A 144,179-nucleotide genomic window follows, 5' to 3' on the forward strand; every position below is an offset into this window, starting at 1 on the left:
ACCTTCATGTAGATGAAATCATGGTTCATGCTCTTTAGTGTCAGGCTTTTTTCACTGAATAATAAATCTGTGAGATCCATCCATGTTGTGGCATGTTGTTGTAGTTTTTCCTTTTTCACTGTTCTGTGGTATAAATAGGCAACAATTTATTTTATACATTTTATTGCTGATGAACATTGATATTGTTTCTGTGTGGCACTATTATTAATGAAGCTATAAAGAACAACCGTATACATGTGTTTTGGTATACATAAATACTCGTTTCTATCGGTATGTATCCAGGAATTGCTGGGTCATGGGGTAGATGCATATTCTCCTCTAGTAATACTGTCAAACAGTTTTCCAAAGTGATTGTTATGGTTCACACTTCCACCAGCCATGAACAAGAGTCCCGGTTGCTCCACACCCTCACCGACACTTGGTATTGTTGGTCCATTTAATCAGGCCAATCTCATAGGCAGGCAGTGTCGTTTTGAATTGAAAATAGTTCCCACCATTTTCTTCTCTTTACAAGGTAACAGACACCCATTTAGAAGATACATATAGGCAAAAAGACTTCATCATCTCAAGTCAACCAGTGTTAACATACAGTGGTTGATACATATCCACCTGCACATTTATTAGTGTGTATGTTGACAAAAATGGCATCATGCTGTAATAATATTTTTCTTTTTTTTTTTTAATTTTATTATGTTGATATACATTGTGGCTGATTATTGCTCCCCATCACCAAAACCTCCCTCCCTCCTCCCTCCCCCCCTCCCCCCCAACAATGTCCTTTCTGTTTGCTTGTCGTATCAACTTCAAGTAATTGTGGTTGTTATATCTTCTTCCCACCCACCCCCGGTTTTTTTTTTTTTTTTTTTTGTGTGTGTGTGTGTGTGTGTGTGTGAATTATATATTAATTTTTAGCTCCCACCAATAAGTGAGAACATGTGGTATTTCTCTTTCTGTGCCCGACTTGTTTCACTTAATATAATTCTCTCAAGGTCCATCCATGTTGTTGCAAATGGCAGTATTTCATTCGTTTTTATAGCTGAGTAGTATTCCATTGTGTAGATGTACCACATTTTCCGTATCCACTCATCCGATGATGGGCATTTGGGCTGGTTCCAACTCTTGGCTATTGTAAAGAGTGCTGCGATGAACATTGGGGAACAGGTATACCTTCGACTTGATGATTTCCATTCCTCTGGGTATATTCCCAACAGTGGGATAGCTGGGTCGTATGGTAGATCTATCTGCAATTGTTTGAGGAACCTCCATACCATTTTCCATAGAGGCTGCACCATTTTGCAGTCCCACCAACAATGTATGAGAGTTCCTTTTTCTCCTCAACCTCGCCAGCATTTATCGTTCAGAGTCTTGGATTTTAGCCATGCTAACTGGGGTTAGATGGTATCTCAGTGTGGTTTTGATTTGCATTTCCAGGATGCTGAGTGATGTTGAGCATTTTTTCATATATCTATTGGCCATTTGTATATCTTCCTTCGAGAAATGCCTCCTTAGCTCTTTTGCCCATTTTTAAATTGGGTGGCTTGTTTTCTTCTTGTAAAGTTGTTTTAGTTCCTTGTATATTCTGGATATTAATCCTTTGTCAGATGTATATTTTGCAAATATTTTCTCCCACTCTGTTGGTTGTCTTTTAACTCTGTTAATTGTTTCTTTTGCTGTGCAGAAGCTTTTTAGTTCGATATAATCCCATTTGTTTATTTTTCCTTTGGTTGCCCATGCTTTTGGGGTCGTATTCATGAAGTCTGTGTCCAGTCCTATTTCCTGAAGTGTTTCTCCTATGATTTCTTTAAGAAGTTTTATTGTTTCAGGGTGTATATTTAAATCCTTAATCCATTTTGAGTTGATTTTAGTATACGGTGAGAGGTATGGATCTAGTTTCATTCTCCTGCATATGGATATCCAGTTATCCCAGCACCATTTGCTGAAGAGGCAGTCCCTTCCCCAGTGAATAGGCTTGGTGCCTTTGTCAAAGATCAGATGGCAGTAAGTGTGTGGGTTGATTTCTGGATTCTCTGTTCTATTCCATTGATCAGTGTGTCTGTTTTTATGCCAGTACCATACTGTTTTGGTTATTATAGCTTTGTAGTATAGCTTAAAGTCAGGTAGTGTTATGCCTCCAGCTTTATTTTTTTTGCTCAGCATTGCTTTGGCTATGCGTGGTCTTTTATTATTCCATATAAATGTCTGGATAGTTTTTTCCATTTCTGAGAAAAATGTCTTTGGAATTTTGATGGGGATTGCATTGAATTTGTATATCACTTTGGGTAGTATGGACATTTTCACTATGTTGATTCTTCCAATCCAAGAGCATGGATATCTTTCCATCTTCTTGTATCCTCTCTAATTTCTCTCAGCAGTGGTTTGTAGTTCTCATTATAGACATTTTTCACCTCCTTGGTTAACTCAATTCCTAAGTATTTTATTTTTTTGGTGTCTATTGTAAATGGGCAGGCTTTCTTGATTTCTCGTTCTGCATGTTCACTATTGGAGAAAAGAAATGCTACTGATTTTTGTGTGTTGATTTTGTATCCTGCTACTGTGCTGAAATCATTTATCAATTCCAAGAGTTTTTTGTAGAGGTTTTAGGCTGTTCGTATATAGGATCATGTCATCTGCAAACAGGGACAGTCTGACTTCATCTTTTCCAATCTGGATGCCCTTTATTTCCTTCTCTTCTCTGATTGCTCTGGCTACTACTTCGAACACTATGTTGAATAGGAGTGGTGAGAGTGGGCACCCTTGTCTAGTTCCTGTTCTTAAAGGAAAAGCTTTCAGCTTTTCCCCATTCAGGATGATATTGGCAGTGGGTTTGTCATATATGGCTTTAATTATGTTGAGATACTTTCTCTCTATGCCTAACTTATAGAGGGTCTTTGTCATGAATGAGTGCTGAACTTTATCAAATGCTTTTTCAGCATCTATAGAGATGATCATATGGTCCTTGTGTTTGACTTTATTAATATGGTGTATCACATTTATTGATTTGTGTATGTTGAACCAACCTTGCATCCCTGGGATGAATCCCACTTGATCGTGGTGAATAATTTTACATATGTGTTGCTGTATTCTGTTTGCTAGTATTTTAGTGAGGATTTTTGCATCTATATCCATCAAGGATATCGGCCTGTAGTTTTCTTTTTTGGTTATATCTTTACCTGTTTTTGGTATCAGGATGATGTTTGCTTCATAGAATGAGTTTGGGAGATTTGCGTCTGTTTCAATCTTTTGGAATAGTTTGTAAAGAATCGGTGTCAATTCCTGTTTGAATGTTTGGTAAAATTCTGCTGTGAATCCATCTGGTCCTGGGCTTTTCTTTGTTAGGAGCCTTCTGATAACAGTTTCAATCTCCTTTATTGTTATTGGTCTGTTCAAATTTTCTACGTCTTCATGGTTCAGTTTTGGGAGCTTGTGTGTGTCCAGAAATTTATCCATTTCCTCCAGATTTTCAAATTTGTTGGCGTATATTTGTTCATAGTAGTCTCGAATGATTCCTTGTATTTCAGATGAATCAGTTGTAACATCGCCTTTTTCATTTCTAATTTTTGTTATTTGAGTCTTCTCTCTTCTTTTTTTTTGTTAGTCATGCTAATGGTTTGTCAATTTTATTTATCTTTTCAAAAAACCAACTTTTTGATTCATTGATCTTTTGAATTGTTTTTTGGTTTCAATTTCATTCAGTTCTGCTCTGATCTTACTGATTTCTTTCCGTCTGCTAACTTTAGGTTTGGATTGTTCTTGTTTTTCTAGTTCTTTAAGGTGAAGTGTTAGGTTGTTCACTTGCCATCTTTCCATTCTTCTGAGGTGAGCATTTAGTGCAATAAATTTCCCCCTTAATACTGCTTTTGCAGTATCCCACAGGTTTTGGTATGATGTATCATTGTTTTCATTAGTTTCAATAAATTTTTTGATTTCCTGCTTGATTTCTTCTTGGACCCATATGTCATTAAGTAGAATGCTGTTTAATTTCCATGTGTTTGTATAGTTTCCAGAGTTTCATTTGTTATTAATTTCTAGTTTTAATCCATTATGGTCTGAGAAAATACATGGGATAATTCCAATTTTTTTGAATTTATTGAGACTTGATTTGTAACCTAATATGTGATCTATCCTGGAGAATGATCCATGTGCTGATGAGAAGAATGAATATTCTGAAGTTGTTTTATGGAATGTTCTGTAGATATCTGCCAATTCCAATTGGCCTAGAGTATTGTTTAGATCTTGTGTTTCTCTACTGATTCTTTGCCTAGATGATGTGTCTAATATTGACAGTGGGGTGTTCAGGTCCCCTGCTATTATGGTATTAGTGTCTATTTCCTTCTTTAGGTCTAATAGAGTTTGTTTTATAAATCTGGCTGCTCCAACATTGGGTGTGTACATATTTATGATTGTTATGTCTTCTTGATGGATCAGTCCTTTTATCATTAAGTAGTGTCCCTCATTGTGTCTTTTTATGGTTTTTAGTTTAAAGTCTATTTTGTCAGATATAAGAATAGCTACTCCAGCTCGTTTTTCTTTTCTGTTTGCATGGTAAATCTTTTTCCATCCTTTCACTCTTAGTCTATGTGAATCTTTACGGGTGAGGTGGGTCTCTTATAGGCAGCATATAGTTGGGTCCTCCTTTTTGATCCAGTCAGCCAGTCTGTGTCTTTTGATTGGGGAATTTAAGCCTTTTACCTTAAGAGTTGTTATTGAAAGGTGTTGCTTTATTCCTAGCATTTTATTGGTTGTTTGGTTGTCTTAGGTGTCTTTTGTTCCTTGCTTTCTGATTTACTGTTTGGTTTCTGTGTTTGTTGGTTCCTTAGGTTGTAGATAGCGTTTTTGTTTGTTTGTTTTCTCTTCATGAATGCCATTTTTATTACACTAGTGGGTTTTGATTTTTCTTGGGTTTTTATGGCAGTGGTAGTTATTTTTCAGGAATCAAACCCAGTACTCCCTTGAGGATTTCTTGTAAGGGTGGTCGTGTGCTAGTGAACTCCCGCAGTTTTTGTTTGTCTGAGAAATATACTATTTGCCCTTCATTTTGGAAGGATAGCCTTGCAGGGTAGAGTATTCTTGGCTGACAATCTCTGTCTTTTAATATTTTGAATATATCATCCCATTCCTTTCTAGCTTTTAGGGTTTGTGATGAAAGGTCTGATGTTAGCCTGATTGGGGCTCCCTTATAGGTGATTTGACGCTTCTCTCTTGCAGCTTTTAAGATTCTCTCTTTGTCTCTGAGTTTTGCCAATTTGACTATAACATGTCTTGGAGAAGGCCTTTTGGGGTTGAATACGTTTGGAGATCGTTGAGCTTCCTGGATCTGAATATCTGTGATTTTTCCTATACCTGGGAAGTTTTCTGCCACTATTTCATTGAATATGTTTTCAATGGAATCTCCTTTTTCCTCCCCTTCTGGAAAACCCATGACTCGTATATTTGAGCGCTTAAGGTTGTCTGATATCTCTCTCAGATTTTCTTCAATGTCTTTGATTCTTTTTTCTTTCTTTTTGTCTGCTTGTGTTATTTCAAACAGCCCATCTTCAAGTTCAGAGGTTCTCTCTTCAACTTTGACAAGCCTGCTGGCTAAACTCTCCGTTGTGTTTTTTATTTCGCTGAATAACTTCTTCAGTTCAGCAAGTTCTGCTACATTTTTTTTCAGGACATTGATTTCCTTGTACATTTCCTCTTTCAGGTCCTGTATACTTTTCCTCATTTCATCATGATGTCTAGCTGAGTTTTCTTGTATCTCATTCAGTTTCCTTAGTATTATCACTCGAAATTCCTTGTCAGTCATTTCAAGGGCTTCTTGTTCTATAGGATCTAGAGTTTGAGATTTATTAACTTTTGGTGGTGTACTTTCTTGATTTTTTGTATTTCTGGTATCTTTTTTTTGATATTTATTCATTGTGGCAGGGGGTTTCACAGTGCACCTGTTTGAGACTATTGACTAACTAAGATGTTGCTGTGGTTGCCAATTTGGTATGGCTACCTCCGTGACTGCTCAGTTGGCCTTTAGTGCCTTGTGTGTATGGTTGCCTCGGGTCTTGGGCCTCTCTTGGGAGCCACCTTTCTGGTCAGCTTGGACTCTGCTGGGCTGCTGGATCACGTACCACAGGGTTTGTGATCTCTGTTGAGCTTTCACTTCCCGTGCAGGACTTCTCCCTGTTCCGTGTGCTCTGGCCCGGGCTGTTGGATCGTGCAGTGGCTACCCCACAGGGTGTGTGGTTTCTGTCGAGTCTCCGCTTCCCTGGCCGCACGTCTCCCGTCTCTGTGCGCACTGGGCTGGGCTGGGACGTGTCTTCTGCAACCCTCGTCTATCAGCTGGGCCTTCAAGACCCTGCTCGGCACCGCCTCGCCCAGGAAGTCTACCAGGTTTCTGCTAGGCACAGACGACTGGTTGCTCTGGGTGCCTTTGTAGCACTGTGTAGATCTTTCTCGGGACTTATCACCTTCCTCCTGGTATCACGGTTATTTGTGTACTTGTCTTATCTCCCACACCAGAGCGTGAGTTCCTCGGGGGAGGAGCCTGCAGCACACGGTTCACCTTTGTATCCCCCCCGGCCCGGACGAGTCCAGTGCCCGCCTGCAGACAGCTCTCCGGCAGGTTTACGCGGACCTGGGAACTCTCCTACCACACTATTCCCAACCAGAAATTGGTTAGGCGTTTTTCCGAACTGGTGGCCGCAGAGATGGTATCTGCCTCCCAGTAACAGGAAGTTTACTGGGGACCAGAGTCCAGGGTGTGGTGGAGTGACAGTCGGCCCCTCCCATACTTCCTTGCCCTCCCGACGCTGGCTGGGGATGCCCCATGCCACCAGCCCTGCCAGAGAACCGTGGAGGGCGTGGGAGGGGAGGCCAGCCCGCAGGCCCCGGGAAGCCCCGCGCCAGGGCAAGCAAGTGGGAAGGCTCAGTGAGGAGCCGAGCCGGGCCGGAGCTGCCACCACCTAAGAAAATGGAGGCAGCCCTGGGGTGGTGAGTGGCCCGGTGATGCAGGAGGAAGCCGGATGGGTGTCAGCCCCCTGATCAGGGCCGGTCCAGGGGTCACTCACAGGGCTGTGCCAGGTCGGGCACTCACTCTCTGCCTCTGGTTTGTCGCCTTCCCCGTTCTCGGTTCCGCCGCTTCGGGCTGCTTGCGCGGTCCCGCGGCGCGGCTCGGGCGCTCCCAGGAATCTTCTTTTATGCTGGCCTGAAACCTCGAATCATGAATAGGGCACCTGGCCGTCTTCAGCGCGGCCCCGTCCTCTGGGATCCTGTCTGCATCCACAGCAGCCCTAGCGCCGTGTTCCCTGTTTAGATACTTGCTTTTGCAGCTAAGAAACAGTTCTTTTCCTGCTCCATACTTCAAAGCTGTTGCCTGTAAATGAGGCAGCCTCTCCTGCCGAGGGCAAAGTGGCGGTCAGCCTCCATGACCGGCCACCAGCAGCGGTCCTCCCTTAAGAGATGTAATAATATTTTTCTAACAATTTACCATGACCATATTTCCATGTCTATAAATATTCATCTTCAGCATAGTTTTTATTTTATTTTGTTTATTTATTTTTTGGCAACTGGCTGATATAGGGATCGAACCCTGGATCTCGGTGTTATCAACACTACACTCTAACCAACTGAGCTAACCGCCGCATAGTTTTTAAAAGATGAATGATGTTTCGTTATATGTAAGTCCATAATTTAATAAGTCCCTTTACTCTTGAGCATTTAAGCTATTACCAATTTTTCACTATTATAAACAATGTAATAATGAGCATTCTTGCCATTAAATCTTTGCTCATGTCCTTAAAAGGCTGGTAAGCCCAGCTGTTCCCTTGAGCACCTATCTCCCCACCCTTAAAACAAGAACCTACCTCTAACCAAAGAATGGCAGTTCAAAAGGGAGAGGGCAAGAGAATCCTCTTGAACACAGGGTTGTTCCTTCCTAGATCTCAAGTGCAGGAGGCACGATTCCCTAAGCAGGCCAAGTAATCTATAATGCAAAAGCACAGGCAGCTCATGTTTCTCTGGGGCAGAGGGGGAGCTGTTGGGTTTCCCAAGGAGGAGAAATCTGAACTAAGGAAGGTAAATGTTGATCTGTGAGTGCAAATGCTAACCGTTTGGCGGGGAGAAGTCTCTTAGGTGAGGTCTATAAAAAGGACCAGGGAATAACAGAAAACTTTGTGACTTGGCTGCTGTTAGTTCTGACAATCATATCCCCAAGAGCTCTCACTAGTCTTTATCCTTTTATATGGGAAATTTTCCTCTGTGGGAGAGAGGAGAAATGTCTGAAAGTAGATGAAAGGACTTGTGTCCACTACCCACTCCTTTGGACTTGACTTAAGCCCTCTATAGAGAGAGGGGCTTATAGCAAGATGCTGATGGAACAATTCAAGATGGATTTCCTAAGGTTCAGGGCAAAGCAAAGCTTCTCAAGGGCCCAGGTGACCTGATGTGGCTCAGAAGGAGCCAATGCAGCCCCCAGCTCTTCAGGAAACACAAAACAGTGGCCGAGAAGAAGAGCCACTGGCCTCTCGTGATGGTTGAGCAGGGACAATACTCTTCTGAGGGGATTCAGGGGCACAGACATGAAGTAGTGGGGCTAAGATCAAAAAAAGACTACATGCTGCCTGGTGATGGCAGGGACAGGTGGGTTTTATGGGCCCTTGTGAGGCTCCTCCCAGGGACTCCTAGACAAAACTGGGACACTTTGAGGAAGGTAGAGTTTCCACTGCTGCACAGGTGGGGGCTGTGAAGCCAGCAGTCAACTGAGCCAGAGGAGGAAACGTGCATGCTGCTAGGGAAGACATGTTGGCTCCTGGAGGAACATGACTGGGCAGACCCTGCTAACGGTTCCCCACTGCTCATTCTCCAAGTCTTCCTTTTAGTAATAGGATGCCTCACTTCGAGGTTGGCCAGAGTCCATGAGACTCTGCTTCTGTTATAGCTAAGTGTGGCCATTGACCCAATCTGGCCATTGGGATGTGAGGAGAAGTGATATATTCATCCTCTGGGTCATGGCATTGAAAGGAAACTGTTCACACTTTATTTTTTCTCTTCCTATAAGTTGGAATGGGGATGTGGTGAGCTGAATCTTCTTCTACCTTGTGGATGAGGGTAACACTCTAGGGCAGAGTGATGATGGAAATGTGATATACCTTACATATCTGCACTGTCCAGTATTGTAACCACTATCACATATGACTGCTAAGTACTTGAAATATGGCTAGTACAATTGAAGAATTGAATCTTCCATTTTATTTAATTTTAGTTAAGTAAAATAGCTACCTGTGTCCAGTGGGTACAGTTTTAGATAGTGTAGCTCTTGGAGATGGCAGACCAACAAGACAGAAGGCATCTGTGTGCCTGGACCACCTCCTGACACAGAGCCTCCCTGTCCTCCAGACTTCCTAAGACTTTTACATGGCAGAGATATAAATGTCTACCTTGTTTAAACTGCTATTATTTGGTCTTTGTTAAAAACAGCCAAACAAATGCCTCAACTAATACAACGACTGCAGATCAAGGTGATTTTACCAAATGGTCTACCTAGCATTTTTAGATAACACAAACAGCACAAGGGGAATGCAATGAAGGGTAGGAGGTGAGAAGAAGAGATGGGATTGGGAAACACACAACAAACTAATTGATTCATTCAATAAATACCCAATAATATTGTATTAGTTATCTATTGCTTCATAGAAAATTACCCTAAAACTTAGCAGCTTTAAAATAACAAATGTATTATCTCACAATTTCTTTGAGTCAGAAACTCAAGAATAACCTAGCTGGGTGATTATGGCCCAGGGTCTCTTGCTAAGTTATACTCAAGGCATTGGCTGGGGCTGTGGTCATCTGAAGGCTTGACTAGGGCTAAAGGATATCTTCCAGGAAGGCTTACTCTCATGGCTGTTGGCTAGAGGCCTCAGCTCCTTGCCATATGGACCTTCCCATAGGGTTGCTTGAATGTGCTCATGGCATGGCAAATGACTTCCCCCAGGGAGGGTGATCCAAGAGAGAACAAGAAGTAAGCTGCATTCCTTTTATGACCTAGTCTCAGAAGCCACACATTGTCATTCACACCATCCATTATATTTTATTTTATTTTATTTTTTGACTGGTAAGGGGATTGCAACCCTTGGCACGGTGTGGTCTGCACCACACTCAGCCAGTGAGCGCACTGGCCATCCATATATAGGATCCAGTGCCGCACTCTCCTGAGTGAGCCAAGGGGCTGGCCCCATCCATTATATTTTATTCATTAGAAATTGCTAAGTCCAGTTGACACTCAAGGGGAGAGGAATTAAATTCCACCTTTTGAAGGGAAAGGTGTCATGGAATTTGTGTGCATACTTTAAAAACACAACAACCAAGTATACATTTTCTCAGTCTGCACCTCTATAAAACATCACTGGGGATGAGAAGAATTATCAGTCAATAAATGTTATTGTGATAACTGATTAACCCCTGGGAAGAAACTAACAACAATAACTTAGATCCCTACCTCATATTTTACACCAAAATAAATTTCATATCATTTAAACATTTAAGCATTCAAAAGTACTAAAAGGAAATTCAGATAAACTAAAACAAACAAATGACGAATGTTTAAGGTGATGGAAATGCTAATTACCCTGATTTGATCACTGCACATTGGACACCTGTACCCAAATATCACAATGTACTCCATAAATATACACAATTATTATGTCAGTTAAGAAAAAATAAATTTCTGGGGTTTTTTTGTTTTTCTTTTTGCCACAAAGGGCATTACTAGGACCTTTTCCTGTTGTCATTGTTGTTTTCCTGGCTGCTGGCAGGTATGGAGAACTGAACTTTTGACCTTGGAGTTACAAGGCTTTGCAAGAAAAAATAAATTTAATAAAATGGAAAAAAAGAAAACTCAGATAAAGAAAACTGAAGCAGAAAGGATAGTGAAACATCAAAGCTTAGGCTACATCACAGAAAAGATTGACAGATATGATCACATTTGAAAATTAACTACTTTGGAAGAGAAAAACAAGTCAAAAGACAAATGAAAGCTGGAGAGAAATATTTGCAACCTATAAAACAGACAAGAACTAACCCTTAAATAAGCAGCACTTACAATTTCATGCAAAAGAACACACACACAAAAGACTCCAAAACATATCCCAGCAGTATGTCTCTTCTCCTGGGTAACTAGATTGTAAACGCATCAGCAGAAGATTGTGTCTGAAAAGTCTCTGTACTGCCCACAGAACATTACACATTGTCAGAGCTCAGATTGACTCTGTTGATTTCAGCTTTCTGTCCTATTTCCCAAAATGTCTGCCCCTCTTTCTGTTCCTCACCCTCAAGCCCTCTCCTCTCCTCTCTCATTCAGAGTAAACTCATTCAGATGCCTCCTGAGAAGCCTGTGACTCACAGCTATGTTATGGCACAGGCAGTGCTGATTTCAGCAAGAAACCCTCCCCAAGGCATAGATTGTGTTCCTGCAATGCTGAGAGAGTGAACTAAAACTGGAACATCTTTGCCTTCATTCAGCACCTCATTCTTCTGCCCTTACTATGTACCTGGAGCTGTGTTTTTATGTGTTTGTGTTCGTGAGGGAGAATGCAGGCAAGAGGCCTGGTCAGGAGGAAAGGACGCTGGGTTGGGAGATCTGGATTTCGTGTCACCTCTGCATGACCAGACAGGTCCTTTCCAGCTCTGGGACTTGATTTCTCTCTCTGTAAAACAAGTCGAGGTACCAGTGGTCCCCATGGGCTCCTCCAGTTGTGACACCCACAAATTCCTCTTTTTAACGTGTGGGCTTTAATATCTGATTTAACCTTATTTGAGAAGTGTTTTGAAGCCCCTTAAGTGTCCTCAGATTTTGGAACCAACTGAGAGTAAAGAAAATGCTTTCAATTACTGAAGTTATTCCTCTATTTTTTTTTTTTTTTTACGATGACCTGACTGGTAAGAGGATCTTAATCCTTGACTTGGTGTTGTCAGCACCACACTCTCCCAAGTGAGCAACTGGCCATCCCTACATAGGGATCTGAACCCGTGGCCTTGGTGTTATCAGCACCGCACTCTCCCAAATGAGCCACGGGCCGGCCCTATTCCTCTATTTTCTAAAAAAAGATTCTGCTCCACTCATTCGGCAAAAATAAAGTTGCACAGAGTGGAATGACTGAGGCAGCAATGAGGTTATGTGGTAGGTCTGCCCTGGCATCTGGGTTTGCTGTGGTGATGTGTGTTGCCCTATAATTTGAAAAGTGCCTGTTGGTTTCCAAGGGCTTGGTATCTTCTGTTAACCCCAGGAGACTGTCCAGAGAAGATCTGTCTCCAGACACAGACAGAGTAAGCCTGAAGGGCTGACTTCAGGTCCCTCCTGTTCCCCAAATATCCTTCTACCTGTCTGTCATGATGTCTAAAGTTTCTAACACTGGAGCTTCTCCTTTGAATTAAAGTCTTTGGCAGCAATTATTTCTGTTTGCCCAGCATGTGCTTCCCATGTGCCTCCACACATCCATCCTCCTTCCTCTGATCTGGCCACAGATGTGGGCATGGGAGCCAGAATGGACCACACATTACCCTTCATTTTCCTGGAACGATGATTGGTCCAGGGATGAGCACAGCATACACAATGCGGGGAGAGAGGGGGTCCCTGTCCCTGGATTTACCAAGCTGGGAGGGTGTAAGTGTGAGGCTTCTGCCAGATATCACTCTTACACATGGAAAGAAACTGACTATGCAATGAGGCCAAGCAGAGGCTACAGAGATGAGGATGGAGAGAGAGCCATAAAAGGGGCACCAAGGAAATGAGAAATAGAGAGAGAGAGAGTTACCCTGAAGCCTTGGTTTTTATAACTCCCCCTTAGAGTTTACAAGCTACCCCACTGTCTTCCCAGCTGCATAAGTAAATAGATGCTCTTTTTGCTTCAGACTGTTGGAATGTGGGAGTGTCCTGATTAATGTATTATTGTATCTCCAGGAAACTCTTTTTAAATTGTGAATGTGTTGATTAGGTTTTTACATAAGCTGTGAATAGTACATACAACAGACACATTTTGACAAGGAGGATAAATAAAGTAAGGGTACTGCCAGAGAGAGGAAGTGTTGTTAGAGAAGGGCAGAACCTTTGTACATTGCTGGTGGGAATGTAAAATGGTGCAGCTATTGTGGAAGAGTCTGGCAGTTCCTCAGAAAAAATTACACATATATTAACATATGACCCAGCAATTCTGCTCCTAGGAATTCCACTCCAAGAGAATTGAAAACATGTTCACACAGAAACCTGTACATAAATCTTCACAGCAGCATTATTGATAATAGATGAAAAAGTAAAAACAATCCAATTGTTCATCGGTGGATGAATGGATAAACAAAATATGGTATGTCCATATAACACGGTATTATTCAGCAACAAAAAGTAATGAAGTTCTGATACATACTACTACATGGATTAACTCCGAGAATATTGTGCTAACCGAAGGGAACCAGTCACAAAAGGCAACATAACATAGTATATGATTCCATTTATATGAAACGTCCAGAATAGGCAAATCTTTAGAGACAGAAAGTAGATTGCTAGAGGCTGGAGAGAGAGGGATAGAGAGTGGCTGCTAATGGGTATAGGGTTTCTTTGGGGGGATGAAAATGTTCTAGAATTGGATAGTGGTGATAGTTGCACAATTCTGTAAATATATTAAAAACCACTGGCTTGTATACTTTAAAAGAGTAAATTTTTGATACATGAATTACATCTCAATTTTTAAAAAAGGACATGATTACTGTTATTATCCTGGTCATTACCATTTTTATATCATACCATCCAGAGTACATTTTGTGGTTCTACTCTGATTTTCCTCCAGACAGCCCTTCTCCAGCCCTCCATCCCACCCTGAGTAGAATCCTTGGGATACTGTCTGGTATAAATAGGATCTGGGACTGATTTCCCTTTCAAAGGAGCTAGACCCTTTTCTACATGCTTAGTTATTTTGCTGGGGAAAAGGACCAGTCTTATCAACTCAAAGGGGACAGGCAGCAGTGGGCTGAAATTAATTCACAATTTTGTTTAAATTTACTTGTCGAAAGCAGAAATACTCAATTTCATGCACACTCCCAATTCCCTGCACTGGGAGCAGACTTCCAGGAAGCAATTATGTAGAACAAAATGTAATGAGTAACAGGGGGTGCCTGGTGAATTATTCATAATCTGATAATGATTTTAACCCATTTTTAACGTGACCTGCTACTGGTGTTAGCTCCTGGAAAGTTCCCAAAGTAAACAACACAGAGGTTTTCTTTAGTCATTCTTATATAACTATAAACCTCCTGCCTTTCTCTGAAATTACCTGAATAAGTAAAATCAAAAGAGGCCTGGAATCCATTTTCCTCCTCAAGTCTACAAAGCAGAGGCAAAGGCTGGTTTGCAAACTCAGTCTACCTCACCCGTCATTCTTCAGTACAGTCTCCTCAGGAAGGTCAGTGTGGCATAACATCCAACATAGTACCTGGCACCAAGAAGGCACCCAATACTTACCTGTTTTTCATTGCTGAATGAATGAGTGAATGAATGTATGGTGGAAAGAATGACATATTTGTAGTAAGAAAGAGTGGGGCTAAGTAGTTTCGCTACTTTCCAGCTGGGTGATTGGGACAAGTGTCTTGCCCTCAGTTTCTTTATCTGTAAAATGAAGACAATAAGACCTGCCCTGCTGAGTTACTGAGAGAATTTGAGAACATAGTAAGTGCTCAAGAAACAATAGCTGATATTATGATCTTTTTTCCAGTAGCAGCCATATAACTCCCCCAAAACTGTTTAATTGTGAGAGAGTCAAAGCTTTCTTAGGAGCCAAAGGTTCCCAAACTTGGCTGTGTATCAGAATCACCTGCAGAGTTTTTTAAAATACAGATTCCAGGTTTTCTCTCCAGAGATTCTAATTCAGTAGGAATTCGGTAGAGTGGGGCCAGAGAATTATTTTTTTAATTTTGTTTTTAAGTTAAGGTAAAACTTACACACAGTGAAATGCACAGATCTTCAGAGTATAACTGGGTGAGTTTTGACAAATGTATGCACTTGTGTATTCAATGCCCCAATCAATATAGAGAACATTTCCCCTTCCCATCAACCCCCACCCTACACAGACAACCACTGTTCTGATTTCTGTCACCAGAGGTCAATTTTGCCTGTTCTTGAATGTGGTATCAATGGAATCACACAATATGCATTTTTTGTGTGTCTGGTTTCTTTTCTTACTCGTGTGTTTTTGGGATTCACCCACACTGTTGCATATATCATGTTAATAGTACATTCCTTGCTATTGATCAGTAGTATCCCACTATATGGCCAGTGTCCCAGTATATGGCCATACCCGAATTTGTTTATCTCTTCACCTATAGGAGCCTTCGAGGGTTATTTTGGATGTCATGAATAAAGCTGCTATAAATATGTTTTCATTTCTCATGAGTGAATACCTAGGAGTGGAGTTACTGGGTAACAGCATAGGGGTATGTTTAGCCTTCTTTTTCTTAACTTTATTTTTTTAAATGCTTCAAATGATTCTAATGAATAGCTAAATTTGAGAATCCCTGAGATAGCAAAAGATCAACCTTGATGATTCGACTGATGATTTGTTCAGTTTTTATTTCTGTGTGCGGTGTCAGAGAAAACTTCTTTCACCGGGGAGATACATTCTGTTCTCCTCTCCCCAGCTGAGGAGCCCAATTCTCCTCTCTCGCTTGGCAATTTCCTGCCAGAGAAGAGAGTCCCCAGCCAAGAATCCCCATGAATCTTTTGGGTTGTATCATCCAGATAGTTCCAGGAAGCAGTCGAGGGTGTAGGGAACCAGATGAGGCCACTGACCCTGATAAAGACTAGATGAGAGAGGCCAACTCTCTGGTCACTGGGGTGGTGTGGGGGTGCTAACCCTTTCCCACTGGGCCACAGCAATCCCACCACCTCAGCATGCAAGCCTGGGGCAGTTGGGGACTGAGGCCCTGGGTAGGCGGTAGGCCACGTGTAACTCTGGTGCTTCCAAGGGAAGAGCAGAGGACAGGACCCCGAGGACTCCTCTGGCTCAGGAAATGGGAGTCAGAGTTGGGTCTTGTAACTGTGATGAGAGAGGAAAAGTTGTCAAAACACAACCGTTTTGTTCCAAGAGTCATGTCGGCTGTTGGATCAGGAATTATATATATTTTTTCTTTCTGAAATTGCTTTTCCTTCTGGGGAGTATTAGAATTTCACAATAGGGGTGAAGACATTTGGGAGTCGAAATGATCCTCTAATCCAGTGTGTTCCAATGGGTGATGCGTGTGAATGGTATTCAGGATGGTTTCAGGGATGCATATGATTAAAAATAAGTATTTGTTTTATATTTGTTTTAGTGCATAGTGTAAAAATAAAACTAGCACATTAAGGCTGGCTGATTAGCTCAGTTGATTAGAGCCCAGTGTTATAACATCAAGGTCCAGGGTTTGGATTTCCATACCACCAGCCATCAAAAAACCCCCAAACCAGGGCCGGCCTGTGGCTCACTTGGGAGAGTGTGTAAAACCAAGGCCTCGGGTTTGGATCCCATATAGGGATGGCCGGTTAGCTCACTTGGGAGAGCGTGGTGCAGACAACACCAAGTCAGGGGTTAAGGTCCCCTTACTGCTCATCTTTTAAAAACAAAAACAAAAACGAAAAACAAAAAATACCCCCAAACCAAAAAACTAGCACATTAAACATGGAATTTTTTAGATATATTGCACAGCATGAAGCCAAGTTAAAAAGCTAATTCAGTTTTCAGAACAATATTACTTATATAATAGTACAGGTGATGTACAGGTGTGACGAAAAGCATGAAGATGGATATGACTGACTGAGGTTTTAGAAAACTGCTCCAGTCAAATCATGCATTTAACAGAGAAGGAAACGGAGTCTCTGAGATTCAAGTGGTTCTCTCAAGGTCAGACCTCATTAGAGCTAAGACCAGATCCCCAAATTTACCTGGTTTCTGCCCCAGTGCCTGTTCCAGTAGACCTGTTACTTCCCTCTTGTAAGAAGGGAAGGAGATCTCAACAACCATGTAGCCTAGCCCCTAGATTCAGAATCAAATGCATTTGCAGAAACAGTTAACAGTTTGCTCAGACTAAACCACAAAGTCAGGAGTCCATGGCAGGTCCGGGCTCCAGGAGATCTGAGTTAATAAGAAGGAACCAAATTTCTAAGGAATGAACACCAAGCTCATGGTAATTCTCTTTAAATGAAATCCCTGGGAAGAAGAGGATAGAAGCAGGATGGGCAGCTGGTTTCCCCACCCCTGCTTCCCGTCCTTCCAGAAGATTACCAATGGCCTCTCAGGCAGAGCACTAGGCCCATGCATGAGCGTGCTGTGTGGGTTGTCTACCTCTGCACAGGCCTTTCAGGGCCACAGAGAGGGCCCTGATGGTTCACAGAAATTCTCCAGGAAGCTGGGAACGTGTAAGGACACAGCCTCTCAAATGACTGTCCTCTTTGAATCTTTACAAACCCAATAGGGAGATATAGAGGAGGCAACTTTGTTAGAATTTTAGCATTTGCTGATCCCCCCAGCTCTGAGTGAAAAGGGCAGACGTTGGAAATGCAAACATGGACTCAAACTTCTTCAGCTGGAAAATATAACAAACAGCCGGAGTTACTCTTGCCATGTTCTATGTTACTCTTTCTCTTCTCTGGATGGGACCTGTGTCTCTTGCTGAGGCATCCCTGACCTCTACAGTCTGGGAGTGTTCGTTCTTCCTCTGGGTTACCATCAGGGTGTTGGGCTAGTGTGTAACTTGATGAATCCATCCTTTAAAGGAAGGCTCAAGGACCTGAGCTTGAGCTCCGATCTAACCCCAAAGGACGCATAGTGGGTTAGACCACGCATAAATTCTCCCAATCAACCTTACAAGAGCTCAGCATTGATGGGGCCAGCACTTTATCCTGGGCCACATCAGAGCCTATGTATGAACCCTCCACCCCCTACCTCCTGTCTTTGCTCTGGTCTTGGGAAATGGGACCCTTAAGAATTTGATATTGGGTAAATTAAACAAATAGCTCTGGTTCCAAAGTTTCTATTCTTAGGAGGCTCACAATGAAGATCCTTTTGTTTGGCAAAGTAACTTAGTGTGTTTCTTGGATATGCCAAGGTAGGCTCAGCAGTTTGATATGGGTAGAGGCTGAAAGCTGAATACCTCTGTATTAGAAAGTAACAAGGAATTTGGGGGCGCATGCTGGGAATTCTGGGAGAGAGGTCAAAGAAGAAACAATGCAACATCCTTGATCTGAGCATGAAAGACAGAAGACAGTGAGAAATGATTCTGGGAGTGGAGAGTAAGTTGTCTTGCTGTGAGCTGTGTGCTGTTCCCCATCTGTCACCCAGACTGTCAGTAAAACCTGCTTTACACAGCAGCAAGGTGTTGGTGGTGACTCCATGCACGGAGTAGGTGGGACTCCACATGAGGGTGGCACCGGTGAGGCAAGCAGAGAGTGACCTTAAGAGTTGGGACTGAGCTGGGGCATAGGCACAAGGTCACCTCTTAGGAGCAGAAGTGAGATGGTAAAAATAAGAAAGCAGGAGTAGGGTGGGCTGAGGGAGTGGAGGGCACACGCCCGGAGGGTCTCACTTTGTAAGCATGTTCTGACCCTGGGAGTGTCAGCCTTCCCCAACCACAGAGAGCTAACTGGGAGCTGGGGAGCCTCCTTGTCTGTGCTCTGTCACCCCATCCTTGGCCTTGGCTGATTAGTACAGGGATGTGAACCTCTGAGCTGGGCCAGCGAGTCTCTTCCCTTGGAGTTTTGGTCTTGGAACGGGAGAATGCCTGGGGTCAGCCTGTCTCCCACGACTGAGGATATGAAAAGTAAAATTCTCAGAATCTGTCACACTTTCTGTCTTGAGAGATAAGCCACCTCAAGGGGAGGGAAGAAAGCTGCTCTCCAGAGAGAGAGGGAATCAGAGAGAAGGGACAGTGACCGAGTACTGGTGACTTTTGGGTCTCAGAGCTCCAGCTGCATCCCTGCCTGGAGCACCCTTTTGTTTAGCTGGCTGGAGTTTACTCTTTGCCACTTGCATCCAAAAGTGTCCAATGGACACCAAGTGCCTCCTCCTGGCCCCCTTCATCTGATGTCCCCACTGGCTGGAAGTGGAGGCTTAAGTGAGGACAGAGACAAGCTCCCATCCTGGGATTGGAGCTCCCCAGCTCTTTTCTCCTCACCGTACTTACCATGAACCCAAATTATATTTATTTGTTTATCTGTTTACTTTTATCACCCCTTCACCCCCAGGAAAATGTGAAGTTCCATTTTGTCTTGTTTAACACTATATTGCCAGTGCCTGGAACATAACAGGTGCTCATGGGTCATTGAATGAATAAACGAATGTACAAAGAAGTTGGCTTGAAACAAGGCCACTGCAGACCTCCCACAAGGTCACAACTGCTGTAGAAATATCTCAGGGGCAGACACTGAGTCCGGGATGTTTGAAATTTGTGTGTCCAAGCTGTCTGCCCATTGGGGCGTGTGGGTATGCTGGACACAAGGCTGGATATACAATCAGTGCTTCATAAACCACAGATAAAGAGCCTGGGGCCCGGGTGTGACAAATGGGCTGTTGGGAGGAGCAGTTCAATGCAGATTACAAAGGTTTCAGAAAGGACCAGGGAATTGAAAGGCAGCTGTAATTAGAAAGCACAGGCATTCAAAACAGCCTGGAGGTCAGAAGGGCTGGACTGGCGGGCTGGGGAGGTTGGGCAGGAAATGGGCACAGAAGCCCTGCAGTTCAGGGCTGACATAATAGGACAGAGATCGGCAGCCAGTTGCCATGGGAACAGCCAATCTGAGGGACCGCTTATGTGGCGAGGAGTCAAGGTTTCTAAAGAAGGGGCTAAGAATGCTGCTTTTGTTCCCACTTTGAGCAAGTTGCCGTCAAGTCCCCGTGGAGGTGATGCAGCATGGGGACAGAACCAACAACGGTTGGCCACTGTGGTGGGAGGGAGCCACATGTGGGCCCAGGGGCCTGGCTGGGACTGGGGCTGGGGAAGCTACATATGTCATTCCATGTAGCTATTTGTGCCATCCAATATAGAGCAGTGGCCAATGGCTTGCTTTTCAGAGTCTGAGAGTCCAGGGTTCAGATCGCTGGTTGGCCTCTTAGCAGCTTTGTGACCCAAGGAACGGTCAGGCCTCAGTTTCTTTATATGCAAAGAGGAACTACTAATACCATTTTGCAGGGTGTTTGTAAGGATGGAGAGAAGTGATGCATGTCACACATTCACTTAATGAGTGGGAGATGCAATTGCCGTTATTTTGACAAATGACAGCAGTTTCCTCGAAGGCCTCTTAGCATCTGAGAAATAAAAGTTAGGATATGCTTTTTTAGGGGTACCAAAAAGGCAGCCAACAGAGACTCAAAAACTCCAGGAGGTGACTGGTTAGACTAACAAAATGGTATTTTAAAAGAAAAATTCTTAAGGCAGAGTCTCCGGAGCTGTGAGCAATCAGAGATCCCTTTTCCTTTGTTCTTCTGCCCAATTTGTGGGCCTGGACAGGATACAAAGAGAAGGCTATCCCTCCCCTCTCCTTCCACAGCGGGGAGAGAAAACAGAGGAGAAGACTCTGAAGCCAGTCTCCCTCAGATCTGGAAGTGAGGAAGTAAGGTGGGGTGGAGGGCAGAGGAAGGTGCTTTGCTTACAGACCAGAGGCAGACAGAGCAAGGGCGCAGCTGTGAACTACCCACCCCCTCCTGCCCCAGCCAGAAGTACCAGGAGATGCAGACATCACTCTCTGGATTCTGGCACAGTCCTCTGTTGCTATGGCAACTCGGTGGGCTCTTGATTGGGTGGAAAAAGACAGCAGCTGCGTGGAAATCAGCATTAGAGGCAGCAGCTCTGCCCTTGTGCTCCAGCAGTCAAGGCATTTCTAAAGCGGAGAGAGGGGGAGATGTTCCCTCTGCCATCTCAGGAAGCCACCCAGGAGATCCCTGGGACTTTAGGGCCCTCACTCCTGGCTCAGATCTACACCTGCCTCCCACTGAGGATCCAGGCTCCCACATGGAGAGGTAGCTCCATGGGAACCCCTACACTGGAGTATCTCCTCAGGCCACATGTTCACCTGGGGGTTTCCTTTTCATATTCCTCATTCATTCATTCATTCAACAATATCTATCTACTATGCACGGTGCTGAGCCAGAGCAGTGGACTAGACAGACAAGACTTCTGTCCTCACAGAGCTTCTGGTCTTGTGGGAGAGAACACAGTAAACAAATAACTAGGTAGAGAGAGAGATTCTGAAAATAATAAACAGGTGTTATGACCCAAAGAGATTGGAGGGGTGGGCTGACTGAGAATGGGAAGCCAGGGAAGGCGGTCTTTCTGAAGTTGGGAAGGAGCTGTGGGTGTGGGGAGTGGTCCCGGCAAGGGCAAGTGTAGAGGCTCTGGCACTTAGAGGAAGAAGAAGTAGATGCCTTTGAGTGCAGCAGAAGTTGGAGCTGGAGAAGCAGTGGGAGGGGGATCGGGCAGAACCTCATGGGCCTTTCCACGGAGACTGGTTTTCACTCTGAAGGCAACAGGAAGCACTATTAGCTTTTAAGCAGGAGAGGGAAGTGATCTGATTTATGTTTTTAAATGCTCACTCTGCTTGCCTACTGGACAATGAACTTCAGTAATGCCAGAGTTGAAGCAGGGGGACCCATGAGGACACTGCTGCAGTGGCCCAGGGGAGAGCTGACAGTGGCCTGGCCAGGCATGGTGGAGGTGGAGATAGAGGGTTTGCAGGTACACCCAGCAGGGCTCAAGGATGACTCTCAGAGTGTGTGATCTAAACTCTGTGTGGGTGGAGGTACCATCAGTGAAGGGAGATGTGGTAGCCAAGTGCACAGGGAGGAACTGCCCTGCCTCTCAGGCCTGGAGGAAACATAATCAAGCTGTCCAAGAGCCTCTGTTCATGTTCACCATAAAAGCCCTGAGAACTGGAGCATTTTAGGAGCAACATTTCTAGGGAGTTGGACTGAAAGGAAGCTTCCTTTATCACACACTAAAGGGAAGAGAATACTTGCTTTAAAAGCTGACTGCTGGATGTCCTAGGGTGGTGGCAGAGCTTACTTGGGCAATAACTGCCCTTTTGCAAAGTCAACACCTTGATGGGCTGCTTTCCATGATGAAAGGTGAGAGCCTCATGGACATGATAGGAACTAACTACCTGCTGGGCACTGGGATCAATGCTTTAAATACATTCTAATGTAACCCCTGTTACATATTAAGAAACTGGAGCTGAGAGAGGTTAGGCAACTTGCCAAAGGTCACACAGGTAGCAAGTAGCAGAGCCTGAGTAGATATGGGCCAAAATCCCCAGCCCCAAGTCAGACAGTTTCAGTTGAGCTGGAACCAAATCCATCATGTCCTCTAAGAATCCCAGGCACACAGCTCCATCATAGTTCATAACAGTCACGTGGAATGAAGCTGGGCCTCACGATAAACTGTTGAATGAAAGAGCAAGGTGGAAAAAAAAGCAAGACATAGGACATAGTGAATAGAATTCCACTATCTGAGTAAAAATAAAAACCATGAGCATACAAGCATGTGTATGCATAGACTATGAGAGGACTTTAAAGAGTTTGTGGGAAAATGGAATTAAAAGTTAAAAATAAAAATATAAACTTTATTTCTCAACATAAGCTCCATCAACTGAAAGACAATTTTGTTAGTGATGTACCAGCCATTTAGTCCATCTTTAAAGAACTGAGGGTCCTGAGAATTTAACCATGTCAATGCAGTCTTTCTTATATTATTGACTGAAGAAAAATGGGTGCCCTTTAAATATTTTTTTAAGAGAAGCCACCAGGCTCCTGAGCTGTGGGGTGGTCCCACAGGCCTCAGCCATATCCCCCACCATGGGCAACCAGGCTAGTAACAATGAAGCAGCTGCCTCCAGAAGCCCTTGGGATCCTGAGCCATAGCAGAGGGTGGCCGCCCCCTCACCATCGGAAACCAGGCCAGCTGAGGAGCCAGCTTTGGGCACCCCTGCTCCCCTCCTACCCCTTTGCAACAACATCTTAGAATGTAAAAAATAAAATAAAAGAAATAGAAATAAAAAATCTAAAATGTATACACACACACACACACACACACACACACACACACATTTTTAAGATTAGGAAACAAAAAGAAGTCAGGAGGAGCCAAATCGGGAATATAAATAAGGTGGATGTCTAATGATTTCCTATTGAAATCCTCACAAAATTGCCCTTGTTTGATGAGAGGAATAAACAGGAGCATTGTCATAGTGGAGAAGGACTCTCTGGTGTAGATTTCCTGGGCATTTTTCTGCTAAAGCTCTGGCTAACTTTCTCAAAACAGTCTCAGAATAAGCAGATGTTATTGTTCCTTGGCTCTCCAGAGAGTCAACAAGCAAAATGCCTTGAGCATCCTATGAAAATTGTTGCCATGACCTTTGCTCTTAACTGGTCTGCTTTTGCTTTGACTGGACCACTTCCACCTCTTGGTATCCATGACTTTGATTGTGCTTTGTCTTCAGGATCGTACTTGTAAAGCCGTGTTTTATCTACTATTACAATTCTTCAAAGAAATGCTTCAGTATCTTGATCCCACTTGTTTAAAATTTCCATCAAAAGCTCTGCTATTGTCTGCAAGTGATCTGGGCACAAGTTTTGGCACCCATCAGAGGAAAGTTTGTACAACTTTAATTTTTTAGTCAGAATTGTGTAAACTGAACCAATTGTGAAGTCTATGGTGTTGGCTGTTGTTTCTGCTCTTAGTCATCAGTCCTCTCCAATTAGGGCATGAACAAGATTAATTTTTTCCTTGAAAATTGATGTGCACGGTCTGCTGCTGTGGGCTTCATCTTCAACGTTTTCTTGTCCCTTCCTAATACAAGTTATTCATTTGTTAACTGCTGATTTCTTTGCAGCATTGTCTCTATAAACTGTTCATAAAGCATCAATGGTTTCACCATTTTTCTGCCCAAGCTTACCATAAATCTGACATTTGTTTTTAGCAGAATTCATGTTGTTCTGATAAGGACTCTTTTCAAACAGATGTCTTATCCTTCTTAGTGCTTCAAACTAGATCCGGTTCAGACATGTTATAACAAGTTAGTATGAGTTTATTTTGGTGAAAAAACATTTTGCAATTCATGAATAATTTTTTCATAATATGCATTTTCCATGAACTCTTTGAAGACCCCTTGTATTTCTAGAAACTAGTAACAGCAATCACTTCTGGAGAGGGCTAGAGAGTGGCTGAAAGACATGGTGGGAAGGAGCCTTTATTTCGGGAACTCTTATACCTAAAATAATTTTTGAAATTTTAAAATATTTTGCTGTTACCTAATTTAAAATAAATAACTTTTAAAAAAAAAATAGGTTTACCAGGGAAAAACTATCAGAAAGGGCCCTTTTCTAAATTGTGAGAGACATGAATGGGGAAGGCCACAGTGACTTAGAGGCCTGCAGGCCACTGCTTGAATGATATTGACACACAGGGCTGCTGTCTTAGAGTGACTCAGTTTCTCCTGAAGCATGTTGGAATGCCCTTTCAGTGACCCAGAAATCATCTTTATGCTGTAACAAAACACTTCTGCAGGCACCTCATAGTTTCCTTTCAGGATTTTTAGAATAATGGGACACTAATTTATTATTTTACACTCTACCACAAGATTGATTCCAAAATGTAGTTGAGAAAGCTTTCTGTTATTGCCTGCCTAGGAAACACAATATTATATACCCACTCACTCCAATTCCTTTGTGAACAAGCCAGGACCTAAATAAATATACATGAATAAATAAATACACCCTGCTGTGTATCAAATGGAGCCTGTGCCAATGTCACATTTCAGTTTATTTATTTATTTATTTATTAGTTAGTTAGTTAGTTAGTTAGTTTTAAAGATGACTGGTAAGGGGGTCTTAACCCTTAACTTGGTGTTATCAGCACCACACTCTCCCGAGTGAGCCACGGGCCAGCCCCCACATTTCAGTTTAAATATCATAAAGCACCCTCCTTTTAAACAGTATATGTGTATGCACACACATGTACACACACTTTTTTACAAGTAAGTGCTCTTCCAACTGGGTGCTAAGGACAATGAGAAGCTCTTGAAGGGTTTTAAGCAAGAGAGTGACCCGATTATATTTGCATTATTGAAAGGTCCCTGCCTGCAGTGCAGAAGATGGAAGGGCTTGTAGAAAGGCCAGAGTGGATAAGGAGAGAAGAGGTGAGAGTCTGCCACAATGGTCTAGGTAGACGTGGTGGTGGTGATGATAGGCAGTGGGTTTGGTGAGATTAGAAAAGTGCTTTGAAATTTACAAACACCTTACCTGTGGACTCACTGTGACCACCTTCTGCCCATGTCAGCCCTTTGCAGCAACAGCCCATGTTCCAGTCCAGGCAGAGATGACAGGCTCCCCTTAGAAACTGTGGAGGAAAGAGAAGGAGGGGTCACACTCAGGTTGTCGCAGCAGCTCTGGCAAGTCGCAGGAGCGAGGAGGAAACTTGAGCCTTTACTGGAGCCTGGAGCTGCTCAGGACCTCAGACCTTTAATGCGTCACTGACAAAGGAGCTTGTTGGAAATGATCCATAGGTGAAGGCAAAGTCAGACAGAATTTCAGACAGAGGGTTAGCACTATCCCCTTCTTCCTTGCATTTATTTCAACCCAAACTCACCTCCCTTCTTCGGAAGTCCCCGGTGTTCAGCCCCACGGCAACAATTCTGGCGGAGCTGCAGAGCTAGACACTAGTGGCATCCCAGCCCAAGTAAGAGGGAGACCTGGCATCCAGGTCTTGCCTTCACCCCTAACCACCTGTGGTGAACCTGGGGCTTAGCACTTAACCTCTCCGGGACCTCTATTTCTGCATCTGTATAATGGTGATTACCACCACTGTTGTGGAATTTAATACGAACAAACAAATTATCCCATGTTGTTCTTCTTGTCACGTGGAAAGCAACAATCTCATAAAGCAGCGTTTTCTCAGGCAGTACTCTGGGTGCCCTATGGTGAGTGAAGAGGAAGGCAAGTGGGGGAGACGCTAGACACCTCAATTTCCTGCTTCAAGGAGGACAGTTCCACTCTTTAACAGACTGGGATTCTGAGTAAGATTGCATATGAACAAAGGGTTGTGCAGCTAAAAGTCTGAAAACCACTGTTACAGGGCATTCCTCACCGGGCAATTCAGATATCTGACCTTAACCCAAGGATGGTGAATAGACCAACCACCACATCCTGCGCCTGTGGCAGACATGACTAATCAGTCACAGACCCTTTTATGCTGAACCTTAATAAAGCCTCAGAATTATTTGCAACACGGTACTTCTAGCATGTGAGATGAAACCAATTTTCTACTCTTTTGACTTTTTAGTGTAGGTTGGCCTTGAGTGTTTGGTTGAATTGAAGACAACAGCTGCTCTAAAACTTCATTTGGATAAAGAAGTTTTAAAGCAAGGTTAAAGTCTTTGCTTTCATAACCTTGTTTTACACACATATTAGAAAATAAGATCAGTTACTTTTGATCAATTATAGACTGTCCTCCTAATATGCCCTGCCCTCCTCTCATTTTCCATGTGCAAATCATACTCATCCTTCAAATCCCAACTCAAACCCCAGCCCGTTACTTCCTCCATGCAGCTGAACTTTCTTCTCCAAGTTTTCACAGCTTTCTATCCACTTTGCTCAGTTTCTGAGAGGTAGCAGAATATGATACCCCAAAATGTACCACTTTGGCCTAAGGATTATTTTGAACTGAGAGCATCTGAGAAATAGATATAAGAAAAGCTCTCTGCCTTCCCCCTATGCTGTGGTTTGAATGTATGTCCCCTCCAATACTCATGTTGAAATTTAATTGCTATTCTAACAGTGTTAAGAGGTAGGGCCCTTACGAGTTTATTAGGGGTTGGCCAGTTATCTCAGATGGTTAGAACACAGCCTTATAATCCCAAGGTCATGGGTTCAGATCCCCATCCTGGCCAGCTTCAAAAAAGAAAGGTGATTAGTCCATGAGGGGTTCACCCTCATGTGTGGGATTGGAACCCTTATAAAAGGGCAAGTTCAGCCCTCTCTTGCTCTCTCTCTCTCCCTCTCACCTTTCACCATGTGATAATGCAGCAAGAAGGCCCTTGTCAGATGCTGGCATCTTGATATTGGACTTCCTAGCCTCCAGAACTGAGAGCAGTAAGTTTTGGTTCATTATAAATTAGCCAGTCTTAAGTACTCTGTTATAGCAACACAAAACAGACTAAGACACTGCTGTGGATTGATTAAATTGTGTCCCCCAAAGAACATATATTAGAGGCTTAATTCCCACTATAACTGTTGGCGGTGGGAAATCCTATTATGGTAATTGAAAGGTGGGGCCTTAAGAGGTGATTAGATTGTAGGACCATGCCATAGTGAATGGATTAATAACAGTGGTCAAGGGTGTGGTTCTAAGGGCTTTATAAGGAAAGCACAGGAAAGTCTCTCTCTCTACTCCACCGTTTCTGCCATGTGAGGCCCCTGGGTCGCTGTCGCCACTACCAAGACCCTTACCAGATGTGTTCCCTGCACTATAGACTTCCCAGCCTCAGAAACTGTAAGCGATAAATTCTGTTTTCTTTATAAATCACCCAGTTTTGGGTATTTATGTTACAAGCAAGAGAAACAGACTAATACAGACACCCTATTTGCCTAAAAACAGAACATTAATTTGTAAAGGTGTCCCCCACCCCACCACCAGGAAGTACAGGAGTTAATCACCAGAGACAACTCTAAATCCTTATCAGTCCAGAGAAGGCACTAGAGGAATCTATGTAGCAAACCTTACTAACTAGCTCTTATCTTCCATTAGTTTCCCCCATATATTTACCTTCCCACCACTGGCTGTCCTAGAAACTCTAAGTCATTTTCCTTTGTCTTGTCACTTTAAATTTATTGTTCGTTTGTTAAGATGCTACATAACACCAAGTCTAACCATCCCTTTGAATTACTCATCACTGAGTCTCCCACGTGTATGTGCAAAGCGTATGTTAATACACTTCTCTTTATTTTTCTCTTGTTAATCTGCATTTTATCAGTTTGATTCAGGGGCCTCAGCCATTGAACTTAGAAGGGTGGAAGGAAAAGGCTTTTTCCTCCTCTACATTTCCATCTAAACAGTGAGCTCCATGGAAGCATGAGATCCATCTTCACACATATTTGCCTTGTTCCAAATAGCCTTGTAGTTACTCTGTAAATATTTGCAGAGAGAATGAATCACCATAAGAAAACCTGAATACTAGCTTAAAAGGCTGTTTCATTTTGTTAAGCTACAAACTGAAGCCTGCTCAGTTCTCTTGTTGAACAGTACTGATTTCTGTTGGTTCTGTGGGTGAATTGAAAGTAGTTGCTAAAATGTAAATTCTAGGAGGGCAGGTGATCTTTGTTTTGTTCATGCTTCATTGATGCCTAGAACAGTGCCTGGCATATAGTAGGCCCTCAATTTATTTTAGTTGAATGAATACAAGAATGAATGAATAAATTATGGTTTGAGAAAATACTATAGCATGGCAATGACTGCTCTTGTGTTTATCTCACATGAGGTTAAGGCTTAAATGACTAATAGGGTCTAGCCATTTTTGAAATCAGCTAGACAATTGCCTAGTTATTTCTATGGAAACCTGTACATTTCACATTTTTCCAAATTGGTAAGAGTTGAGGCAATGGTATGTGATTGAGATTTGACTTTCACCTTTAACTGGGAACTTACTTAATCTTAACTCGTGAAAATTTGAGTAGATATGGTCCTTTAAAAATGAAAATATTCTCTCTCTGCTCTCTCTGCTTCCACCATCTTGCAATGTGAGACCCTTGGTCACTGTTGCCACCACCAGATGGACTTCGGAATTCCCAGCCTCAGAAACTGTAAGCAATAATTTCATTTTCTTTATAAAAATTTTTTTAAAAAAGAAAATATTCTGCATAACTTTTCTATTTATATTTGTTATCAGAATAACTCCTGAAACTCTGTTATTTACCCCTGTATTTGGCAAATAGAGGTTTCTAACTTCCAGGGTCATCCAGCCAAGAGAACTGTTGTCAGAGTGTCAATTTCTCTTTGCTGTGAGGAATCGTCTGGTAGTTTGCTATCAGGCAGGATTGTTTGGTAATTGATAATAGGATTTATCGCTGCTTGTGTGCTGGTTGATGAAGAAACCCATATTCAGAGTACATAATAACATTTCCAATATCCATGCAAAATATTGACATCAGAGAGATGGCTTTTACTGCCTGATAGTCTTAATCCATGGTCTGACACATAGTAGGTGTTTGAGTAAACATCAAATTCTTGCATTTAGTCATTCGACAAACATTTATGTAATGACTGTCCTCTGCGTGATTAAATTCAGATCCTAAGAACATTACCAGTGTTGTCTCTCAGAGTCAGGTTGGCTGATTAATGTGGGCATGCTATTATTTTCTTGTTTGGTCTAGTACTGCCAAATGGCTCAATTAAAGCAACAAAATAGAAAGGGGCTTGATCTTCTTTTAATGTTTATAATCAACAGGGGCTCAGTTCTGGGCTAATAAGGCCTGGGTAGAAATTTTACTGGGCCCAGTACCTATTCAAACCAGTGTATAACCATTAACTACTAATCTAAATAGGCCCTCGGGGAGGCACGGCAAAGCCGTTTTCTCTACATTACTGAAAGCCAGGTGGCTTGTTCAAGGCTGCCGAGTGAGGTCAGAGCTGGCTCACAATGGCTGTGAACTGGAACCTAGTCCTTCCATGAGAGGACTGGTCAACTTCCTTCCTCCCCAGGCACTGTACATCTGTCCTTCTGACACGAGAGGAGCCCCATTTTGCTGCCTTCCAACCTGCTCTCGGCTGACCTCATTCCCGCTATCCTCTCTTCTCAGACACCCTGCCCCAAGAAGCCGCTGGTGGAAGTGCTGGCCTTTTGAAGCAAGGCTTGATGGCCTTATATTTCAGAAATTATCCCAAACTGCATGCAGACTTCAGCAATTCAGGCTTTGGAGTCAGGCAACTTGGGTTCAAATCTTGATTTGGTTGCTTAGTACCGTGTGACTTTGGGCAAGTCACTTAATCTTTCTCGAACCTCAGTTTCCTTCTCTGTAAAACGGAGGTGTTAATACTTACTTATGACACTGTTGCAAGAATTAAATGACAGGTAACTTGGCATGATGCTGGCACATAATAAGTGCTCAATGTATAGTGTGTATAGCATCAAATTATTAGGCAACTGTTACAAATTACCACCAGAAGGAAAAACAAGAGACTTCTAAACCAGAAAACGTCTAGCCTTTTCAACAAAACTCACCTGAAAAATCTTTTGACAGAATAGAAACAAGCCTTTCACAGTGAGATGGGGAAGGTCTGACCTGTACCTGCACATCCCTGTTGACAAACTTGAGGGGAAAATTATACATATGTGCATGTATGTGTGTATGTGTATACATACATACATATATACACATGAAAGGAGAAAGGAGTATGCCTTGTAGAACTTATTTACCCGGATACAGCAAATTGAAGAGAAAGCAGACACACTTCAGAGAAATGTGTTTATTACCTTTGGGAGGCTGAGCTGAAGTGCAGCTGAGCAGCCAGTATTTTGGCATTTATCTGTTTTCCTGATGCTTTATGGTCTCCATATAAAACCAATCTAATGACCTTGCTACCCAGCCTGAACAATCTGCTGATGGAACTGCAGGTTTCTGTGAGCCTTTTGTGTGTGTGTGTGAGTGGCTGTAATTTCATTTCTGAAATAAAGGGAGTACAAAGACATTAACTCTGAGTCCATCAAAGAAAGAACTCTGTAATTGCAATTTGGCAGCAAGTATGCTTCTGCTGTGTGCTCTGTGAAAGCCAATGATGATTAATCCTGCACGTTTATCTGAGCCCAAGAGCAGATGCGCAATAATGACAACTGCGTCGGGCAAGAGAATTATTGTGTTTGATGACTACAGACCTGAGCCTGCTATGATGCACCCAAGTAGCAGCATTAACCAGATCTCAGCCAAGAAATCTAGACCAACATGTAGGGACCCAAATGCCCCAAGGGATCACACCCGGATCACATAAGCCCTTCTCGGCCACACCCCATCATGGCGCTGGTTGCCCTTCTCTTCCGTATTCTCCTTCCCGCCCGCGCGAATCACACACCAATCAGCTCCCCCCAAACCCCATGCCGTATGCTGAGTAGGGATTGTATTTTAAACCAATCAGCCTTCCCTAAAAGCCCTATATATATGTGTGTGTGCCGCCTAATAAACGAGCTCTCTCAGGTGGATCGTCAACTGGTGTAGACTCGTCCTTTCACAGCATGTCCATTATGGTAGGCACCAGCCACATGTGGCTACTGAGCACTTGAAATCTGGCTCGTCCAAATTGAGATATGCTCTAAGTATAATACACTGGATTTTGAAGACAGCATGTAAAAAAGAATGTAAAATATCTCAGTTTTGCATCGAGTGCATGTTAAATAATATTTTGTATATGTTGGGCTAAATAAATACATTATTAAAATTAATCTCACCTGTTTTTTTGTACTTAAATGTGTCTGCTGGAAATTTTTATTTATTTATTTATTCGTTTATTTTTTGTTTGGGCAGCTGGGTGTTAGAAAATTGAAAATGACATATCTGGCTCACCTTTGTGGCTTGCACTGTATTTCTTTTGGACACAGCTGATCTACAGTCAGAGACTAACAGGTGAGGCAGACACCTCTTAGGTTTGCTCCTTAGAGAAAAATGATTTCTCCTTTTCAGGGGATTGCCTTTGTCCTGATCCCAGGGTTGAGTGGCCTCCTAATTGCCATAGTACTGTTTTTTGACCCGAAAGTGGACACATGACTCAAGCCTGTCAATCAGAATTCTCCCTGGGAATTTGAACTAGAAACTGGTGATTGGTGCAATAACATGTAAACTGGAATGCTCTAGGTGCCCATGGTTTTCTGCCCCACGGGTAAGAAAAGCAGATCAAGTGGATCTACAAAGACAAAGAATGAAACACATGGAAGGTTTAGAGAGGTGGAGATGAAAGATGGGGAGTCCTGCCGGTGTTTGAGTCTCTGGTTGTAATATGTATTTGGCCCAGCTAAATTCTCATCTTTGAGTCCTGTGAGATACCCTGGATCCTTATTACAGATGTCATTTTTTTTCACTCAGTCTAATTCAAATGGGTTTCCGGCTACCAAAAGAGTCTGAATAACTTGTGTTTCATATCTACCTTTTCCCTATCAGCTCAGGTCTTAACAGGAATAGATTTCCCATGAAGTTCATGAAGTTGAAGCTTCAGGGCTACTCACTTGCAAAGTCCTCTTACAAAGTCCCATTTTATATTTCTAATTTTGTATTCTTTTTTTTTTTTTTTTTTTGGCAGCCGATAGAATGGGGCTCTAAATCCTGGACCTTGGTGTTGCAATACTACACTGTAACCAGCTGAGCTAACCAGCCAGCCCTGTAATCTTGTATTCTTTTTCTTAATGAGAATCCTCCATATTGTATAAGTTTCAGGCCACACAAAATTTGGATTTCCCCTATACATGCATTGTCTGTGGTTGCAAATGCAAACCTTTGGTGATTTGAAAGAGGCTATTTCTTCATAGCTCCCAACTCATAATTATTTTAGGGCCTTTGATGAGACTCCCTCTGCCTGCCATGTTCTTCCTCCAGATCTTTGCAGAGTTGTTCTCTTCTTTTTTTTTTTTTTTTTAAAAAAGATGACCGGTAAGGGGATCTTAACCCTTGACTTGGTGTTGTCAGCACCACGCTCAGCCAGTGAGCGAAGTGGCCATCCCTATATGGGATCCGAACCCGGGGCCTTGGTGTTATCAGCTCCGCACTCTCCCGAGTGAGCCACGGGCCCGCCCTTCCTTCCCTTTTTTGACAGCTGGCCGGTACAGGGATCTGATCCTTTGACCTTGGTGTTATCAGCACCACACTCTAATGAAGTGAGCTAAGTGGCCAGCCTGTCCCTTCTTATAAATCAAATCTTACCTACAATGTGTTAAAGAGAAACAGAGTGAGACACTTGTTAAAGGTGATAAGATAGATTTTTATTCTGCAGCAGGGGAGAGAGACTTCAGTGTAAACTGAGCTCAACTCCACCAAAACAAAAGGTGGGAGGCCTTTTAAATTCTGGGGTGTGCTAAAGGAGAGGTACTAAATGACTATAAGAGGTTTGGTCTACATGATTAGGTTATCTGGATTTGTTAATTGGTGCTTATGTAGAGGAGAAACAAATTTCTCATATCTTTAGGACAGGAGGTAATTTTGCAAATTGGAGCAAGGCACCCACTGAAGTTAGTCTCTTACCCTCCAACAGGAACTAGGACATAGGAGAGCTATCTCCGTGGATGTTTGCATTTCAAAGAGATAGTTCCCATGTCCTGGAGGATGTATTTCTGAGTGATAGAAGGTTTACATGTTAAAGAGGCAGGGTAAGGATTTATAATTGCCAGCTTTCTAAAGTAAATACTTTAAGAAAAGGGAGGTCAGGGGCATATAGTCAGGTCTTGACTAGAAAAACAGTATATTCTTTTGGCAGTGTTGAGCTTTCTCAGGCAGGCACTTTAAGGAGGGCTAGGGTCATCCCAGGTGAAAGGATGAGTCAACACCAGTTGACGATCCATCGATCCATCAGAGAGAGCTCGCTTATTAGGCAGCACACACACACATATATAGGGCTTTTAGGGAAGGCTGATTGGATCAGGGTGTGATCCCTTGGGGCATTTATGTTCTTACATTCCTCGGTGTGATCCCTTGGGGCATTTGGGTTCTTACATTCCTCCCTTTTTCTTGTTTTAGGAAAGGGGACATTGAAGTCATCGAGCTACTTCCTGCTGAACTGGGGTGTTGTGGGGGGGGCAAAGGGAGGAAGGTACATAAATACCCATTATGAAACCCCAAAGGAGGGTGGAGAAACAAGTAATTTCAAAGCCACAAGTCGAATATGCACCGGTTCCATTGTTCGTAGTGGAGACTGGAGGGAGCAGACAGGCGTAGGTGGCAAGGGCGTGTAGGAATGCGTTTCCTCTGTAAGGTGGTGTCTCTTCAGCATCGGCTGAGGCGCTCACGAGATGAGGCGGGGGGGTTCATCAGTACCTAGAAGCTGGTAGTTTCTAAGCAAAAGCTGGTTAAAGGCCTGATTAGAGATTTTTCCCACTTGGGTTTGAAGAAACCTAATGATGCAGGGCAAGAAAAGGCAGGTTATGAGGATAATGATTAGAGGTCCCAAAATGGGCCAAATCCAAGTTAGGATAGGGTTTAAGATAAAAGAAGAAAAGGGGTTAGAACTGGATGTGGTTCGTAGGCTGGAAGCTAAGTCGGTGAGTTTGATGATGTTTGTTTCTACTAGACCGGATTCATTGATATAATAACAGCATTCTTCCCCAAGGAAGATGCAAGTACCTCCTTTTTCTGCGGTGAGGAGGTCTAGTGCTCTACGGTTTTGGAGGGTGACCTGAGCTAAAGAGGTAATTTGTCTCTGTAGAGAGGAAAGAGATTTGGCAGTGGAGGTCAGAGCCCCTTCAAGTTTAGCATTTATGTCTTTGACCTCCCATAAACTGTGTCCTAAGGCTCCTCCCGACAGGCCGGCTCCGACCACTGATGTTGTTAGGGAAATACCAACCATGATTGGGAGGAAGGCGGCCCTTTTTTGTCTTGAGGGTGGGTGAAGAAGATAGAACAGTTCTGAATTGGAGTACAGAGTGAGTTGAGGGACGATGGTGACGAGAAGGCATGGGACAGTAAGATTGGACAGGATGGAGGTAGAGAGGGTTCCATTGCACCAGAAGAAAGAGCCTGGTGGGGCGAAGGTGTGGTTATAAATGGTTGAGGAAGGGAAGCGTTTAAGGGGACGGCCGCCAGGAGCGGTCGCATGAGAGATCTGTTGCCAGGTGTAAATGGGTGACCCTGAGGAGCTAGCAGAGGGGCCTGAAAGCTCCCTGGTTGAAATGAAAAGAACAGGAGAAGGCCAAGGATGACAGGACGTGGGCCTTCCCACTTAGGGGTTAGGGGGGTTTTGGGTTCCGGGGACTAATTGGCCTAGGCTGAGTGAAAGATTATTTTTGGAAAGTGACGGATCTGGAAGTAGCCAGTCCTGGTACTTCCATAATTCAGTGCGAAGGTGGGAGAGCAAGGGTAAGGCCATGGTGGGTGGTATGGGTCCTTCAGTTGCTGTGATCTCCGGGGGTAGGAGGGGCCTACCATACATGACTTCAAAAGGGGAAAGATTGTAGGGCTTTTTTGGGAGAGCTCTGGTCTTGAGTAGAGCGAGAGGTAGAAGACGGACCCAATCAAGGTGTAATTCCAGAGACAATTTAGTTAGTAGGGTTCTCTCTACCTTTCCAAATGCCTGAGGTCGGTAAGGGCAATGTAGGTGCCAGGGGAGAGAGAGTGACTGGGAGAGTTTTTGTATTATCTGGGCGGTAAATTCAGGTCCATTGTCTACGGTGGAGGCCTTTTTATTGGATGATGGGAATGCCTCTACCCATCCTGAAAAGGTATCAACAAACACCAAGAGGTATTTGAGGCGCCGGACAGAAGGCATGTGCGTAAAATCGACTTGCCAGTCGGCCACAGGTGTGAGACCTCTGGCCTGGTGGGAGGGGTATGGCCCAGGTTTGAGAGGGGTGTTAGGATTGGTACGCTGGCAGATTGTGCATGAGGAGGAAATTTTTTGCAAGAGGGCTTTGTCAGATGGGGTGATTGAGAAGAAGGCTTGTAAAAACTGGGATAAAGCTTGGGGGCTAGAGTGAAACAGGTCATCATTAGGCGATTGAGGCTGAGAGGGTGTCTGTGAACCTTGGGAGCCGTATGGAAGAATGGGAAGTTGGTTTTGTGTCTGTGGGTGCCGTGCTGCAGTGCGTGCCCCGAGGTCAGCCTTACAATTCCCGCGAGTGATTGGGGAATCGTCCCTCTGGTGGGCTCTGCAATGAATGACTCCTAATTTACAAGGTAAATGGGATGCCTCAATTAATGTGGAGATTAAAGCTGAGTTGGTGATTGTGTTACCCTTGGTGTTAAGCAGACCGCGTTCTTTCCATATGACGGCATGAGAGAGAAGTATATGAAAGACATATTTGGAGTCAGTGTATAAGTTAAGAGTTCTTCCTTCGGCTAGAACGCAGGCTCGCGTGGCGGCGATAAGTTCAGCCTGCTGGTTGGTAGTACCCTTGGGTAAAGGTTGGGCTTCTATAACCGAATCAAGGGAGACTATGGCATAACCTGAGTAATGAGTGTTTCCTTCCCTGAATGAGGACCCATCCGTGAACCATGTGAGATCAGCGTGAGACAGGGGTCCCTCAGTGATAGAAGAGCGGTAAGGTATGAAATTCTGAAGGCTTTCTACGCAGCTGTGCAAAGGGGTGTTGGGGGAATCTGGTATAGGCAGTAGGGTAACTGGATTTAGGGGTAGGCAGGTAGTGAAGGATAGGGTAGGATTTTCCAGAAACAAGGATAGGAGGGTTAGGATTCTGGAAGGTGGGAGGGATTGGAGAGCCTTATAGGTAAGGAGGTCTTTTAGGTGATGTGGTGAGAGAATGGTGAGAGGTGCCCCAAATGTTAATTTGGATGCCTCCGTATGCAGTAACTGCCCCGCTGCCAGGGCTCTTAAACAGGGTGCCCAGCCTTGTACAGTGGGGTACAATTGTTTTGATAGGTATGCTACGGGGGCAAAAGAGGGGCCATAATTCTGTCCTAGAACACCCAGAGCTTGTCCCGTATTTTCATGAACATAGAGGAAAAAGGGTTTAGTTAGATCAGGGAGATGAAGTGCAGGGGCTGTTAGAAGGGCCTGTAGTGACGGGAGTGGGGGTCAGTCCATGTGAAGGCAAAAATGTTTTGAGTATCGGTTTCCAGGGGTATGGAAAAGAAAGCATCTTTTAAGTCCAGAACCGAGAAATGAGTACAGCGAGTATGGGAGTATTGAAAGGGGAGCGAGTGGGACGGAGATACCCCTTTTTTTAATCCTGAATGATGGGGCTTAACCTGAGGAGGGCTGTTGTGGTTAATGGATACTGAGCCTGACAAATATATTTGGAGGGGTCTTTTAGTTTTATGTGTACAGGGGAACACTGGGCCAGAGCGGGGCTGGCAGTGTCCCAAACTGTGGGGTTAACAGGGTGCGTTAAGATGGGTAAGGACTTCTTTGGAGGGGTGGAATTAGTAGGATCTTGGGCTTGAACTAGTGCTAGGAGGAAGGAAACGGGGGAAGAGGAAGAGGACAGGGGCAAAGTAATGGAGCATGACTAGAAAGGAATGGGAGAAAACGGATTGAGTGCCTTGAAGGCAGCAGGTTAAGAGGGGTTTTTGGGGGAAAGATTTGTTTACCTCTTACCCCAACTATAGGAGAGCTGCTGGAGGTGGTGGGGCCTTTACATTCCCTTAAGACCGAAAAGGTGGCTCCAGTGTCCGGGAGGAAAGATATTGGGTGGCTGTCCACAACCATGGATACCCTGGGCTCTTGCTTTGTTATAGAGATGGTCGGGAAGGGCCCAAGGCTCCGTCAGTCCTCCTCAGCGAGGCCCACCATAGGTGGTGTCCACGGTTCGGGGGACTGTGGGGCAGTTGGTCCCTCACCCCTTCGGGCGAGGGGGCAATCAGATCCCCAATGTCCCTTCTTTTTGCATTTTGGACAAGGAGTGGTGGGTGGCCTGGGGGTGGGGCAAGCCTTGGCCCAATGTCCTTCCCTCCCACATTTAAAGCAGGCTCCAGGTGGAGGCTTAGAGGTGGAGGCTGTGGGAGGGCGCCCAGGGGGTTTGATAAGCCGGGCCAACATCTGTAAGTTGGCGTGGTCGGCCTTTTGTTTTTGACGTTCTTTTTCCTCCTCCCGATTATGAAAAATCTTGAAGGCCACTGACAGGATTTCAGTCTGAGGGGTTGCAGGACCCTGCTCTAATTTTTTAAGTTTAGTTTTAATGTCGGGGTAGGATTGGGCCAGGAAATAGGTCATAAGGACATGCCGGCCATCTTCTGAGTTGGGGTCTAAGTTAGTGTATTGTTGAAAGGCCTGAGTTAATCTATTGAGGAACTCGGAGGGAGTTTCCTCCTTTTTTTGGACAATTTCTTGAATTTTTTGGAAATTGACGACCTTGCGAGCCGATTTTTTGAGGCCAATTATTAAGCAAGAGGCAAAACGGTCTCGAGCCTGGATTCCCTGGGCTGTGTTATAATCCCAATTAGGTTCCTATTCTGGGACTGCTTGGGGGCCTGGCGGGTGATTCGGATTGGTACGATGGGTGTCAGTGGCATGGGTTTGGGCTGTATCCCAGACCCTGCGGCGTTCCTCGGGGAGGAGGGTATTGGCTAGGAGCATGAAGATGTCATGATGTGTGAGGCTGTAGGCCTGCAGGATCCATTGGAATTCTTTAATGTAGGTGGTAGGGTCGGTAGAGAAAGAGCCTAGTCTTTCTTCTAATTCTGTAAGGTCAGCTAGGGAAAAGGGAACATGGACCCTAACTACTCCTTCAGCTCCAGCTACCTCACGTAGTGGGGCGATTGTTAAAGGGGTGGGGGGAGGTCCTTGGGAACGGGTGAAAGGGGGGCTTAGTGGGTCAGGGGTAGGTGAGGGTAAAGACAGGAGAGTGGATGGCGCAGGAGGTGCAGAAGGTGACGCGGATGATGGGGGAGGAGGAGCGGACGCCGGAGGCACTGGGGGAGGAGGAGGTCGGTAGGGTGGGGGTTCATCAGCAGGGTCGAAGGTGGAAGAATCGAGGGGTGACTGTGAAGAGGGTTTACAGGCTAAAAGGACTTGAGAGGGAGCACAGGAGGAGCAGAGGGCGGGGTTCTGAGCCAAGAGGCGAAAAGCCTCGATGTAGGGGATCTCCTTCCATTTTTTAGGCGCTGGCAGTAGTTAAAGAGGTATCGTAGAATGTTAGGATCTAGTGTGCCCTCAGGGGGCCATGTGTTCTGATTATCTAGAGGAAAGGTTGGTGAGATTTTTCAGAAGGCATTGAAGTGGAGAGTCCTCTAGGGAGGAGGAGGAAGTGCCCATTCTGGTCTCTTAATGGGAATTTAGACAGAAATCGGACAGAGATTTAGTGATAGGACAGATCCTTCGGCCGGTTGGGAAAGGCGGGATCCTAGAGGGCGTCCCCAGTAGGTCACGTCAGTCCCGGCAGGTTCAGGTATGAACCAGGAGGAGAGAAGGGAGGTGTGGGTCGTCACTCAGACCTCCACTTCTCTAGGGCAAAAGCCCGGTGCCTGAAGGAACCTAGCGCCAGGATTTTCTGGTCGGGTCCCTGACCCGGGAAGTGGAGAGAAGAGAGTGGTGGACAGGAGGGTGAAGGAGAGAACAGAATGGGGCTTTTAACCTCCAAAAATGAAAGTAAAAGTTTACCGGGGCTTTGGAACCTGTTATAGTTTGGGTATTTATGGTGGTCGTGAAGACCGTGGTGGGGTGGGGTATGGGCGTTAGGGGCTACCGGACGATTTAGACTCCCTGTGGTAGCCTGAAAAGGGCCAGTGCCCTTTAGGAAAGGGGGCTTACCTAATGATGAGCTGGTGGTGAGTGGAAGGAGCCAGCGCCGAAAAGAATGGACGAGGGTGGACCGTCAGTGGTGAGCGGTGGAAGGGAGGCCGGTCCTGGCGGGATGGAGCTCCCGAGGGGCGACTTGGAAAGTGCTGCCGCTGTGATTCGAAAAGTGTTACAGCTCGAGGGAGCCCTGAGGGGCGACTTGGAAGATGTTGCCGCTGCGATCCGAAAAGTGTCGCTGCTTGAGAGAAGCTCCGTCCCGGGTTTCAGCACCAAATGAAAGGGCGAGTCGACACCAGTTGACGATCCACCGGAGAGAGCTCCTTTATTAGGCAGCATACACACATATATATAGGGCTTTTAGGGAAGGCTGATTGGATCAGGGTGTGATCCCTTGGGGCATTTGGGTTCTTACATTCCTCGGTGTGATCCCTTGGGGCATTTGGGTTCTTATACCAGGGATATGGTCTTGGGCAAATAGATGTCATGCTAGATAGAGTTTGGTCAAGTCTCTTGGAGTGGCAGAGGGTGAAGGAGGAAAGAGGGTGATGGAATTGGACAGAGTCATTTGTGCCAAGAGTTGTCAGACATCACAACCTTCAAGATGTCTTCCTGGTATACCCTACACAAGGAGTTCCCTGTGTTTCTATCATATCATCATATTTTATTTTGATAACATTTTTTTGTTTATTCATACTTACTGTTTATCTCCTCCTACCGTTTCTGAAATGAAAGTGCCACAAGAGCAGTAATGCTGTCTGTCTTGTTCACTGCTGTAGACCCAGCATCTAGTACAGTGCCTGGCACATTGTAGGATTCAATAAACATTTGTTAGGATTATATTTGTGTATCAAATACTTATACAATGTTTCTTGTGTGCTAGGCAGGCCTGGCTCTACTGATGCTCTGCTTTGTAGCTGTATTTGTCAGATATTGTGGACCAAGCTGAATAATCTTTGAAGCTGCAGGATTTTTTTTTTTTTTGGTGGCTGGTGGGTGCAGGGAACTGAACCCTTGACCTTGATGTTGCAAGGCTGTGCTCTAACCAATGAAGCTGCCGGATTTTGAGTGAATAAGTGAAATACGGGTCATTCCTCCCTTACTGATGAATAGCATTTCAAGTGGGTCAAGGGGTCCACTGAAGCCTTTAAAAGATGTTTTAGCATTAACAGGGTACTGATTAAGTAAATTATGGCACATCCATATGTTGAAAAACTGTGTGAATGAGTGAATAAAGGTGGACTAGGAATGAATGCCAAGATGTATTATTTAGTACGAAGAAAAAAGCCAAGATGCAGAACATTTTGTAGAGCATGCTTCCTTCCCCACTGCTTTCTAGTAAAATGTTAAAAAGAATACATGCATCCATACACTTTTTCTGGAAGAACCCATAAAAAATTATTAATAGTTAATAGTAGTTACTATTAGGAAGGGCAGGAATGGAAGTTATCATTGTCATTTTACTTTCATGTTTAAAATTTGTAATTGTATATAAAACATATTACTATCATAATGTCGTAATTATTATCTAATATTGACAGGATTGATTTGGCCAATGAGAATGTGGGCCATTTAACATTTTCTTTTCTCTACTTCTGTGTATTTGTCTGTTTTTGTTGCTTATATCAAAATACATAACTGGGTATTTTATAAAGAAAACAAAATTTATTGCTTACAGTTTCTGAGGCTGGGAAGTCTAAAGTCCAGGGAGGGTCTTGGTGGTGGTGACAGTGATGGCAGGGTTTCATATTGTGAAGTGGTGGAGCAGAGAGAGCAAAGAGAGCAAGAGGGCAACTTCCTCATTCGCTCTCCTTTTAAAGCCCTCAGAACCACGCCCCTGACCATTATTAATCCATTCACTACTGGACGGTCCTACAATCCAATCACCTCTTCAAGGCTCCACCTTTCAATTACCATAATAGGATTTCCCACCCTCAATAGTTACAGTGGGGATTAAGCTTCTAATATATGAAACTTGGGGGACACAATTCGAGCTTCAGTGAGTTTTAGAGGTACATATTCAACCCCCTACATTCTCCGTGCTTATAAAATGTTAAAATTTATTTTTAAAAGATATTTTCAGAGAGATTTTCTTTTTCATTGAAAGAACAAGAGATTCTCTCACTTTTTTTGATGTTAGGAGAAATTCATAAATACAACTGTATATACAGGGCTCCCAGAGATGCAAAAGATCTGAGCAGCAGTGTAACTGAATCCAGTTTGGGGAACAGATTTATCTTTTCTTTTTTGATTATTGTAATAAATCAGGTTGGACTGCCAAATAGTGCCAATTAAACTCAATTGGTGGTCGCTGCCTGGAGTGCTGTGTTGTGAAGAACCCAGAGGCCATTTTGGGCTTAGCTGTCATAGGTGGCCTCGGCTGTCTTGGGTGTGACAGTGGAGAGTGGAGTAAGAGTCTATTTCCCTCATCTGGAGAGCAAGCTTAGTGTGTGTGAGAGTCACCAAAGGACAACTTCTCCCAAGCCAATTCCAGCCTCCCCTAGTCCAGTATGCCAACACATCACCATGTGCTCCTCACAATATTCCAACATCCCAGAGGGGGAAGCAAGTTCTAATGGAAACATGAGCGAACACAAAACCTAACAGTGCATGAAATTAGTAGCCAATACTGCAAAACATAAGCCACAGTTCTATTTGCTCTGGGACAGGGTGACAATCGCAATTGTTTCATCAGAATAGGAGCTAAAAACAGATAAAAACTGAGTACCAACTAATCAAAAGGACCACCAACCCCCTTTTAGGTGGTGGTCCTACCACTATCACATGTCACTGTAGTGTGCTCTGTGGCTAAGAAGGAGACAGAGCTAGGGGGCTGTGTCATGCTGGCCTGGCTTGGCCATTTAGCCTTTCGGATCTCATGGTCTTTGTAAAGCGCAAGAGAAAGCCCCTCTGAGAAGGTGACATCTGAACCAATTACCAAGTGATACAAGGGAGCCAGCACAGGCAGGTCCGAAAATGCCACTTCCAGTGGGAGAGAGTCTGTCAGGGCACTGTGGGAATTTTCTGGCACTTACAGTCAGAATATGCCATCTCTGGCCTGGCATGTCTGCCAAGGTTTAACCAACGAGGGGCAAAGAGGCCTTTTCCCTAAAGGGGCTTTGTGGAGCTCCCTTGAGTTTGTCTTCAGTGGGTCTGACAGGGAATGTGGCTGTCTGGTCCATAAAGGTGCTCCTTGCACCAGCCCAAGGTCTGTTGCTGGCCTTGACTAACTGGACCAGGCACCTAAAATAGCAGCACTGACCCATCTGCTTATTCTGTTTCTCCCAGAGCCTCAATTAGATGACACTGAGGGGTCAGGGAGCCTTTGGAGGAGGGTTAGAGACTTCCACAGCCACCTTTGGGACTTGGGCATATCATTTTGATTCAGTATTAAAACACTTTTCTTTTCTTTTTTTTTTTTTTTGCTTCTCAGCACCAACTCCAGAGTATGAAGAAATTACTCATCTTCCAAAATTGCCAGATTGGGCAGACACGACCAAACATGATCATTAGGTCATTAGGTTTTCTATTGTTGATGCTAACCCCCTGTCTTCCCCACAGTGATAAACACAAACTTCCAACTACACCTACCTTAGATAAATTGTGACTTCAAAATCTGCCCTTCTTGTCCCTTAGAATTGGGTGTGGCTGGGGCTGGGGGGCTGGGAGAGTAAACAATAGGGTGGATGTAAGAAATGCCCTCACCTGTCCAATGCCAAAGGATAGACATGGAAACAAGAGATCCAGCGAAGCGAGACTTTAACGGCAGTCTTGCAAGATCAAGTGTCTGGTGAACCAGGCATACCTGAAACGGTTACACTGAGCAATTTATTCCCTAGTGCACAAGCCCCTCCCCCAGTTCCTCAATGGCTGAGTACTATGGGATGCACAATCTTCCCAAATGTCACCTTAGTTTTATTACTTCCTTATAAGGCATTTATTGTCCCTTTCCCTCTGGTGGAAAGAGGTGGGCTTAGGACAACCCCCTGAAACAGGCCCACCAAAAGTCCTGAGGAGGAAGAAGAACCAGGAAGTAAAGAGAACAAGGTGACCAGCTGCCATCTTGAGAAGTCACCCTCAGGAAAGTACTTTCAGGGGTCATCACACCACAAATTAGTCAAGCAACCCTTGATAAGCTATTCTTGAAAATGAATCACTTAGGCTATTTTCCCACAGTGGGGGAGGCAAAGTCTAGAAAATCTGATCAGGAAACAGCTTCCCTCACTCTTTTGTTATACAAATACAGTATATTTGTGGTGCACTGTCCACCCTGCCACAAATAAGATGCAATCCTTGTTCTCAAGAACTTAGAGTCCAGTGGGGGTCCATTAAAATACTCTGTCTCATGTTTTGTTTCTTTGATTTCATTGAACCTTACCTGTGGTAGTCCTATTAATGGCAGGATTCATAGACAAAACCTATTAGATGTTTATTTTAGTTTAAAAATTGAACCTCAAGTACATAAAATAAATGAAAGAAGTTCCTTCAACACCACTTCCATCATCATCATTGGGTCCTTTTGAGTACTCATCTCATCATGACCTTCACCAGATTGTAGTTTTTTTTAGTAATTTCTTAAATTTCTTAATTTACTTTCTTAATGGTGGGTCAAATTAAAATAGGCTGACAGGATTAAGGCTTTCACAAGTGAAATTATATTTGGTTTTAAGGAAACAAGGCTGTGCAAAAATAAACTTTTTAATCATCCTGAAAAGATGGCTCAGAAGACTGGCATTGCAAAGAAGTATATGACTTTAGGCAAAAGATAATGTTTCTTTTAAAAGAAGTATATAGTCCACACAAAAAGTTGTACATGAATGTTCATAGAGCATTATTCATAATAGGCAAAAGTGGAAATAACCAAAATGTCCATCAACTGATGAATGGATAAACAAAATGTGGTATATTCATACAATGGAATATTTAACAATAAAAATAAGTGAAGTATGGATGCATGATAATATGGGTGAACTTTGAAAACATTATGCTAAGTGAAAGAAGTCAGTCACAGAAGGTCACATATTGTATGATTCCATTTACATAAAAAGAACAGGCAAATCCATAGAGACTGAAATTTGAGTAGTGGTTGCCAGGGCTGGAGGGGAGGACTGGGGATTGATTGCTTAATGAGTATGGGATTTCCTTTTGGGGTGATGCATATGTTTTGAAACTAGATAGAGGTGATGATTACACAACATAATGAAAGTGCTAAATGCCACTGAATTGTACATTTTAAAATGATTGATTTCATGTTATATAAAATCTTACCTCGATTAAAAAAAAGAAAGAAATTAAGTGTGGATATATGTTATACTATAAATAAACTTTGAAAACATGCTAAGTGAAAGAAGCCAGACACAAAAGGCCACATATTGTATGACTTGGCTTATATGAAATGTACAGAATAGGCAAATCCATAAAGACACTTGATTAGTGGTTGCCAGCAGCTGGTGAGGTTGAGACGAAATGAGGAGTAACTGTTAATGGGAACAGGCTTTCTTTGTGAGGTGATGGAAATGTTCTGTCAAACAACAATATTTCAACAGATTTAGTTTCAAAGATATAATTGGCTTTTATTAGCAATTCATGAACTGGGCAGCATCCAGTCTAAAAAAAAAAAGAAGCTCTGAAGAGCTAGATGGGGTGGGTGAGTTTTATGGGAAGAAAAAAGTGGAGGAAAGCAGGAACTATGAACAAATAGCAGGCTGGTCATTTCAAGATTACTTTCTTTAGGATAGGGGTATAAAGGAAATCTTGTTGGCATAATAGGATTTGGCTATAATTTCTCTCCTGATTTCTCAGAAAGTCAGATCTTACAAGCAAACAACTTAGGTTTTGGTTTGGTGATGTGGAAGCCTAGTATGAGTGACTCCATTTTGGATCTGCTGTTTTTTCTTTAACAGTTCTAAAATTGATCATGGTTGAACAACTGTGAATATACTGAAAGCCACTGAATTGTACATTTTAAATGGGTGAATTGTATGATATGTGAATCATATCTCATTGAAGTTGTTTTACGGAAGCATGTGTAAAAAGTTAAGCTTTTAAGAAATTGAGCTGTCTGGTTAGTTCAGTTGGTTAGAGTGCAGCCTTATTACACCAAGGTCACAGGTTGGAATCTCCATACCAACCAGCCACTAAAAACAAAATAAATTAAGGAAAAAAAAATTAAAAATCAAATCATTTCAAGGACAGTTAGGGCAGCTTGCTATCTGTAGCCTGAAGGATCCCATTTCTTTAGTTTATCTAATTTGTATGTTGAGGTTTTTGTGTTTTGAGTTTTCTAAAAAAGAGGACTCCCAATAAACATGGACTGATGAGAGAAAAAGAATCAAGGATCCAGAAATAAGCAGAAGTACCTAAGGAGATTTTGTTTATGATAAAGGAGACTTTTAAAATGGTTATTCAAAAAGTGGTATGGAATATAGCTAACTGTTTTCCAAAATGCTAGGGTTGGCCAGTCAGCTCAGTTGGTTAGAGGTTGGTGTTATAACACCAAGGTCAAGGGTTCATATTCCTGTACTGGCCAGCTGCCAAAACAATTTTTTTAATAAAATAAATTTTTAAAATGCTGGATTACTACCACATTCCTTACCCCCAAATAAACTGCAATTTGATCAAATATATCCATGTAAAAAAGAAAGCCATAAAAGTACTAGAATATAGGTGAATGTTTTTATGATATTGGCAAAGAGGAAGACCTTCTTAAACTAAAGCCAGAAGCCATTAAAAAAAAAAAGACATAAATTTGACTATGATTTTAAAAATGCAAAAAACTTTAGTACAGCAAATACTACTATGACCAATGGACTCAAAGACAAAGGATAAACTGTAAAAAATATTTGCAATAAACAAAGGGTAATATCTCTAGCATTTGAAGAATGCTTATAGATTAAAGATTAATTATAAGATACAAATGTTTCAATAAAAATAGGCAATTAACAAAGATAGCAAATGAAAAGATACAAATATATTTGTGTGTATATGTGTGTGTATTAGATTAGCAAAGATTTTTTTTCATTTGGCAATACCAAATATTGGCAAGGGTTTGGGAAAGTGAGCACTTGTATTGCCCTATCGGTGGGAACTTGAATCAATACAATCTCTCTGGAGGGAATTTTAGCCATGTAGATAAAGAATCTAAAAAGGCTATCCCTGAGAAAGAGTAATTTCATGTTTCTTTAAAATGAACAAAAGATATTCATTTTAAGGAAATGATCAGAGACAGACAAAAATGTATATATAAGGATGTTTACCTCAGCTTTATTTATAATAAAAAATCAAAAAAAAATCCTAAGTATCCACCAATAAGGGATAAGTTATTGTACATTCACAAGCAGAATATTATATAAATATTTTAAATGTCATGCCAAAGTATATTTACTAATCACTGTAAAGGGCTTATAGTATATTGCAAGGAAGTGATAAAAATTAAGTTCCAATACAAATCAAAGCATGATCCTATTTTTAAACAAAAATTCTGTATATGCATAAAAAATGTCTGGAGGTAAAAAAAACCTTAAAAATATTAAAAGTGTTTATACACACACACACACACACACACATATGTTTCTTATGTGTGTGTGTGTGTGTGTGTGTGTGTGTGTGTATAGATTTTTTTTTTTTTGGCAGTTGGCCAGTAAGGGGACCAAACTCTTGACCTTGGTGATACAAGGCTGTGCTCTAACCAACTGAGCTAACTGGGGTAGCTGTTATATTTTAATAATGGAATTTCAGAACAATTTTATTGTCTTTTTCTTTATAATTAGCTGTTATTCTAATTTTTCTATAATAAATATTAATTACTTGTAGGACCACTGCTAGCTCATCTGGAGACTGTTTGCAGATTAGGAAAAGGCACCCTTTCTTCCAGGGGATGTAGCCCCACACCAGGGTGAAAGGTCTGGCTGCTGCTGTGCAAGCTTTAATGTATCTCCCTTTTGCCCCTTTAGGTGGGTACTTTTGCACATGAACAGTGTGAACAGCTGTTTATGATGGCCCTAAAACTCGTGTAATAAAAACTATTTAAAATAAAAGAGCAAAGTAATATGTCCTTTTAAAGCACCCTCTCTGGGTAGGCTACTCTCTTTCCCTAACTACTGACAGGTCATGGCAGGCTATTGAGCTCTCTCTTCTTCCCTCCTCTTCTCTATTTACCCACTACCCCCAAATGTGATTATATTAGTTAGGGTTCTCCAGAGAGACAGAACTAGTAGGAGATAGATAAAGATACAGATACAGATGAGAAGGGATTTATTAGGGGAATTGTCTCACACAATTATGGAGGCTGAGAAGTCCCACAACAGGCCGTCTGCAAGCTAGAAACCCTGGAATGCTGGTGGCATGGCTTAGTCTAACTCCAAAAGTCTCAGAACCCAGGAAGCTGATCATTTAATTCTCAGTCCAAGGCTAAGGGCCTGAGAACCTGGGGGCTGCTGGTATAAGTCCTGCAATTCCAAGACTGGAGCTCCTGAAGTTCTGATGTCCAAGGGCAGGTGGAGGAGAGTGTCCCAGCCCCAGGACACAGAGAGAGGAGGTCCTTTTCTCTCCTTCTGTTGTTCTATCTGAGCACCCAGCCAATCGGATGACATCCACCCACACTGAAGGTAGATCTTCCCCTCTCAGACCACTGACTCACACACCAATTTCCTCTGGAAACAACCTCACAGACACACCCAGAAGTAAAGCTTTACTAGTTTTCTAGGCATTCCCTAATCCACTCAAGTTGACACCAAAAATTAACTATCACAGTGATCAAGCCTTTGGGATCCAGGTAAAGTGGCCCTTCCCTCTGCCATCTTTCTGCCATCTTTCCAAGCCACTTCAGCACATATGGCCATTTCTTTCTTTCCTGAACTTCTGTTGAACTTGGTCAAAAATATGTGGATGGAAAGAGGAGGTGGCTGGGTTGGTTGTATTTTATCTGCCAACTCCAGACAACTGGCAGTGACTACTCAGAGACCTGTGTTGCGGAAGATCCCTAGCTGCATCTGACCTCAGTGGGAGTCTGTGATGAATTGCTGATACAAGCTGTGGGCATGAGAAGCGGGATAGGTAGCACAAAGCACATGCACTTTCCCTTCCTGGTTTTGGCATTAACATTTCATGTATTCACCCCACTTGAGTGTGTGATTATAAGCACCGAAAGCACAGACAGCACATCGTATGCTCCTTCCTCTTAACATGTGTTATGTTGTGATTGCTTTTATTTTCCCTCAGAATCTATCATGGATCTATGCACACAAGTTCCCAATAAATACTGTAATAATACAGTGGTGTTAAAAATGCTATAAAAATTAGTACTTTTCAGGAACACAGTGGTCCCCAGAAAATATCCCAAAAGTGACCTCTGGCTTATGGTTGGGGGCAAGGAGGGTAGCAGGGAGTGGATGCAATGGAAATAGACCATCTTAACTTTTCGTATTTAAACAAAACCTGTTTACCTTCAAACTCTATGTGGGCAGAAAATGGAGTTTTTTAAACAGAGAAAGCTGCCTATGGTTTAAGAATTAAATATCTATTTGTCAAAAGAATAAATATGTGATAAAATAAAAACTGAAAAAAAAAACTCTAACATGACAAGGTGTTACACTGAGCTCAAGCATCACATGGCCCTGGCAAGAAGCTAGCAGCAGTCTTGTATTAAGACCACCTCCAGGTCAACATAGCTGCAGAATCAATTGAGAGGTCCTCCCATGGCTGAATAAGACTGTTTCCTCATCTCCCCAATTCTGTCAGCTTGCTGGAAATTCAGTTTTAGCTGGCATGAGCCTAGCCTCAGGCCTTTCTGCAATGGTTCTCATCTCATCTCAGCACAAAGCAGTTACCCGCGGAAAGGCCAGGCCAAGAAAACTCCCCGGGGTTTCTGTGGCTGGAAAATCTGTGTCACCAGAAGTATCACTAGAGAAATTTCCCTTCCACTTGCTGCAATTTTGAAGATGTAGGGAATACATGCAGAGGCATGTGATAGTTCCTGGTATTAGCAGTTTACAAGGTACTTTGACATACATTGTCCCTTTTACTTGATCTTCAGGAGGTAAAAGACTAGACCCACACCCTTTTCCTTGAAGTCATTCTGTTTTAGAGAAAGAAATTTTTGCCAAAGTTCGTATGAGAAGTCTTTTCTGCCTGGCGTGAGACACTTTTCTCCCTTCCCCCCAAAACAAGTCTAGTCTCCAGGAGGGAAGAAGACATATTCCTAGGCAGCTGCTGGGTTGGGAAGGAAGGGCCACCTCCCAGGTGGTGAAGTCTGTGTTTTGGAAGGAAGAAGGGAATGAAATTTTTAGGTTACAAGACTCTTCTGGGAGAGCTGGGGACAGATGTATTTTTAGATGTGTTCTCTGACACCCACAAAGAACTCAAAAGGTAACAAAGCACCCGGCAGGTTTCCTGAAAGAAAAGTTGTTAAGCGCCAGAGAGCTGCTGCCTGTTCTGAGTCACAAAGTTTTGTAACAGGCTGAACAGAAGTGACTTCATTTTGTTAAACTTCTAAATTAAAAAGTTTTGTTTCTTACTCTTGTAACCCAAACCGCATACCTTGCAGCTGGACATTAGAATACAATGATTCTTGTACACATGATTGCTAGAACATAATAGTGGCTTTTGCTCACACTGTACACAGAATAATTATAGAAGAAATTATTAACCCAGGTGGATTCTTTACTAGCTTACTAACAAGATCTTTTTGAGGTTAACAGGAACTGAATCCATGAGTTGATTTCATGGAGGATGGTCGACCATGAATCAGCTCCCACCTGGGAAGTTCTTTGATGTTTATCTGCAATTTTATGATTATGCCTGCATGTCCCTATTTAGATCACCATGAATCAGCCTCCCCCACCACCTGTCCCTATAAAACCCTTTAGCAAGTCTGGGAAAAGTGGAAATGGTCTTCAAGACATGAGTCTACCATTTCCCCAGGCTGCTGGCTTCCTGATTAAAGGCTACCTTTTCCTTACACCAACACTTGTTTCTCAACTGATTATTGGCTATTGAGCAGCGAGCAAACGGACCTTTGGGGTTTTGGTAACAGTTTGACTTTATCGATTTGATACAGAGAGAGTGCAATGCCTTTTTAAAAAAATCATAGTCTGGTTGTACAATGATAACATACCTGGGTATAGTGCAAACCCTCAAATAATGAAAAGCTGGCCCACATATTTGCATTGAACAGGAGGCCGCAGTGATGCATATTAACCCAAAGCCACTTCCTGACTGTGTGATCATGGGCATGTAACATAACCTCTCTGAGCTCAGTTTCCTCATCCGTAAAATGAAGGCTCAAACCAAATGATTTCTAAAGGCCATTTAGCCCTAATCTTCTAAGACACACACACACACACACACACACACACACGCGCGCACACACACACACGCACACACACGCGCGCGCGCGCACACACACACGATGTAACCTCCATATGACCTGTTTCCTCATCTGTAGAACAGAGATAGAAATAGACTGTACTTCATGTGTTTATTTCAAGAGGTGAAAAAGATAATAAATGCAAACTGCTTGGCACAAAGTAAGTGCTCAAAACATGTATTATTAAAGCAGTGCTTTGGGGGCCAGTGACATCAGAGGCCCCTGTGTTAGGGTACGTGATGAAAAAAATGAGCCTTAAAACTTCTAATGGTGAAATACATCAGTGGGAATGTAAGTGTTGTTTTGGATGAGCTGTAAACTAGTATATTGACCATGTTTGCTTACTGATTTACCAGGTAAGGAAAGACAAGGCAAAAGGATGTCTGGTGTTTCAAGAGCCAAGGACACAGCATCCATTTGGCCACTAAGCGGATAGACTATTACGCATTTAAAACTGAAATCTGAGGTTTTCTGACCTGTTTTGTTGTAATCCACTCCAGAAAATCCTTGCTTCCAGGGTGCCATATCACCTTTTGCCACCACCCAATTATAAAACTGCTCACTCCAGGAGGAATTTGGCATAGAAGGGAGCTTTCCCCCTATCTATGAGCTTTAGTAACAAAAGATGTTGTGGGAAGAATGGTCCCAACTCATGGATAACGTTAGAGAGCAGTTCCTAAATAATTTAGTCAGGATTTCAATCCTACTTAAAAAACTAAGGTAGCATTGGGAAAACAGAATAATTTAATCAGGCTCCCCTCACCTCAGGGCCGGTTGGGGGTGGTTCAGTAAACAAACTGTATGTGTGTGTGGGTGGGGTTGGTGCACCTGCACTGTGCCACCACCTTGGCTGCCTACTGCCTCCCATGGCTGCCACACATGCAGTCATGCTTTTCCAACCTACAGCTTCCAAGGATCTGTTTGCCAGTTACCTAGCTCATAGACCTGCGTGTAAGGGGTCTGGTGACCCAGCCTGGTGTGCAAGGGGTCCGGTGACCCAGCCTGGCATGCGAGGGGTCCAGTGACCCTACCTGGCATGTGAAGGGTTTGTGACCCAGTCAGTGAACGGGCTTGAGGGGTCTGTGAGCTCCAGACCCAGCCCTAGCTCAACAATCGGCCCAGTTGGCAGGATCACTGGCAGGTAAAAGAGCCTGACAACTGGCGTAGTCATGTAGCTTTACAATTGGCATCACGAACAGGATTAAGAGTGTTACAATTGGCACTATGTCGACAGGATTCCGACAGGCCGAGCAGGAGCACCACCATTGGCTAAGTCGACAGGATTAAAAGAGCTCCACAATTGGTGACATCAGCAGGATTCTGACATTAGCTGTAGCTCTACAGGTAGTATCTCCTGGTCCCAGTGTAATTTTATTTAGAACTGGAGATTCTCTCTTATACTTTGCCCTAGTTCTTCTCTGAAAGAAAGTGAGCCAAAACACTGGGGACCGATCAAGCTTTATTAAAGGAAAAGAATCTGCCAGGCTGCACTCAAAATGGAGAGCAGCAACCAGTGTTGGGGTGGGAGAGCTTATATAGGTTGTAAGGGAGGCTGACGTAATCAGGGAGGGGGTTGGTGCTGGTGTGTCTATTTCTCAGAAACCACAAGATTTCTCCTAAGGGAAAGGCTGGTGGCCATTTTGTGCTCAGTGTGTGTAAAATGGCGCCAGTGACATCCAAGATCCACCATTCCTGCCTTTTAAGTATAGGGAGAAGGGAAAAGGGGCGAAGGTCTCAGTCTTCTGAAGCTACTTCCTGCTGGAGATGGGCAAAGATATGAAAAAATAAAACAATTAGGTGGTGGGGTATTGGTTTCGTGTGGGGAGGCTGTATTCTTCTGGGGAAGGGTCGACGGTTCTCCGGGGCTGATATCCTCCTCCCAGGAACAATTCAGTGACCTTTTGGTTTGTGAAAGCCTGCATATGTTCCTGTAAGAAATTAGAGAAACAGCAAAAGAGGCAGGGACCAAGAAGAAGGATAAGTCCCATCATGGTCAGGGGTCCTGCGTGTTTTGTCCTGAAGTCCTCCCCCAGCACTATAGCCTAGGCCAGTGGTTTGGGTGAAGCAGAAATGTTTTGTGGGGGGGCGGGGGGGGGCACTGGACTCCAGCAGCGTCCCCTTTGGAAAGAGCTATCCAGTAGTTTTTTGCCCCGTACGAACATGATGTAGCAGTCGTCTGGTCATAGCATGTTGTGGGAACGTATGTCAGGGATATGAATGTGTCCTGTAGGGTTCCCCTGAAGATTCTGGGTGGCAGACCCGGGAGGTTGGAAAGTGTCCTTCCACCCACCAAGACCTTGGTTATACGTTGTGAACAGGGTGTGGCATATGTCTCTGTTAGGAAAAGAAGCAAGAGGAAGAGAAAAGGCAAGTGTTCAGGGGCTGAGAGGTTGAGAGGGTGCAAAGTAGGAAAAAAGAGTAGAGTAACCTCACTGGGGTGTAATCGCAGAGGGCGCCCTGCCCGGCTCATTCAGGTACCCACTCAAGGATGTCTTCAACACTGGAGGTGGCGGGTTGGGACCAGTCTTGGAGCAGCTCCTGTGTGAAGGACATGAAGATACATCACTCTCCAAGTCACCTGGGCAGAGTTGTCCTGAGACCTGTGGGAACCGGCCTGCATGCCTACAAGCTGTGGCTGAGTTTCAGCCAACAACAGCTTCTTCCAGTGACGGCCCCTGCGGGTCCCTTCTCCTGTATGTCATAATTAGCACATATTGCTTCTCCCCTGACACACCACAAGTAGTGCAGAGCTCCTGGCTTTATCATTTCCTTTGTGTAATCCTATTTGTTATGATACTCCCTAAACAGTGAGGAAAGTGTCATCCTGGGAAATGTGAGAAACCTGTGATTTACCTTAGAAATCAACTTGGAGGCTTGGAGGAGTTAAGCACCTTCCTTAGTCACCTCTTTTTCAAGGTACTTAGTTAATGTGACTGATTGGAACGTTGTGTTGAAAATGAGAATCAGAGACTTGATTTCCTTGCAGATGGATACTTGGCTGCACCTCATTTCTCAGCCACCCACAAGACCTGGTAGGGGAAGAAAAAATCATTTTTCCTCCACCCTTTTAAGTTCTCAGCTGGGGCTCTGCAACGAAAGACTGATTAACAAGAGAAAAACAAAAAGAAGTTTACATCTCATATATACAAGGGAGATGCTCAGGGAAGTGATTACCTCCCAAAGAGGTGGCTTAGAATTCAGACTTAAATAGTTTTCAGCTAAATCAAAGAAAGAAAGGTATGGGAAGGTGACCAGGAAAAATACAGCAAACAAAGGTAAGGTTTGTTACGCAGGTTTAAGTTGGTGCCTTCTCCATTGATAAATCTCTTGTGATTTAGAACAGAGAGGAAGACACCCTTACAAATGGAAATTTCCTTTGTAAATGTGAATTTTGCTTACAAAAGGGTAACTTCTACTCTGTTTTTAGAGCATCTCCTGTGTCTGCTAACTCTTAAAATAATCAGCTTAAAATAATCTTTATGCCAAACAGGCATATTTTGGGGTGGCATATTCTGGTGTCCTACAACCCCTAAATATAGAATGAACAGTAAGCCATTTGTTAGAAGAGAGATTACCCAAAGATTTTATGAGGTCACCTCCTGTGGCTACACAGGTATATATTGCCCAAATGCAGAGAGGGGGTTGTCTTTTGCATAGACTACAGTGTGATGGCTAACGCTGAAGTTGGGCAGTGTACAATTTGCACAGTCAAATGTGGTAGTCCACATCAATCAACTGTAGCATCACTCCTGGGAGGAGGGAATCGTGAATCTTAAGGCATATATTATATTTAGAATAGAGGGGTCAGTTTTAGCATATTTATAATTAAATGTTAGTGATGACCCTCGAAAGAAATTGCTCTCTTGATCTTGGTATCATCTCTTGTTTTATTTAGCTCAGGGTCACTATCAATTGCATAACCAATCAGGTGTCCACTTTATTTGGATACCAAATTTATGGTGCACTTGTAACCAGTATAACTTCATTTTTGTGTTAACCATATTCCTGGTGTTATTTCAATTCTATGAGGGTCTACTATATAACAGGCTCTATTCACATGGCAACAACAGTGAATAAGATGACAAAGTCTATTTCATGTTGCTACTATTTAACTTTTACTTTCTCTTCTACTTCTTTATTTATTTATTTATTTATTATTATTATTTTTTTTAAATTTTATTTTGTCGATATACATTGTGGCTGATTATTGTTGCCCATCACCAAAACCTCGCTCCCTCCTCCCTCCCCCCTCTCCCCACCGATGTCCCCTCTGTTTGCTTGTCGTGTCAACTTCAAGTAATTGTGGTTGTTATATCTTCTTCCCCCCCCGCCCAGTTTTTTTTTTTTTTTTGTGTGTGTGTGTGTGTGAATTTATATATTAATTTTTAGCTCCCACCAATAAGTGAGAACATGTGGTATTTCTCTTTCTGTGCCTGACTTGTTTCACTTAATATAATTCTCTCAAGGTCCATCCATGTTGTTGCAAATGGCAGTGTTTCATTCGTTTTTATAGCTGAGTAGTATTCCATTGTGTAGATGTATCCACATTTTCCGTATCCACTCATCTGATGATGGACATTTGGGCTGGTTCCAACTCTTGGCTATTGTAAAGAGTGCTGCGATGAACATTGGGGAACAGGTATACTTTCGACTTGATGATTTCCATTCCTCTGGGTATATTCCCAACAGTGGGATAGCTGGGTCATATGGTAGATCTATCTGCAATTGTTTGAGGAACCTCCATACCATTTTCCATAGAGGCTGCACCATTTTGCAGTCCCACCAACAATGTATGAGAGTTCCTTTTTCTCCGCAACCTCGCCAGCATTTATCGTTCAGAGTCTTTTGGATTTTAGCCATCCTAACTGGGGTTAGATGGTATCTCAGTGTGGTTTTGATTTGCATTTCCCGAATGCTGAGTGATGATGAGCATTTTTTCATATGTCTGTTGGCCATTTGTATATCTTCCTTAGAGAAATGCCTACTTAGCTCTTTTGCCCATTTTTTAATTGGGTTGCTTGTTTTTTTCTTGTAAAGTTGTTTGAGTTCCTTATATATTCTGGATATTAATCCTTTGTCAGATGTATATTTTGCAAATATTTTCTCCCACTCTGTTGGTTGTCTTTTAACTCTGTTAATTGTTTCTTTTGCTGTGCAGAAGCTTTTTAGTTAGATATAATCCCATTTGTTTATTTTTCCTTTGGTTGCCCGTGCTTTTGGGGTCATATTCATGAAGTCTGTGTCCAGTCCTATTTCCTGAAGTGTTTCTCCTATGTTTTCTTTAAGAAGTTTTATTGTCTCAGGGTGTATATTTAAATCCTTAATCCATTTTGAGTTGATTTTAGTATATGGTGAGAGGTATGAATCTAGTTTCATTCTCCTTCATATGGATATCCAGTTATCCCAGCACCATTTGCTGAAGAGGCAGTTCCTTCCCCAGTGAATAGGCTTGGTGCCTTTGTCAAAGATCAGATGGCAGTAAGTGTGTGGGTTGATTTCTGGATTTTCTATTCTGTTCCATTGATCAGTGTGTCTGTTTTTATGCCAGTACCATACTGTTTTGGTTATTATAGCTTCGTAATATAGCTTAAAGTCAGGTAGTGTTATGCCTCCAGCTTTATTTTTTTTGCTCAGCATTGCTTTGGCTATGCGTGGTCTTTTATTATTCCATATAAATGTCTGGATAGTTTTTTCCATTTCTGAGAAAAATGTCTTTGGAATTTTGATGGGGATTGCATTGAATTTGTATATCACTTTGGGTAGTATGGACATTTTCACTATGTTGATTCTTCCAATCCAAGAGCATGGGATATCTTTCCATCTTCTTGTATCCTCTCTAATTTCTCTCAGCAGTGGTTTGTAGTTCTCATTATAGAGATTTTTCACCTCCTTGGTTAACTCAATTCCTAAGTATTTTATTTTTTTGGTGGCTATTGTAAATGGGCAGGCTTTCTTGGTTTCCCTTTCTGCATGTTCACTATTGGAGAAAAGAAATGCTACTGATTTTTGTGTGTTGATTTTGTATCCTGCTACTGTGCTGAAATCATTTATCAATTCCAAGAGTTTTTTTGTAGAGGTTTTAGGCTGTTCGTATATAGGATCATGTCATCTGCAAACAGGGACAGTTTGACTTCATCTTTTCCTATCTGGATGCCCTTTATTTCCTTCTCTTCTCTGATTGCTCTAGCTAGTACTTCCAACACTATGTTGAATAGGAGTGGTGAGAGTGGGCACCCTTGTCTAGTTCCTGTTCTTAAAGGAAAAGCTTTCAGCTTTTCCCCATTCAGGATGATATTGGCAGTGGGTTTGGCATATATGGCTTTAATTATGTTGAGATACTTTCCCTCTATACCTAACTTATAGAGGGTCTTTGTCATGAATGAGTGCTGAACTTTATCAAATGCTTTTTCAGCATCTATAGAGATGATCATATGGTCCTTGTGTTTGATTTTATTAATATGGTGTATCACATTCATTGATTTGCGTATGTTGAACCAACCTTGCATCCCTGGGATGAATCGCACTTGATCATGCTGAATAATTTTACATATGTTCTGCTGTATTCTGTTTGCTAGTATTTTAGTGAGGATTTTTGCATCTATATTCATCAAGGATATCAGCCTGTAGTTTTCTTTTTTGGTTATATCTTTACCTGTTTTTGGTATCAGGATGATGTTTGCTTCATAGAATGAGTTTGGGAGATTTGCGTCTGTTTCAATCTTTTGGAATACTTTGTAAAGAATCGGTGTCAATTCCTGTTTGAATGTTTGGTAAAATTCTGCTGTGAATCCATCTGGTCCTGGGCTTTTCTTTGTTGGGAGCCTTCTGATAACAGCTTCAATCTCCTTTATTGTTATTGGTCTGTTCAAGTTTTCTACGTCTTCATGGTTCAGTTTTGGGAGCTTGTGTGTGTCCAGAAATTTATCCATTTCCTCCAGATTTTCAAATTTGTTGGCGTATAGTTGTTTATAGTAGTCTCGAATGATTCCTTGTATTTCAGATGAATCAGTTGTAATATCGCCTTTTTCATTTCTAATTTTTGTTATTTGAGTCTTCTCTCTTCTTTTTTTTGTTAGCCATGCTAATGGTTTGTCAATTTTATTTATCTTTTCAAAAAACCAACTTTTTGATTCATTGATCTTTTGAATTGTTTTTTTGGGTTTCAATTTCATTCAGTTCTGCTCTGATCTTACTGATTTCTTTCCGTCTGCTAACTTTAGGTTTGGATTGTTCTTGTTTTTCTAGTTCTTTAAGGTGAAGTGTTAGGTTGTTCACTTGCCATCTTTCCATTCTTCTGAGGTAAGCATCTAGTGCAATAAATTTCCCCCTTAATACTGCTTTTGCAGTATCCCACAGGTTTTGGCATGATGTATCATTATTTTCATTAGTTTCAATAAATTTTTTGATTTCCTGCTTGATTTCTTCTTGGACCCATATGTCATTAAGTAGAATGCTGTTTAATTTCCATGTGTTTGTATAGTTTCCAGAGTTTCGTTTGTTATTCTAGTTTTAATCCATTGTGGTCTGAGAATATATATGGGACAATTCCAATTTTTTTGAATTTATTGAAACTTGATTTGTGACCTAATATGTGATCTATCCTGGAGAATGAATATTCTGAGGTTGTTGGGTGGAATGTTCTGTAGATATCTGCCAATTCCAATTGGTCTAGAGTATTGTTTAGATCTTGTGTTTCTCTACTGATTCTTTGCCTAGATGATGTGTCTAATATTGACAGTGGGGTGTTCAGGCCCCCAGCGATTATGGTATTAGTGTCTATTTCCTTCTTTAGGTCTAATAGAGTTTGTTTTATAAATCTGGCTGCTCCAACATTGGGTGCGTACATATTTATGATTGTTATGTCTTCTTGATGGATCAGTACTTTCATCATTAAGTAGTATCCCTCATTGACTCCTTTTATGGTTTTTAGTTTAAAGTCTATTTTGTCAGATATAAGAATAGCTACTCCAGCTCGTTTTTCTTTTCTGTTTGCATGGTAAATCTTTTTCCATCCTTTCACTCTTAGTCTATGTGAATCTTTACAGGTGAGGTGGGTCTCTTATAGGCAGCATATAGTTGGGTCCTCCTTTTTGATCCAGTCAGCCAGTCTGTGTCTTTTGATTGGAGAATTTAAGCCTTTTACATTAAGAGTTGTTATTGAAAGGTGTTGATTTATTCCTAGCATTTTATTGGTTGTTTGGTTGTCTAGGTGTCTTTTGTTCTTTGCTTTCTGATTTACTGTTTGGTTTCTGTGTTGTTGGTTCCTTAGGTTGTAGATAGCGTTTTTGATTGTTTGTTTTCTCTTCATGAATGCCATTTTTATTACAATAGTGGGTTTTTATTTTTCTTGGGTTTTTATGGCAGTGGTAGTTATTTTTCAGGAACCAAACCCAGTACTCCCTTGAGGATTTCTTGTAAGGGTGGTCATCTGGTAGTGAACTCCCGCAGTTTTTGTTTGTCTGAGAAATATACTATTTGCCCTTCATTTCGGAAGGATAGCCTTGCAGGGTAGAGTATTCTTGGCTGACAATCTCTGTCTTTTAATATTTTGAATATATCATCCCATTCCTTTCTAGCTTTTAGAGTTTGTGATGAAAAGTCTGATGTTAGCCTGATTGGGGCTCCCTTATAGATGATTTGACGCTTCTCTCTTGCAGCTTTTAAGATTCTCTCTTTGTCTCTGAGTTTTGCCAATTTGACTATAACATGTCTTGGAGAAGGCCTTTTTGGGTTGAATACGTTTGGAGATCATTGAGCTTCCTGGATCTGAAGATCTGTGATTTTTCCTATACCTGGGAAGTTTTCTGCCACTATTTTGTTGAATATGTTTTCAATTTAATCTCCTCTTTCCTCCCCTTCTGGAATACCCATGACTCGTATATTTGAGCGCTTAAGGTTGTCTGATATCTCTCTCAGATTTTCTTCCATATCTTTGATTCTTTTTTCTTTCTTTTTGTCTGCTTGTGTTATTTCAAACAGCCCATCTTCAAGTTCTGAGGTTCTCTCTTCAACTTCGACAAGCCTGCTGGTTAAACTCTCCGTTGTGTTTTTTATTTCGCTGAATAACTTCTTCAGTTCAGCAAGTTCTGCTACATTTTTTTTCAGGACATTGATTTCCTTGTACATTTCCTCTTTCAGATCCTGTATACTTTTCCTCATTTCATCATGATGTCTAGCTGAGTTTTCTTGTATCTTATTCAGTTTCCTTAGAATTATCACTTGAAATTCCTTGTCAGTCATTTCAAGGGCTTCTTGTTCTATAGGATCTAGAGTTTGAGATTTATTAACTTTTGGTGGTGTACTTTCTTGATTTTTTGTATTTCTGGTATCTTTTTTTTGATGTTTATTCATTGTGGCAGGGGGTTTCACAGTCCACTGGTTTGAGACTAATGACTAACTAAGATGTTGCTGTGGTTGCCAATTTCGTATGGCTACCTCCGTGACTGCTCAGTTGGCCTCTAGTGCCTTGTGTGTATGGTTGCCTCGGGTCTTGGGCCTCTCCGGGGAGCCACCTTTCTGGTCAGCTTGGACTCTGCTGGGCTGGTGGATCACGTACCACAGGGTGTGTGATCTCTGTTGAGCTTTCACTTCCCATGCAGGACTTCTCCCTGTTCCGTGTGCTCTGGCCCCGGCTGTTGGATCGTGCAGTGGCGACCCCACAGGGTGTGTGGTTTCTGTCGAGTCTCTGCCTCCCTGGCCGCACGTCTCCCCACTCTGTGTGCACTGTGCTGGGCTGGGATGTGTCTTCTGCAACCCTCGTCTATCAGCTGGGCCTTCAAGACCCTGCTTGGCACCGCCTTGCCCAGGAAGTCTACCAGGTTTCTGCTAGGCACATACGACCGGTCACTCTGGGTGCCTTTGTAGCACTGTGTAGATAGATCTTTCTCGGGACTTATCACCTTCCTCCTGGTATCACGGTTATTTGTGTACTTGTCTTATCTCCCACACCAGAGCGTGAGCTCCTCGGGGGAGGAGCCCGCAGCACACGGTTCACCTTTGTATCCCCCCTGCGCGTACTGAGTCCGGTGCCTGCCTGCAGTCAGCTCTCCGGCAGGTTCGAGTGGACTTGGGAACTCTCCAACCACACTATTCCTAACTAGAAATTGGTTAGGCGTTTTTCCGAACTGGTGGCCGCATAGATGGTATCTGCCTCCCAGTAACAGGAAGTTTACCAGGGGCTGGAGCCCAGTGTGCGGTGGAGTGACAGCCGGCCCCGCCTGTACTTCCTTGCCCTCCTGACGCTGGCCCGGCACGCCCCACACCACCAGCCCCACCAGAGAACCACAGAGGGAGTGGGAGGGGAGGTTGGCCCGCAGGCCCCGCGAAGCCCCGTGCCGGGGCAAGCAAGTGGGAAGGCTCAGTGAGGAGCCGAGCCAGGCGAGGAGGACAGGCTTCCTGAGCCGGGCCAGAGCTGCCACCACCTGAGAAAATGGAGGCAGCCCCGGGGGCGGTGAGTAGCCGGGTGATGCAGGTGGAAGCCGGGCGGGCATCAGCCCCCCGAGCAGGGCCGGGTCGGGGGTCACTCACAGGGCTGTGCCAGGTCGGGCACTCACTCTGTGCCTCTGGTTTGTCGCCTTCCCCATTCTCGGCCATCGCCACCTCGGGCTGCTCGCTCAGTCCCGCGGCGCGGCTCGGGTGCTCCCAGGAATCTTCTTTTATGCCGGCCTGAAACCGCGAATCATGAATAGGGCAGCTGGCCGGCTTCAGTGTGGCCCTGGCCTTCGGGATCCTGGCTGCATCAACCGCAGCCCTGGCGCCGTGTTCCCTGTTTAGAGACTCGCTTTTGCAGCTAAGAAACAGTTCTTTTCCTGCTCCACACTTCAAAGCTGTTGCCTGTAAATGAGGCAGCCTCTCCTGCCAAGGGCAAAGTGGCAGTCAGCCCCCACGTCCGGCCACCAGCAGCAGTCCTCCCTTAAGAGATGGCAAGAGGAAGGTCCACAAGTTTCCCGGCCGCCTAAGGCCCAGTGGCCACCTTTTCCACCTCAGCTACTCGGCGCCAGCCGCCGCAGCCACCACCATCTTGAAACCTGTTCTCTTCTACTTCTAATCTATGATTTCTTGTTATACTTGAGCCATTTAAATCTTTTCTGGATCAAGACAGTGTATAAAATAAGTAAATCTTATAAACACATATGTACCTAACAGTAAAGCACCAAAATGCATACGTGAAGCAAAACTGACACAATTGAAAGGACAAATAGATGATTCATGAATAATAGCTGAAGACTTCAACAGCCCACTTTCAATAACATCTAGAACAACTAAGCAGATCAACATGGAAATAGAAGACTTGAATTACCCTATAAAATGACTAGATCAAATAGAGACACCTGTGAAAGTTGCCAGTACCAAAATGTCAAATCCTAACAAAATGGAGTCAGGAGGCCACAATATCCCTAACACACGTGTGCCTATGAGAAAAACTATCCTAGGAACTCCTCAAAACTGCATTATTCCAGATAAGCTGCTTGTACAAGGACATTTGCTTAACAACAGCTATCTCCACCAATAAGCTAATGTCAACTCCTGCAACAAGTCCCTGTAACCAGTGTTTTTTTTTTTTTTTCAAAGCAACTTATATGGATTTCTCCTTTTTTCTTTTAAAAGCTTCCCCTTACCCAACTTCTTTGGTTGTACTTATGGTCTGCCATAGTATATATAGCCTGAATTGCAATTTCTTACTATTCCTGAGTAAACTCTGTTTTGGAGAGTTGGTCTTTCTGTTGTTTATTTTAGGTTGATAAACCTATAGAACCCTCCACTCAACAGCAGCAAAATACATATTCTTTTTTAGTACACATGGAACATTCTCCAGGATAGACCACATGCTAGGCCGTAAAGCAAACCTCAATAAATTTAAAAGGACTGAAATAATTCAAAGTACGTTTTTCAAACATAATAGATTGAAATTAGAAATCACTAACAAAGAAATTTGAGAAATTCAAAGATATGTGGAAATTAAACTACACAGACCTAAATAAACAATGGATCAAAGAAAAAAATCACAAGGGAAATTGGAAGGTACTTTGAGATGAATAAAAAATAAAGACACGGGCGGCCCATGGCTCACTTGGGAGAGTGTAGTGCTGATAACATCAAGGCCGAGGGTTCAGATCCCTATATAGGGATGGCCAGTTAGCTCACTTGGGAGAGCGTGGTGCGGACAGCACCAAGTCAAGGGTTAAGATCCCCTTACTGGTCATCTTTAAAAAAAATTTTTTTTAAAGTAAATAAAGAAATACACAATATACCAAACGTTATGTACATGTAGCTAAAATAAGTCAATAACCACCTTTAGCATTTCTTCATTTCACTTCAGAAAATAAATGATAGACCATTCTTTTATAGTTTCAGGTTCTAGGCAGAAAGCCACAGTGCTTACTCATAGTGGTACTAAATTAATATTTGTTGAATGAATGAATCAGTTGCATGCCAGTAGCAAGAAAGTAAACCAAAGCATCAGGAGTCCCATGTTGGACTCCTATTTGACTAAATCTTTTACTCTTACTCACTTTTGTAAAAGTCATTTATCTGCCCGTGTTTTAGGATCCTTTATAAATTCTTATCCCCTTCTCTCTTTCCCTTCCCTTTCCAGTAGGTCTTCTGCATTATTTTCTGGTTTAAATTTGCTGTTCAAGCTCTTAGCAAATTACTTCTTTTCTTTTTCTTGCTACTAAACTAGGGGTTGGCAAACTACCGCCTGGGAGCCAAATCCAGCCTACTGTCTGTTTTTGTGTGACCTGAGAGTTAAGAACAGTTTTTCTATTATTAAATAGTTGGAAAAAGAATCCAAAAAAGAATATTTTGTGACATGTGAAAATCTTTTAAAATTCACATTTCAATGTCCATAAATAAAATATTATTGTAACACAGCCATCCCAATTTGTTTGGTTTTGTTTATGGCTGTGTTCATGATACAAGGGCAAAATGAAGTAGTTACAACAGAGAGGTTGTTGTCCACAAGCCTAAAATAATTCCTCTCTATCCCTTTACATAAAAGTTTGCTAAGCCCTGGTCTAAACTTTTTTACATGCATACTCAGGACATGTTATGCCTTCTCCTTTTCCCATCACAATAAAGCCTTTTTCTCATTCAAAACCCTTTCTCCCGAATCCTTACCTGATTGTCCCACCTGGCCACATAATTCTCCCCACTGTCTCTCAGTAGTAGTTAATATAGCTCAACACAATTAACTTGCAGTTTTTATATTTTAAAAATGTCTTGAGTATGTATTTACCATCTTCTCTATTCAATCGTGACGAGCCCAAAGGTTGAGACTGGTCCTTCTATAGCCTGTATTTCCCTCCATGCACAGAGCACTGCTCATGTTTTGAAGTCAGATAGATGAGTTTGCGTTTTGGCTCCACCACTCAGTAGATGAGCAAATGATGTAAATTCCCTGAATCTCTTCATCTGCAAAATAGGTTTGTTATGAGGATTAAAGAGATGATGTGTGATAGGGTCCAAGACCAGGAAGTGTTCCACAGCAGCAGTAGTTATCAGTGGATAATTTCTTTATTTTTAATATGAAGATATTACCATTTGCATTTAATGAAACTCATGATAGTATAGTGAAAATTTTAAAAAGTATCAAGTCAGTAGAAATGAAACTGCATGCTTCAGTCAGAGCCTTGTAAAGGTTAGCTGGAGAAGTTGAAGGCCTCAAATGAGATAGTAAACTAATGAGGCTTTAAATAAATTTAACAAACATTTCTTGGTTACTTACTGAGCTTAGCACTGCCTAGCTAAAGCCTTGTGTGGATGTAAAAGACAGAAGATCTCATCTATCCTGAAGGAGATTTTTATCTAAATGGCAGAATGGAGGATACAGACATAAGCCACGTTCCTACTTGTCCATGTTTCTCTTCTCTCTCAGGATGAATGATTCAGAGTCAGCAATTCACATAAAAAGTATTGCACATGGAAAGTATTACTGTTATTCTGTGGGGAAATAAGTTTCTAAGTTCAGCAATCTGAAATTAATAACTTTCTCTTTGGAAACTCTCTTGACAACATCTCAAGATGAAGCCAAAGAGTGCAGTTTTTACAGCTTTGGATTATCTTCTCTGTCTGCTTGGCTTGTGCCAGGCATGAATCTGTGAGTCAGAAATTCAGTTTTTCCCTTCGTGGTACAATTTGCTTGCCAACTGGAGGCCTTATATAGTGCGGACTCAATTTCTCAATTCTCCAATTTATCCACCCATTGAATCAAGGCAAATAATCTCAATTTACTCATTAAAGGCTTTGGGGAACTCAGGAAAAAAAGACCAAAGTCTCTACTCTTCCTGCAAAACATTTTGGTTGAGAACATCAGAAAAGGAGTAGGAAAGGGAGATTGGAAGTTGGAGATCTACTTTCTTTTTCTTTTCAGAGAAAATATTCCTGGGGGAAAGCTCACTATTTAAATTATAATAAACATTTGTGTCCACATGCAGTGAGTATATAGATATTAAGGGAGAAAGTAATTTATGGAAGAAATACCACAGGAAGGGTAGCAACTTTTCCACAAAAAGCAACAGGGCTACAGACATGCATAAAGATGGCAGCCGTTGCTCCAATAGCCATATGTGTGGCAGGATGACATATTCTTCTTTATTCCTTTTTACCCGTAAATTTAGACAATCTGGACAAAGAAGTCTGGATTTCTACTTTCCAGTGAAGAGATTCTTTAAAATTTCAAATTAGACTCTTCCCCCTTATGTAAGACCACATGGCAGGACATGATGTGTGATTCACTGCACCTTATTGCATTTTTGTTATTGTTGTTCCTAATCCCCACACCTGTGAACCTTACTGCATTTTAAAGGTTGTTTTTCTGGATTAAAACCAACTAAGGGACAAGGATAAGGAGCCTCTTAGAGGAGACCTCACAGGAGGCATGTTGCTGGATTTGTTCACTCTCACAGCGTGTGAGTATGTGAGGCTAACACTTGGAAATTGGGACAGATATGTAGGAGTTTGGATACTGATAGAGAACTCAAAGTGAGGAAGATAAATATTTAGAATTTTTACTGATTACAATTTGCTCCTATAACAGGAACCTCTGGGTGGGTTCTAAACACAGCTATGTTTAAAAATATATAGTTAACTAAACTTAAAAATTAGAAACGAAGACAACAATCATATTAATACCAACTTCAGACTACCAACTTGGAAAGGCAATTGAGAAGAAATGAGAATTGCAACAAGTTTCAAAGTCGAAGTTTTTTGTTTGTTTATTTGGCAGCTAGCCAGTACTGGGATCCCAGCCTTTGACCTTGGAGAAGTTTTTTTTCCCCCCTCCCCTCCGTTGGACATGTGGTTAGAAGCAATTCCAGATGGCTGGGTGTTATAGAAAGAAACAGACTTTGAATGCCTGTTGTGTAGTTACAGTGTTCTAGAAGCTATGGGAGATAATCAAAATTCTTAAAAGACAAATATTCTTGTTTTCACAAAGCTTATAATTTAAATTTAGCTGGGTGATAATGATTAAGAAAGCTGGCTTTCCAGCTATACCCCTTCCTTGCTCTGTCATTGGGTAAGATATTTAATTTCTTCAGGCATAATTTCCTCATCTGTGAAACACTGATAACTGTATCTCCTATATGGCAGCTATGCCAGCCTCCTTTCTGTTCTTCCAGAGGACAAGCTCTCTCTTGTGACCGTCTTTGCACATGTGCCTGCTGACTGGAAAGCTCTTAGCCTGGCTAAATCCCTCAAGCTTTGACTTCTGTGTCATCTCCTTAGAGAGCTTTGTTTCAGAAAACATGGTGTCTGCATCCACGGATGAGGCTGTTAAAATGCTGAAGGACTGCATAAACATGAGAATGCTATTGTAACCATCTACCCTAAGTAGGATTTCAGTTCGAAAGAGTTTTTGAGGATTTAGAGGCAGCAGACCTTTTCTGTACAGGGTCATGTAGCAAGTATTTCAGGTTTGCAGACCGTACTAAACAAATGGGGGCATCTGCGTTCCAATATTCCAATAAAGCTTTTTTTATGGACACTGATATTTGAATTTCATATACTTTTCACAGTCTCAACGACAGACTGGATTTGGTCCCTGCCCTGTCGTTGGCTGACCCCTGATCTGAGAATGGCAGATAAAAAGGGAGTAGGTAAGAACCGAGATTCTGCTGCCAGATACCAGGGAGCAGGATAGCTGCTGTGTGAGACTGCCGACCTCCCTGGGTGCCAACGACCTCCAGAAAGAGGCTGTGGCCCCCATGTCACGGGGCTGTGAAGAGGGTTGGATGAGAGCGCACAGGTGAAGCTCAGTGCTTGGCACGAGGTGCTCATCACCAGCGTTGCCCTGTCTGTGGGGTGACCTGTTAAGCAATTCGTTTTTAGTGGGACCGAGGCGCAGGTCGGAGGGGCGGACTGCCCCCAGGAGGGGCACGGCGTGGCGGCGGGGCAGGGCGAGGCCCGGCCGGGCGAGGCGGCGCGAGTCGGGGGCGGGGCGGCTGCGCAGCGCCGTCGTCGTCGTCGTCGTCCCCGCCTCCTCCCCAGGGGCCGCGTCGGAGCCTCGGCGGCTGCGGCGGCGGAACTCTCAGCCCGAGGAGAGCGTCTCGCTCGAGAGCGGCGGCGGCCATCAAGACCCACCCGTGGCTCGTCTCCCTCGGCCTCCTCCCAGTGCTCCCAGGCCGCGGCGTCCGCGCCCCTTCAGCCCGTTCGCTCGCTCGCTCTCCCTTCCTGCGGCCGGCTGCGCCATGGCGTTGGCGTTGGCGGCGCTGGCGGCGGTCGAACCGACCTGCGGCAGCCGGTACCAGCAGGTAAGCAGCGCCGGAGTCCCGTCCCGGACCTCGGACCCCGGCCCTGCTTCCCCCGCCAGCCGCGTCAGGCCTCTCCGGGCCGGCCCGTGCCCAACTCGACGCCGGGGCTTGGCAGGCCGCGCTGGGCCTAGGCGGGCCGGTCGGGCTCCGGGCTCGGATTCGCAGCCACCACGGGCCCGGTCCGTCCCTCACGACCGCGGGCGGTGGAAACACCTCCTCCGGGCCTCGTTTTTCCGCATTTCCCAGGGCGGTCGGCTGGGTCTCCGAGTCAGAACCCGTGATTCTCAGGAGGCATCGACCTGGGGGCATTCATTTTTCCTTTTTCCACTCTTGGTTTGATGTCATTGGAAAAAAAGAAAGAAAAAAAGCGTGAAATGGAAAGGGAAACTGGGCGGAGAGGAAAGATTAAGATCGCTGCTACTGCCGCCGACAGCTCCCTGCAGTGAGATGCGATTACTCAGGGTTTCAGAGCCTACTCTGTTTGTCCAAACCCATCCCCCTCATCTCCGTTTTAAGACAAAAGTCAAAAATGAAACGAGAGAGAAGCCTGCAGTATGCGGTGGATTTGGAAAAGGCAATGTTTAGCTGCCCCAAAATGTAGAGCTATGGCGAGGGCTGCAGGGCGTGTGCCTGGGTGTATTTTAAACGCTTGGAAGTGACGTTTGAAGAGATTTAACAGCACAGCTGAGGAGAAGATGTATGGGGGATGACTGCATTATCATCTTGGGTATGGTTTATCAATTGAGGTCCCAGGGAAAAGAGCTTTTTGGTTTACTCCCTGTCTGTAGTTGGGTTTCCCCTGGAAATTTAGAGAGATCTTCAGCAGGGTTTTTGGAGGTATTAATCGAACACATCGTAATTTGTGGGAATTGAGCCAGGTAGTAACTGATATTGGTTGGAACCGCAAATAACTGCTTGTGTTTTGTCATATTTCAATTGCTTTCGGTATCATTTGCATGCAAATGTTAATTCTGCATTTATGAAATGAAATGTCCTATCTTAGATGGTCTACTAGAACTAAGAAAAACCGATACGACTAAAACAGGTAGATTGACCCTGGTGCGGCCAGTTATTGGTTTGTTTTGCCGTCATCAGTCGTGTGTTGTAATTCTTTCTCTTCTACCCGCTCCTCTCCCCCCGTCTCGGCCTCGGACTAAATGACTAGTTAAGAATTTAGCTTCTTGGTTTCATAAACATGCCCAGAATTGTGACAATGCAGTTTAATCCTTAGATCTCTACACACTGGGGTCTAGCACATGGTGGGTTTTTTCTTTTCTTTTTTTTTTTTTTTTTTTGGTATGACCTTGGACGAGACTCTGGGTTCCTCCTTGCTTCATTAAAATGCGAATGACAGATGTCACATAACTGTCACCAAGGTGTTTGCAAATCACCTATGTTATCATCTGATTCATTCTTTTCGTACTGGCTTGGATAAGGCAAACAAGCAAAAGGGCTGTGGTTTTTCTTTGTACTGCCATCTTCTTGAGCTATTAGGTAATGCTGATATACTGCTAGAATACAAAAAAATTGTTGGAGTATCAAAATTATGTATTCTTTGGTGTAGTACTTAATCGCTTTTAATTATGCAGAATTGAGGTATGTCAGGGACAGACCATTTGTATTTCATTCTTTTAAAAATAATAATTTTGAAGAAATCATCTTCAAAAAAAAGGAAAAATCTTCCAAGAAAAATTGTAAAATATAAAAGCAAAAAAACCCACAAAACCTTTCAAAACAAAAACCTATCACTCATAGATAACCAAAGTTAAATATTTTGCTGTGCATTCTTCTGGACTTATAGCTATCTATGTAAATTTACACAGGTATAAATCAGTATACATGTGTATAGATAAGGAAAGCTAATATTGATTCTGCATTTACTATGCACGAACCACAGCACTAAGTGGTTTACATCCATTTTTTCATTTAATCCTTACAAACCCTTGAGTCAGCGTTTGTTTTTATTGTATAGATGACAAAGTCAAGACTCAAAGAGGCTCTGAAACTTGCTCAAGGTCACAAAGCTGCTAAGTAGTTATTACGAGGATATACATACACTCAGCTACTTAAAACACAGGCTTATGGTCCAAATATAGGCATATGCATTAGCAGATATATATACGTGCACATATATTCTTTTATGCACTCATATATAAATATGAAGGCACGTCTTTATACACTCACATGCAATTCCATGGGCCCTTGATCATATTTACACACTTTTGTGCATGTTCGCATATATCATGTTCTCAGACATATGTGCATTCACAAATTTGCATATATATGTATTGTGCATATATATATACAAAGGCACACAATCTAGGTATGTAATTAAATGGGTTAATATTTTAATATTATTTTATAATGTGTTTTTTCACATAATATGAGAGGTTTTCAAAAAGTTCATGGAAAGATATGTACTATATTTTAATGCTATTTTTCCATGAACTTTTCGAACTACCTTCATGTGTTATGAATATATTCTTGTATCAGATATTGTTAATGTCTGCATGGCATGTAATTGTATGGCTGAACCATAATTTAATCAGTTGCCTGTTGGTCACTAAGAATGTTTATAATTTTTTTTATTCACTGAAGTTTCTTTTACACATATCTTCAACTATTGCCTTAGCACAAATTTCTGGATGTGGAAATGCTTTGTGTGAGAATATTTAAAAGGCTTTTGAATTCTACAATGTTGGTGAATTGTCCAGGCAACTTAATAGGAGTATGATGCAGAATTGGTTGTCACAAAAGGCTTTTTGACTTCTATTTGATTTGGTTAATCAAATTTAGCTGTTCGTCTAGCCAAGTAAATATAATGAAAAATTATATGATTCATTCATAAATGCAAACAGTTTTGCCTTTGTGGTCTTTTTATTGGTAGTGCAATATGTGTACAACTTCAGTTTAGCATAGTGACAGACTGCACAGAAAGGCTGGGCTCATAGGATCCCTGTAGCATTACATATTTTTTTCCTTTTTGTGGTTTTTTGTTGTTGTTGTTTATTACCCTTCTTGCATTTTGAAACAGATTGTGTGTCCAACATATGGAAGCACTGTTTCAGACAGGTCTAGGTAGGCCCATACCCAGTGTTGAGAAACCTGGTATGTGTTGCTTTCTCTGAGGACGTTTATTACTGTTCATCCAAACCTTCTTTGCCTCACTTCAATAGATCTTTGCCTATGTCTTGAATTTTGCCAATTCATGCCACCCATGTGTTTTGAGATATTAGGACTTGAATCTGATATAAGTTGGCAATGATGACATTGTCATGTAGTTTAAAAACAGACTGCAGAATGTTTAGTTTTGGACTTAACTCATCACCTGCTAAAGAAGTTGTCCGTTTGTATCACCAGTAATTTTGTATTGTGATCTTACACTGCGGAGCAGCTTTGGGAATGATACCATGTTGGATTGTGGAGAAACATTCTGATAGATCAGGGAAAAAATTTCATCTCTGACGGGTCAATCCATATTCATGTGAAAGTATTAGATGAAGTCATGATCCTAGAGGAAGGGGTGAATAGTGCTCATGTGGTTAGTTTTATATTTTTAGATTCAAAAGTCATTATAATTATATCACAGAATGCTCCTTAGGTTATTTGCCGTATTGTGGCCTATATGGTCAGTGATCAAAGAAGGCTTTTATAAAAATACTGAGATGATGGGTAAAATTATTTCTTCGAAAACTTTTTTTTTTTAATTGTGGTAAAATACACATAAAATTTACCATGTTAACCATAGTTAAGTACATAGTTCAGTGGCATTAGGTACATTCACATTGTTGTACAACATCTGTCTTTTTCACCTTGCAAAACTGTAACTCTGTAACCATTAAAATTAACTTTCTTTTCCCTCCTCCTCCAGCCCCTGGCAAGCACCATTCTACTATCTGTCTATGAATTTGACTACTCCAGTTATCTCATACAAGTCAAGTTGTACAGAATTTGTCCTTTTGTGACTGGCTTATTTCACTTAGTATAATGTCCTCAAGTTTCATCCACATTGTTATGTGTTAGAATTTCCTTTCTCTTTAAGGCTGAATAGTATTCCATGGTATGTATACTACCACATTTTGTTTATTCATTCATCTGTTGATGGACACTTGGGTTGCCTCCACCTTTTGGTCATTGTGCATAGTGCTGCTATGAACATGGGTGTGCAAATGTCTGTTCGTGACCCTACTTTAGATTCTTTGGATATAAACTTAGAAGTGGAATTGCTGGGTCATATGGTAATTCTACTTTAAAATTTTTGAGCAACCACCATCTGTTTTCTGTAGTAGCTGTACCATTTTCTATTCCCACAAACAGTACACAACAGTTCCAGTGTCTCCATATCCTTGACAAGACTTGTTCTGTTTCTTTGATAGTAGTCATCTAATGGATGTGAAGTGGTATCTTATTGCAGTATTGATGTGTGTTACCCTAATGATTAGTGATTTTGAACATCTTTTCATGTGCTTATTGGCCATTTGTATATCTTCTTTGGAGAAGTGTCTGTTCAAGTCCTCTGCCCATTTTTGAATTGGGTATTTTGTTGAGTAGAGTTATTTTTTAATGATCTTTATATTTTCAACTTTTTACATGGAAATTTCAAACACATACAAAAATAGAGTAGTGTTAGAAACCATATGTACCCATCACCCAGCTTCAGTAATTATCTGCAAATGACCAATCTTGTTTCATTTATTGCTGTCTGCCATCATTTTGAAGGAAATTCTAGAAATCACATCATTTTATCTATTAATATTTCTGTGTGTAACTCTAAAAGGCAATGAATGGTATGATATTTTAAGCAGATTTTATCACATGAGGAATTTGTCTTGAGTTCTTTTGTGATCTGTTAGGAGTATGGAAAGAGGATTTGTGAATGTATCTATAACTGTCCTTTGTATTTGATTGACTCACTCTTGGCAAGCGTCATGCTTTGTGTTGTTTTTGTAGCAGTGATAGACTCCGGTTGGTCCATTCTTATTTTCTTGATGATCCCACTGGTGACTGCTTGTTAGGGGAGATTTAATTGGTTTAATTATTCTATCTGTGCCTTGGAAACAGGATAGAACTTACTGGTTTGGGCAGAAACCAAAGGCCAATTGAGCTGCTTTAGGGAATCCTGCTCTAAGCTGATGCCACCCACTGGTTTGCCAGCATATAACTTCAAATTGCTTTATCCTAGACATCAGTTATATTACATTACTTTACATTAAATTATGTTATAAAATAAATCCTACCATAAGAATAACTTTGCATTTTACATTAATAAAAAAAAAAGGAGGACTTGAAGAGATTCAAGTGACATCCTCTGATTTATTTGTTCTTAGAGCTTTAAAATAATTTCTTTGGTTTCTTAGTTTATTCTTGTGTTATCTGAACAAATGCAACTACTTGGTGGAACCATATTCTTGTACTAGTGTACAGAGCACATTTACATAAAGCAACTTTTAACACTTTAGAGATAAATGCTGAAAATCAGCTTGATGGTCTTATCTTTTTTCTAAGGTTACTGTTGCCAGTAAGCTAGGCAATTGGTAAATATCATGTACCAAATTTTGGGGGCTTTACATACTTCACAGTTGTGATTGCTTCTAGTGGCTGGCTAGGTAGAAGTACAGTATGCTTTGTTAACTTCACCAAGAGTAGTAATAAAGCACGTGTAATCAGATATCACTTAGCATATCCTGCTGTTATGATTAGGCTGACTCATTATTTTTCTGCATAACATAATTTATATTAAAAGTCCCAAATGCTAGCTTTACTGATCAAGTTTAAGAACATTTCTAGTGAAGTTTTTTCTTATTGATTAAAGCAATTCCTTTCACATATATATTTCTTATCCCCCTTAACAATTTAGCATAGTCTTTGACAGTTTTTCTGCTATTGCCTTTAAATTAGTATATTGGAATAATATCAGTTAGTAGTTACCATAATCAGAGGCTTGAATGCAATTTGGAGATCTTTCTGGAGATTGGACAATTTATGAATAGACATATAAGGGATTAGGGAGTGGCTTCTGTTTAATAATGATTTCATTTTATTTATCATTCAATGCTTAAATGTGACTTTTAAGATTAAACATTTCATGTTATATGATAATACATAGATACAGTCTTCATATGCTAGCTTCAAACAGTAATTTTTATTTTATTTATTTATTTATTTTTAAATTTTATTTTGTCGATATACAATGTGGTTGATTATTATGGCCCATTACCGAAACCTACCTCCCTCCTCCTTTTCCCTCCTCCCACCCAACAATGTCCTTTTTGTTCGCTTGTTGTGTCAACTTCAAGGAATTGTACACCCCCCCCCCCGGTTTTTTTTTTTTTTTTTTTGTGTGTGTGTGTGTGTGTGTGTGTGTGTGTGTGTGTGAATTTATTTATTTATTTTTAGCTCCCACCAATAAGTGAGAACATGTGGTATTTCTCTTTCTGTGCCTGACTTGTTTCACTTAATATAATTCTCTCTAGGTGCATCCATATCGTTGCAATTGGCAGTATTTCATTCTTTTTTATAGCTGAGTAGTATTCCATTGTGTAGATATACCACATTTTCCGTATCCACCAAACAGTAATTTTTAAAGGAAAACTTGATTTCCCTTTTTTTCCAATCTCTCCTCAGGTGTAATTGCTCCTCAAGTTTGGTGTGCATTCTTCAAGCTTTTTTCTTACCTTTCCTTGCTTTTTTAAAAAAAATTTTCTTAAAGTTTTCTTTTTTCTTTATCTAAAATATTTCATATTTTTAAGTAAACTTTACTTTGTAGAACATTTTAAAATTTACAGAAACATTAAGACAGTACAGGGTTTCCATATACCCCATACCCAGTTCCTCTGTTAGTACGGTACATTTTTCACAATTAATGAACCAGTATTGCTTAATTATTATTAACTATAGTTTGCTCTTTATTCAGATTTTCCAAGTTTTTGTTCCTAATGTCCTTTTTCTGTTCCCGGATCCCTTCTAGGATACCACATTATATGTAGTCATCCTATCTCTTTAGCTTTTCCTGGCTGTGGCAGTTTCTCAGACTTTTTTTGTTTTTGATGACCTTGACAGTTTTGAGGAGCACTGGTCAGGTATTTGTTGAAATGTCCCTCAGTTGGGATTTGTCCGATGTTTTTCTCATGATTAGACTGGGGTTGTGGGTTTTTGGGAGGAAGACACAGAGGTAAAGTGCCATTCTCATCATGTCATATCAAGAATGCATACTATCAACATGATTTGTCAGTGTTGATGTTGACTTTTATCACCTGGTTGAAGTAGTGTTTGTCAGGTTTCTCTTTTGTAAAGATACTCTTTCCCCCGCTTTCCATGCTGTATTCTGGAAGGAAGTCACTATGCATAGCCCGCACTTGAGGAGAGAGGAGTTACGCCCTGCGTCACTGAGGTCAGAGTACTGAGATAAATTATTTGGAATTTTTCTGCGTGGGACATTTGTCCCTTCTCTAGTAATTTACTTATTCAATCATTTATATCCATATGGAATTATAAATATTTATTTTATTCTTTGGGTTATCATCTAATACTTTTATTTTGTTCCTCAAATTCTTCCAGCTATAGGGAACTCTTTCAGTTGGCACTTGTGTCTCTTGACATAATGTGGGGTTTGTTTTTTTAAAGCACTTCCTTACTTTTGGCACCAGGCTTATCTCTATATTTCCTGTACCATACTAGAATCAGGGGTTTCTCCAAGCTTCCTTTTACTGGAGAATGATATTAGAAGTCAAGATCTGTGCTCTTTGCTACTGGGATGTCATTATTTCTAGGCCTTCTAAGCTGACAGAGCAAGGACGTGTATGTGTGTGTATTAACCTGTGGGTATACACATCTGTAAATATTTCTCTATGTAGCCAACTATCTATGTTAAGCTAAACTTAAATTCATACTTAGATCTCCAACTCTAATCCATTGCCACGTGGCTTACTCTAGCCTATTCTACCCTTATATGTAAACTCCCACTCCAACAGTGAGAGACCTGGCTCCCACCATTTGTCATCCATTTACTTAATTCTTCAGTTCTAACATACATGTGTAGTGATATTGGAATTGTTAACCCACACCCCTGTGGGAAACTTATCCATTAGAGGACAGAGCATACGTACAGTTCTTTTGCCTTTAGTCTTACAGATCCTACTCATTTCCGTATTTACTTAGGTCAGCACCTTTCCCCCTCATCCCCTTGAGTGAGGTTGTTTCATTCTTTTATGATATGATTATATTGTTTTGTCACACTCTGCATACCATCCTGGGATCCTCCAGCCCCCTAAAGGGATTTTTAAAATTTGCATATTTTGGCAGAATATGAACTGTGATGAGGGCGAGAGTCATGGCAGGACAAACGTTTAGAAAGTTTCTTCTGCTCTTTGACCAAGTACTGGTTGAAAGGAGGGCAGCCGAAACTGTAACCAAAGGAGGCATTATGCTTCCAGAAAACGCTCAAGGAAAAGTATTGCAAGCATCAGCAGTAGTAGCTGTGGGATCGCACTCTAAAGGCAAGGGTGGAGAGATTCAACCAGTTAGTGTGAAAGTTGGAGATAAAGTTCTCCCAGATTATGGAGGCACCAAAGAAGTTATAGAAGACAAGGATTATTTATCTAGAGATGGCAACATTCTTGGAAAGTATGTAGACTGAAATAAATCACTGCTGAAATGGCATCACTTGAAGCTGCCCATTCCACTGAAGTTCTGAAGTCTTTCTTTCATCATGTAAATAATTTCCATGTCTCTTTTATAATAAACTAATGATATCTAAACTAAAAAAAAAAAAAACACTTTTTTTTTCACATATTGAGATTTACTCTTTGGGCTGTACAGTTCTATATGTTTTGGCAAATACATAGTATTTTTTTTTTCTTATTAAACAGTACATTTTAAGAATATGGTAGTGATTTCTCTATTCTGTTTTCCAATTTTTCTGTGATCATGTTTGCTTTCTTTTTTTAAAATACTTTTTAAAAATATTATTTGGAAATAATTTCAAACTTACAGAAAGTTGAAAGAATAGTATAAAATATCATGCACATATCTATTATCCAGATTCACCTAAACATTGTTTTAATTAACAGTGAATACAATCCTATAAAAACTGAAAGTACTACAGGTAAAAATCCAAGTCCTTTTAACCGTTACAATCCTTTCTCTATAGAATTCAGTGTTTGTTTTGCTATTTATTCTGTTATTATTTTTTATTTATCTTGCCCATAAAATTTAAGGGGAATTTTGTGGACTAGGGAATCAGGGATAGTGTTCTAATATTTTGAGTCTTTCATTTTTGGAGCTCTGTGTTATGGCATCCAAACTTTTCATATAATTTTGCGTTAGTAAGCAGTTTTTGACGCTTGTAATATAGACTTCAGTATCTGGAAGGTTCATCTTGGGCCCTAAGTAGAGACTAACTGAGGAGTACACAAAAGAGCTTTTTTAAAACATTTAATCAGTAATAGTCCACTTTCATTTTGACAGTTCCTTCCAGTTTTGTAATTGATTGTTTTTGTGTGTAGAAGCTGGTGGCTTTGATCCAGAGAAAGAGCATTATATTGATAATTTAGAAATTTATTTCTTGATGAATAATTATGTTTTAAATTGATGTCACTAAAATACACATGGGTAAGTTTATGCCAAAAGATAAAAAAGAAAATTGGGGCATAGTTTAAAACCTAGAAAATGTCTCCTTAATAGTATATTTTAAAAGAATTAATCAGTGATGTATACTGATTAATACTGTTTTGTAATTTTGAATACTGTTTTGTAATTTTGGAGTAGTTAAAACATTGTCTTTGTAAGCCCTTACTTTCTGGTCAGCTTCAAACAAACATATATCATGGCAAAAAGTTAACAATATTTTAGAAATCAGGAAAATTAATCAACTTTTAAAACTTAAAATGTAGTCTATTTTTAGAGCAATTTTTTGTATTCACAGCAAAATCAATAATCTTTTAAAAGCAAGAAATACAGGTGTTTTTTTTTTTTTTTTTGTCTTTTTCGTGATCGGCACTCAGCCCAGTGAGTGCACCGGCCAGTCCTATATAGGATCCAAACCCACGGCGAGAGTGTTGCTGCGCTCCCGGCACCGCACTCTCCTGAGTGCACCACGGGCTCGGCCCAGAAATACAAGTTTTTAAAGGTTTTTTTAGCCTTTTTTTTTTTTTAAAGAAGCTGGATCTTTGATTTCTACTATTCTTATTCATTGTAATTAGTAGTTACATTTTCAGAAGTTTAGAAAATTTGCTCATGTTACTATAGAAACAGTATAAGTGTTATTTGAAGGTTATCTGTAGCCTTGGGGGTCTTACACATGATTGGTGGTTGGCAAGAGATTGATTTCAATACTTTTGTCCTTGTGTAGCTGAACTGCATTTTCAGATATGGTGTTATAAAGTGTGATTAGGGGGCTAGTCAGTTAGCTCAGTTGGTTAGAGCGCAGTGCTATAACACCAAGGTCAAGGGTTCAGATCCCCATACTGGCCTGCCACCAAAAAAAAAAAAAATTGTGCTTAAAGTCAGTTCTACTCAGTCATTGCATTTGAGAGTAAGCCAGCATTAATGCTTTTAAATACATTGGTCTAATTTCTTTTTAGGTGACTGAATTAATAGAGGTGATCACAGTTAGGCATTGGATCTTGTTACCTTTACAGTTACCTTGTCACCATTCAGCTCTGGCCAAAATGACTAGCTAAGTAGATGGAGAGAAAAGACTAATTATGTTGGGCATGAAAAGTAATCATTGGCTTATTATATTACCATCTACTATTGGAAAGTTAAAATATCTTTTATTTTCTATGTTTCACATAGGTTTAAGGTAACCCAAATGCCATTTTAGGTTTAAGACTTCACATTTTAATGAAAATATTTAAATGAGAATCTGTAATTGTGTTGAAACAGATCTCACCAATTACTAGCATATACCTTCAAACACTGATTTTGTATTTCTTTTAGCAGGTTGGTGTAATTATTTAGCTGTCTCTAGTTAATGCTGTAGTTCAGATTTTTAAAAAATCTATTTCTGAGAAATGAACTTTTCTCAAAAAATATAGACATTCAAATACTGCAGTGATATTATAAAATAATATTTAATGATGAAGGAAAATTCCACTGTATATAAGTGGAAAAGGATATAAGATAATTTGTCCTCCCCTAAAAGGTTGAAAGATAACCCTTGTTACATAACATAACTTCATCTTAAGGTAGTTTTTATTTCTTCTCTATATTTTTCTGTATTGGCCAGATTTTCTCCATGTAAACCTATAAATTTTGTAAACAAGAAGAAAATATTTTTTAAAATCCCTCTGTGCTGTTTATTATAAAAAATGTTACTACAGTATTATGTTTGTCTTGGAATATGAACAGTACAAGTTTTTTTTTTTCAAAATTTCTATATTGATTTTTAAAATGTCCAGCTACAATTTTGCAAAGACGCTCCATCTTGTGAACCATTTGTAATTTAATTAATAAGAGGCATTTATGAAGTGCCCACTTGCATACTTAAATACTGTGGAATTCAAAAGTATGTACCACAGGCCTTCCTAGTTAATAGGAGTTTACTAAATGTCTGTGAACTGCTGCTTTGTTCTCTTCCCTTCCGTTCCTCCCTTTCTTCCTTTACTTAATAGCACCTGGCATAATTTTATGTATATAATAAGTCACTGTTGAGTGACATCAATCCATGAGAATGAATTATGGTATTGATATAATCAGGTACCAAATTATTTCAGAGAATGGGATATTAGATAAAAGGCATCATTTTGGAGTGGACATTAGAGAAGAAAAATTACCTGGTTTCAGAGACTTGTAGGAAAACTTCTGAGAAGATGAAACTTGAGCTTGGCCTTAAAAGGTGGGTAAGATGTAGATAAGGAATACAAGGACTTGGAGGAAGGGGTGGGCTCTCCTGATTTGTCGTTTCCCATGGGGAGCCTGTTTCAGTTCGTAGCATGCATCACCTTCTCTGACCTGGGAGCCCCCCTCACTCTATTTCCTTTACCTGGAATGTCCCCTCCCTCCTAATCCCCATCTTAGTTTAGGTCATCTGCCCAGGGGTGTTTGAGTACTTCCCTTCCTCCACAATCAGGTTAGTTTCCTTTGACCACAGTGAGATTTACCTTTTGTAACGTATTTTGTAATCACATTTTTATTGTCTTTATTTTTAATTTTTACTTATTTGAAAGTTATACATGTGTATAGTTAGAGTCAAATAGATCTTCTAGGCTTTTTACCCAAAACAAGTTTTCTGCTTATCTGCCTGCCCTTTTTAGCTCTTTCTTTTTGCTGTTCTGCTGTTATCCTTGCTGTGGATTGATTGAATCGTGTTCTTCAAAGTTCATGTATTAGAAACTCAGTTCCCACTGCAACAGTTGAGTGGGAAATCCTATTGTGGTTGTTGAAAGGTAGGGCCTTGAAGAGGTGGTTAGATTGTAGGACCATGCCTTAGTGAATGGATTAATAGTGGTGGTCAGGAGCGTGGTTCTGAGGGCTTTAAAAGAAGGAGAGCAGTGAATCTCTTTCTACTTTGCCATTTTCTGCCATGTGAGTCCCCTGCGTTGCTGTTAAGCAACCACAAAAGAAGACCCTCACCAGACGTGTTCCGTGGATTTTGTACTTCCCAGCCTCACAAACTGTAAGCAATAAATTTCACTTTTTTACAAATTACCCAGTTCCAAGTATTTTTGTTATAAACAACAGAAATGGACTAATACGATCCCTATAGCTAAACGACATTTATAGTGTGTTACTTCTTGATTTTTTCAGATTTTAGCATTTTTAAATTGACTTACCACTCTGGGATATAAAGATTTAGCTTCCTTGTACCACCCTCAATTGCATATACTCACAGTTCCTGTCCCTCCAGTTTTCAAATAAAGTTGTGTTGTTACTGAGCACATTCATTTCCTGGCTGAGGCTCCCCAAAATTGATACCAAACCCACAGGTCCAGCTGTGTGCCCCCAGAAAAAAACAAACAATACAAAAGTCAAATGTTGGTGAAAATGGAAGTCAGCTTTTACTCAGGAATACCAGTGACTTGATGACGGATGTTAGGCTAACCCATTTCTCCGGTAAACCTGAAGAATGGCCAGGCTAAAGCCATCCCAAAGACTCAGGTTTACTGAGGGATTTTTTGAACAGGGGGATGAAGGAATGGAACATGGGAAATAAAAAGCAGGTGAGAGGGGGGTGTTAGCAGCAAGGGGCTTCATGCAGGGTCTTATGTGCAAGGTCTTGCCAAGACCGTCTGGTTTCTGTTCTTGTCCTTATCTTGGGGCCTTGGCTAGTGCTTGCAAGTCTGCAGCTTCAGGCTGGTGGAAAACAACTTTACATTCATGTAAATAATGTCATCTTGCTCCATAACCAAGGTCCAAAATATCAAATAATCATGGGAAAAGTGGGAACTCAAAGAAATGCATGCCAAGAAAAAAAACTTTTTAAAATCTTTTAGAGCCCATGTGGTTTTAGGTTCCAACATGGCTTCAGTCCTGCTCACTCCAACAGTATCTATAATATAGTTAGAGCAGTATTCAGCATTTACAATAATGACAGTAGTAAACATTATTCATAAGCTGAGACATGTAGTATACTGTGATTACTTTGCCTTGCCTGAACATATTTTATTCTTACTAACGTTAAGTTTTTGATATTTATTTATTTATTGTTTTTTAAGATGACCAGTAAGGGGATCTTAACCCCTGCCTTGGTGCTGTCAGCACCACACTCTCCCAAGTGAGCCACGGGCGGGCCCTAAAGTTAACAGTTTTTATTATTAATTTTTTTTTTTGCTTAGTGTTCTGTGTAGATATACATAAATTCGCTAATAGCGCTCATTCATTCTCAGACTCACATCTAATAACCTTAATTGTTTTTTGATATGTTCAAATATGTCAAGTGTTTTATTGATTTCACTGGGGGAGTGGGGCCCAATCTTTCCTGGTCTTTTGACCTGCTTTAGAAGGTTGCTCTCAAGGCCTGCTGTCCATTTGTCATCCTGGGGAATTCCTTTCCCAGTCTTTTTAATTGAAGTCCCTTTTCTTGATTCACATATTATTCTCTTGATTTATTGCCTCATTTTCTTGGAGCATATTCTCCAGTGGCCTTTTGTGGGGTGGGAGTGGGGGGGGGGTGTTAAATTTATCTAGCAGTTAAACACTTGCAGAATGAAACATTCTGTGATAATAGGGTGGTGAGTAGGGTATTAAGTACTTAATACATCCACTTCTTAGCTCTCATTGTTCTTGCCAGAGAAGGGGAGCTCATGACCAGGCCTGTGTCAAGGCATACCATCTTGAATAGAATATCTTTTTCCATCCATAATCTCTGCCTGAGTGTGCTGTACTCCAGGCTAGTAAGTAAGTATACCTTTTGGAACTTCTCAGCCGGAGAGAGAGCTCTGATAGCTCCGGGGGCTATCAGAGCCTCGCAGGCTGCAATCATACGTTCTAGGCTTGGCTCTGTCACTCACTGTCTTTCAGTGTCTATTTGATTTCATTGTCTTTTCAATGTAGAATATTCCAATTTTTTGATTTGCCGGTTGAATTTTTTTTAGAAGGAAAAACATTCTAGGAATTTCTGAGTGATCAAATACCAATTTTCCTTTGTATATACCATGAACATTTATTGAACTCCTATTTGTTTGTACCCAATACGCTATGCTAAGAGCTGCATGTTGAATACTAAATGATAAACGTTTCTTATTTCTAAAGAGATAAAGGTTGGAAATGTCTGTTTCTCCTTTCTTATTCTTTTGTTTAAAATTGATAACTATAGAATCATAGTGTTTTCCTCATTTTTATTATGAAATGTTGGATATTTGCAAAAGGAATACATAATTGCATATGTACCTTATGAAATATTATAATAATAAATCAAATGCCTGTGATTTTACCACCCAGGTCTTAGCAGTCTTTTTCGAAAGTTTGTTTCTCACACATCCTTGCTTTTAGAGCGGTCAATAAAACAGAGCTGCTTTTGCCTTAGTTGCTGTGTAAGGCCCTGTTTCTCCTTAGTTCTCATCGTGTTTAATGCGCTGCTTGTGCTAAGTAGTGATGGGGATGCCACTTCCTGCTGATTACTCCTGGAGCCATCATCACCGTCTCCTCCACAGTTTTGGCAGTCATCTGTGTTGGGGTGGCTTCAAGGCAAGCCTGTAAATTGGTTTGGTGATTTGTAAAGTAATATGAATACTGTAGATAACTGTGAACTGGTAAGTTAAGATGACATTAAGATTAGCTGCCATTTCTTCAGGTAAGTTTCTGTTAGAACTACAACTCCATGCCTGTTTCGGTCAACATGCGCTAATAATGTATCTATGCTGCTCACTATTAAATACTGGGGTGACTACAGCAATAAACCATGCAAAGGTCCCAGTCCACAGATGGTTCACGGTCTACATCACAGTCCTCTGACAGTCTCTCTTCCCTTTTTTGAATTATGTGATTTACATATAGAAACATGCACATTTAGTCCTCAGATCAAGAAACAGCATTAATAGAACTCCAAAAACTCCTGTCAGTGCCCTTGTAGCCTCCTCCTCAGGGTAACAACTCACTGGTATATTAGGTTTGCCTGTTTTTTTAAAAAAAATTTATATAAGTATAATCGTACAGTAAATACTCTTTTGTGTTTGGCTCAACTTTATGTTTGTGAGATTCACCCATTTTGCATGTTGTTACAGTGTATTCATTCACATTGCTGTATGGTATTCTATTGTATAGAGATACCACAATTTAATTACCCATTCTGTTGGTAGGCATATGGGTAATTTCTAATTTTATGAATAGTGTTGATTTGAACATTCCTTATGTCTTCTGATGAACAAATATAAATGTTTCTGTTGGATATATAACTAGGAGTGGAATTGCTGGGTCATAGGGTATGTGTATCATCCTTTGTGGATATTGCTAAACAGTTTGCTAAAGTGTACAGATTTACACTCCCACCAGCACTTAGAGTTCTGGTTGTTGTATGCCCTCAACAACATTTGGTATTTTCTGCTTTTTTATTTTAACCATCATCTGTGGTGTTAATTTGCATTTTTGTAATGACTAATGATGTAGAGCACCTTTTTACATTTATTGGCTTTTTTTTTTCAATCTTTTTATGTTTATTTGGATATCTTCTTTTTTTTAAAAAAATCTATTCTTTATTAGCATATTCATTGTTACAAATCATACTTTCTTTATCTTTATGCCCCTTATCCAAACTCTCCCCTTCCCCTTCCCCCCGGATATCTTCTTCTGTGAAGTGTCTATTCAAGTCTTTTGCCAATTTTTCATTGGGCAGCTTCCTATTTCTTATGGATTTTTAGAATTTTTTGTATGTTCTGGATATGAGTTCTTTGTCTGAAAAATATATCTTTTTTCCACTCTTTTGGGTTGTCTTTTCATTTTCTTAATAGCGTCTTTTGAATGAATAGTAGAAGTTCTTAATTTGAGAAGCAAAGGTGGGTGAAATCTTTATGTTCTTGGATGCAAAAAAGCTAACTATAAAGGAGGAAACTGATAGTACACTTTTAAAGAACAGTAAGATGGACATGTACTCCTTCTGCAGGAAATTACTGTTAAAAAACATGCCATCCCCTATGATGATCCAGAAACTAAGCTGACCACAGGGTAGAAAATGTTGACGTATAAAAAACAAGTAGAGACCAGAAGGAACCAGTTACTGTACTTAAGAACTACTTCCTTTGGTATTTTAGTAATTTTAGTACAAAGATATCTTAGGAATAGTGCTTCTGTCAATAGTTGTAATGAAAAAACTATTTTGCCCTCATTGACAAATGTCGATACTAACATTTAATTTAATTAATTAAATTTATGTACAATTTAATTGTACATAAAGCATTATTTAACAAAAATCTTATTGAATTAATTTTTTAACCTCCAAAATTATCAACCTAAATATCATTATAGCTTAAAATAACAACCACACTTTATAGTATTAATGAAAAAATAGAAGCTTTCTTTCAGGAACATTAAGGGGAAAAAATGGCAAAATAGTAAAAAAATTGGTGTGATCCTGGCATATAGTAGTGTCAGGTAAAATTTCATTGAATGAAATATTCAAACTTCTGATTATGCATGAAGAAGGTCGTGTGGGCTGTGGCAGAAGAAAAGGCAATGGAGGAAATGGAAAGCTTGAGCAAAAACATATTCACATTTGATTTTACTTCTGTAGTTAGATATCTACATTAAAAACATTTGCATTTTCGGTATTTTGGGGGCACTACAGCTGTTTCTCAGAAAATTTGTACAAATCAAGCTAATTTAAATATATGACTAGATAAGCATGTAGTTTAACATAGTAACTTTGCATTGGACTGGTTTTAAAAGGTTGATTTCTTTTGTAATTTTAATATTACATTATGTAATTTATTTTACAAGTTAGTAGGATTTTAGGATATATCTCTCTCTATATATATGCTATATGTATCCTAAATATATATAGACCTTAATGTGTGTACATTTGTGTGTGGGTGTATATTAACATGTAAGTGCGTGTATAAAACCTTAATGGAGTTTAGAAATGTCAGAAATGTTCTGTACACTGAGTCCAGAATCATTTCAGCTCTATTGTGAGTCTTAATAGGAAGAAATGATTTTTTGAATTGTTCTTGAAATCTAAAAGAATTGTTGAATAGAAGCCAATTGTAGTTCATGCTCTGTTGTGACAACTTTTTTTTTTTTTTTTTTGAAAAGTTTGCTTAATATATACTTTAAGTAGTGAATAGGAGGTGGTCTTTACTTTCTATTTTAGAGCTTTAACTTATCTCAGGTATATAGGGTCTTTTAAAACACAAAATGTATTTACTACCTTTGCATTTAAATTATAGACTAGATTTTATATAAATTATTTTTAAATGAGTGGTCTAGCTACTATTTTTAGTATTGATTACTCTGTAAACAAAAGATGAACAGTTTCTGCCATCTTGTCAAAATCAAAGGAACAATCCAGGTGCTTAGTCTTGATTTCAATTTCTTTCTTTAGGACTTTTCATTCCTTCTCCAAGTAGGCCCTGGAGCTCTGAACTAAAACTGAATTTTCTATGGAACCAAGAAGCGAAGAAGAGGTCAGAGTCATGACATTACTGAGGACATGGACTGGTTATTAAATAATTTGGATGCTATTTCTTAAAAGATACTACTACGTTCAGAGGCAGAGAGACTTGCTAATACCTATATGAAAACATTAAGCAATTGTTCCCTGTTATTTTCCTAGTCTTTATAAGATCATGACCGATCTGGGGCTTACCATTAACTTGGAAGGCTCTGGCTGTGGGTTTTGCTGAAGCTGGGTACCAGAGAACACTGGGGACCATTTGCTTAATGGTTCTTGGTGGAGCCATCAGTGGTAGAAATAATTGGATGTAAGACAGAGATTTCAGGGGGTGGCAGGTTGGTGACAATTTTCTGGTGCCACCTAAATATCTCAATTCTAGTATCATAGCCATAGTTGGCTAATTTAGTGCTTTCATGGATGAGGATTGATTTCTCCTAGTGCCTTGACAACTTAGGAAAGTTGAAGTTGGAGATGAGTGGTTACTATGTTGCCTTTCTCTTCTTTCCAGATAGTATGCCTTTACTTGTTACCTGGAAAGAATAGAAAGATAAGAAGAAAATCTATGAAATTAGTTATTGTAGTTTGCAGTATTTGCTGTCTCATTTCTAAGGGCTAATATAAATACTGAATATTATCTCCAAGCCAAGTTGTATTCATCATTTGTATTTATGTGTGTTAACAGTGATAGCCACAAAAATCTTTAAATAGAAAGCTTTACAAACTGATGGCCTAAGGAGATTTACAGCAGTATTAGAGTATTCTTTTAATCTGTTATTGCATTGACTTTTAAAAGCAACATTCTGATTACTTTGCTTTTCCTTTGCTTTTATTAATTTTGATTTTAATTGTTTTCATTTTGATAATAAGAGGATTTGTGTTTGTCTTTTCCTTCTGACATGAGAAATATTGTTGGATAGTCTAAATCTGGTGATTAGTTTGTTTTTAAAGTTATCTTTATTTAAATTCTTTTTTTTTTTTTTTCAAAAGATGACCGGTAAGAGGATCTTAACCCTTGACTTGGTGTTGTCAGCACCACACTCTCCCGAGTGAGCCACGGGCCGGCCCCTAAATTCTTGAAGTACAGAAATATACTGACATTATTCCTTGGCTCTTAAAATAGGTTGTTAGTCAAACTATCTTTTCATCTCTTGACCATATTTTTTTCTCCAGGAAAGGAGAATGTTAAGGAATTTTTTTTGCCATGACTAGTTTATAATTCAATGTGTTATTTTTCTTGGTTGTTTCCATTCATTCAAAAATATGTGTTATGTGTTTAGCTCTGGGGATATTGCTGGGATCAGGACCTATTTCTTTCCATTCAGGGTCATAGACATTGATTTAACAAGAGAATAATTATTTGGAGTAATTTTTAGTTTTGCTTTAAATAAAATTTATCTAGGCTTGCTTTTTCAAAATTAGAAAATACTCTTACCTTTTCTTTCTGATATAAAATTCACATACTATAAATTTTACCCTTTTAAAGTGTACGATTCAGTGATTTTTATTATACTCACAAGGTTGTGAAACCATTACCACTGTCTAATTCCAAAACATTTTTTATCATCTGAAAGAGAAACCTGGACCCATCAGCAGTCAGTCAGTTCCCCTCCCTCCTTCTTCAGCCCCTGGTAACCACTAATCTACTTTCTGTCTCCATGGATTTGCCTTTTCTGGATGTTTTATATAAATGGAAGCATACAGTATATGGTCTTTTGCGACTGGCTTCTTTCTCTTAGTATGTTTTCAAGGCTCATCCATGTAGTAGCATGTATCAGTACTTCATCCTTTTTTCTGGCTGAATAATATCCCATTGTATGGATATATCACATTTTATTTATCCATTATTAAGCTGATGAACATTTTGGCTATTATGAATAATGGTGCTGTGAACATTCATGTACAAATTTTTGTGTGAACATGTTTTCAGTTCTCTTGGGTATATACCTAGAAGTAGAATTGCTGGATCTAACTCTGTGTTTAACATTTTTGAGGAACTGCCAAACTGTTTTACACAGCGGTTGCACCATTTTATATTCCCTAGGGCAGTAGGGTTCCAATTTATCCACATACTCAACAATTCTTGTTACTCTGTCTTTCTGATTATAGCCATCCTAGTAGGCATGAAGTGGAATCTCATGGTTTTGATTTGTATTTTGCTGATGACTTAGTGATGTTGAGCATTTTGTAACTACTGGCCACTTGTATATCTTCTTGTTTATTCAAATCATTTGCCTATTTTTAAATTGGGTTGCCTTCTTATTGTTTAGTCTCTCTTACCTTGTCAGAATTATTTAAAATGTCAATAGCAATTTAACAGAGAACTGTTCTTGAATATAAAGAATTCGGTGTTGTTAGAAGAACACAACTTACAGTTATACTATACAATAAAAAATTTTATTTTATTTTATTATTATTATTATTTTTAAAAGATCACCGGTAAGGGGATCTCAACCCTTGGCTTGGTGTTGTCAGCACCACGCTCAGCCACTGAGCAAACCGGCCATCCCTATATAGGATCCGAACCCGTGGCCTTGGTGTTATCAGCACCGCACTCTACCGAGTGAGCCACGGGCTGGCCTTACAATAAAAAATTTTATAGTCTTCATAAACTTTCTGGCTATTTCTGAACAGCAGAGTAAAATAGTATACTCAGTTGTTTACCTAAATAAATGTGCTTATTTACTTTCTGTAATTATACTGTCTTGTTTGGTAGGATTTAAAGAGTATGCAGAAGTAGTGGGCTGGTAATGAGAGGTTTAAAAATTGCATTTTAAGGTAAAAATTTAAGAAAGTAACTCTAAAATTAGAAGTGGTAAATGACACTTAAAGCTAGAATTTAGGAATTGATCCAGGATTTTCTGAAATGTTTTGTTAATAACTTAAGGAAGGGACTGAAAATTTACCAAATTTTTTTGCTGTTTAAGTGAGACCCAACTCAAAAAAAATATTGAGTGGTACAAATACTTGCAGCTTTATGGATTTATTAGATGGTTCAGCATTATTCCTCACATGCTTTTTTTGTTTGTATGAATTGCAGGCTATATGTTCATACCTCTTCTGATTTATGGGTTTTGTTTAGTAGGGTTTTGTGGTGTTCTCCCATTCTTAGTAAATATAAACACTCCAAGAATGACTTGAAGTGCACTTAGGTCCTGCCATTTGGTACGATTATAAATGTTTCTCCTGACTTAGCCCTGATCCTAGTCCTGGCTCTGCTATTGCTCAAAAACAGCTAATTTCTAAATAGAAGATTATCTTTAGAGCTACTTAGGGGAGAGTAGTGACAAAGCCTTCTTGTGGGGGTGGGAACTGAAATAAGAATTTTAAACCTGTAGGGTACAAGTGTCTTTAAACTTGTAAATTCAAGACTGCGTTTATTCGAACAAGAACTATATGTGATTTTTGTATTGGAGATTTTTAAAAATATCATGTATTTATTTCTAATAGCAATAGCACCTGGATACAGAGGAAAGTGATAAGAAGGGAAAAAACCCTTTATTTTAGATGTTCTGCATTTTACAGGCTTTTGTTTTTTGGCTGCTGGCCAGTATGGGGATCTGAGCACTTGACCTTCATGTTATAACACCATGCTCTAACTAACAGGCTTAATTTTGAGAACAAAACTTTATTTATCTATTCCCTATTTATAGATAAAATATTTTTTAAAAAACTGAGGGTGATCAAAGGCAAGAGACACCATGGCAGATTGTGATAATCTTAACTGAAAATGTGGAAGAATTTTAGTGTTATTCTAGTGAGCCATGACAGAGTATAGCGGGAAGCATGGATATTCAGGAGAGTAAGGGTCCAGTCTGGGGTGTGGTAAAGTGAAAGGCCATCTGAGTTTTCAGATGATTGGATTATTCCTGTCTCTCTGATGGAGACATAGGTAGGTATAGGTAGTTCTGTATTAAACTCAGTACTTTATATGGCATGTATAGGTGATTTTATGGCTTTATTTGGAAAAACACACCATTTAAATCGTATTGGAGGTAGGTAAAATTGATCAGAATTTTGACAAAAATTATATGACAGAAAAGAATCCAATCCCCAACAGCTGTTTATTATCTATCATAGTCACACAATCAAACAAAGGCTATCCCCCTCCCAACCCCACCCAATACAACAGTGCACTGAAAGAGCAGAAGTTCCTATCACTTTTCAGACCTGCCTCTCAGAGTATCCCGTACAACCAGTTCTGTGACAGTTAAGTTGGACTTGGGCTCCCACTGACCCAGTTGATAGAAGAGACTGGGCATCTTTCCAACTCCAACCCCAAGGTGACGATGACATTTATTCCCTGAGAGACCATTAAGAAAGAGCCTGCAGACTCCTAAGCTTCAGGACATGGCAGGGAGGGCTGCACAGGAAAGGTTCCCAGAGACAGAAAAGAGAAATCTTGAAAATCTGTTTTAGAACCAAGTGACAAATTTTATAGCCCACTCTAGATCTAGTGCACATGTACTCCCCTTATTAGTGAGTGCCTGACTTGTTCCCCTCCAGAGTGTAAAATGATGTATGTCTAAGGATTCTGTTGTTGAGCAGTTGTTATTCATACAGATGGCGGTCACTAAATACCTTTTCTTTGAAGTGATTGCCTCTTTCTCCCTCATATTGTAGTGTTTTATTTTAAACAACTTCCTTGATGGAGCCTAATCTTATTACGAGCGTTATAGAAACAAGCCAGAGTGGGAAGGCTGTGCAGTGAGGTCTCAGATCATCCCAGTATGTGGAACCCCCCCAGTCATAATGGGTGTTTTTTATTGTTGTTCTTGTTTTTCCTTTTTTTTTTTTTCTCAGTTGGCAATACAGGGTACTTCAAAAGTTTGTGGAAAAATAGAACTAAAAGATATATGAATCTTTTGCTTATTTGTTTTTTGGGTTTTTTTGGTGGCTGGCCAGTACAGGCATCGAACCCTGGACCTTGTTATCAGCACCATGCTCTAACCCACTGAGCTAATCTGCCAGCCTTTATTTATTTTTACATTCTAAGATCTTGTTGAGGAGCAGTTGGGAGGAGGGGGAGAGGGAAAGGGGAAGGTGGATAGGGTGAGAGAAAGAGGAAGGGGGTGTGGTTGAGGCCCATGGCAACCCCTTCATTTTGGCAGGGGAGTCCAGGGGGCTTCCTGTGGTGGCTAGGTCATGGCTGGGCTGGATGTGGACTGTGGGGGGTGAGGGCATGGCTGAGGCCCTTGGCCAGCCCTACCCAGGGAGTCCGGGTCACTTCTGGCAGCTGCTTGGTGGTCATAGCTGGGCTGGATGCTGACATGGTCGGGGGGGTGTGGCACTTGCCAGCCTTTATGTGAATCTTTCCGTGAACTTTTTGAAGTGCCCTGTATTAGTTCATGATTCTAAAGTAGTGAATTTTAATGGAGCAAAAATTTTCACCTGGAAATGTTTCTTTTTTCCTCACCAGAGAGAAAATTGGGGTTTCTGAGATGATTGGAATTTCTTTTCTCTGTTATCCGTTGCTGTGGTGGGGGATGATCAAATTTCACATTTCCAGGTTGCTAGGAGACAGGCAGCCTATCTTATAGGTACTGGCACATAAGAACCTCTTTACCTCTTTAATCTTTGGACTTCTGTTATTTCTTAGAATTGCCATGCTTCCTTTCTGAAACCTAAATTATGCAGAGGTAACATGATTACTTTTAGCAAGCTTGTGAAATATAAAACGGATTAGAAATACCAAGTTAGAAATGTGAAACAGGTTAGAAATGTCATTGCTAGCTATAGTATATTAGGGCAGCATTCTTGGAAAGTCTGTATTTTCCTCTGTTCTTGCTGCTGACTCTTTTGCCTCTTTTCTGCGACCTTCCTGCTGTACAAGAGTGGTTAGATATGAGGAGGCTGAGAATACCCTGTCTAGAGCTTCAGATAATGTTAAAACCAGTATTTCAAGTGAGCCATGGTCCCAGGAACTCTATTTAAATAATTCATTGATTTGGTGTACGAGGAACATTAGGCCTGACTGTATCTGTATTTGAAATTGAATGCTTTGCAGTATTAATCAGAAAAGTTTTGTTGCCACCTCGTTTTGAAAAGCATAGGGATTGGAGATTGAGATGGTCAGTTAAAATTTAATGGATTAGGGAGCCTTACTTCAGGTTTTGACATCACAGGCTCTCTGTTTTTCTGTCTCAATTCAAGATGTTTGTAGCATTATGGTTTAGAGGTGGCATATATTTTACAGGTACCTCAGTTGGCTCTATATGTCATGATGTTACTGAAGACAGGACCAGACCCCCAAGTTAGTTATATCAGTAAATATTGTTATTACTTTACAGGTTAATTCCCAGTCTCAGCCAACTCATCATCTTTTTAAAAAATGTAGTGTATTGTCACACTGGAAAAATTATTGAAATGCCTTTGTTCTATGAACATGATTTGTGTAGACTAGAGAATAGCAATAGCAGGCAGACACACTTTCAGTGTGAGTTATTTGAAATAACTGAAGATTTGGCCAGTGAGAAAGTCGCTGAGATAGGGAAGAGGGAGATGTACTGACAGAGGTCATATGTAGAATTAGGTAGAATTTTGTTTTCATAAATGTCTGTTATTTAAGATTTAATTTCTGTGCACAAACTGAATATAAAGGTAAACTTTGGTTTGCCTGTGATTTGTCTTTGTCTTAACAGATTATTTTTCTAAATTTAGACAATTATACAAGTGATAAATGTTCATTACAAAAAATTACAACATACATATAAAGAACAAAAAGGAAAAATTCCCCTATACTCCCATTACCTAGAGATATCAGTGTTGAATTGTACATGTCTATCATGCTAGACCTACTTTCCATTATATATCTTTCTTTTTAAAAACAAATTATGTGGTGCATACTATTTGGTAAATTTAGCTTTTTTTACTTTTTACAGTACACCATGAATATCTATTCAAGTCATCAAATTTTCCTCATTTTTATTTTCTATGGCTGCTTAGTACTCAGTCCTTTGTGAGATATACTGTAATTTATTTAATAAGTTTCCTATGATTGGAATTTAGGTTGTTTGTAATTTTTGCTGCAGTAGCATTTTTGTCTACTTTTTTTTTGTCTCTTTTTCTGATTATTTCCATAGAATAACTTCTTGGGATCAGAATACTTTAAAACAGGATTTGTACGTTTTAAGGCTTTTGAAACACATTGCCAAATAGCTTTTCAGAGAGCATATTCCAGTTTTCAGTTTCTTATCTTTCTGTTTGGTTTTACACTTGCATTAAAATATGAAATTTTTATTTAGTTGCAGAATGAGGAAATGGTTGGAGTACCTGAACAGGCTGCAGGTGATGCTCCTCCACCTTACAGCAGCATCTCCGTAGAGAGTGCAGGTAGGAAATGGGGCAAGGTGATGACTAAACTACTTAAATATACTCTATGTACACTTAGACATGATGGTCAAAAAAAGTGTTTCAAAAGCAGTTGGAAGGGAAGATACAAAGTGAGTCGGATTTTAAATAATTCAGAAGAAGACAAATTTAAAAATCATCCCCAGTCTCTTACATTCATCTGTAATATATAAATGTCTTTTGGTTCAATAATTCTATATATATCCTTAGGGGAATGGCTGGGGGTTTTTTTTGCCAGAGTTAGTGGAAAACCTTTATTCCTTCAGTTCACAGTATCGTGACTTTCTTTTTTATTCTGCAGCATATTTTGACTACAAAGATGAGTCTGGGTTTCCCAAGCCCCCATCTTACAATGTAGCTACAACACTGCCCAGTTATGATGAAGCCGAGAGAACCAAGGTTGAAGCTGCTATCCCTCTGGTTCCTGGAAGAGTAAGTACAATTTGCCATGTTACTTGATGACTGCTTTATGGGGAGTAAGTTATTTTTACTATCCAGTTTTGATTTATTACTTACGATTGTATGGATTAGTAAAAGTAAAGCTAATTTTAAAAAACAAGGGCTGGCCAGTTAGCTCAGTTGTTTAGAGCGTGGTGTTATAACACCAAGATCAAGGGTTCAGATCCTTGTACCAGCCAGTGCCACAAAAAAAAAAGTACATTTTCATTTGGGATAATAATATATATAAACTCGTATTTTCCTGAAAATGATGAGGTAAAGAGGTATAAATGAGCAGAAAATCACTAGTCAAACCAGCTCATTTTCCCTGTATCTCTACTCTACCACCAGTTTCTCAAGTGTCCTAGGATGGCTGAAACATCTTGGAGCAGGAGCTGATGTAGGCAATACGCTGACTTTGCCTTGATTTTACTTATTTTGGTGTTAGGTGGATAGCTGCTAGGGAGGTCTATAGAGAGAATAAATACGTGCAACTTCATACATTTAAACTCTTGAAAGGGACCTTAACAATCATCTAGATGAACCCTATGCCTCCAGCAGTCCAGATCATGCGGTGAGTTCAGGTCCCATCTAGCCTGATGCTGGTTCATGGGGGTGAGGGTAGGATATGATGTAATACAGTGGAGATTTTGGGGCACTTGTAGCTCTTGATGTCAGATCTGTGAGTAATATAGATGTGGTTTCATAAATATTCATCCAGGTTGAGGTTGATGTGGGTAGAGCTTTAGGCCAGCTATTGGAAGGATGGGAGCAGGATACAGTCCCCAGGAATGTGGGGGTGATCAGAGCTTAGGCTCCAGTCCTGGCAGGAAACTGGAGAAAATAACAAGAACAGAAGCTCAGTCTGGGCAGTGTGATGGCATAGGCCCCAGAGGTTCTGCTGGCTTTAGGGTGGTGGACTATTTACAGACCCCACCTACTATAAAGTGTGAAGCTCCTAAAACCACTGCTTGGCAGGAATAGTTTATGACTGGGATGTGCATTCAGTTCTTGTAGGTGTCAGGGAGAAACTAAGAACCTCATGGTGCTTATTGTCTAAGGGCAAAACAGTCATAATACTCGTATAACTACCATATATATATTGGAAGCAAACATCATGCTTGGTACTGTGATTGATACGTTTATATATTTTGTATATTGTTTTCAATCCTCACAGTGACCTTACGAGATAGAGATTATATTATCTACATTTTACAGATGCAAAAATTGAGGCCCAGAAGAGATCAAGTAATTTACCCAATCATATGGCTAATAAGAAGTGAGTCAAACCCAGATATTCTAGATTCCAAATTCCTTGTATGCTTCACTGTACTCTAGCTCTGATTAATCATAGAACTCTTCAGAATATACTTTTATTTGACAAGTGTACATATTTAGGGAACCTCTTTATTTAGCAGACGTGTAGAGCACTTCTTTATACAAGGTGCTGTATATTTTGCAGTAGGTAGGTAAAAAGCTTTGTATAAGGCAGTGTTCCTGACATGCAAGAGTTTAAAATCCAGCTAGGGTAAAAGGCCCACAAATAGCCATATCTAAGCTGCCTAAGAACAGTAGACATCAAGAACTGTGACAGAGGGGAAAAAAAAACAACACATTTTTTTTCTATGCTCTCTCACCACAATCACCCAGGTCAACACATACTTCTGACTCACATGACCAAATATGTGGGGATTTCTCCCACCAAGCAATCAAGCAGTTCTGCAGCAGACACCAGTTGGGTGTCCTCTAATTCAGTTCAGTTCTGATACTGTCTGCCTGGAAATAGCGTTAGATCCCTCAGGTGGAGGGCTCAGTCTCTTCCCCAACCCCCACTTCAGATGCCAGTCTCAAGTTCCAGGTTGTTTTACCCATGCTTACTGACCAGCTATAAACTGGGTTTCCCATGACCCCCTCCTTGGGTTCAATTAATTTGCTAGAGTGGCTTACAGAACTCAGGGAAATACGTACTTGCATTTACCGGTTTTTTTATAAAGGAGATGATGAAGGATACAGATGAAGAGATGCACAGGGTGAGGTACGGGGGAAGAGGTGTGGAGCTTCCATGTCCTCCCCAGTCATGCCACCCTTCAGGAACTTCCACATGCTCAGCTCTCTGGAAGCTCTCTAAACAAACCCTGTCCTATTGGTGTTTTGTGGAAGCTTCATTACATATACATGATGGGAGAAGCCTGGATGACCATGTAGAAATGTGGTTGGACAAAAGGTATGATCTAACACAATTAGACTGCTTGGGGAAACCCAACAAGGCCTGTTTATTCAGATTCTCTGTGCAGCATTCTTTCCTCCCAAGTATGGGGCGAGACCCCTTTCTGGAATAGGGGTGTTATGACCTACAATCAGATAAGGGAGGTCAGAGAATTTGCTGCCTTGGTGAGAAAAAGGAGCAAGTGAAAGGAGTGTAGAAGAAAGACCCTATTCTGAGGCTTCCTTCTGAAGCCTAAAGTGTCCCAACATTATAACAAAACAACAAGGATGGGGGTTATGAGCTAGGAACTGAGGGCAAAAACCAATATACATATATCATAATATCACACTGGATGATCATGGGGAAAGATGGGATTTGAAGTGGGTCCAGAGTTTTGATGGGTAAGAGCATTCCAGAGGTAAAAAGCCCAGAAAGCAGGTATGAATTCAGCCACGTCCAGGGCAGTTCTGTGGATGTAGTAATTGGTTTTGTATGAGCAAAGAGTTTGTGAAGGAAGGTAGGAAGACGTGACCACAACTGTCATTTGTAGGATCCTTGTAATGCTAGGCTGAGGCATTTCATCCTAGCATGTAGCTTACGTGGAATCCTGTTTGAGCAGGAGTATGAAAGGACTAGTGTGGTTGTTAAACATGAACCCGGGAACAGTTTGTAGGAGAAATCATGGTAGAAGAGATACCAAGGACAGGAAGAACAGTTAGAAGGTATTTGCAATATTATAAGAAGTTACTTCATGTGTCTTTAAGTAGTTTTGCACAAAACAGAATTAGTTTCTAATTTAGCAAAGCCTTGTTCTGCTAATATGAAGTCAGAGTACTGATATTTAATATTTTAATAATTATAAGACAAATGCATTATTGTAAAAATTTCAAACAATAGAGGAAGTTTTTAAGTTAGAAAAGGAAGCTGCCACTGACTGTCACTTTCTCTAGTTCCCACTCCCTAGGAGAACCACTAACAGTTTGGTATGGCTCTTCCTGGCTCCTTTTCTGTGTAGGACAAGTTTTGATTGCCCCTTAATTTTTTTTTTTTCTATTTGAGGAGCCCTCATTGAACTATATACAAATCTGTCACTTTCACATTAAAGTGTATGTTTAGTTATTTGGTATCTCAACACATACTTACATCAGTAGAAAAGATAGGGGCTACATATGTTCGTGTTGGTGTTGGTCAGGATCGTGTTCCTTCTAGACCTGCTATATTTTCAAGTTAAGATGGAAGAGATCCTATCTGCCCATAAGACTGGAGATGGGAATGTTTCAGACCTATATACCAAGACAAAAACGTGTGTGGAGTCAAGTAGTGGGCAGCTCTGTAGGCTGTCCATATATGATCATGCTGTTCTTTTCCCCCCATGCCAGTCTCATAAAATACTTAGCTGGTCTATTTTACCTCCTTACTAACATGGATTACTAACATTCTAGGCCCTAAACAGGCCTTGGATTACTGATATTCTAGAATTAAGCCAAATGTGTAAGTAAATTGTTTTTCTTGAGATATATTTTTTAAAAGGAAGGGTAAGTAGATCTTTGTGGACTTTTTATTTTTTGAAGTGTATTAAAGAATTTGGATTATAAAATGAAGTTTAATTTAGAATACTGTGAGGACAGAAGAAAGCTTTGTTTTTTCTCTAACCGTATCTTTTACTTATAATGCAAAATGAAAGTTTTAAAACATACTGAGTCTTTAATGCTCATAGTTTTGAATTGAGCCAAAGTAATAAATTTTCTCCTTGGTACTCACATTTGCCCCTTTCTTTATTTTTCTTGATGTCTTTTTTTGACTAGAAATAATTCATTATGAATTTACCTATTCTTTTTCTTTTCATTTAGGATGAAGATTTTGTGGGTCGGGATGATTTTGATGATGCTGACCAGCTGAGGATAGGAAACGATGGGATTTTCATGTTAACTTTTTTCAGTACGTATATACACATAGCAGAGCCACTTCCCACAAACCAGAGTGCTTTAGATTATGTGTGAATCTGACTGAATTAAAATAACCAGTTGAGCTAATATATTAATACATGATATTTATTTGGTGCCTTTTACTGGGATATTCAGAGCTTAGTACACTTGTATCTTAATATCCCTTCTCTTCACCTTCTATTTCCATGAATATTTATGGAAAATATAATTAATCCCCCCAGTTATGGGGATGCTATCTTTTTACATGAGCTAAGCCTCATCTTCCAGGTCTACAGGGCTTCTTAGCAATGATCATACTCATACTCAACCTGTAGAATAGGAATTAAATGCCTTTGTCTCATGAATTTTGTTCTGCAAGCTTATATTTTTTGATAGATCAAAGTCAGCCTGATTTTTTCTCCTTTAATGTTTCTTTTCCTCTTGATGTTATTTTGCATTTATCTTTTCATGTGCCTCACTTAGAAGTAAGCAACCATTTCCTTTATTTTCTGTATTAAAAAGATAAAGAAAGTACGATGCTTTTAGAGATGATGTTATATAAGCTGTCAAAATTCATAGAGCAGGAGGCCGAGTGACTTAAATCGGATTATTTGGGGACACTAATTTAATGTTCAAGGCATTTATTTTATTTACTGAAGTATATAAGACACAGTAAAGAGCACAGGTCATAAGCATACAATTTGGTGACTATTAAGGCATTTTTGAAAGTGAATAGCAGTAGACATATAAAATCTGATATTCAAAGAGGATGTTTTCTTGTTTGCTTTTGGAGGGAAGATAATAGATGTTTTGGGGAAGTGGGTGAGAGTTGTGGGGGCCAGGCTCTTTTATCCTCGGGAATGTCATTTAAGCAGAGGCAGATATAAAAGGCACTCTTGTTCCTTGGCTATAAGATATATCTGACTTCTTTGTACCCCCTCTGCTTTTGCAGTGGCATTCCTCTTTAACTGGATTGGGTTTTTCCTGTCTTTCTGCCTGACCACCTCAGCTGCAGGACGGTATGGGGCCATTTCAGGATTTGGTCTCTCTCTAATTAAGTGGATCCTGATTGTCAGGGTAAGTTGTACAACAGAAAATATAGACTCTACAGAGAGATGAATAATTAGAATGATTTTGAATATTTTATTTTTCATTTGCGTTTTTTGAGTTGTCTCAACATTTTGAATAATTTTGGTTTGTGTTCTGGTTTCATGATGAAGTTGAATGAAAATCAGTTGCAAGTGGCTCATGCGTAGACGTTTTATAGTCAAATTTATTGAATATTGGTCTGTCCGATAGGTTATTCACTGGTTGCTTTCTTTGTTTTTAATGTTTATAATAATAACTGTGTATCTTCTGAAATTAGTTGTTTTATAATAAAAGGAAGGATATCGCCTCTTTGGTGTCTTGTCAGAACCAGGCATTCCTCTCATTAATTCTACTGAAATTTTAGTCCAGCTTTCTTCTTCCTTCCCTCTTTTCTTCTTCTCTTCCTCCTTCTTTTCCAGGATTGGTCATGCCAAAATATTTGGGGAGCCAAAACTGTTCAACAAGTACTACTCCATGAGGGGCCTACCTCTGAAGTTAAATTAGAGAGATGTATATCTTCAGTGATTTGGGAATTAACAGTTAAAATTGCATGAAGTAATTTAAAATTGTAAAACATTTAAACTTTTAACATATCCTTTGATTTCAGTTAAGTTTATTGCTATTATCCACCAATTTATTCATCATAATTTGGCATACTTAACTAATTAAAGGGTGTTGATTGACCACTGCAGTTTTTCAAAGTAGTCCCACCTTCTTTATTATAAAGCAGTTAACATTTTTAGGGTTCCAGAATCGTATGAGACTCTGATGAAAGTTATAAGCTTTTTCCCTAGAGAGCTAATATATACTCATCTAAAACATGGACTTTAGGCTAAGAACCCAAGCCTTAAAAGAGGTTTTCTTTTCTTCTCTAAATTTTAATTGTTACTTTATTAAGAAATAAAATACTATATTTTAATTCCCAAACTGTTAAACTCTTGGACACCAAAGCCTCCAAAGAAAACAGAAATAAAATTAGTTACCCATCCTTTTTTTTTTAAATTAAATTTTGAAATAAATTGACTAAATGTTTAAATTGAATTGAATCAATCGACTTGTATCAGTTAGGATGCTTTTGGCTCCAGAAAACCTAGCTCAGAATGGCTTAGAAAATAAGAAAACAGTGGAGAAAGTTCAAATACAAGTCCTGACATGGAGGATAGTTAAATCAGTGAATGGTTCATTAACATAATTAGGGATAGCTGACTTTTCCGCATGTTGGTTATGGTTCCTCCTCCCCTCAGGGTTAATAGATGGCACTTTCAGGTATCACATTGAAATACAACCGTGCTTAACATAGGAAAGTGAACTATTTCTTCCCTTCCTTTTTTCTTTTAGAGCAAGGAAGCCTTCTCAGAGCCCTCATTTTCTATTCGCCAGAATGACATTCTGTGCCCACTCCTAAACCAGTCCCTAGCCGGGGAATGGGATTAACATGATATACATGATAAAGCTTCTAATGTCAAGGCAAGGTGGGAGGGGTAGGAACAAAATGAGGCCCTCACTAGAAAGGAGGCAGTGATAATCAGACAAACAGTTGCTTTTGGCATTGAAACATATTTCTAGAAGGGCAAATATTACATGGGCAAAAAAAAGGTTTTTTTAAAAAAAATTTGTATATTTCAAAACAAGGAGTCCATAAAGCTGAAACCTATCATGTTTAAAGATTGCTTTCCATGAAAGGAAATAGATTTGCATTTTTTGTAACCATTTCAAATCAGTAGTATATAAAATACTTTCACTTATACTTTTTAAATGATTGTAAGCTCTAAATGACAGCATTGGTATAACAAATAAAAGTCTGTATTTTGTGTGAAATTGTGTCTGTTAAACTACTATAAAGTGTTTTACCGTGTTTTTCAGTTTTCTACCTATTTCCCTGGATACTTTGATGGTCAGTACTGGCTCTGGTGGGTGTTCCTGGTTTTAGGTAAGTGCTTTCAACATAAAAGGAGAGAAAAGGTTATGTTAACTTTTACAAGTAAAATTACTTTCGGAAACCTTCATGTCACTTATTATGTAGTAATATATTAATCATCAGGAATAAGTGTAATTTTTAAAGTGTTTCTTTCTTAAAGATTAGGCTATTGTCGCCATCAGAGTAACATATATATTAATAAAAAGTCTCTTCATTTTGGTAGGTTTTTCCTAACCCACTCAATATATTCTTCCCCATGTGATCAATGGAATATACCGACAAGATGACTCTAGTCTTTTTTCCCCTTGTGAGTTATTGCCGCAAAGGATGTACATATTCAACACCAAATTGCTTATAGGTATACTGTAAACAAATTTGAACTAACTCATAAGTATATACAGTCCATCTTTGGTTGGATCTGTGAGCAGAAAACAGAAAACGTATAGCCTTGCTAAAGATAACTTCTGAAGCAATGACTATAGGGTTCCAGAATTCTTTAGTTCACTGTTAGTAACAGTAACAATTGTTTTACAATGGGAGGAGGTTTTTTTTAAAAAAATATACCAAGTATTTCAGGTTGTTGGTCTAAGAAATGAACATTGGGCGAATTATTTTAATATTGACTTCTTCATTATTTGTAAAGAAAATGCATGTGATGCAATAAGAGAGACTACCATCACTGCTATCAGTTCTACAAAACAACAGCAGCAGGGCCATCTTGTAGCTATTAAATATGGTGTGATTGCCTCACTATGCTTCTATGATATCCCTTTCTACTATGTCCTGTTTTGGGCCTTCATGTTGCCTTCTTAGTTAAGAACCTTGGTGTCAGTGCTGCTAATAATGGGTCTGGTTAGCATAGCCTAGCACCCTTGCCCAACAGGTGCTTAACAGATTCATGACCTGCTTTTCCTAGGCTGGTAGAGCCATGCGTTACTGACCCAAAATTTAACTTGGAAAATAAAGGTCATTTATTATACCATCTCCCACCTCCCCAATAGCCTAATCTACTCTACTATTGATCATTGGAATTCCAAGAAAAGAGAAATAGTGATGTTTTTTCTTCCTTGATTATTGAGAAGTTTAATAATAAAAACAATAAACAGGAGAGTAACACAGGAGGAATAGTTCCATGGCTTGCTTATTCTCTAGACTATACCTTTAAGAGAAAGGCTGATCATCCCTCTCTCCCCAGGTCTGAAGTCAAATCAAATCGTGAATGGACCAAAGAAGAGCTATTAAGCATATTTTCAGATTGATTGTTTTACAGCATAAGTTAAAGAAATTTAATGGATTGATTTCCTTTCCATATTAAAGTTTCATGGGAGATGGAATTTTAATATTTTATCATTGATCATTCTTGCATGTAATATTTACTTGTAAGCAAAAAATGGTAAGACTTTGGAAACACTTATGTGCACTTGTACCCAATGTTTGGGTCTTCCCTTTTGAAGAGAACTGATTTTATGGAATTTCTCCTGCAAGGGTCTATGCAGAGCTCTGAAGCTGGCAGCTCAGGAGCTACATATAACCTGTAGTTGTGGTTTGTTTGTTCTACAGTTAGTTTAAAAGTTTTTTGTTTTGTTTTTAATTAGTTGCCAACATTTAAAAATATTTTCCACATAAAACATCTGGATTGTTTTACTTTTCTTAAAAGTTGGAATATCTAGCAAAGGTGCCCTGTATTTCCAAATGGCAACCTTTGACTGGAGCTGAGTTATAGTTGTCCCCTTCATGCAGATCTTGTGCTCTCCAGTTCATTTGGATTCCTCCACCTAGAGGGGGTGACCCCTGCTCTGTAGTCACTTGTTGCTTTTGTTGCCAAACAGAACAATGTTCACCCTGCTCAGCCCTGACAGGGTTAGTGCCCAAAATCAGTTTCAATGTCTTGAGTACAGAGTTTCCCACCTCTGAGTGCTGAGCATATGTTAAAAAGTATCCAATGGTATATTTTAAAATGTGTCTAACAGAAAGTAGATTAGTGGTTGCCTGGGGCTGGGGAAAGAGGAGGTGGGATCAGGTGAATGGGGAGTGATCGCTGATGGGTATAGGGTTTTTGGCAGATGATGAAATGTTCTAAAATTAGATTATGGTCATGGTTGTACAACTCTATATACACAAATCCAGTGAGTTGTACACAGGTGAACTTTGTGATCTGTAAATTGTATCTTAATATATGTGTTTAAAAAATGTGCTCAAGACTCAGGTCCATCTCTGAAGTAGGATGGACAGGAATGTTTGAGTTTCCATCGGAAGGGATACATCATCTTCCTGCTCACTATCCCAAGAGGCGTGAACTTCTGGGAATGTATAGATTCTGGTATAGTTGTACAGAATCAGTCTTATTAAGAATGGTGAAATAGGGTTTGGAGTTGAGATTGTGAGAATTGCTGTAATAGATAAGGGGATCCTGACATCTAGTGGACATTATATTCTGTTGGGGCCGGCCCGTGGCTCACTTGGGAGAGCGCGGTGCTGACAACACCAAGTCAAGGGTTAAGATCCCCTCACCGGTCATCTTCAGGAAAAAAAAAAAAAAAAAAAAATTCTGTTAACAGGAAAAGAAATCCCACAACAAGAGAATTTTAAAAATTTTTTTGAGAAAAACAGTTTTAACACCCCCACCCCTCCTTTTTTTTTTTTTTTGAGTTAATTACTTTGAAATACTTTTTTGGAATTCGTTGGGTAGATTTTGACATGCTTCTCAATGAGGCTTCCACATGTAAATTTTTAGTACCATCTTATTTTTTATTTCTTTTTTAGACCAATTAGATTCTGATTGTGCAAAAGAGACTTTTGACTTCTGAGATTATGCCTTGTCATTGAGGAATGGATAATTTGGTGTGAAAATCCTTTGGAGAGTGTGGAGGAAATTGCTCATGTTTTGATATCCTTTAGCAGAAAATGACAAAAGTATTGCTATCAGGAGGGATATTTCTGGGGAGGGGACTTAACATGGAAAATATAAATTCATTCCTGACTTTTCTTTTTTAAATTAGGTTTTCTCCTGTTTCTCAGAGGATTTATCAATTATGCAAAAGTTCGGAAGATGCCAGAAACTTTCTCAAATCTCCCCAGGACCAGAGTTCTCTTTATTTATTAAAGGTATTAAAGAAAAAAATTTATGCTAGTCCCAGTGTAATCATGTCACACACTGCAGGTTTTCATTCAGGTTTAGAGTACGGCTCTGTGGTGGGGGACACAGAGAAGGTAAGGAGGTACAGTTTCTAGTTTAGTAAGGGGAGTTTTCACAAAAGGCTGTCAATACAGGCAAGTTAGATGAACTACCATACGAAAGAAAGTTATTTTGTGTTTTGGCAGTGCAGAGGAGGCAGAGGTCTTAGTTATCAGCCAGCTAGGATGTTTGGCTACTGGACTGAGGCCGGCATCCTGAAGCCACTGCTTACTGCTGTACCAGTTTCAGAGGATGACATTTGGAAGGAACCCTTCAGGCCTAATCACTCTCCTCTTATTATGTGGGGCCCCTAAACCCCAGAGCTAGAGCATAGGGTACTTTAGGAACTCCTTTTCCCTGGGCTACTGACAAGCCCACCAAGGCTTCCGTCTCTTCAGATTAGTCGTTCAGGCTTTCCTGGTGCTTTTCTTGAGGTTCACACCCTGGTGCTATCACTCTGATGGTGAGGTGGGTCAACCCCTAGGAAAGGAAAGAGAGAAAGGACTTTTTCCCTTGCCTAGAAAACAGGAGGTCTAAGCCCTGCCAAGGCTCTTTGATTCACATGTGGTTTTCCCCAGAGGCTGACTCCATCATGCCTCAGTAGCTACTAAAGGAAGAGCTGGGGAATGCTGAGAAAAAGTGTACCACATAAGCACTTCTCTGGTGACAAGATCTGATAGGTTTTCTTGGACTTGGCTCTTTGTTCCGTGGGACTTTGGGGGCCTGAGTGGATCATGGAGTGGAACCTTGAGCACCACCTAGAGGCCAGTCCAGTTGGGGGCCTCAGGCTTTGTAAAGGGTATATGTAGCAGTTGAGACAAATCTTAAATGATGGGTAGAATTTCAGCTAGTGGAAGTTGGATAGTGTAGGGAAGAATTTCCAAATCACCTAAGGCAGAGTGAAGAGCAGAAATAGAGGCAGGGTAATATGGAGTTTGTTCAAAGGATAGTAGCTCAATTAGAGCATAAAGGAGTATTCAGGATCAAGGCTGGAAAACTAGGTTGAAACAGTGTTCTCAAATATCTTGAGTACTAAGCCCATTTGCAGTGGAACCATAAGATTCACAAGGACTTGTTGGCTTGATGCAAGGTTAAGTGCCCATGATAATGTCAGTTTGTTCTGTATTTGCTGTTGGATATTATAGTTTATATAAGCAATCATGTGCTAAGAGAGGAGTTGTCAATTTTGAAGACTTCTGGTGGTCTCAGGTCTTCAAGAAAATATATTTAATTTGCCAGGTGATAGGACAACATTGAAAGCTTTTAAGCAACAGAATAATATGAGACGTTCTTGAATATAACGAAAATTGTTTCAAGTATAGTATAATAAATATAACTAACATTAACATTTATAAAGTTTCCACGTATCAGATACAGCATTTTACATGTGTAATTAAATGTGCTAATGTAAGTAACAGATGGCTTACTTATGTGTTAGAGTCAATTTCTTCCAGGGAGTATGTGCTTGGTCTTTATGATTTTTTTCTTTAAAAAAAGGGGATCTTTTACTGCACGTTTAAATGTTGTGGCATTTCATGAGTTTGAATTCAGTCACAAAGTTTTGACACAGATGGACATTGACACCACTGGCCTGGACCCTCACACCTGTGATGTGTCTTTGTTTGTGTCTAGGACATCCTAACTTTAAGAGGCTTATCAGATGTTCCATGTAATTTTATTCCGTTACCATTGTCATCCTTCACCCACCTGTCTGATGGTAATTTGTAGTTAGCCTTAGGTTTAACTCTTATCTACCAAAGATTCATAAGATGGTACTTTGGGGTGCTACAAGTCCTCCTTACAAAGGTTGCTCTGGTATCACCTAAAAGTTTTCCCCAATCTATTGGTGCCCAAAATATCTTGAGGGGACAGGTTTCTTTCTTTCTTTTTTCTTTTTTTTAAATAATAGATTCTGTAGGTCTACTCTAATGGTAACTCTGAATATCAGCATGGATTGAGATCACACCTGTTTATTCTCTTCATTTTTTCAGTTAGAAGGAAATATGAATATTTATTAGGGGATTGCACACATTCTTCATCTTACTTCTAGTATATAACAAATAGCAGTCAGGTTGAGAGAAAGCCTGAACTTCTCAGCTTTCCTGTATTGTTAGGGACTTTACTGAGAATTTTGTTGTTTTTATTGTTTTGTTTTGATTTCCAAAATGTTTTATGAGAGTGTCCTAAATTTAAAACAGTGCATCTTTAGGTTTATGATGTGAAGTTGCTAGTCCTTAGAATAATGTTGCTGGAGCTATTAAGGGAGATTATTTGAAGTCGGGAGCCTGATATTGCTTCAGGAGTATGCTTTAGGAGTTGTCAGAAACTTACTCAGGGGTAAATGAGTGCCCCTGATTGGAGGGCATAATGGAGTTTATTTGCTTTTCTATCTAGCCATGATATCTGGGTTGATTTGAAATCATTTCTGACATACCCAGAGGATTCAGAGCTCTAATTAAGGGTTTTGGGGACCTATAGCAGCATTTAGAATTCTAATGACTTCCTTAATAATTTTCAGGGGATTCCCCAGAGGGAACCTGAAAAGCCATAATATCCTATGGGACTGAGTTTCCTTTGTCAATTGAGAGGGATAAGAACTCCAGATCCAAATGTTTTCTTTCTCTAATTCTAGTTAAATTTAGTTTAACTTTGTTAGAATATGTACTGGAAAACCATCATGTGAGATACAAAGGCTTTACTTTTCCTTATTGACTTCTGTTTTCTTTGATGGCTTACGTTTTGCCAGAAACAAAGAACAGGTAGGGAATTTTAAAAATAACTTTGGCATAACAGAAAAAAAAATTACATCCCGTGTTGCACTAAGATTTGGCATTTTACTAAAAAAGAGTATAGGAATAGTGACTTTTTTATTTAGGCTACACAAAATATAGTACAAACAAAGCAATTTTGAAATTATCCCAAAAGATCTCTTTCTGATCAGTCAAAATAGATGTTACAAAAGCCAAACACTAAAGCTCATGTGCTCTCTATCATAGGGGTAGCTCTAAGGTTTCCTTTCAGAACTTGTTTGGCTTTTTTTTTTTTTTTTAAGTACACTAACAAGCCCAGTTATCTGGTTTCCCACTTCATAACAAAAAGCCGGAAGGGACTGCGAAAGGTGGGCACAGTGGTGTCAAGAATTGTGTGTCCATGAGGAAGCAGAAGAAACAAAATCTTCCTTATCATTCAAAAAGCAACAGATGCCTTTTAGAAACGTTTTTACTGAAATGGTTAAAAATATAAAGTGTTCATACTTTTTCTTATTTACCAGTTCACTGGAAAATACATTTTTACAGAATACCACTTCTGATGCTGCCAGGTAAATGAGTGGTTGGCTACAGAACTGTAAGGTAGTAACACAGTTAACTGGTTTTATCTAAGACTGCTTATGTTGTACCAAAAGCACTTGTACATACGAAGCATAATATTATTAAAAATCTGTTAATTCATTGTCAATTAATATTGTTTAAAAAAAAATCTATTATTTTAACCACATCTGAAATTGAAGGGAAAAAAGTTTTTAAGCCCTAGCATTAATGAGTTAGAGCCCTTCCCAATTGAAAAGTGATTCCTATGACCTGTAGGAATAGCTATACCTATTAGGCATCAAATATTTTAATTTTTTTATGTGATGATAAATGATTCCTCCTTTTCTATTATCTTCCCTCTGTTCCTTATAAGTCTCTTGTTTCATTAAAAGAAATTCATGTCAAGGTAAAGTTTGATTTATTGGACTGTGTTATAAAATAGCAAGACAGTAGCAGTGGTGTTTCCAGTGGAATTTTTGCTGAAAAAAAATTCACATAATGTCCCCAAGAACTGGTTATCTTCTTTTTGCAGTTAAATGATCTGTAGGCTGTTGGATTCCTTTTGTTTCCAAAGTGTTTTGATCTAGACTTTAGACATGATGTTCACAGTTCCTAAGATGTGTTTGTCCTCCATTTGTGTGCTTCCAGTTTAACACTGCCGGTCAAGCTGATCTGAACAGGCCTCCAGGCCCTAGACAGCAGTGCCTCTCTAGCAGTCTTTTTCATTTGGAGTTTTCATGGCGATTGAGATCACACACTGGTTAACTAGGCCCGCTTAAGGGGTTTCTGATATCTGCTGGGTGGCAAGCTTTGACTTTAAGGTACTATTAAAGATGTTTGCCTATGATGAAGTAGCATGAACTATGGAAGTGGCCAGTTACTTATCTGTACTATATTATATGTTCTTACAAACTGTAGTGCTTTGACCTAATAGTCAGTAGTTCATATATTAATCGAAACTGATAAAACTGAAATTACTTCGGTTTGTAATGTGTCTGGCCTCATTGCAAAAACCTCCATTTGACATTGGTCTACCATTGTCTACTTCTTGGCTTTTATTTTTTTATTTTTTATTTTTTTGTCTTTTTCGTGACCGGCCATTCCTATATAGGATCCGAACCCGCGGCAGGAGTGTCGCTGCGCTCCCAGCGCCGCACTCTCCCGAGTGCGCCACGGGCTCGGCCGTACTTCTTGGCTTTTAGAGTTTCTCATATTCTTGTGTCCCATATGTCACCACACATTCTGAGGTCTTTCTGTCTCTTACATCTCTCAATCTACAGAAAGATTACTATTGTATCAATTTCATTGGTTTACTTCAAATCAAAACACAACTGAATTTGGAGTTTAGAAAAATGTTGGCAGTTTGAAAAAAAATAAGTTGATTTCCACCAGTGTTATACCTTCTCTACATTTTGGCAGCCTTTTAAAGACTTACACAGTAGTCTAATCAGAAAAGATATGAGGTCTTCAGAAAGTTCATGGAAGGAATCATATTATCTTCCAATTCAGTTTTTTCCATGAACTTTTTGACACACTCTCATATAAAAGGGTTTCTTGTGGTTTTCACAGTAATTTGGAGAGATGGAAAAAAAATGTGAGCCCATTCAACACTCACTTGGTGCTGGGTTCCACAAAGTAGTTTTTCAATAAATATTTAAGTAGTTAATGTAGCTCTTTAGTGTGTCTTCTTTTAGCATTAATATAGGGAGTTACTTATAGGTTTTCCCAAGTTATTTTCATGAGAACCAAAACAATTTACTGTGTCAGTACAGAAATGCCTCAAAGTAACAGATGAAAACTGCATTTAACAAAAGGTACAGACATTATTTTGAGAGCATTTATTTCAGTCATGTACATTCTTTTCCTAAAATTAGCTTGGGGCTACATATATTTATTATTTTCAGAGAAACATGGCCAAAAAATACATTGACTTTTTGAGAAAATTTATTTTTAAAAAGTATTTATGGTACCTGTCAGTTTACAGTTATTTTTTAAATTTTGCCATGGTCTGTGTAAGTATAGCATGACATCACTGGCATCCTTACTGGAAATCTTCCTTGTGTGAGATGTGGCAGAATTGTCAGGGTAAACAGTAGTTTCAGGTGTTTTAGGAAAATTACCTGTGCACTTGAATTGTACTCTTCCTCTGTCCCCAGTTTCAGTCATTGCTGACAGGGTTAAGTGTGGGTTGAAGAAGTGCTACTTCCATTCTGTTCTTTTGTTAGGAGGTTTGGAGAGAGAGACTTCTTACCTCATGGGTTTTTACAGAAAGCATTCTGGTTCTTTCTAGTTGTGGAGGCCTTGATAACTTTAGGATCTGAAATTTTAATGTTTATTTAATACTATGATGTCAGTATATTGTAATCTTAAAACTATGTTAAAATGCACTTCTTGTGTCTCCAAACATCCTCCCTTCTTTTGTGACTACATCCTTCTCTTTGCCAAAATAACGAGCTAACTAGAGTTTTAACATTCAATATCCTTCTCTGGCAGATGTTTTCTGGCAAAGGCCTTCCTGCATTTATGAATTCTCTCTCAAGAAGCAAGAGAACACCTGCAGGAAGTGAATCAAGATGCAGAACACAGAGGAATAATCACCTGCTTTAAAAAAATAAAGTACTGTTGAAAAAGATCATTTCGCTCTATTTGTTCTTAGGTGTAAAATTTTAATAGTTAATGCAGAATTCTGTAATCATTGAATCATTAGTGGTTAATGTTTGAAAAGCTCTTGCAATCAAGTCTGTGATGTATTAATGCCTTATATATTGTTTGTAGTCATTTTAAATAGCATGAGCCATGTCCCTGTAGTCAGTAGGGGGCAATCTTGCTTTATTCATCTTCCCATCTCAAAATGAATTTGGAATTAAATATTTTAGTGTAAGATATGTATAATGCTGGTCATTTTAAAGGGGTTTTCTCAAAAGTTAAAACATTTGTTATGACTGCATTTCTGCACATAATCCATGTTTGCTGTTAAAATTAATATAGAAAGTTACTCAACTGTATTGTGTGTACACTTGGAAGCAAATCATAGAGCAAACTACATTTAAGGTGTGGTCAAAAAATATGTTCTTAATTGGTAAACAATCAGCATTAATTTTTTATAGTCTATATTCAAAATTTTGTAGTACCTTTTTCTGTGGTGAGTATCTGAAGGATTCTGAAGGTGTTGTCCCTGTATAAAATGGAAAGGACAAGGACAAAGGCAACTTGGTTAGTAAAGTGTAAGTAACTCTTGATACTCTGTGATTAGAATCCCTATCCCTTTTTCTCTTTTTCTTTTGTCTCCTAATGATTAGGACAAAGGCTGGGATTAAGCAGGATTAGGTACTAGGAGCAAAGAAAGAATTAGCTTGGAACTTTTGAGATGATCCCTAACATACTGTACTACTTGCTTTTACAATGTGTTAGCAGAAACCAATGTGTTATAAATGTAGAATGATGTGCTTTCTGCCCAAGTGGTAATTCACCTTGGTTTGCTATGTTAAAACTGTAAATACAACAAAACATTAATAAATGTCTCTTGTGTAGCACCTTTTACTGTAGATTAGTGTATAATTTCTTTGTGTTGATTGCTAAGGCAATTTTTTCTAATCTTATAGAGTCATTCAGTTAATAGTAAAAAGCTGGTCTTGGGTCAATTATTTTCCTCATTTTTAGAACAGGAAGTCTCCTTTCGTATTCTACTCCGTACATTTCTAAAAACGCATGTAAACATTGATTCTGTAAAAGATACTGGGCTAAAATTGGGAGGAGTTGTAGAGATCTTAAATCATTCTGAAATTCCCAGTTATGCTTCATTTTTTAGACATAATCTTACATATTTTATTTTTAATGTTTTCTGCACGTTGCTTGCATTTGCTTTTTTTCTCTTTATCTTTTTCTGAACACTGCCAACTGGTTTAAGTCCTGTGAGTACCCAATTGTGGCTAAAGATTCTTCTTTCCTCTGGTTTCTATTCTTGGCTTGGTTGTATTAAATTTAGAGACCAGCAGTTCTTATAGTATCAGCCATTTGATTTTTTCCATTTTCCACTTGCTCAAGTGAAATATAAAGAAAAAATGCAGCAAGACAGTTAAATTACCTCACAAACCAGCACTAGCATGGTATGATGGCCGTAAATGTTCATTCATCTGCTGCATGTGAACATCCGGAAACAACATAGGAAGTCTGTATGGGGTGTCAGTATATACAAGGGGTCTTCAAAGAGTTCATGGAAAGATTTGTATTATCTTTTAATTCCATTTTTCCACAAACTTTTTGAAGTACCCGCATATATAATACACAGAATTATAGGTTGTTTGAAAGCCAGACAGGAAAATTAAGGGCCTCCTGGATTGACATTTCAATGATCATTCTAACTAGTTTATTGATTATTATAGTAATAATACACTGTGTTCTTGTTCAAAAGTTATATTTTGCAATAGAAAAGGAGGGGGATTTATAAAAGTCTCTTAGAAGATTTTTTTCTTTCATTTTGGATCAAATTATACCAACAATAGAGTTTGGAAATTTTTATGGCCTATGATGTTCTAAGTTTCAGAATGAAAAGATCTCTAACAATCTGAATAACTGTGGACACATACGGTAGAGAAAAGCATTTAAATTATCTTGCAGAACAATATAGAAGAGTCCTAAATCACATTAACTCAAACATTGTAGACTAGCTTTATGTTTATTCGTTAGGTCCTTGTGCCTTATTTGGTTTTGTGTATTCAATGGAAGTGGACTGAAATATTTGGAATTCCTATTTCTACATATTTGGTGGTCCACAAGACCTTGTCAATTATAAACCTAGAGTTTGATATGCTTTGAAACAGTTCAGGAGGATGATTTCTCTTTCTTCTTTTAAATGTTCTGAAAATTAAAATCTTTTGAGGTACGTAAAGTTGGTACCCTGTGTCATCTAGAGTCCTTACTATTCAGGGTGAAAATGTTTATGCTGCACTGTTACTTCTCATTTTTCTCTCTCATTTTTTCCTTCCTTTTCTAGGTTCATTATTAAGAATACCCCTTTCAAGAAAAGGGTGGGTCTGTATAATAAATTATTTTGAAAAGGGATACAGAGAGACCACCGTTATTTGCCTAAGGGTATACTGGCTTGGACCCTGGTCTGCGGGACAACTAAGTCTCACCCATGATGACAGAGGTCCCATATATCTCTTTACTTGTCACCTTTGGAATTATGCATGCTTATGTTGAAAGGATTCTGTGTAGCCATTTCTTTATTTCAGAAAGTTAGATTGCTTTGTGTGGAAATAAAAGGTATTATTAAAATTTGTTTAAAAATGGTAAGAATGAATATCTTTACTAATGGGATCAAATTTGATTAGAGTTTTAAAGAAATGATAAGATTCTTAGCAAAATAATTTTTTTTTTCTTGTTAAGTATCTGACTTGACCTCTGGTCCACCATTAGTAGCACAGATGAAATTTCTTTTGGCCTTCACTATGTTCTTAGGCTAAAATATATTCTACTTAGCTATAAATTGTTTCTATACAAAGGAAGAAATAAGAAATAACTACTAAAATGGAGTATCAGGGCCAATAGAAGTGATAATTCAACTTGAGTGGTTGCCTGAGATGTCGAGGTTTTGGGGTGAGAATCAACAGAAATAGACCCCAGGAGTAGAGTGGCCTCAGGTCTGAATCCAACCCTACCTTCTCTTCCCACTGTCCTGACCTTCTTGAGGATTGGTACAGTAGATAGTGACATAAAATGAAAAAACCACTTGGCCCTAATTCTTGTAAACATGAAATTTTAACTTAAAAGATGCCAAGAATAGACATAGAACTGTACATTTATGTGAAGTAGGAGGGTATATTTCATGAAAAAGACATTGTGGCCCCTATTACCTACCTGAATCTGGTTCTTGTTGAATCTCAGTGGTGAATCTAGGTAAATCCTGTGCAAAATTTAGTAATGTTTAATAATTTTCAGGTTCTGCTGGTATTTAATTGGTCCTTGTTTTTCAGCTGTTTAGAAGATTTTTGCCTGTCTTTCTGAACATGATTTGAGGAATGATGAGGGGGCATAATAAAATTTAAAAAGTAAAATATGTTTGTTTCCATAGATGGTTTGCATATTTTTAATCCTTCACATTATTTACAGTCTGTAAAGTAGATAAAGGAGATTGAGTGACAGCATTTATTAAACCAGTACTAAAGTACTCTTGGTTTTTCTTTTTGCATATACCTATACACTTTTGCATATGTGTATAGTTCTTTTTTAGACCATCTACAAAAAGCACTCTCGATAAGTGGCCCCTGAATATTGGTTCTTTGTAGACTCTACTACTAAAGTGGAAGACATCTCAAAGAAATACGCTAGGAATTCCCAAAAGTGAAAGTAAGTTTAGGATGACAGTAATAGAGGTTTTCAAGAGGAAAAGGCAGTTATCAAAATTGATTTTGTATCACCTCCGTTATAAATGAGGCTATTTTATAACCCAGTTCACTGTATCACCTACAGCTTTATGGCCTATAGAAAGAACTGCTCTTATGTAAAATATATGAATGGAGAGCTGTCTCCTGAGGCCAGATTCCCTGTCTATAAAATCTGAAATACTCCATCTACTACACGGCATTCTAATCTCAGCTTTCTAGTTATTTTCAGAATTTGCCACTTATAGAATAAATGTATTACTCAAAACTTTTGGTTTTAGTTTTTACTTAAAAGCTTGGCTCTTCCTTTACCAAAAAGCATTGTCTTCTGATTTTGAAAGTTTTAATTCTTAAGTCCATCAGTTGATGAATTAGTAAAATGTAAACTTAAACACAAATCTCTTAAATCTGAATGTAGAATATATGAAATATAGAGGATTCTCTTGAATTTATGCAGGATTCACCCAGTTTAGAAACTGAGATGCCATCGTGTGAAATAGACATCATCCAACCTGCACTGTATGTTGTTCATCCTACACTAAAAGTGTTTATCATTTATGTGGGAAATGAAATGTTTCACCAACTGTTCCCCATCCATTAATGATTACAGGTTTATAGCTACCCAAACTGAGAAAAGTAGTTTCCTTTAAGTCTCTCAAAGTTTAATGCTAGAGCTCTGGCAGTATTCATTGTTATTCTTTACTTGTTTGGAATGTTCGCGAGTGGTAAAGTTTCGTGAGTAGTATACGCAGCCTGGGAAACAAGAAAATGGGTCAGAGACCTAAAAGAAATCTCTCTAATAGAGAAGGTGATTCCCAGACAAAGTGTTGGAAGTGCTGCCTTCTGGCTACAGAACCCAGCCTGACTCTTGAGATTTGTCCAGAATGCAGGCTAAGCTGTAGTGATTTTCACCTTGCAGAGTTAGGGTTTGCATTTATGTCCCCCCTTGAGAGCTGCTTCTCCCATTTAAGCCAGTTACTTCCTGAGCCTAGTGGTGAGGATTGGAGCAACCTATTATAACTCAGCTAGAGTTACCCTTGATGAAACATCCCTCTTTCCATTTGCAGAACAGTCAGAAGTGCCTAAAGTGTTCCTTACGTGAGGTTTTAGAAAGAATTTTGCCTTCTGTTTCCTTATTCCACATCTTTATTTTGACAACATTTCACAAGCCATATTTGGCAGTTACTGTGTTAAAATGTCATCATGGTCATTTTAGTATGTTGCTTTTTTCTCTAATTGTGAACACTGGGATTTTTACATGTACAATTTATTTCCAGTTTATATTTTAACTGATATTGCAGATAAATTAGTAAATTTGCCACTGGATGGATCAACATTTTCACCAACTCTTTTATTACTAGCTTGGGTTGGTAGTATATAGTTATTGAGAATAGTGGCACTGGTGGCCTAAAGAAGCAGAATAACAGTCCATTTTTTTCTAGGTTTGACTCGGTGACTCAACTTCTAGATCTGTGTATCCATGGTCCCATGTATGACAAAAAGCATCTGTTTTCCTTTTTTTGTTAGTTATATGTGTTGTTATATGTAATTATATAATGCCAAGACTATATGTGTGAAATAGGATTTAATTTGTACATAGGTCTCCAACCTGTTTTTGGCCTTAATTAAGCTCTTCTATGATTTAGCAGTTCCCTAGATTTAGGTATTGGAATTAAATTTTTTGTATTTTCCCAGTCCTCATCCCATTGAATTATAAATGGTCAGACTTAGTTGCTACTGCAGTTCCACAGAACTTCCAAGTAATGGGTAAGTACTCATTTTTAATCTTTATTCTCCATAGAAGATTGAGTAGAACGAACTTGAAGAAGATGTGTACCTACACTTTATAAATTATGAATTTTTTACCTGATTACTTTCATGGTGTTGATTGTTGGGTAAGATTAAGAATTATTTTGTCTTTAGGTAGGTCTTCTCAAAGCTCGTGGCTACAATATTTTCCTTCTTTTTGTGGCAAGACTATAGGAAGGAATGCATATCCAGAGCAATGGGGAAAGGCCATAGGGAACTTAATTTTTAAATATTTGGCTAAGAGTGATTGTGAACTCTTCCTTGGAGGTCTTTAAAACCAACGTAGATTTTCCCCTGTTTGAAATGGTTTCAGGCTAAAGGAAAAGGAATGGAGTAGCAGGCCCCTGAAAGACTCCAAGAACTCTAGAGGTTGTATGTGGCCCATGTCAGTGACAGATGGAAGAGTAAGTTCAACAGATGTCACATCTGCTGTTCCCAGGCTGTGTTTCCTTTAATGTGGTGACCTTCTGGTAGCATTGTCCTAAATTGTCTGCAAGAGGAAAAGGAGTGTATCTAAACTTCTGGTAAACCTAATTTGGGTGGCTTATTACCTACTGCTACGTTTTTCTTAAAGATCCAGTGATTGAAAAAATTGTGTTTTGCCCTACTGCTACGTTTTTCTTAAAGATCCAGTGATTGAAAAAATTGTGTTTTGCCCAGAATTCCAGAATGGGGAAACAAACAACCCTCTAATTTCTGAAGCTATTTTCAATCCTTTGTTGATTCTGAAGGAACTGCGTTTAGGTGGTATTTCCTGATGTTACCTTTAGGAATCCTTCCCCAAAGGGACTGTCGGTAAAAAGAAAAGATGAGGTGGGTAAGGAGGGCACCGGAGGAGAAGATGAAGCCTGATTTGTTGAAGAAAGGAGGACTAATGGAGAAGTGTAGCAAGTCGGTTCCTTTTGTTCTTTGCTCCTGCTGTAATCCTTTGGACCCACAGGATAAGGTTGCCAGCTAGTTGCTAGGGGGCCCCTGTAAAAGAGGATTGGCTTAAACTGAAGAATGATTTTGAGTGACTAAGGATTTTTTTGATTCCTCCTTTATTTGGGTCACTTTTCTTTACATATGCTTATGTCTCCCAAGAAGTGGTTGGATACCCTCTTGAGAGGTTTTCCTTATAAAAAGAAAGAAAAAAATCTCCAAAATTCCAAAGACTCCTTCTCTGCCATTGTAACACTTATATAAGAGCATTATGAACTAAATTCACTAGACTGTAGTTTAAACTTAAAAAAACAAACAAAAAATCCTAATGTGTTTTACAGTATAGCATTTTTGTACAAGTGACTCATTGCTAGAAATATATTGACCATTCAAAGTGCAATCCAATCTCTCGGGGAGACATTTAAATTCTCTGAGTATAGATGCTATACTTAGGACAAATTATTGTATTTGTACCTTGGTGCCAGTCTCAATCATGCCCTCATTGGCTGCTTATTTTCAAGTAATACCTGAACCATCCAAAAACAGTATACTATAAAACTTGTCATTAAAAATATATTAAGTTTAATAGCAAGCCATGGATACTTTTACTGCCTTTTATTTATTGCTGGGTGTATTTTATTAGAAGGAAAGGTAAATAAATGTGTTTTGCAGAAAATATGTAGTATAAGTCAGCTCCAGTAGCAGTTATTATTTTTTAACTAGATGGTGGAGCATTTACACACTTAGTTTATTAGTGACCTTCCCATAAAATTTTTAGGACCATAGGGCCAAAAGAGGTCATAAGTTTATCCAAGCCAGCCCTCTGGAGCATTTCTTTGGTGACATCAGACAGATGAAGAGAAGCCAAGAAATGTTCCCTACACCTTCAAATCCCAAATGGCCTTGGCCTCACCTCCATCTACCATATTTTATTCTCCTCAGAAAGAATTACAGGTGAAATTTGGATAATCACCTGTGTTAGAAGTAATAAAGTTCTATTTTTGAAAAATATGGTTTCTACGTAGTGTAAATAATTGTGCTCTGGCTTCTTAAATGTAGTCGTTTTGGGCCTTTGGTAAATACTAATTTTTATTAGCCAATTATGATGGACATGACCTTGTGCTGGATATAGGGTATACAAAGGTTTGTACAGCACAGCCCCTGGCCACAGAGAGGTTCTAGTCTGAGATGGGGTTGGGCAGGACATATGACAAAGTGCTATCCAGTCCAAGAAATCTTCTATGTCGTAATGTTTCTCTGCTTTATTTGCATAGGGGTGAAGAAGCTTTTACGCCTTTCAAGGTATGGTTACCTACTGCTAATCTAGTTTTCACCAGAAGGGCACTACAGATCTTCATAAAACCAAATACCCTCAAAGGAGGGAGAGATTACTGCCATCTGGAGAGGCCACTCCCAAAAGGGCCTAGAGGGATAGAAGAAGGAGTGTATCAGGGTGCTGTGAGCTGGGCCCTGGGAGCCAGCTCCCCATGGGAAATGCTAGCGTGAGTCTGCTAGTTCCGGGTCTTGAACCCTCACTCCCCTTATCTGCTGTGTCCTCTTGGGTCACTCGCTTGCCCTGTCCAAGCCTTGGTTTTCTAATCTGTGTTCCAGAATACTTTCTTACAGGGCCGTTTTTAGTCCTGACTGGGATAATGTAGGTAAAGTGCCTGGCTTGTAGAGAACAGCTCTTCGCAGCTCTCCAGCCAGCTACGGCTTTGGATCCAAGGGCAGGACATTAAAAACCCAAACCTATAATTCAAACCAAGGGCATTCATTTCATTTCCTTCTCAGGACCACGCAGCTTTCATATACTATGCCTGCCTTATTCCTTCTTTCCTAAAGGCTGTCATTAGAACATCCCTGATAAATCAGACTACTCTTTTCCTCCTAAATTCCTGCAGCCCAGATGAGGATATGACTTTCTTGCTTTTCTGGTAATATCACGTGTCTATGTAGGAACTTATAGCTGTGTTCATTTGATCCTCACAGATTACTATAAAAGGGATTATTTCACGTTCTTTACCACCAAGCAACCAAAGCCTCCCTCCCCCTGGCAAATAATTTTTCAACACTCAGTCACATCAAAACACTTTATAAATCCAGTAAACTGTGACTCTCATTTCCTTTCCTGAGTCCTATTGGCTGAAACTTTGGCCTCCTTTTTTCTTAGGCCATTTGTATTACATTACAAGATTTGCCATATACTATCTTTGTGTAGATTTAGGTCTTCAAAGCATCCTTTGAACTTCTTATCCTTTGCTTTGTTTTTTTCTGCACTTGCCTTAAATTCTCTGCTACTTTCCCTACCCTGCATTTCTGCTTCAGCTGCCTCTCTACACCTCCCCCAGCAATGTTTCTACTACTTCTTTGATCACTCTGTTACTTCTCTTTGCCTTTTCCTGTCCCATATTCCTACACAGCTTTAGACAGGGCCATTTTCTCAGTGGCCACATTCCCTTTCTCTGCATCTTGCCCGGACTCTTTGAACCCTCGTTGCTTTCTATCTTTCTTCCCCATCCCACTTAGCCCCACCCAACGAGAAAATCATGTGCTTTCTTTTTCTTCCTGAAGCCTTCCAGGTAGCTTTCCTGAATGCCCCTGGGTAAATGGTCCTAGCCTGTGTGTCTGTGGCCCCCTACCCCACTCAAAAATTCAAGCCCACCTGGATATGACCTGCTTGTTTTCCCTTTTATTTGGGATCTGGGGAGCTTTTCACAGATGTGGCCTTTGTCACAGTGTTCACAGGCTCACCTCTTCATGCCCCTTCTGTATGAGATTGGCTTGTTCATTAAACAGAAGATATTGGGTGTCCTCTGCTCATTGTTCTTCCTCACTATATTTGATCTCCAATGACTTCCGCATGGATCTATGGCAACCCTCGGGCTGACATGGAAAAGCACCTGACAGTTGGCTAGCCCCAAGTTTCATAATCCCCTTGATGCTTCTGAACTATCTTCTACTAGGATTCTGCAAACTTTTAATTGAAATTTTACCTTTTAAATACATCTTTAACCATTAAAAAATGTAATAAATTATCTATATTCAAATGTGTATTTAACCAGTGTAGTTATTTGTGCTCTCATTTGCAGACCTGAGTGGAGCAAGTATTAAAATTGAACACGTAAATTAATTTACTCAATAAACGTATTTTAACTGCTTTGTATATTGGGGTTTCAGTCAGGTTTTTGTTTACAAAAGGGATTCTGTAGCTGGAAAAATGGTTTGAAAACTGCTCTAGGTGAACACACCAACACATCTCTCACTTTGCCTGAAATTGTTAGACCATCATATGTTGTTTTTTCCTGGACTTTACAGGGGCTTCAAAAATACCCAGATTTTGCAAAAAATACCAACAAATCTAAAAAGTCACCTCTTCTCACTGCCTCTGAAAATCAACTGTTTATTCTTTTCCACTCTTGCTTTTGTGAACTTACTATTTTTACATAGTGTAGTGCTAGCATACTAGTACAGTCTGGGGAGATGATGTCTCTCATTAAGCCATTCTGCTTATGTCAGACATTGAATTTTTTTTAATAGTCTTTTTGCTGCAGTGTAGGTTATCTTGTCTTTTTCTGCTTTTCAACTAGTTCTGATGAATCCTAAATGATGATGTTTCATAAGCCAACTTCTAATACTTCTTTCCACTGTTTCATTGCTAAAGAGGATGTAGTGGATTGAATTATGTCCACGCAATACTCATTGAAGTTTGAATTGTGTCCTCCAAGTCTTATGTATTAGAAACTTAGCCCCCACTGTGACTGTTAAGAGGGTGGGAAATCCTATTATGGTCACTGAAAGATGGAGCCTTAAAAAGGTGATTGGATTGTAGGACCATGCCATAGTGAATGGATTAAAAATGGTGGTCAGGGGTGTGGTTCTGAGGGCTTTAAAAGAAGAGTTCTCTCGTTCTCTCTGCTTCTACCATCTTGCGCTAGCACCACCACCAGATGGACTTTGGACTTCCCAGCCTCAGAAACTGTGAGCAATAAATTTCATTTTTCTTTATTGTCTGGTTAAGGCTGGGCTAAAGCTAAGGCAATTGTTGGAATCCTGCTGACGGAGCCAATTGTATTGCTAGGGCCAGGACTAAAGGTTAGGACCTAGAGACCCTTCAAACCTGTTGTACAGACTGGGTCACCAGACCTCTCATACACAGGCCCATGAGCTAGGTAATTAGGAAAGATCCCAGGAGCCGTTTGCAGACGACATGAGCTCAGTCCTCAGCTTCCTTAGCAGTGTAGCAGCAGCAGCAGCGGTGGCAGCAGTCTCTCAAGGCATCTTGGGGGCCCTGGCAGCAACAGCCTCCAGCAGCAGTAGCAGTGCTCCTGTGGCCCCTCTGGGGAATCCCAGGGGTGGGGTGCCATGAATGAGAGCCATTTGTCCTTTAAACTCAAGTCCGACAACCCAGGACACCTGGGTGTGAGTCAGACAACGCAGGAACACCTAGGTACTCATGCGTCCACAGACAATACCCAAGGAACACCTGGGCGCACGTGCACAGTTACATATTTACATCAAATGCTCGGCATGATTCTGGACATCCGAGGGAGTCCTGACCATTTTCCTATATTTTTCCCACATTTATAAATCACCCAGTTCTGTTTACTTTGTTATAAACAAAAGAAACAGACTAATACAGAGAATGACTAGGTTTTCGCGACAATTATGACAAAGCTTCCTTCCTATACCCTTCGGTCTTCTTTCATCCATAGGGTGTTCAAAAAAGACCCAGTTTCTCTGTTGATCTTAACATATTCCTTGACCTCAGGGATTAAACCTAAAATAAATATGTATATTATTGTGTTGCAGCAATGGATACCATTTATTGAGCATTTACCATGTCCCGAGTACCCTGCTTCATTAGAGGCATTACCTCGTTTAATCATCTCTCCCTAACCCTTTGAAGTAGGTGGTATTATTATCCTTCTTTTATACTTAAAAAAATGGAGGCAGGTTAACCTGCCTTTTCCCTTACCACTATTTGGTTTCTGTTGTTAGAGCATGGAACTCTTAACAACAATGCAACACTCATCTCTCCTGGGAGTGCACCTACTTCTGTTCCCTCCTTCTACTCTCCTGCCCCTTTGTGATCCACTCTTTAACAATTACTCCTTTCTCTTCCCCTGGGGCTCCCTTTATTGAAGGTGGGAATGGGGGGACTCTGGACTACAGGCACAGAACATTCAGCCTTCCACAGCTGCTGGAGACATTTCCCGTGTCCTCGCATGTTCTCTAGGGAGTGGGCGCACACCCCTCTCTCATCAGTGTGCCTCCCCACCTCAGCTGTGGCTTGGTTCCAGCATCCCCCGCTTGTTCACGGGGTTTCTAAATCCTCCTTCTAAACAAATGAGGCAGGCACAGCTGATAATCTGAAGTGATTTCTGTAGACTCTAGCACTGGACTGAGATAGAACCAGGTCCAGGTGCCTTTACTCTCTCTCAATGAAAGAAAATGACTTCTTGAGACAAGATTTCAATACTAATTTCATCTTAATAGCTCATATTTATCCAGTATTTATTGTGTTCAAATGCTGCTATAGTCCTTTTCATGCAGAATCTCTTAATCCTCTACAATTCAATAGCAACAGTGCTGTTATCCCCATTTTACACTAATGAGTTGGCTCTCAGAGGTTCAGTAATTTTGGTAAGGTCAGACAGTGGATGGAGCAAGAATCCAAACGCAGACACCCTTGGCCACTAATCAATACTCCCACCCTCCAGCCTACATTTTTTTTATTTTTTACAAAGTTAATCCATGTTTATTATGAAAACATTTTAACTTTGACTTTTAAAAATCTGCCTTCTGTCAATAGTGCTAAATCTGGAGCACTTTTTTAATCTGTTAAAATGCCAACAATTCTAATGTATACGGATGCAAAACTTCATGGGAAGTGCAAGCAGTCTTTGGACTGTCTTCTGTCTTTATGACAGAGAAGAGTGTGTGAATTGCCCAATTGATGTAAATATTGAGTTATTCATAGGAAATATTTTTTCATTTAGGTTTATGAGAACTCATAATTATTTTAATCCTTCAAAACTGAACTTTTTTTTTTGCTCAGTATTTAGTTCAAGATCTGTTGCAAACCTGAAGGGAAATAATTCATAATCTTTTACTATCCTTTAATATACCTTTCCAGCAGCTTTATAAGTGCTCTAATGCAATGCTTCTCAGACTCTGACTGCATATGAATTATCTGAGGATCTTGTTAAAAGGCAGATTCTAGTTTAGGAGGTCTAGGCTGGGGCTGGGGATTCTGCATCTATAACAAGCTCCCAGGTGATGCCCAAACTGCCTGGCCAGGAGAACCAAATTGTGATGAGCAATGCTCTAATCCATATTAATATTCAAGAAAGAAATTCAAATTCAAAAGTGTAACTTTACAAAAGCTATTTACTGAATAAGCCAAAACTCAAATGGTCATGAAAAAACAACATCTGTCCTTGGCTCCAAAGCAGTTTGATTTTCTTGGAGTTTCTTTGGGCTTGACCTTGACTTCCTTTCTGGTTATATTAGTGCATGCAGGTAAACTCCCCAGCTTCCCCCTTCTTGCTTCTTTGTGAGTTGAGTCATTATTCTCTTATTAGTGAGATGTGGGTAGATCATGGCTTGAGCAGGCCCACATGTCCTGCTTGAATGATCTACAGTGAATTTTCTAGAAAACTTTTTCTAAATCTTGATTGTTATGAGATCACTGTGAAGTGGGGTAGGGGGCAGGGAGAAAGCTGCTGGATTCAGATCAGCTTGGCCCTGCCAGTGTGCATTTAATTGATAAAGTGCAGAAAAAGTTTGCCTGTCTCCCACCCCCACTTCCACCCACTGTAAGTCTTGGCCATATCCAGATTGGACTCTGGATGGCAGTTGTGGATGCTCAGAGCACAAAAGGTTTCTTGTTTGCCCAATGGTCTATCAGTGTTTAAATAGAACTGGCGGAAGCACAGGCACACCATATCAGCAGCTTATCAGCCCACAGTTTTCCATGTACATTTGCTAGTCACTTGAGTTTACCCAGCTCCATCAGCACTGAATTAAAAATTGTAAGGCCTGGCTGCACTGCACTGAGATAGGGCAGGGAGAACAAGCCAGTTACTGAGTATAGGGGTGTATGCAGGTCCTCAAGACCTTATTATGCATTCTGCCCATGTAAAGAATAAAGCTGCAGTGGTCTGTGGATTAAGAGCCACCCGGAGAGAACCAGCCTGGTTTAGGAATGCGCCCAGAAGGCAAGATGATTCCCAGCCTCCCTGGGGTGCAAGTAGATGGAGATACCTCTTGTTACCCTGGTTTTCCATCTTAGTTTACCAGATCTCCAGTCAGCAGAGGAAGTGGTTAGAGGAGGTATCAACCAGGGGCCTGGGGGCCTGTATATACCTTAAAATTGTATGCAATTTTCATATTTGCAAATATGTCTATATGTATATGTCTCTGGGAGAGGATCTGTGACCCAAAGGGCTAAATGTTCCTGTACTATTTGGCCTGCATCTTCTTGGAAGGTAAATTTCAGGCCAGATAGATGGGTAGCCTACTTTAGAAATGAGTCCTTTGAATTTATAATAACTCCTACTTTCTTTTTTTTTTTTTAAAGATAACCGGTAAGGGGATCTTAACCCTTGACTTGGTGTTATCAGCACCACACTCTCCCAAGTGAGCCATGGGCTGGCCCTAATCACTCCTACTTTCTAAGCACTTGCTATATGCCAGGTGCTATGTTAAGCACTTTATAAGTATTACCCCATTCAATTCTCAGAACAATCTTATGAGATAGGAATTTTTATTTCTATTTTACAGATGAAGAAACTGAAGCTTAAAGAGTTGTGATTTGCCCAAGATCACAGAACCAAGTAAATGATACAACTAGGATGTGAACCTGGGCTTTGTGATTCCATAGCTCTTAGCACTGTGGAAGACTCTCTAGTGTTTTAATATACTTGTTTGAGTTTTTCATATATATGGTTAATTTGTGTAACTGGCACAGAATGAAATAGATGGCTTGTTTTCCTGAACTTTAGCCATCTGATAACCAACTTCATGAATTTGCCCTACTTATATATCACCTATACTATTAAGTTACTATTTAAAATTTTAAATTAAATGTATTAGCCTCATCCTAAATAATATCTATGATGTGCTAATTTTATTTTTCTTGAATTCACACTAAAATAGATACATAACCATTAAAATGAAAAAGGTTATATATCACCTAACATCATTTAAAGTGCTATCAGCTATTGGTAGCACACTTGAAAAAGCCATTCAAAGGCTGCATGAATTGTGGGTAAATTAAAATAACCTTCAGACCACCCATCCCAGGCAGCCTTTCAGGCTCAGGAACAGTCTAGGGTCATGGAGGGTGGTGCCAAGATCCTCAGAGAGGTGCTGGGCTGACTCCAGGTAAGGCTGTCTTCTGGTGAGACCACATCCTGGATCTTTCAGAGCCTGTTTCAATTACTCTAATGAGGCAGCGGTGCCATGCAAAAAAAGGTTACTTAGCTTGCCGTAAGGGGGTTGAAGGATTCCAGGGATTGGGGCAAGAATCTGTACTCAATAGCTGTGTGCTCTTGCCGAAGGGCTATTGCTGGGATATTGGGGGGTTATGGAAGGAATAACCTTGCCAGGGACAGAATGTGGGCAGTAAAAGGGCCAGGACTAGGATGAAAGAGGCCTCTAACTAAACTCCCTTTGTTCCTGTTTCCATTCTAACCAAATGTTTCTCCCTAAACCCATTCTCTCTGGGGCATAAATTAAAGGGATATTTGGAGTCCTATTGTCTGAAATTGTGTGTGCATTTGACCTGCATTTGCTGTGTCTTTAATACAGTAGTCTCCCCTTATCTGCGGGGGATATGGGACACCCAGTGTATGCACTGAAACCACAGAGAGTACTGAACCTGAAAGATAGTATGTTTTTTACTATACATACATACCTATGATAGTTTATTTTATAAATTAGGCACAGTAAGAGATTAACATCAGTAATAAAATAGAAGAATATAGTGTAATGAAAGTTATGTGAATATGGCCTCTCTCTCTCAAAATATCTTATTGTACTGTACTCGCCCATCTTCTCATGATGATGCGGGGTGATAACCTAGCCGGCTAAGTGACTGACAGGTGGGTGGTGTATACAACATAGATACGCTGGACAAAGGGATGATTCATGTCCCATGCAGGACAGAGAGGGATGTAGTAGGTGGTGAGAGATTTTATGACGCTACTTGGAACGATGTGCAATTTAAAACTTATGAATTGCTTAGTTTTGGAATTTTCCGTTTAATATTTTCAGACTGCATTTGACCATGGGTAACCGAAACTGCAGAAAGTGAAACTGCGGATAAGGGGGGACTGCTGTACAAACAGCTAAAGAATAATTCCTAATTTCCTGACTTCGCTGTTATTCCACAATGTGCTAAGACCCTCAGTAACTAAGAACCTTCATTTCTCCACTGACTAGAGATGTGTTTTACTGTTAAACTTTCTAGTCTTGTAACTTAAGCAACTTGGCAATCCCTCTAATGCGCAAGTTCAAGGATAGCAACATACTCGTGCTCTGGGGAATGGCTTCCTGGATTCTGTCTTCTTTCATTTTGCTGGAGAAATTGGAAAGTGGAAAAGGTTATTTTTGAGGACCAGCTGGTAGTCGGATCTCTCTGACTAGGCCCATTTGTTGCAGAAAAGTGACATTTGTCTGTTCCACAGCTGAGCTGGTATCTTGACCAACCCAGAGGCAGTGACTGCCTGCCATTTGATTGAGTTGTTACTATATCATTACTAAGATATATGGAAAAAAAAATCTGCAAAAACAAAAAAGAAAGAAAAGTGTGCTTTTGGATTGGGCTGGGTATTTAGCATGCTGACTGTTCTCATCCTTACGGGTCAGCAATAGCTGACCCCTGATACTCTCTGGGGCCTGCAATAGTGCTGGGCCTGAAAACAAAATTACAACCTCTGTGGGGGCAGGTCCTAGTCATCCTCTACCATCTCTACCCAAAAATGGCCTGGCCTGGCCAAGGACTCCCAGGTATGGTGCTTTTAAAAATGTCTCTCACCAGCTTTCAACTTCATATCCTACTTACCACAGCCGCCCCTCCTCCCCACCCGGAGCTCGTGGCTTGAGCTTCCAGCAACAGCAGGCACAGATGGAATGCTGCCAGTCGCAGGAGATTCCGAGGCAGATAAAAAACACATCTTTGACCACTTCTTTACCAAACAGACCCAACATATGTAATTAAAGGCCTGGGGACTCTGCTGGAAATAGGTTTAAACTTGAGGTAATCCCTTCTGGCACTTCCTCTTTCTAATAACCATCAACAAAAATCAAACAAATCCACCTGGCTCCAGTCAGTAAGTCTGTAACCAGCAAAGGTCACAGGAGGAGTGATAAGAGAAGAAAGCAGCCACAACAGCCTTACTGGAAACACATGTTGGGACGTGTTAGAAAGTGACTCCCGCCGGGACCATCCCAGCCCTGAGATGGGTCCTCTCTGCTGTCGAGAAACTTATTCCTTACCTCTGAGGAGGAAGGCGGGCAAGACGGGGCGGGAGGGAAGAGCTCGGGGAGCCCATTGGTGCTGAGCGCCTCCGGCTCTTCTCTCTGTGAGATGCGACTCAAGCCAGAGAGGATTCTAGAGGTGAGGCCATTCTTAACAGGCTTTTAGGGTTATTTTCCCCCTTGTTCCAAAAGTAATGTGCGGCCATTATTGTAAATACTGATAAGCAAAACAAAGAATAAAATAATTACCCCTAATTCTTCCATACAGTGGTTACTCCTGCAAACATTTTGGTGTATCTTTTTCCATCATCTTTCAGTGTATGCATGTGTATATAGGTGTAAAATGTATGCACACATTTGCAAGGGAAAACTTTCCAACTGCATTACACTGTTTTGCTAGTCAGCTTAGACTGCCATAGCAAAATATCAGACTGGGCGGCTTAAACAACAGAAAGTTATTTTCTCACAGTTCTGGAGTCTGGGAAATCCAAGGTCAAGGTGCCAGCCAATTCAGTTCCTGGTGAGGGCTCTCTTCTGGCTTTCAGGTGGCGTCTTTCTCACTGGGTCCTCACATGGTAAAGAGAGCACTCTGGTGTCTCTCGGTCTTCTTATAAAGACACCAGCCCTATGGGTTAGGATCCCACCCTTATGACCTTGTTTAACCTTTATCACCTCCTTACAGACCCTATCTCCATATACAGTCACACTTGGGGTTAGGGCTTTTGTATATGAATTTGGGGGGGGGACAACAATCATTCCTCTTTTTTCATGCTCTTATGTCACATTATTTTAAGTGACCAAGTTGTATTCCATCACCTGACTGTATCAGGATTTACTTTAATAATCTCCTATTGTTGAATATTTAAGTGTGTCCCATTTTCTACCCCACACCCCCATTAAGCTATGTTGTGGAAACATCCTGATTATTGGGACAAATGAATTTTCAGTTGAGAGAGCAGGTGTCAGCTGGTTTGAGCCAGCTCAGGTGAGTTCAGCAGCACCTACACCCACTTTCGATGGGGAGAAGACTTAGAGTTTCTCAGAAACAGTTGCCTTTTTTTTTTTTTTTTTTTTTTTGTCTTTTTTTGTGACCGGCACTCAGCCAGTGAGTGCACCGGTCATTCTTATGTAGGATCCGAACCCGTGGCGGGAGCGTCGCCGCGCTCCCAGCGCAGCACTCTACCGAGTGCGCCACGGGCTCGGCCCTCTCAGAAACAGTTGAATCCTCACTAGATGCCCACGCATGAGGCAACTTGAGGACTACATGGAGTCCAACCCAGGAGTAAGGGCAAATTAGGTCCCTCTCGGGAATGACATAGCCTGTGGAACAGCAGTTTGCTAAGGGCGGTGAAATGGAGAATGGAAGGAGAGCTTTAAAAAACAGAAAGTCTTCATTCCCTTCCTGGGGGTCTGTGCTCCTCTGAGCCCTAGCAGTGGGGCCATGTCAGGCAGAGGGTCATGATGCTAAAATCTAGTTGGATGACTGGTGAGCTTTGCCCCTAATGTTCACCAGACCATTTACCTATTTGTCCCCGTCATGTGTTCTCTGTGACATTTGTAGCAGGGGGTTACAACTAGGGAAAACTGCATAGTCAGGACAGTCAGAACAAACCTAGCAGTGAGCATGTAGAAAGCACCTGCCATGTGTCAGGCTGGTACATGTTAGAAACGTTGCATTTTAGAAATGTTGAGTCACTTGCCCAAGGCCATATGGCTGAGAAGGTAGAGCTGGTATTCATCCCAGGTCTGGTTCCAGAATCTACCCCAAACCACTGGACCACACTGCTGCACTGAGACATTTATAAAAGTTTTCTAGTCAGGCAGGTTTGTGTACAAGACTTAAGTGCGGTTAACAGGACAAATAAGGTCATGGTAAAAATGCCATTGTTCAGTGGTATTTAGACAACTGGCTTTGCAAAAAGCTTGGAGGCAAGGGAGGGCTGTGAGGCAGGTCCTGGAAGCATCCTTGCCAGAAGGGTTTAGCATGAATTTGTCACAGCTGGAAGTAGGACTAATGGAAATACATGTTTGTATCTCAGGGTAAGACACAGCTTCAAATGTTTATTATTTTGAACTGACTTTCTCAGTTTGAATATCTTTAATGAATATTGTACGGGAGCAAAAGGAATATCCTTTCCTCACTCATCTCAAGGGTAGGGCTGACACCCTTTAACAAAAGACAGATTAACAAGAGAAAAGCATAACAAATTTATTTAACCAAAGTTTTCCGTGACATGGGAGGCTTTAGAGAGAAGACCCAAAGCTTCGGGAAAAACTGTATTTTTATGGATAGTTGTGCAGATGATTGGAGGACAAGAGGATACAATCCAATGGTAGTAAAATTGGGGGGAGCTTAGCAAGGCCTGTTTGTTCAGCTCCTTCTTGGCCTCACTGTGTGACATTATTTCCCTCCAGGTATAGGATGTGACGCTTGTCACATGAAGGTCTTCAAGACAGAAGGTCAGAAAGACATTTCTGCTTCTGAGGTTTTCTCAGTTTCTCAATTTTCATCATTTTCTCAATTTCCAGCTGGTGGAAATTGTCAAAGTGCCATATTTTGGGGTAGCTTTTCCTACATCCCACCAATATACATGTGTAACCTCAGAATTGTTCAACCTAGAATCTGAGTATGCATTTCAGAAAGTTGGAGTACAGCTTTAAAAACAAACAAGGATAGAATTCAAGTTTTGTGCTTTTCAAAATTTTTTGCAGCTTCAAATTTCAGGTACACTTTTGTCTGTGATTCTAATAATTTTGACCTGATTGACCAAAATGAGAAAAGGCTTTGGAAGGCAAGAGTGTATTTTGGCAATATGTGCATGTTGTAGAACCCCCAAACTGTGTCAGTGCAGAGTATAGAGGAAAATAAAACAACATGGAATCATTGCAGCAACACCGCAGGCAGGAAATCGTGCATTTTCACCACCATCTGGGGAGAGGAGGGAGTGGTTCCGAGCATCCTGCCCACCCGGAAAATAAAACGCTGGCTCACAAGCACCGGCGGTTGAAGAGGGATAGTTCCTTGGGAACAGGTGCTGTCTCTAAGATTTCAGTTAGGCAATTTGCCCCTTAATTGGAGTAACAGTTGTACCAGGCCTTAAAGGGGTCATTTGGCTGCTAGGGCCACTTCTGGGAAACCTATGTCCTTGGGCCCTATGTGTCTGTTGTGCTGCCAGAGCCCAGAGGACTTGCTGAGGGAGCAGACTTGACCTGGGAAATAGTCATAGCAGCACTGCTGTGCTTTATCCTACTGTTATCTCCGCCCCCTTGTCTGTATCTTGGGGCTGGATTGGGGCAGTGGGTCCTACCCGCTTGGCAACTCCCCATCGCCCATGGAGAAAAGTGAATGGTCAAGAAACGAGGGGCTGGGGCAAACAGGGCGTAGCACTGACAAAGTGCCTGCCTAAGGATAGAAGAGCCAGGCAGAGCTAGGGACCTGGAGGTAGCCTTTGGCTGGGGCAGATTGGAGCAGGGCCCTTAGCATCTGTGTGTATAGCTCTGTCAGAAGTAAGAGGTGGGGAGGACATCAAGGGAACCTGGCCACCTGGAGGGATTCAGGAATGCCTGGGGTTGGGGGAGGGCAGAGAGGGTAGTAGGACCCAACCCAGGCAGATAAGGTGGGGAATTGGGCTGACTCCCTCTGCACATCTAGTCACTTTCCCACCTCCATTCAGTATTTACCTACACCCTCGCTGCACCTGGCAGCATTGTATGTGTTGTGTATAAAGATAAGATCCTGAGCTTAAGGAGCCCATTGTCAGTCAACTGCCAGGCGGAGAATCCTCTGCAAACACATAAGTGCAGTGCAGTGTGATGAATACAGGCACAGAAGAGGAAGTGAGTGCAAAGACAGTGTTGGGGTAGGTGCCGTACCATCTAGTATGTTCTTCCTTTCATCATCTCGTGTTCCTTATGCTGTCATTACAAACGGGTTGTAAGTGCTTGTAGGCTAGAGGCCAGGTTGCTGCCTCTGACTTCTATGGAAGATTCACCCAATTCAGATTTTATGGTAAGTGGTGGTCAATGCTTTTAAATTCATCAACCAGCCTTAAACCCTATGGCCAGGCTGATATGTTTGGAGATTACAGCCCCAGAGTCTTTTTAAGGCAGGAAGTGGAAAAGCTTTGAGAGCTGATTAACTCAGGCTCTGTTTTGAGAGGCCTGTTTGAAATCTATCACATCAGCTGAGCCACATTGGGCAAGTTACTTAACCTCTCTGAGGCTCTGTTTCCTGGGCTGTAAGAGTGGATGCTGCTGCTGACCTCTCAGTATCTAAAGAACTTACCTTAGAATTGTGCCTGGCTTTAGTAAGCACTCAGAACAAAGTGTGGCTATTCAGCACTGGAGTGGTGTGAGCCTCTTTATCTTATTTCATCAGGCTCTGGCTGTTTCTAGAACCAACCTTCTCAATTCCGTTCTGAGCCAGACTCTGTGGAGGTCCAAGAAAGGGATTTGTTCTTGAGGTTTACTTTTAAGAAAAAAAGAGGATTCAAAAAAAATAAATAAAAAACCTTGATCTCCTATTGGCTTTTCAAAAGACTTAGGAATAACTTAGAGTAAAGGCCAGGTGAAAACATGTGACCAGTGAGATGTTTAGTCTTTTAAATTATTTATTATGAAAAGTTTCAAACAAACAGAAGAGTAGAAAGAATAGTAATAATGTAAAGAGCACTCACCACCTAAATTTTTTATTGTGGTAAAATATATATAACATAAAATTTATCATTTTAACCATTTTTTTGTTGTTTTTCTGACTGGTAAGGGGATCGCAACCCCCGGCATGGTGTGGCCCGCACCGCGCTCAGCCAGTGAGCACACCGGCCATCCCTATATAGGATCCGAACCTGCGGCCTCGGTGCTCCCAGCACTGCACTCTCCTGAGTGAGCCATGGGGCCGGCCCGATTTTAACCATTTTTAAATGTACACCACAATGGCATTAAGTACATTCACATTGTTGTGTAACCATCACCACCACCCCTCTCCAGAACTTTTTCATGATCCTGTGCTGGAACTCTATACCCATTAAACAGTAACTCCCCATTTTCCCTTCACCCAGTCCATGGTAGCCACTATTCCACTTTCTGTCTCTATGAATTTGACAATTCTAGGTACCTTAAGTTCACCACTTAAATTTAACAATCATTAATATTTGGTCATATTTGCCATATCCTTTATTCACCGATATATCTTAAAGTATATTATAAACATCATGACCATTCTCTGAATATTTCTGTATGCATCTCTAAAAAGTAAGGATATATTCCTAAATAACCTCAATACTGTGTATCACAACTTTAAAATTAACATGAATTCCTTATCATCTAATACCAAATCCATATTCAAATTTCTCCAGTTGTCCCAAAAACATCTCTTACACCTGGTTTATTCAAATCAGGACCATATATTGTATCTGGCTGTTATGGCTTTTAAGACACTTTTATTCTATGTCCCCACATTCACCCCCCTCATGACATTGCCTTGTTGAAGATACCAAGCAGGTTGCTTGTAGAACACCCCTCCTTCTGGGGTGGTCTGATTGTTTCCTTGTGGGGATGTTTACCTCTGTCTCCATTGCCTGCCTTCCCAGAAACTGGAAGTTAGAGCTAGAGGCTTGATTAGATTGAGGAAGAGCATCATGTCCGGGGGTCCCACTGTGCGTCTCACTGGGCCTGGGGCAGAGGTCGGTGAGGTAAAGTGAGTCCCACCTGACTCCTCCAATCAAGTTCCATTTTCATTTTCTAGTTTGCAACCAGCAAGCGATTTGGGGGGTGATACTTTAGCCCCATGTGAGTATCTGGTTCCCTGAAGACTAATTTTCCCCAATAGCTTTAGCACCTGAACATGATCCCTGCCTGAATCAGTTATTTCATTGGGGTCGCAAAAAGGTGATTTTCTTTTTTTTTTTTTCCATTTTATTAAATTTATTTTTTCTTAATTGACACGTAATAATTGTGTATATTTATAGGGTACATTATGATATCTGAGTACATGTGTACAATGTGTAATGATCAAAATCAGGGTAATTAGCATACCCGTCAAAAAAGGTGATTTTCTAACTTTTGTTCCTTCTACATTTACTATCTACAATTTGTCTATAAAGAAGAGCTCTCCCTCTTTGCCTAAGACTATCTGATTACCCTGAAATACAGTTCCTCCTGGAAAGATGGGATAAATACTACATTATTTCCTTTAAATTGCTAATTTTCAGAGTAAGGAGTTGAGGATATGTGTTTGGTCTTTAGGAGAAGAATGAACGGGACTGAAAGGCTGAGTTTTTCTTTTCCTTTGCTTTGTCCACTCTCCCCCATGAGCCCTCAACTCTTTAGAAATAGGCTGGTGGGCCTCGTGGGGCCGATCGCGCTCCCTAAGCCGTGGAATCCTCTACTTGGAATTTATTTCATTCCAAACTGGTGCCTTGGTGGGGTGGGGGAGAGGAAAGGGGAGTGAGAACAGTAAGCTTCATCTCCAGATCCTGTGCTTTTTCCATGTTTGGAAAGAGCTGGAAAGGCCTTTGAGGGGGGGTGATGTCATTATCCCTCGGGGGCGCTTCACCCTGGCGCTCTGCTTGTGAGAAGGTCACTGGTTTCACCAGCCTCTGCGTGAGTGGCCAGATGTTTCTAGCCTTAGTTTTTGCCCTTCTTCACCTGATTAACAAGGGGCCAAATGAGTGTCAATCCACCATTCACCTAATATTTATGGAATATTGTCTGTGTGCTTCATCCTCAGGCTAACTCCATACCTGGTTTGGGAGGAAAGACACGTGCACATAGGAGTCAGAATTGAAAATAATGTCAGCCCAAATAGACTTGTAGAAATAAGCTCCAATATATTGTCTGGCCTGGTAGCAATCATTTATTGATCACTTATTGTATAATTGGCACTTTAAAATCTCTGGAAGATAGATAGTTATTATCATCCTGTATGTCAGATGAGGAAACTAAAGGTCAGATAGGTTACATAGCTTACCCAAGCCCACACAGCTCTTAAATCCAGAAACTCGGATCGTTTATATCAAAGCCCATGCTCTCTTCACCACACCATGCTGTTCTGTTACCAGAAACAGGAATTTACAGAAGGTGAGAGATTAGTAAAGTTACTACCACAAGGTTTCTATTATTTTGGAAATTTTAATTTTTCCATTTTACATGTAACTGTCAAAACAACATTGTATTAGCAATGTATTAAATATATTTCTGCAGTAAAGAAAATCATCATAGGAAAAAAATGGATCTATAACCTCAACACCTCATTTAATTAGTGCTTTTATTCTTAAATATCTCCTTCCAATCTTTGCCCATGGGCATTGGTATTTCTACACAGCATTTAATGTTTACCTGTTTGACTTTATATACATTATAAATATTTTTATGAAACTTTTGTATTTACAGTTTTAAAGACTGGATAATATTCCACCGAGTGGTTAAAGTGGCATTTACTTAACCAATCTACTCTTTTTGTCTCACCTGGACAGTTTCAAATTTTTTTATCTCACAAAAAAAAAAAGAGAGAGAGAAATTCTCTGTCCATTTCTCTTTTTATCCTCTTGTGAATTATTTCTTTAGGAAAATCCCCAGGGGTTGGTTACCTGGTTTGAGGATCTTAACGTTTGTTATGGTGCTTGGCACATTTTGCAGAATTACTTTCCAGGAGGACCGTACACCATTCATTCCCTAGCAATGGATGAGTGGATGAGGTGCCAATTTTTTCCCAGCCTTGTCAGTATTGGGTGATCTCTTGGCTTATCTTTTACTTTCTGCTGATTTAATAGGTGTAACACATCCCTTAGAGTTTCTAATGTATGTGTCTTTGATTACTAGGAAGCTCGAGTATTTTTCCGCCATTTGTTTATTATTTGTAGTTCTTCTATATGAATTGTCTTTCCTAAGCTTAGTCCATCCCTTTCTTGGGGCCTTTGTAATCGTTTTATGTTTTGCATGAGATATTTATATATATGATACACTCAACTGGGTAGTTTAAAGAAAGTTTAATAAAGGGATGATTTACAAAGGTGTGGGCAGGATTCAGGGAACCAACAAGGGGACAGGGCAGCCCTCTGGGGTTAGTGACAGCCTGCCCTGACCCTTACACCTTGAGAAGCAAGAAGGGAGCAGGTGCCAGGCCCCATAAGGGTTGGTGTATGGAGAGGGCTCCCTGGCAGGAGCTGTGGCAATGAGAGAGGGACACAGCCAGCCCAGAATGACTCTGCAGGGAAGGAGCCAGGAGAACAAACACCCCAGCCTCATTCTGCTCTCTCCCCACCCTCTGCTGCTGGTGCCCCTGCACCTGAGTTTCCCCATTGTGAGATGATTCTAGGATGTCCACGGATAAAGATTTTTTAAAGCTTAATAGTCATGAATTAAAACAAACACACAGGGGCCGGTCTGCGGCTCACTTGGGAGAGCGTGGTGCTGACAACACCAAGTCAAGGGTTAAGATCCCCTTACCAGTCATCTTTAAAACACACACACACACACACACACACACACACACACACACACACACACACACACACATTAAATGCTTCTATCTTCTTTATGTAATTAAATATTTATAAAATCTGCTTTACAAATGTTTATTTTTGGCATAAGGCTAAACTATGTATTTAATTTAAAAAGCAACTTGGTTTGATGGACTCTGGTTTTCAGGCCTGCCTGGTGAAACTGACTGGAATGCAGGGAACCCATGCTCCCCACAACATCTGGTCTCTGACACACACACACACACACACACACACACACACACACACACACACACACACACACACACTCACTCACTCCCACTCCTGGGTGGTCAAGAGTTCTTGGTCACCAATGGCCACCTGTCCCTGTGTCCTGAGGTTATAGAGAAGACGCAGGAATGCAGCAGAAGTTTCCTGATGCCCCACCCCAGGCCCCCCCTCACCTCTCACAGGGGAGCCGGACAGGAGCTGTGCCCCTGCGTGGGCTCACTGAGATGGCCCCAGTGCAATGGACGCCCTGCATCCTGCACTGCCCTGAGACCAATCTCCCAGGGCAGAGCCAGATGAAGAATGCAAGGGGAGCCAGGAGCCCTGCGCCCACATTCTGGTCTGGGGGAAGTACGGTGAGCACCACCCTCTCAGCCTTCACCTCCTGGGGCATGCGGGGGCTCCCTAAAGATGCTACACAAAAGGACTCTACCCAGAGATCAGTGGCCAGTGGCAAGGCTCCCTCCCCTTTCCTACCTGGGAAAAGTTGGTAAAGGCCCCCCCTCCCCTACCCTCGGAAGGAGTGGTGCTGCCTGGACTCATTCTGCAGAACGGGCCATTTAGTGTTATCTCCATCCTCTCCCTTGGGAGTGTCTGCTTTACCCAGAAAATGCTCCAGGGCATGTACCTCTGTGCAGAACATCTACAGGAGAAACCAGAAGACATTAGGCAAAAGGTACATTCCTTTTGGAAAAGTTTAAGCAATGATTCCAGGTTTGAATCTCAGATATACGCAGACCTGACCTTTTGAAAGTGTCCCTGTCCTCAATACCATAGGTAGAAAGACCAGACTCCCTGGTTTGCCCAGTTTATGCCTGAGACCTATTTCATTTTTTAAAGTACCTGAGTTTGGATAATAAATTATGGTTACCTTGCCTGCAGGCACATGTGACCAGTCTCAAGAAAGAGCATAGAAATTGGGAGCTGGAAGGATTTGCAGAGGTCTTCAGTCCATTCTGTTGCTGGAAGGCAGCAAGCAGACCCCCCACCCCTGCCACCCAGGGAGATCCATCTCCATGCCTGCCTCAGCCCAGCCCTGAGTCCAGCCCTTCGCAGGTGTCTCAGAGGAAAGATTTCTCTTTCATCCACCTCTTCTCCCCTCAGTTCAGGACTCTCTGGAGAGAGGAGAAAATGGGAAAAGCTGGAACTTCCTTGGGAATGACCTCTTGTTCCCACAGTAAGAAAGCCCTTGGCCTTGAGGACAAGCCTGGCTTCCTTGTGACAAAGGTAACAACTATTAGAGGTGGACTCCTGAGATTCCATGCCGAGAAGGAGTGGCAGAAAGGGACTGCAAGGGGTGCAGGTCTGGTGCCACAGGCCCTGTCAGGGGTCAGGGCCATAACCTTCCAGGACCAAATGGCCTTTGGCCATCTGAGCTTAACTAACACTTTGCCACCTACCGAATGAATCCGAGCTTCCTACCCATGATTCCGATATGACCAACTAATGCATCTCCTATGAAAAAACTTCCTCCCACTAACATTAGCCTTATGCATATGACACGTCTGCCAGGCCTGCTATGAGGAGGCCACTCCGGCTCTCCCTGAGCTTGGATCCCTGTCCAGGGCTACCTGGGGAGCCTCAGTCTGATTTTAATCTTCTTTCTGCTACTGTCCCCACCCCCTCCATCAGCCACGTCTAGGGAGTGGACAGGGGACCAGAATAGGTATGTTTCTGGGTTGGGGGCTTGCTTCTCTATTTTGTTACTCTGAGGATGATGTGCTTAGTTTTACTTGATTACAGGGCATTTATTGAGTTCCTGCTGAGTGGCAGGTAGGTGACTGTGCTAGGTGCAGAGGTACAATGGCCAGCTGGATCCTGACTCTTCCCTATGAGCACCCGGGTTTGTGTCCTGATGCTCTGAACTACAGGCATGGAAAAAGGAGCGATCACCCTTCTCGGGCTGTGAGGAGGACTAGGGAAGGCTTCAGAAAGCAGCAGTTAGAGCAAGGCGTTGCAGATGAGGGGCCTTTCCATGGTGGGCAGAGATGGGAATGACTTTCCAGGCCAAGGAAAATGCTTGAGCAAACATCTGGAGTTGTTTGAGGAATTAATGCAGTTGGATGGGACTGAAATGCAGGGAAAAGCTGGTAGCAGGTGGAAGAGTCAGAGCTCAGAGGAGTGATAGGAAAGCCCTCCGGTGTGACACAGACTAGCCATGCAGCCTGGGGACAAGCTATTTCACTTCCCTCAGCTGTAGTTTACTTATCTGTACAATGGGGATAATATAACCTACTTCAAAGCGTTGTGTGAGAATTAAAGGGCATAGAGGTTGAGCGTTCCTAATCTGAAAGTCCAAAATCTGAAATGTTCCAAAATCCAAAACTTTTTGAATTCCAACATAATGCTCAAAGGGCAGACTCATAGAAAATGCTTGTTGGAGCATTTCAGATTTTGGATTTTTGGATTAGGGATGTTCAACTGGTAAGTGTAATGCAAATATTCCAAAATCCAAAGAAATCCAAAATCCCAAACACTCTGCATTAAGATAAGGGATACTCAATCTGTATCGGATGTAAATCAACCACTGTGGTTTCTGGCATATAAATGCTCACAAAATACAAATTATTGGCACTGTTTCTACTACTACTAATCAAGGTGGGCTGTTCTTTTCTAGAACATGTGGCTCAAGTCACCAGAGTGTCCCAGCAATGCTGCACTTCCCAACCAGGTCTGGTCTTGTGATTCCATATAGGAAGATACTTATCTGGCACAGGATGCTAATGGAAGACGACACACATGGCAGGTTGCTGCTGTATTCTTCTGACAGTTGCATCAGGCAAGCAACAAGCAACGTGGCTCTTGACATCAGCAAATGCATTTATTAATTACTTTTTATTCCACACCTATTTATTACAAACCTCCTATGTGTCAGGTATTGGGTCCAATGTCTTAGTAAGATAAGTAAGATTGATGGGGAAGAGAGAAAAATATCAAATCTTTTCAAAACAAATTTTGTTAAATCAGAAATGTATTTGGAAGCCATAATGTAAATGCTTTTTGTGACCCTGTACCTGGAAACTTGGTGGAGGGGGCAGATTTCTTTCTGTATGTCTTTCATGGGCGTGTGAATGCCTCAAGAGTAGCCACCGGGGAGACTGGATCCCTTTGTTCATTTCCATGGATATTTACTGCACACCTACTATGTGCCTAGCACTATTCTATGCACCAGCTGTTTAAATGGCCTGTGAGATATGAAGAGCTCTTTCAGGATTATAGCGAATACCTCTAAAATGATCGTTTTTGTTTTAGAAAGAATCAAACCCACATTTTCCTGCCTGTTTCTTCTTACAGAAACTTGGAAAGAGAAAGGTGGAAAATGCATGTGCCTGTTTTGTTGCTGGAGTCAAATGCTACTCAGAGGAGTGATGGGGAAACACTGGGGGGAGGAGGGGCCCCCGGTTCCTTTTTTATAGCCCTCTGTCTGGGGGGGGGGGCGGGCTTGTTTCCCTAAAGGGCAGCTGTTGGACTCTCCCATCCAGGATGTCACATCTCACTCTCAGCTGACATAGTTGGTGGTGGTCGGGGGTTTCAATCTGTTTAAGGAAAGAGTAACTACTTACTGCCCTCACCCTACGCCCACACTTTGAAGTCCGTATCCACAGGAGGTAGTTTATCTTTAGAGAATACGGCTACCTCAGACATGTTAAGCCGGAAACTAAAGAGTAGTAATGAAATGAATTTAACAGCAGCAGTTAGTAGCCATCATTTTTGAGAACTTATAATGTTCCAAGCAAACAGGTGCTTTTCATACATTGTCTCATTTAATACTAACAACAACACTGTCAAGTTCATCCTATTATCCCCATTTCACAGACAAGGAAAATTGAGACCAAGAGCGTGGGTGAGTCCATGGTCACGCGGGTGGTAAACAGAAAAGCTGGCAGTTGAACCCGTCCCCCGCAGACTTTGGAGGGCATGGCCTCCACCCGGGTGCTGTCCTGGAGGAGGGGGCGGCTCTGCCTGAGGCTTTTCCCCGCTTTGACTCTCCTCTCCTCTTCTCCTCTCGCCTTTCTCCTCCCCCCACCCCCCTCTCTCTTTCTTAATGATTCTTCAATTAACCAAGCAAGGCTTAGAAAACCCTGCTGAGCTTTCTTTAGCAGCAGGGCCATTTACAGCAGACGCCCCACCCTGGAGCTACAAGGGTTAACTCTGGCCTGGAGTTCCGGAGATGAATGCCTCGGCCTTGGGAGGAGGCTATTAGTCCTCCTTTCTAATTAAAAATCGCCACCACTGGCTTTCATCCCTGTGCTAACTAGAAGAGTGTGTGTGAGTTTGTGTGCAGTGTGTGCACAGCTCTTTATCTCTATTTCCTGTTCCATATTTAATTTGACGTTTTTTTCCAGTTTGTGGATGTGGAACACGTGTAAGATCGGGACCGTTGTCTGGTAGTAATCATTCCCGCATTTGGGGGCTGGCTGGCTCCCACTGAGCCTGACTAAAGGCTTGTGGATTCTAATCTTCCTGCCTCACATGAGTTATTTTGTCCTGTTTGCCCTGGTTTCTGAAGGGACTGCCTACAGGGCAGCAGTTCTTTTTGTTTTGGGGAGTTTTTTGAATTGAAAAATAATTGATTAAATGTATTTGTGGGGTGCAGACTTGAATGTCAATACCTGTGTGCAATGTGTGATGATCAAATCAGGATAATTAGCGTGTTCATCATTATAAAATATCATCATTCTTTGTGTCCATTAACCAAGTTCTCACTAACTTGCCTCCCCCTCCCCTTTCTCTGGTAACCATAGGTCTGTTCTCTCCTGAAAGTTCAACACATTATTGTTATTATTATCTTCCTTCCTTCCTTCCTTCTTTTTCTTTTGCAGTATTTCTTTCTCCCTGCCTGGCTTATTTCACTTAACATAATTTTCTCCAAGCTTATCCATGTTGCTGCAAATGGCAGAATTTCATTCCTTTTTATGGCTGAGTAGTATTCCATTATGTATATATACCACATTTTCCTTTTCTAGTCATCCCTTGATGGATATTTAGGTTGATTCTTTATTTTGGCTATTGTAAGCAGAGCTGTGATGAACATGGGAATGCAGATGTCCCTTCAGCATGATGATTTCCATTCCTTTGGGTACATATTCAGCAGTGGGATTGCTGGATTGTGTGGCAATTCTGTCTGTAGTTGTTGGAGGAACCTCCCTACTGTTTTCCATAGTGGTTGTACTGATTTACAGTCCTACCGACAGTGCAGAAGGGTTCCGCAGAGCAGCACTTTTGTCTTGCACATTATTTCTGGTTGGGTGGGGGTGAAACGCAGCTCCAGGCCTTTGGGTAGCTCATCAGGTCTCTGAGGTCTGGGGGCCCAGACCAATCTGTACTGGACTCTCAGACCCAGGCTGCCCCTGCTCGGTAGCTGAGACTTGCAGACCCCTATTGTAGAGTGTGGCAGCTGAGGCCCCGTGACAGGATGATGGGCATTAAGGGGCACGGGGGATGGGGAAGCTCTGCCTTCTGAGACTATCAGTGGCTATGATAAAGTAGATGGAAATCCTGTTGGGCCTTAGGGGCCCTAGGGACCCCAGCCTCATATCACTGGTCAGAGTGGGGTTCAGAGCTGCTATCCAGGTGCCTGTCCCAAATACTCTAGTCTTCCTGCAGTGGTAACTGTTCTCATCCTACTAACTGTTGAGCCTTAGCACTCTCCTGGGTGTTCCTGAGCCGCTGAGATTTTTTTGTAATCAGACTCTCATTGCTAAGGATTATTTCATATATAGAATGGGATCAAACCAATTGTATGAGAGCTGGAAGAAACTTACCGGTTGGTCTGATCTGGGAAGGACAGTACCTGGAGTCTTGGAACCCCCCAAAATGGTGCACGATTCTGTGTGGTGGGAATGGCCCTTATGAGCTTCCCAAAGTGGCTGGGACTTCTCCAAAAAGTTAAGAATCACTGGTGTAATCACTCCCTCACCTCACCAAAGAATGCTGCAGAAAAGGTCCCTGAGGAACATGTTGGGGGTGGGGGGAGATGAATGGGCTTGTTTAAACAATTCTAGATCTCATATTTTGGGGTAACTTTTGGTGATGAGAGTGGGTGGGGGAGGTGGGAAAGACACTCTTAGAAGAGTGGACAGGGCAAAAATAAATAGTTTGTATTTCTTTGCAGACAAGAATAATCCATTTTTATTATTTGCTCTTAGCTTTGTGGATGTACAGTAAGGAGACTCAAATATAATGAATTATAACCAGCCCAGACTCCCTGACTTTGAATAATCCATTATAAAAGTATAGTTCTTTTTATCACAATATTCTTATCTTCTGTTTGTTTCTGAGCCGAAAAGAAGTGCCCTAAGCTACACCCCAGCTGTAGAGTTTCTAGACCAAAGGCTACTGTTTTCTTCCTGCGGGAACCCTGGGGTGTCTGGGGGTTAAAAGGCCTGGGCCAGCCATGTGTGTTTAAAAAACAAGGCTGACTCCCAAGCCGGTGGCTCCAGCCTGACTCCATCCTGCTGTTAATGGAGGACAGAGGACCACTTATAGCTTCCTCTTCACCCCATAACAAATAACCTGGCACTCCCCCACGCCTTCCTGTGCCCCACCCCCACCACCCTCCCAGTGGTGGCAGCAACAGGCCTGTTCTGAGTCTGGTTTCTCGGCAGGCCGTGTGGTCAGCCCCGGCAAGGCGTCTGAGGCCCAGCTCCTCTCTGCGATAAGGCCCAAATAACGACATTAGCAGGGTGACTGGCTGGTTAGCCTTGCCCCGTCTTGTGTTTAGACACTCCAGAGCCTCCTGGGCAGGGTGGAGGCCCTTTCTCTGCAGAATGTGCACCTCCTCTGGGAAGTCCTCCCTGACTGCCCTAGCCCAGGTGTTTGCCTCTCTGTTGCATTGATTTAACACATATTTGTCATGTACTCTTTTTTTTTTTTTTTTTAAAAAGATGACCGGTAAGGGGATCTCAACCCTTGGCTTGGTGTTGTCAGCACCACGCTCAGCCAGTGAGCAAACCGGCCATCCCTATATAGGATCCGAACCCGTGGCCTTGGTGTTATCAGCACCGCACTCTACCGAGTGAGCCACGGGCCGGCCTGTCATGTACTCTTTTAAAAAAATTCCTTTATCACAGCCTGTACATACACAGTTTAGCACATCATCATCATCATCATAATTCCCATTTATTAGCATTCACTATGCACACACCTTGGCACTAAAGCATCTTACATGAAATATCTTACTGACACAGCACAAGAGTCCTATGAAGTTGGCACCATTGGTATCCCGTTTTACAAACAAGAAAATTGAGGCACTACTGTATTTCCTTTTCTCAGCTTTTATTACCCTCTGTGGTCACATCATGTGTTTATTTGGTTACTTATTTCATATCTGGCTCCTGTGTTATGTCATGAGCTCCACGAGGGCAGGGCTTTACTTTCTGATATGCTGGGCCCCCGGCATGAGCAGCACCTGGCAAGGAGGAGGCACTCAGTAGATGCTTGCTCAATGGCTGAGTGGGACATAGGATGTTGTCACTAGTCCACGGCCTCACACCTGGTCGGCAGGACCCTGTGTGCAGTTGTTGCATCCAGCAGCTGCTCTCACACATGTGAGTTCTTTCCCCAGCCAGGCCTCCAGCTTTTTCGGGCAGGCCCAGGTCTTACTTACCTGAAAGGGCACACAGGCTTTTGAGTGGGACCCACCTGGGTTCAAACACTGGTTCCACCATGCAGTTTGGGTGACACTTGGAAAACTACCTATCCGATCTGAACCCAAGTGACCACATTTCTGAAATAGGAAAAATAATACCCACCTGCCTGGGTTGTGAGAATTAGAAATAGTATATGGTTGGCTGGGTTATCAGAAGTGCTCAGTGAAAGGGCTCGCATGAAACTGGGCTTGTCCTAAGTTCTCAGGAAGTCGGTGGACTCGGTTGAAAAGGCTTACAAATCCATTTGTCATCTTTTAGTAGATTATAAAACTAATGCATGAGAACATGCTCATTGCAGAAAGAAAAAAAGAAAAGAAATCAAACAATGTAGAAATCAAAAATCAGAAATTTTTGCATCCTTCTTTGCCCCAAATCCCATTTTTCTCCCCAGAAGAGTAAATATTGTTAATGGTTTGGTGTATATCTTTTAGATAGTTTTAAATGCATTTATCCAAATAATATATTTTTACATAGAAAAAAAAATCCTACTAGGCATATTGTTCTGAAATTTGCTTTTTCATTAACCTATCTTGGGGGCCTCCCCTCACTACGTTCAGATTTACTCTAATCTTCTTAATGGCTGCACAGCTTTCCTGGTGTGGCTGGACTGTAAGTTATGTAACTGTCCTGCTACTGATGGCTTAAGTTGTTTCTAATTTTTCTCTGTTTCAGAGAAGGTGACAATAAATATTGCTTCTGTTCTCTATGGCTGAGTAACAAACCCTTCATAATTTAGTGGCTTAAAAAAACAATTTATTATTTCTCGTGTTTCTGCCTATTGGCCGAATGGTTTTTCTGCCTCATGTGCTGGGTGAGGACGGAGGGTCCCAAACACGCTCATGCACATGGCTGGCAGTTGGTGCTGGCTGGGGGCAGGGGGCTGGGCTGGGACTGTCATCAGGAGTGCCCTGGCTCTCCTCTTCCTGGTCTCTCCATGTGGCTTGGGTTTCCGACAGAATGGGACTGGGTTCCAGAATGTCACTTCTGCCATATTCTATTGATCAAAGTCAGTCACAAGGCAAGCCCACATTCAAGGGGGATGGGAGACAGCTCTACCTCTTGACATGAGGAGCAGCTCACATGTCTGTGCAGGCAGGGGAGGAGTGGTGGGGGACCATTTTTTGAGACTAGCTACCAGAAATAATAAATATCAATGTGTGTGTGTCTGTCCCTGTTCTCCTATCTTTGTGAATAGGTGGGAGTGGTTTTATAGGTTAATTCCTAGAAGGG

General features: G+C 40.9%; 2 protein-coding genes across 2 annotated transcripts; both read left to right on the forward strand.

Annotated features, from left to right (window-relative positions):
- The first annotated feature begins 30,849 nt into the window (after window positions 1-30,849).
- On the forward strand, window positions 30,850-110,518 carry NDFIP1 (Nedd4 family interacting protein 1). The gene is made up of 9 exons (XM_063087662.1): window positions 30,850-30,967; window positions 67,100-67,521; window positions 92,809-92,896; window positions 93,216-93,346; window positions 97,409-97,496; window positions 98,436-98,560; window positions 100,436-100,502; window positions 103,490-103,595; window positions 109,467-110,518. Exons 1-8 carry the CDS (start codon window positions 30,850-30,852, stop codon window positions 103,591-103,593), a joined length of 1,143 nt encoding a protein of 380 aa, XP_062943732.1. The 3' UTR covers window positions 103,594-103,595; window positions 109,467-110,518.
- On the forward strand, window positions 75,851-76,156 carry LOC134371150 (10 kDa heat shock protein, mitochondrial-like). Its single transcript, XM_063088170.1, has one exon. It carries the CDS (start codon window positions 75,851-75,853, stop codon window positions 76,154-76,156), a length of 306 nt encoding a protein of 101 aa, XP_062944240.1.
- Window positions 110,519-144,179: the final 33,661 nt, after the last annotated feature.

The sequence above is a fragment of the Cynocephalus volans genome, chromosome 2, assembly GCF_027409185.1.
Source record: "Cynocephalus volans isolate mCynVol1 chromosome 2, mCynVol1.pri, whole genome shotgun sequence".
NCBI classification, from domain to species: Eukaryota; Metazoa; Chordata; class Mammalia; order Dermoptera; family Cynocephalidae; genus Cynocephalus; species Cynocephalus volans.

What these genes read in the sequence shown, in the direction of transcription:
- NDFIP1 (XM_063087662.1), top strand. Translation starts at nt 30,850, where the DNA reads ATGACAACTGCGTCGGGCAAGAGAATTATTGTGTTTGATGACTACAGA. An exon ending in TTTCATGTTAACTTTTTTCA is followed by an intron (nt 97,497 to 98,435) that starts GTACGTATATAC and finishes CTGCTTTTGCAG; the next exon opens with TGGCATTCCTCTTTAACTGG. An exon ending in GTGGGTGTTCCTGGTTTTAG is followed by an intron (nt 100,503 to 103,489) that starts GTAAGTGCTTTC and finishes TTTTTAAATTAG; the next exon opens with GTTTTCTCCTGTTTCTCAGA.
- LOC134371150 (XM_063088170.1), top strand. Translation starts at nt 75,851, where the DNA reads ATGGCAGGACAAACGTTTAGAAAGTTTCTTCTGCTCTTTGACCAAGTA.